The sequence below is a fragment of the Odocoileus virginianus genome, chromosome 14 (genome assembly GCF_023699985.2).
Source record: "Odocoileus virginianus isolate 20LAN1187 ecotype Illinois chromosome 14, Ovbor_1.2, whole genome shotgun sequence".
Lineage (NCBI taxonomy): Eukaryota > Metazoa > Chordata > Mammalia > Artiodactyla > Cervidae > Odocoileus > Odocoileus virginianus.
Genome location: NC_069687.1, coordinates 25,889,421 through 26,033,599, shown reverse-complemented (window position 1 = coordinate 26,033,599; position 144,179 = coordinate 25,889,421). Strand labels below are relative to the sequence as shown.

General features: G+C 35.9%; 1 long non-coding RNA gene and 1 pseudogene across 1 annotated transcript; both read left to right on the top strand.

Moving 5' to 3' along the window:
• The first annotated feature begins 78,125 nt into the window (after nt 1-78,125).
• Nucleotides 78,126-126,513, top strand: LOC139038177 (uncharacterized). The gene is made up of 3 exons (XR_011491103.1): nt 78,126-78,268; nt 110,337-110,401; nt 126,426-126,513. It is a non-coding gene; the product is annotated as an uncharacterized lncRNA (long non-coding RNA).
• LOC139038166 (craniofacial development protein 2-like) lies at nt 84,898-86,615 on the top strand (annotated as a pseudogene).
• Nucleotides 126,514-144,179: the final 17,666 nt, after the last annotated feature.

Here is a 144,179-nt window from a genome sequence, read left to right as displayed (position 1 = left end):
TTTTATTTATTTATTTATTTATTTATTTATTTATTTATTTATTTTAGCCATGGATTTACATGTATTCCCCATCCCGGTCCCCCCTCCCACCTCCCTCTCCACCCAATCCCTCTGGGTCTTCCCAGTGCAGCAGGCCCGAGCACTTGTCTCATGCACCCAACCTGGGCTGGTGATCTGTTTCACCCTAGATAATATACATGTTTCGATGTTGTTCTCTTGAAACATCCCACCCTCGCCTTCTCCCACAGAGTCCAAAAGTCTGTTCTATACATCTGAGTCTCTTTTTCTGTTTTGCATATAGGGTTATCGTTACCATCTTTCTAAATTCCATATATATGTGTTAGTATACTGTAATGGTCTTTATCTTTCTGGCTTACTTCTCTCTGTATAATGGGCTCCAGTTTCATCCATCTCATTAGCACTGATTCAAATGAATTCTTTTTAATGGCTGAGTAATATTCCATGGTGTATATGTACCACAGCTTCCTCATCCATTTGTCTGCTGATGGGCATCTGGGTTGCTTCCATGTCCTGGCTATTATAAACAGTGCTGCGATGAACATTGGGGTGCATGTGTCTCTTTCAGATCTGGTTTCCTTGGTGTGTATGCCCAGAAGTGGGATTGCTGGGTCATATGGCAGTTCTATTTCCAGCTTTTTAAGAAATCTCCACACTGTTTTCCATAGTGGCTGTACTAATTTGCATTCCCACCAACAGTGTAAGAGGGTTCCCTTTTCTCCACACCCTCTCCAGCATTTATTGCTTGTAGACTTTTGGATAGCAGCCATCCTGACTGTCGTATAATGGTACCTCATTGTGGTTTTGATTTGCATTTCTCTGATAATGAGTGATGTTGAGCATCTTTTCATGTGTTTGTTAGCCATCTGTATGTCTTCCTTGGAGAAATATCTGTTTAGTTCTTTGGCCCATTTTTTTGATTGGGTCATTTATTTTTCTGGAGTTGAGCTGGAGGAGTTGCTTGTATATTTTTGAGATTAATTTGTCTGTTGCTTCGTTTGCTATTATTTTCTCCCAATCTGAGGGCTGTCTTTTCACCTTGCTTATAGTTTCCTTTGTTGTGCAAAAGCTTTTAAGTTTCATTAGGTCCCATTTGTTTATTTTTGCTTTTATTTCTAAAATTCTGGGATGTGGGTCATAGAGGATCCTGCTGTGATTTATGTCAGAGAGTGTTTTGCCTATGTTCTCCTCTAGGAGTTTGATAGTTTCTGGTCTTACATTTAGATCTTTAATCCATTTTGAGTTTATTTTTGTGTATGGTGTTAGAAAGTGTTCTAGTTTCATTCTTTTACAGGTGGTTGACCAGTTTTCCCAGCACCACTTGTTAAAGAGGTTGTCTTTTTTCCATTGTATATCCTTGCCTCCTTTGTCGAAGATAAGGTGACCATAGGTTCATGGATTTATCTCTGGGCTTTCTATTCTGTTCCATTGATCTATATTTCTGTCTTTGTGCCAGCACCATACTGTCTTGATGACTGTGGCTTTGTAGTAGAGTCTGAAGTCAGGCAGGTTGATTCCTCCATTTCCATTCTTCTTTCTCAGGATTACTTTGGCTATTCGAGGTTTTTTGTATTTCCATACAAATTGTGAAATTATTTGTTCTAGTTCTGTGAAAAATACCGTTGGTAGTTTGATAGGGATTGCATTGAATCTATAGATTGCTTTGGGTAGTATAGCCATTTTGACAATATTGATTCTTCCAATCCATGAACACGGTATATTTCTCCATCTGCTTGTGTCCTCTTTGATTTCTTTCATCAGTGTTTTATAGTTTTCTATGTATAGGTCTTTTGTTTCTTTAGGTAGATATACTCCTAAGTATCTTATTCTTTTTGTTGCAATGGTGAATGGTATTGTTTCCTTAATTTCTCTTTCTGTTTTCTCATTATTAGTGTATAGGAATGCAAGAGATTTCTGTGTGTTAATTTTATATCCTGCAACTTGACTGTATTCATTGATTAGCTCTAGTAATTTTCTGGTAGAGTCTTTAGGGTTTTCTATGTAGAGGATCATGTCATCTGCAAACAGAGAGAGTTTCACTTCTTCTTTTCCTTTCTGGATTCCTTTTACTTCTTTTTCTGCCCTGATTGCTGTGGCCAACACTTCCAAAACTATGTTGAATAGGAGTGGTGAGAGTGGGCACCTTTGTCTTGTTCCTGATTTCAGGGGAAATGCTTTCAATTTTTCACCATTGAGGGTGATGCTTGCTGTGGGTTTGTCATATATAGCTTTTATTATGTTGAGATATGTTCCTTCTATTCCTGCTTTCTGGAGAGTTTTAATCATAAACAGATGTTGAATTTTGTCAAAGGCTTTTTCTGCATCTATTGAGATAATCATATGGTTTTTATCTTTCAATTTGTTAATGTGGCATATTACTTTGATTGATTTGCAGATATTTTTTCTTTAAAATTTTAATCTTATGTTGGGGTATAGTAAATCAGGGCTTCCCATGTGACTCACTGGGTAATTAATCCGCCTGCAATGCATAAGATGAAGCAGACAAGGGATCCATCCCTGGGTCGGGAAGATCCCCTGGAGAAGGGAATGGCTGTCCACTCCAATATTCTTGCCTGGAGAATTCCATGGACAGAGGAGCCTAGTGGGCTACAGTTCATAGGGTTGCAAAGAGTCAGACATGACTGAGCGACTGAGGACACACACAGTCGTCAACAGTGTTAAGACAGTTTCAGGTGGCTAACAAAGGGACTCAGCCGAACTCTTCTGCTATCTTTGAAACAATCTTGGTTGTTTCTAAACCTACTGTTTACACTTGGATTTACTGAAGAAAGAAAACATGCCATTTTCTCCAGAGTTTCTATCAAATTCTGACATTTTCAAACTTGGCAATTTAAAGGTTATAGTGATTGCTTTAGTAATTCATGATCACCTAGTTCTATCTTTACTATTGATTTCTGTTGCCTTGCATGTTTTCATTTATTGATTTATTTATTCAATGAATTGGATCTTTAAAAATGCTTATGCTTAGATCTGAAAATTAATTTTTTTTGATAAAGCAGATTTTAATGTTCATTCTAATTAATAATGCTTTAAAATATATTCATACTCTCTTTAGTATATGGTACTATATTAGTTTCCTATAGCTTCTGTAACAGATGGCCACAAACTTGGTGGCTTAAAAGAGAATAAATTTATTCTCTTATAGTTTTAGTGGGCAAAAGTTCGAAATTATATCATTGTGATGAAAGGAGAATGTCAGCAGGGCCATGCTCTTTGCAGCAACTCTAGGGGAGACTCTCATCCTTACCTTTCCCAGCTGCTGGTGGCTACAGAACACGGTGGTTTATGGCTGGATCCGTCCAGTCTTTGAATCTCTCTGCTACATTTTCCCATTGCCTTCTCTACATTTCAGATCACCTTCTGCTCTCCTCTTATAAGTAAATGTGTCACAGCAGTTAGGGCTCACCTCGGTAATCCAGGAAAAACTATCAGTAATCTTAAATTAATCGTATCTGCAAAGACCACTCCCCCCAGCCCCAGCCTTAAGAAAAATAAGAAAAGCAACATAAGGTAACATTCACAGGTTCCAGGGATTAAGACGTGGATATCTGCCAGGCTCCTCTGTCCATGGGATTCTCCGGGCAAGGATATTATAGTGGATACCCATTTCCTTCTCCAGGGGATCTTCCCGACCCAGGGATTGAACCTGAGTCTCCCAGGGTGCAGGCAGATTCGTTACCACTGAGCCACCAGGGAAGCCCCTGTGGATATCTTCAGGGGTGCATTCTCAGCTCACTCGGTATTAATTTTCTTTACATTTGTCAGTTTCCCCATGATCCAGCTTTTTATTATGGTTTATTTTTGCTGACTCATGATGCACATGGAATGGACACAGAAACTCCTGCATACTTTGCCCCTCTTCAGTGTTTATTCTTTTCAAGTAGTCATTAGCCAGAGAAACTCAGAGAATGTGCTTACTTACTGTATGACTATGAAGCTTCTGTTTTTAGAATCTTCTCATTTACTTCAGGCACCTAATTGCTTTATTCATGTTTTCGCTACCAGTATTTACTGTGGGTTCCTTTGTTAGCTTGCTGAAGTTAAGTTCCAGAATCTTAATAAATATTTAAGTTTGATTTTTTTATTTTCCTCTCGGTCTTTAGAATATAAGATTCCAAGAAACTACAAAGCTGCAGCATACTATATTTTGTAGAGATGTAATAGTAGCTGAATCATAAAACAATCACCAAAAAATTATTTATAAGAGCAAATGATGGAAATATGTGTATTTTAACACAGAAATTGTTTAATTGCTATGTTAATTCCGTATGATAGGTAATTCTGTGCTTCAAAAAATACATGTTGTAGAATATTTAATAGCATGGAAAGTGATACCAGTATAGTGAGGAAGAATAAAGCAAGTTTTAAGGGAACAGAAACATAATAATTTCAAAAGATTTCATTATATATAGACCTTCCCCTCTTGCTTATTTGTAAACTTTATCTCTGGCAGTAAACTTCCTGGCTTCAATCATTTAGTTAAAATTCACTTATTTGTTCAACCCTAGTACACATATGGGCTTCCCTGGTGGCTCAGATGGTAAAGAATCTGCCTACAATGCAGGAGACCTGGGTTCAATCTCTGGGTCCGGAAGATCCTCTGGAGAATAAAATGGCAAGCCACTCCAGTATTCTTGCCTGGAGAATCCCACAGACAGAGGAGCCTGGCAGGCTACAGTCCATGGGGTTGTAAAGAGTCAGACATGACGGAGCGATTAACCCAACAACAACAGTACACATATAGTGATGTTTCAGCATGACTGAGCCATAATCCAGTGAGGAACAGATGTGCCAACTAGAGTACAGTGTTTATGTTTTTAGCCTCTAAAAAATCCAGTTAAAATACCGCTTCCCAAGTTACTTCTGTCAGTTCCTTTCCCCCTACCTCTAGTGAGGTCACATCATGCAGTTTTAAGAAAATATATTAATTTGTCACCATCTGCATTCTATTGTGAGCAACCCTAATATTCTGGTTGATTTTTAATTGACCATTATATTCAGTCTTTGTGACATAAAATTATATGGGTTTTAAAAATGCATGCATGCAGTCATCTGTTCAGTACCACACAAACCGTCTCCGTCACCCTAAAAAGTCCCATTGTGTAACTTCTTTTTAGTAAACACTTCTTAACCTTCCTACCATCTTAATTATAGTCCCTTTCACAGCAATAGTTTTGCTGTTTTGAAAATTCCATACAAATGGAATCATATAATACTCGGCCTTGGAGTTCTGGCTCCTTTCATATAGCTAAATATATTCATTCATGAGTTGTGTGAATCAGTAGTTCCTTTAACTTTAATTACAGTTGTTCTTCCATACCCTAACAGGGGACTAGTTTCAGGACTATGGATTGGTACCACAATACACAAGTGCTTGTCTCATATATAAAATAAAATATCATTTGCATATAATCTACCTATCTACTCCCATATATTTTAATTCATCTCTAGAATACTTACAGGGCCTAACACAATGTAAATGATATATAAATAGTTTCTGATATACAGAAAATCCAAGTTTTACTTTTTGGAAATGTCTGGAATTAAAAAAAAAAAATTTTCTATCCACAGTCAGTTAAACCCATAGATGCACACAGCCTTAGAAGTACATCGTATGGCTTACCATAGTTTTTCTATTGACATGTTGGACATGTGACTGCACATCTTTCTTGCTCTTGGTTTTAGGCAATTTTGAAAAACATTGCTATGCACATTATAAAATGGATTTTGGTATGAATATATTTTCACCTTGAATAAATATAAAAAAGTAGGAATTCTAGGTAATGTGGTAAGTCTGTGTTATGAGAAAATCTCAAACCATTCTCCAAAGTAGAAATTTAATCTTCACTAAAAATGGATGGGGGTTCCTCTTGCTCTTCATATTGCCAGGAATTCATACTATATCTTTTTACATTTTTTTTTCTCTTTTTCGCCATTTTAATAGGTACTTAGGGGACCTATCTTTGTAGGTTAGCTTCTATTTCTCTTAAGACTAATATCATTAAGTATGTCTTCTCATCTTTGTCACTTGAATAACTTCTTTGGTGAAGCATCTGTTCAGATATTTCTCTGCTCATTTTTTAATCAGGTTGTTTCATTTTGTTAAGTTTTCAGTATTCTTTATATATCTCAGATATAAGTTCTTTATCAGATACTTGAATCTTTGTGGCTTGCATTTTCTTTCCCTTAATATCTTTTAAAGGATCAAGTTTTTTTTTCCCTAATTTCTGATAAAGTCCAATTTATCATTTTCTTTTCCACAAACAATCATTTTAATGTCATATATAAAAATATGTGGCCAGACTCCAGTCAGGAAGATTTTCTTCAGTATATTCTTTTGAAGTTTTATAGTTTTACTTTATAAATTTAGGACAGTGATCCATTTGGGTTATTATCAGTTCAGTCACTCAGTTGTGTCCGACTGTGACTCCATGGACTTCACCACGCCAGTTATTATAATTCTTATGTAAGATTTGAGATACTTATTTAAGTAATTTTTGATTTTTCCATATGGATGTCTAATTTTTCTGGTACCCTTCTTGACAAGACTCTCCATTCTTTGCTGAATTTTATTTGAATTTTTAAAAATTATCACCCGATATCTGTGTAGTCTTTTTCTGCACTCTCTAGACTGTTCCTATGAGCCATGAAACTATCCTTTAGTATGTACAGCGATCTTAACTATTATAGCTTTATAGTAAGTCTTTAAATCAAGAAGTGTGAGTCCTGCAAATTTGTATGTGTGTGTATGTGTTTCAAGAATAATTTTGGCTATTCTAACTCCTTTGTCATTTCATTTTGATTGTAGAATCAGCTTGTTACAAAATCTGGTATCTATAAGAATTTCCAGGGTTTGGGTTGCATAGTATCTATGGTAATACAACTGCAGTGAGTGGAAGTTTTAACAGTATTGTCCAATCCATTAGGTTTTACTAATTTCTTGCACTAGTGTTTTATAGTAAATAACATACAAATTCTGGACATATTTTGGTACATTTATACCTAAGTGTTTATATTTTGGTTTTGGAATGCTATTTAAATGCATTGTTATTGCTGTTTGTATGAGTGTGTGCCTGTTAACAGACACTGTTTTTCTAGAGCACTTTTAGGGTATCAGCAGAGACATTACTTTGTCAACAAAGATCCATCTAGTCAAGGCTATGGTTTTTCCACTAGTCATGTATGGATATGAGAGTTGGACTATAAAGAAAGCTGAGCACCAAAGAATTGATGCTTTTGAATGTGGTATTGGAGAAGACCCTTGAGAATCCCTTGGACTGCAAGGAGATCCAACCAGTCCATCCTAAAGGAGATCAGTCCTGGTGTTCGTTGGAAGGACTGATGTTGAAGCTGAATCTCCAGTACTTTGGCCACCTGATGCAAAGAGCTGACTCATTTGAAAAGACCCTGATGCTGGGAAAGATTGAAGGCAGGAGGAGAAGGGGATGACAGAGGATGATATGGTTGGATGGCATCACCAACTCAATGGACATGAGTTTGGGTAAACTCCGGGAGTTGGTGGACAGGGAGGCCTGGCGTGCTGCGGTTCATAGGGTTGCAAAGAGTCAGACACACCTGAGTGACTGAACAGAACTGAACTGAAGGTATCAGCAAAAGTGAGCAGCAAGGACACAGAATTCACATTACCCTCTGCCTTCACAAACACAAAGCCTCATCCATTATCACCATCCTGCACCACGATGACACATTTATTACAGTCGGTGAACCAACATTGGCATATTATTATCAATCAAAGCCTGTGGTTTACATTTGGGTTTATTCTTGATATTGTGTATTCCATAGGTTTTGACAAATGTATAATGACATATGTTCATAGTTTTCATATCATACATTATAGTTTCACTATAGAAAAAAGCTTTTTTAAGCTCCAGGGGTTGGTTATGGACGGGGAGGCCTGGCGTGCTGCAGTTCATGGGGTCGCAAAGAGTTGGACATGACTGAGCGAGTGAACTGAACTGATAGTTTCATTGCCTTGAAATTCTTCTGCACTCTGCCCATTCCATCTCGGCCTACCTCTGAACTGCTGGCAGCCACTGATTTTGTCACCGGAGTTTTGCTTTTTCCAGAAGGTCATATACTTAGGATCATATAGTACAAAGCCTTTGCAGATTGTCTTTTTTCACTTAGTAATGTACTTTCCATATCATTTCAACATGAGAGCGCATTTCTTTTCAGTGTTAAATAGTATTCTATTGTATAGGTATACCATTATTTGTTTATCCATTCACCTCCTGAAGAGCATTTTGGCTGTTTCCAAGTTTTGGCAATTATGAATGAAGCTGCTATTGGTATTCAGGTGCAGATTTTTGTATGAACTGAATCTTTTTATTTCAAATTTTGATTGTATTCTGGTGGCATAAGGAATATGACTGAGATTTGCATATTGATCTTGAATCCTATAATCTTTTTCAGCTCATTTGTTAATTCTAGCAATTATTTTTTTATTTCTTAAGATTAAATTTTATTTTACTCTTTTCTTTTCAACCCATGTTCATTGTGTTTTCCTTCCTTTTGCACTGGCTAGGTCAAACTTTGTCATGTTGAACATGAGCCATAAGTAAGAATGTTTTTGTTTTGTTCCTTTTCTTGGAAAAAGCAATTGGTCTCTCACCAATAAATATAGTCAACTGTATCTCTATTTAGGATCCAGTCTGGCTAAAAATTAATCAATATCATTGGCCTTTTCAATGAACTAGCTTTTGTTTTCATTGATTTCTCCTATTTTTCTGTTTTAAATTTCACTGATTTCTGTTCTAAGCTTCATTATTTCTTACTTTTGCTTTCTTTTAATGTGTTTTTCTTTCTCAAGTTGCTCAATGATACAAGAACTTTTTGTTACAGATTTTAGTTTTTTTAATATAAGAATTTATTGCTATAAATTTTCTTCTAATCAGTAATTTACTTGTACCCCATAAATTATGATATGTTGTATTTTATTATTTTCTTACTTCAAAATATTATAAAAATTTCCTCTAGATTCCCTTTTCAGTCTATGGGTTATTTAGAGGGATTATTTTAGAATTTGTTTCTATTATTGCTTTCAGGTTTCCTTACATTACATTTTAGGGACATATAGTGTATAATATGTGTTATTTTAAACCTGTTCAAGTGTGAGTCATGGTCTTTCTTTCTGAGTGTTTCATGTGCACTCAAGAAGAATCTATACTCTGCTGTTGTTGGGTGGATTGTTATTTACAAATGTCAATTAGAATAAGTTGGTCAGTTGTCTTTTGTAGGTCATCTATGGCTGAACTAATTTTCTATCTAATTGGTCACTCAGTTACTGTAAGAGGAGTGTTGAAGTCTCCAATCATGATTGTGGATTATTTTCTCCTTTTATATCTATTGTTTTTATCTCATGTGTTTTAAAATTCTAACTTGAGCATCAGGTATGACTGTCTTTAACCCTGATGATATATCCATCTCCTTTTCCCCAAATTTTTAATGATTATCTTGGGTTGCAACATACATTTTGAAATAATCTGAATCCACATTTAATATTATGTGGCTTGTTTATAGTATAAGAATGTTTTATATTCCCAATTAATTCCTCCCATCTTTTGTGCTGTTTTAACAAAAACTTTCACTTTTTCTCATGCTGTAAATATAATATATTGCTCTAACTTTTGCTCCAAAGTTACTTTTCTTTTAGAGCTATTAAAATTGAAATATTTTATTTTCATTAACTTCATTTCTGAAGTTCATCATCTCTTTATGGAGATCCATGTTTTGATTAAATTGTACTCTTTCTGACTAAATAACTTCTCCCCATCTTCTCTGTGGTAATCATGCAGATGTAAGCCTGCAAGAGGTTACAACTCTCATAAGTCTGCAGACCTTGGCATTTTCACACTGTTTCACTATCCAACACTTTGGCCTTTAGCAATTTGTTAGACATTTCTAGCTTAATCATTTTACTGGCTTATATGGTGTTGCCTCAAGAAATGCCTCTTGGCATTTTGTTTCTCTTAGCAAACACCTGTCTCTCTCCAGATTTAGGGTTAGTTGTTGATATCACTTCACCTGTGGCTTCAAAAAGAGATAATGTGCGATTTTCCCAGGATTTTTTTCTTGTAAGGATGGGAACAACAGTCATTTCAGCTCTTCATCTCTCACCTGAAACCAGAAGTTCAGTAATTTTTTCTTTGAAATAAAATACACATTAGAAAGTCAGTTTAATTCAAAGATAACAATATCTGTTTATAAAATTTAGATTCACATATTGATATTTTCTACATTTTTCAATATAGTAAAATTTCCCCATAGTTATCATAATCAGAAAAATATTATTAAATTATAGGATTATGAGTTTCAGTGTAGTGACTTCAAGAAGAATTAGAATGGAGGTTTGTAGGAGGCAATAGTGTATTTGATAATAAGTACTTAAAATATGATTATGAAAAACCATAGATAAATGTGTACTTTTTCCTAATTTTTTGCTATTTCAAAAATCATTAGAATGAACACAGAAGGGCACATTTTGACAAATAGTGTCTGCCTTTCTTCCCTCCCCCCTTTGTTCCTGGCAGAGGAGCAAGAGAAATTTGGGCTTCATTGACAGCTTTTTTGAATTCTGTTCATGTTATTATTCCACAGTTCCAGCTCATACTTGTGGATATGGGTCTCAAGAGACCATAGAACCCTTGGTTTTGTCAGTCACTTCTTTCAGTGATCTAGGGAGAAAAATCACTTTGCCTTCCCTTCAATTTTCTTTTTTACCTGCAAAAGGAGAATGGCAATAACTTTTTGTGTCTTCCTAGTCTATTTTGATGACTGATGATATAGCATTCTGTATTCTTTGGAGGCAGAGTGATAGATAAAAGGGCATGTGTGATACAGTAACATTATATGTAAAGTTTAAATACAAACAAAATTGAAAAAGTGTAAATGTATTTCCATATGAGTGTTTCAGCCCACTATTCAGACTCATTTTGATTTAACTCTGTAAACTGACTTTTATCTCCCCCACCTACAACAATTATAGGTCTTACAATCACAGCTTGTCTCACATTAAATAAACCTCAGAGGGGCTGCTTTTGCTGGTCTATCTACTGTCACAAGCTGACTGAGCATTAAAACTCCCACCTGCTGTGGAGCAGCTTGTTCCCAAGTCCAACTGCCAGAGTGCATAAAAGACCAGTGACATTGAATGGCACCAAGGGGAGTCTTTCTTCACCTGATTGCCTCCTAAAACCCCTGAGGTGGTCTGGGTTTAAAACTTCTTCAGAAAGACAACTAGAAAATTAGGCATGTTTAATTTCTGTTCAATCAATTCTGTATTCCTGAGGTTATGGAGCTAACTATACCATGATCTGTTTTATACTTTAATTGGTTATGTATTTTAATCATTGATTCTCATGATACGGGCTCTAGAAATATTTTGTACTGTGTGAAACTCCACTACCTTTTTGAATCGAATACAATTCCTACTCTACAGCAGTTGGGGAAGTTTTCAAGTAATTTTTTCTGTAATAGATAAAGCAGCGTGGGCCTCAAAAGTGGGAAGAGAGATGTGATGACAGCAGCTGGTTACTTTGTTTTATTTTGCTTGGTCTTTCTGTTCAGTGCAGTTGGTAGGACCACATCACTTGTTGACATCTCTTGGGGAATATAAGAGAAAAGAAAAAAACAACAATGCAGTCTAAGGACAAGAAATTGGAACCAAGTCTAAAGACTAACACCAAGGAAAAGTATATACAGAAAAAAGTCATTTAGTATGGTGATCTTTATCATAATGGAAGAAAAATGGTGCTATGAGGAAACTATTTTAGACATAATGATGTTTAATATATGTGTATAAATAATCACATATATTATTGTAAGCCAAATCTGCAAGTATCTAACATGAAAAATATCATATTTTCTTATGGATGCTTTAAGCAATATTGATCATATTCTTTTATCTGGAATTTCAAGTTTTGGAATAGAAAATAGAAAGAAAAGCAAATGTATTTCAACTATATTTGAAAAGTAAATTTTTAAAAGTAATTTTAAATGAAAGCAATGAATTTGCATAATTATAAAATAAGCATTAGCAATACACAGTTTGAAACAGAAAAGGTCAGTCCTGTGTGTACTGGCTCAACCCACATTCAAGTCTCCCTCCTCGGCCGATTTTCAGTTTTCCAGTTCTTTCTTCTGATAACACACATCCCAGTTTTCCCTCTAATATCATATATCCTTTCTCAATATTCTTTGCCACCTTCATCTCCCTTTCACCAATTTTTGATGTTGGAAAGCACCTGAGATTCTTGCGTCTCCTGTATTAGCAGGCAGATTCCTTACCACTAGTGCCACCTGGGAAGCCCTAAGTTGCCTTAAGGCAGCTGTATTAAGATAGGCTTGAAAAGCCCTGTGTTTGGCTCAGGGTTCCCTAGAGAAGCAGAACTGATTGCATATATACAGGCACACCTCAGAGACAGCGTGGGTCCAGTTCCTGATCACCAAAATAAAGTAAATATTGCAATAAAGCAAGTTACACAATTGTTTCTTGGTTTCTAGGGCATGTAAAAGTAATGTTTACACTAAACTGTCATCTATTAAGTGTGCGACAGCATTATGTATAAAAAAGTACATACAATAAAAAATGTAAAAACACAAAACTACAATTGTAACTTCAAAGATCACTAATCACAGATCACTGTAACAAATATAATAATAATGAAAAAGTTAGAAATATTGAAGGTACCAAAATGTGACATGGACGCTCTTCATGTGTACAAATGTTAATGGAAAAATGGTGCTGGTAGATGTATAGGGTTTTCACAAACCTTCAGTTTGTAAAAAAAAAGGCAGTATTTGTGAAGTCCAATAAAATGGAATATATGTCTAGTCCAAAATAAATGCCTATATGTAGATATGAATGAGGGGATCTATTATGTGAATTGGCTCCTGTGCTTATGGAAGCTGAGTTCCAAGAAGCTAGTCTGCAAGCCAGAGGATCAGGCCAGTCAGTGGTGTAATTCAGTCCCAGCCAGCAGCCTAAGGACCAAAGGATCATCTCAGTATAAATAAGGTCTGGTCTGAAAATTTGGGAAGGGCCAGTAGTGTAAGTTGGGTCCAAGGATAAAGATCCCCAGAAATGCTGTTGCCTGAGGGTGGGAGATGATGGATGCCCTAGCTCAAGTAAAAAGAGCCAGTGCTTCCTCACTCTGCATTTTTGTTCTATTCAGACCCTCAACAGATCAACATATGTCCACCATGATGGTCAAAGTGATTTGACTTAGTCTACTGACTTAAATGCTCATGTCCTCTGGAAACACCCTCGCAGACACACTTAGAAATAATGTTTTACCAGCTATCTGGGCATCTCTTAGCTCACTCAAGTTGACATGTAAAATTAACCATTCACACTCTGCTTTACAGAACCAAACTCCAGATCATTTGTCATGTGACACAGGAGGTTCATTACAAACTGTAACCTGTCTTTCGAGATCATGACATTTATTTCTAAGCCTTGGCCATTTCTTTCCTGTTTCTCAGTGTCCCAGTATGCCATGTGAAGTTATTTGTGCATATCGCCACTGTCAATTATACTGGCACTCAGATGAGAAGTAAAGTCAATTACTATGGAGAAGCAAGAATCTGTTCATGGTAATAATTTGTTGTTTTGGTTTTCTTTCTTTTCCTAGATCTGCTAGATATATTATGTTGGTCTCATTCTTAAAGACTCAGGATAATATAAGCTTGAAAACTAAGTTCTCTGATTGGTAGTGTTTTTATTTTCACGACATTACTTTTATAATTACGTCTTGGAAAACTCAATGGTACAGAACAGGTTTAAGTTTCACTGAGGTACTCTGAAATCTTGTAACTTGTGCTTTTGTATCAGATTATAAAATCTGAATCTCTGTGGCACTGACAGGGAGTAAGATAAACAGTGCAGGCAGAAAGCACTGATGTCTTCTTTCAGCTGCTTAATGACCAGAGAGAATAAAAATGAGAGGAGTAGGAAAAGAAGTAAATGAAGGCCCTCTGGACTCATTCTATTAGATCAAGCAACTTAACAGGGAGAAAAGTGATCTCTTTGAGGTGAAGATGAACTTCTTGCAGCAAGTTTGATAAATTGTTATCATTCCAGGCAATTTGAGATAATGCAATCTCCATGTCTGAACAGCATAATTACTAGATACATTGTGAGCTGTCAGGAAATCAAGAGATCAATCACACAAAGACTTGGCTGGATCCACGTGTATTTGTTTGCACCTGGGGTAAAAATCACAACAATAGGAACAACAGAGATTAAAAAATAATAATAAAAAATAAAAGAAGGGGGATTAAATAATGAATATAGATGCTTGATTCTGGCATTTAACCATAAAAATGTTCAAATTTATAAATATACCAAAAATCTTTAGGAGGTTTATTTTTATATAAACCTATGGCATAAAATAAGGATGTAAAAAATATGAATGCTATTTTTTATAACTTAAAATACAAATTAATTTGAGTAAAAAGTTTTTATGATTTTTGATGCAAATTAATCTTGATTTTAACATTTTTTAAAAGAAGTTCCTTAATGTTAAACATAAGAATTGAGAAGGAAGAACATGAAATTTATGTCTAATTTATATATATTTTCTATATTCTAATAGATAAGTAGAAGAGTATGAGATATAAAGGGTTTAGTCATCTCTGAATGACACTATATGAAAGAGTGCCAAGTCAATATATTTTGTTTATAGTGGTTAAGCTAGGAAATATGCAAAGACCAAAGTATCATTTGACAACACAAAGATATCCTCTGTATGTGGTAAATGAAAACAAAACAAAACAGAAAACCATCCATTACAAGTGGAAACCCTAAATGCTGCATTATGACTTTATTTCACACGCATAACTTTCTCTAATGGTTTAGAAAAATTTAAGAGAAAAGATATTATGCTCATAAAGAATCTGTTTCACTTGCTGAACAGACTCAGTCTTCTCCTTACATGGGGCAAACAAGTTAAAATGTTTCACAGCAATTCAATCTAATTCAACAAAAACTAAAGTCATCAGCATCCCCCTAGTAGTCCTGATCCATCTTCATGCTTCCTGTTTTGTTTAATGGTATCATCACTCACCCAATCACTGATTTCAAGATCTTGAGCTCTTCATTAATTTTCCTTCTTTCTCATGTCAGCAAATCCTATTGGTTTCATCTTGACAAAGTATTTAGGTTTCTCTTTCCATCAAAACAGCAATATCTGGGCCAATGTTAAAATGTGTTTATATTGTCCCAGTGTTTTCTTATAGCCCAACTTATTTTAAAACTTTCCTTTTTCTAGTCTACCCTTAACATTGATGCATTAGCAAAATGTTTTTATTTCATCTCTAAATATGAGTGCATTAGTTAAGGTTGCATTTCAGCTTTCTGCCATAGAACGCTATAATATTTTTAATAGATATAGAGTTTTCTTTTTCTCCATAATGGAGTGGTGTGATGAATATCCTGTTACTCATTAACCTTGCTTTCTTCTGTCTTTTTCTCCAGTCTCCCTCACATTACTGGAGATGATTTGCTACTGTGAACATGATGCAGACTGATGATGGAGGAAGGGGTTAGGGGTACAGACAAGCATTGCGGACATCACTTTACTTCACACCCCACTGGGTTCAGTTCAGTTGCTCAATGTGTCTGACTCTTTGCAGCCACATGAACTGCAGCATGCCAGGCTTCCCAGTCCATCCTCAGCTCCTGGAGCTCGCTCCAACTTACGTCCATTGAGTTGGTGATGCCATCCACCATTACATCCTCTGTCATCCCCTTCTCCTCCTGCATTCAATCTTTTCCAGCAACAGGGTCTTTTCAAATGAGTCAGCTCTTTGCATCAGTTGGCCAAAGTATTGAAGCTTCAGCTTCAGTGTCAGTCCTTCCAATGACTCTTCAGGACTGATTTCCTTTAGAAATGACTGGTTTGATCTCTTTGCAGTTCAGTGGACTCTCAAGAGTCTTCTCCAACATCACAGTTCAAAAGCATCCATTCTTCAGGTACAGCTTTCTTTATGATCCAACTTTCACATCCATACATGACTACTGGAAAAGTCATAGTCTTGACTATATGGATCTTTGTCAGCAAAGTAATGTCTCTGCTTTTTAGTATGCTGTCTAGTTTTGTCACAGCTTTCCTTGTAAGAAACAAGTGTCTTTTAATTTCATGACTACAGTCACCATCTGCAGTGATTTTTGAGCCCAAGAATATAGCCTGTCACTGTTTTCATTATTTACCCATCTATTTGCCATGAAGTGATGGGACTGGACACCATGATCTTCATTTTTTGATTGTTGAGTTTTAAGTCAGCTTTTTCACTCTCCTCCTTCACTTTCATCAAGAGGCTCTTCAGTTGCTCTTCACTTTCTGCCATAGGGTGGTGCTATGTGCATATCTGAGGTTATTGATATTTCTCCCTGCAGTCCTGATTCCAGCTTGTGTTTCCTCCAGCCCAGCGTTTCTCATGATGTACTCTGCATAGAAGTTAAATAAGCAGGGTGACAATATACAGTCTTGAAGCAATCATTTCCCGATTTGGAACCAGTCCATTGTTCCATATCAGGTTCTAACTGTTGCTTCTTTTCTTGCATACAGATTTCTCAGGAGGCAGGTTAGGTGGTCTGGTATTTCCATCTCTTGAAGAATTTCCCACAATTTGTTGTGATCCACACCATCAGAGATTTTAGCATAGTCAATGAAGCAGAAGTAGATTTTTTTTTATGGAATCTCTTGCTTTTTCTATGATCCAAAGGATGTTGGAAATTTGGTCTCTGGTTCCTCTGCATTTTATAAATCCAGCGGAACATCTGGAGGTTCTTGGTTCATGTACTGGTGAAACCTGGCTTGGAGAATTTTGAGCATTACTTTGCCAGCATATGAGATGAGTACGATTTGTGTGGTAGTTTGAACATTCTTTGGCCTTGCCTTTCTTTGGGATTGGAATGAAAACTGAACTTTTCCAGACCTGTGGCCACTGCTGATTTTCTAAATTTTCTGGCATATTGAATGCAGCACTTTCATACCATCATCTTTTAGGACTTGAAATAGCTCAACTGCAATTCCATCACCTTCACTAGCTTTGTTTGTAGTAATACTTCCTAAGGCCCACTTGACTTCCCACTCTAAGACATCTAGCTCTAGGTGAGTGATCACACCACTGCAGTTATCTGGGTTATTAAGACATTTTTTGTATGGCTCTTCTATGTATCCTTGCCACCTCTTCATAATATCTTCTGCTTCTGTTAGGTCTGTACCATTTCTGTTCTATAAAGTGCCCATCTTTGCATGAAATGTTCCCTTGGTATCCCTAATTTTCTAGAAGATATCTGTAGTCTTTCTAATTATATTGTTTTTCTCTATTTCTTTGTGTTTATCACTGAAGAAGGCTTTCTTATCTCTCCTTGCTATTCTTTGGAACTTTTCATTCAGATGGGTATATCTTTCCTTTTCTCCTTTGCGTTTAGCTTCTCTTCTTTTCTCAGCTATTTGTAAGGCCTCTTCAGAAAACCACTTGGCCTTTTTGCATTTCATTTTCTCTGAGATGGTTTTGATCACTGCCTCCTGTATAGTATCATGAGCCTCTGTCCTTAGTTCTTCAGGCACTCTGTCTGTCAGAGATCTAATCCCTTGAGTCTACTTGTCTCTTCTACTGTATAATTTTAAGGGATTTGATTTAGGTCATACCTGAATGGTCTAGTGGTTTTTTTCTACTTTCTTCAATTTGAGTCTGAATTTTAAAATAAGGAGTTCATGATCTGAGCCACAGTAAGCTCCTGGTCTTGTTTCTGCTGACCGTATAGAGCTTCCAAATAGGTAGACTGGGTCCAAATAGGAAAAGGAGTACGTCAAAACTGTATATTGTCACCCTGCTTATTTAACTTCTATGCATAGTACATCATGAGAAATGCTGGGCTAGATGAAGCACAAGCTGGAATCAAGATTGCTGGGAGAAATATTACCTCAGATATGCAGATAACACCACATTATGGCAGAAAGTGAAGAACTAAAGAGCCTCTTGATGAAAGTGGAAGAGGAGAGTTGACAAAGTTGGCTTAAAGCTCAACATTCAGAAAACTAAGATCATGGCATCCAGTCCCATCACTTCATGCAAATAGATGGGGAAACAGTGGAAACAGTGGTTGACTTTATATTTGGGGGGCTCCAAAATCACTGCAGATGGTGACTGCAGCCATGATATTAAAAGATGCTTGCTCTTTGGAAGGAAAGTTATGACCAACCTAGACAGCATATTAAAAAGCAGAGACATTACTTTGCCAACAAAGGTCTGTTTGTTTAGTCAAAGCTATGGTTTTTCCAGTAGTCATAAAAGAATGTGAGAGTTGGACCCTAATAAAAGCTGAGCACCAAAGAAATGATGCTTTTGAACTGTGGTGTTGGAGGAGAATCTTGGGAGTCCCATGGATAGCAAGGAGATACAACCAGTCCATCTTAGAGGAAATCAGTCCTGACTATTCATGGGAAGGACTGATTCTGAAGCTGAAACTCCTATACTTTGGCCACCTGATGCAAAGAACTGACTCATTTGAAAAGATCCTGATGCTGGGAAATATTGAAGGCTGGAGGAGAAGGGGATGACAGAGGATGAGATGATCAGATGGCATCACCAACTCAATGGACGTGAGTTTGAGTAAGCTCCGGGAGTTGGTGATGGACAAAGAAGCCTGGCATACTGCAGTCCATGGGGATGCAAATAGTCGGACACAACTGAGCAACTGAACTGAACTGATGAGGACATACTTTGACTTATTTTACATATAGTTGCTAAATTATGAAGAAGAAGTTGTAAATAAAACTTTCTATAAAATAAATAATTATAAAGTGAGGGTACTAATTGAAGTTTATTTGGGGAAATGCAGAAATATAAAAAGATGGTAAAGTAGAATGACATCTCAAAGTCTCAAAATACATGTAAAAGTATTTATATTTATTTGCTCTTCCATTTATCTCTTTCTGTTATAGGTTATTTACACTAATCCTTTTTTTCAAAAATATTGTATACTAACACATACATATGGACTCTAGAAAGATGGTGCTGATGAGTTTATTTGCATGGCAACAATGGAGAAACAGACATAAAGAACAGACTTAGGGACATGGGGAGAGGGGAGGAGAGGGTGAGATGTGTGGAGAGTAACATGGAAACTTACATTATCATATGTAAAATAGATAGCCAATGAGAATTTGCTCTTTGTCTCAGAGAACCCAAACACGGGCTCTGTATCAATCTAGAGGGGTGGGGTGGAGAGGGAGTTAGGAGGGAGGTTCAAGACAGATGGGACATATTTATACCTACGGCTGATTCATGTGATGCTTGACAGAAAACAACAAAATTCTGTAAAGCAATTGTCCTTTGATTAAAAAAATAAGTACATTTTAAAAATAGCAAGATATAAAAAATTATATATGCAAGAAAAATGTAATGAGTAGAATTCAGAATGGTAATTTAAAATAGTGCTAGAATACAGCACCAAACTTTTGACAAAATATGTCAAAATTCATTTTAAAGGTTTGAAAAGAATAAACAATCCCAGGGTGATAAAAGGGCAAACAGTATGCAAAAGTAAGAGTAAGCACAATATTCTTAGTGAAATAAGTCAGAGAAAGATAAATACTTAGTGTATGATATCACATACACTATACACTACACATACCATACACATACACTACAATATAATTTAAAAATAATATAAAGGAATGTATATGCAAAAGAGAAACAGATTCACAGATAAAGAAAACAAACTTGTGGTTACCTAAAGCGATAAGGAAGAGGGAAGGGACAAATTAGGCGTATGGGATTAATAAATACAAGCTACTGTGTATACAATAGATAAGCAACAAAGATAGATTGTATAGCACTGGGGATTGTAACCATTGTCTTGTGGTAAATTTTAATGGGCATAATCTGCAACAATACTGAAAAATAATACTGAAAAATTAGTACTGAATATTAATAAAAATAATACTGAAAAAATCACTGTGCTTACACATGAAACTAATATAATATAAATCAACTACACTTCAATTAAAGAAGTAAATCAAATGAAAGCAAGAGTTTTCCTCAATATATCTAAGAATATCTAAAATAAAACTGATACATTGTTATAAACATCTTTATACAACTTAAGATGACTATTTAGGGTAGAAGAACGCAGTTCTTCTTAACACAGAAGATTTCGGTTAGCTGTTTGTTATTACCATCGTCAAGAGTTTTGTTTAAACATGCATGCACATGCGCAGACGCTTCAGTCATTTCCGCCTCTGCACCTCCATTGACTGTAGCCCACTCGGCTCCCCGTCCACGGGATTGTCCAGGCAAGAATATCGGAATGCCTTAAGCACAGTCATGACTTATCATACAAATGTAATCCACTTATAAAAGCAAGAAAAACATTAAGACCCCTGAAGTGTTCGTCGCTCAGTCATGTCCGACTTCTCAGGACCCCATGGAATGTAGCCCGCTAGGCTCCTTTGTCCGTGGAATTCAACAGACAAAAATACTGGAATGGGTGCCTACAAGTTCCTTAATTTCCCCTAGAAGTTAACAATATGCATAGAGGATATTTAATATTTTTTATACCAAAATAATTGGTACTATAAATTTATTTCAAAACTTCATAGGCATATATTTTAAATTATTCCTATTATTATCTTACTTGAAATTGTGAAAAATCCAATTCAATTTCAATAAACAGTAATTTATAAGAAGCTACACCAAACTATAATATAAAATATGTAATGATAGCAGAAACAAGAAAAAATGCAAAGTGAAAAAACTCAGGGTATACAAAAACAACAAACATACATATATGTATGTCTGTGTGTGTATATATATATACATGTGTATATATATATATATGATGGAATTTTTTAAAAAACATATATTTGTTTTGTATGTTTCTTATATATATGTTTATGTATATATAGGAAAATGCATGTACAGTGTTTTGTAGTTTGTGAGTATATACATTTAATATTAAATTATATGCCACCCAAATAAAAGGCAAAGAAATATACTAATATATCAACATACTTGTCTTAGTGAGTTCAATTTATATTAATACATAGTTTCAGCTTTCTTTGTACATTCTTGACAAAACACTTTGTCTACAAAAATGATAATTGCTTATGTAATTAAAATACATAAAGTTAATGCACATACAGAATCATGGCCATAAAAAATTCCATGCTAAAGTATGTTTCATTCTTACTGAATATTATTCTTCCACATGGCTCTAACTTCTATAATAATCTGAATAAGTAACAATAGCCAGTTTTTAATAACCACATTTATAGTGTTTTATTCAGGACAAATACATCTATTAGTGATATTGAAATTAGAAAAATATTTCCCTAAGGAACCTCATAGGAAGCCCCCTCTCTAATTTCATTAATTGCATCCTTGAAAATCTTTGCATAAAAAGTGACAATTTTCATATAATTTTTTAAGTAGTGTTCAGAATAGTGCACTGTCATCTTCCAATTTAATTCAGCAAAAGCAATTACAAGCTTGGCCAGTCTAGCATAGTCCAAATACTTAGATAACTGATAGAGTTAATCTGGGGTAGATGTATAAAAAGTATAATTGGTATATAAATACCATTTTATTGTAAATATGCCAGTAATACAAAATGAGATAAATTGGAAATTAGAATTTTTGCTTTAAACTGATCTCATATTTCCCTGAATACCATTCTCTTTCCCGGTAACCTTTCTTCATGGTTTGCTGGGTGTGTCATTCTTGAAGTTTTCTGTGCATTGATCTGGTTTAAACACTAAATACATATAGTAAGTGATTGCATTTAGCCTGAGGATTAAATTGTATTTTAAAATAAGCAGAAGTTGCACTTTTATCACTTAGATGACTGGTTGTCCAGATCTACCCTACTTGTTCTTCAGCGATCATTACTTGACAGGTTCACATTGACCCAGAGACTATATATAAATATGTATTTATTATGCATAAGTAAGTGAGGATAAAAATTGGGCATGACTTTTTTCTCAGGAATGCATTCTTGTTTAATTCAAGAATACTCATGTTTAAGTACTCATGAATCTGAAGGACATTTTTGCTCAAACCACCCAAACTTCATTAAAATCAGATAGAACATCGGCTTCATTATTTCCTTTCCATAAAATACACTATTTGCAAATGCAAAGAAACCACACTGCTGCAACATTATGAACAATTAGTAAAGGCTTAGTAAATTTCACAAAATGTCATCTACCTATCATGACAAGAGAAATTCTGACAAAACTTCACATTCTCATTGTTGCCGATACTATAATTAAAGAGATAATGGAGCCTTTTTAGAAATGAATTCCTTAGTCAGGGACCAAACTGATAGTTTATTAGCTGATTATAGTAACCTTTATATCTTATAGAATATCAAAGCATTGTCCTTTTTTCTCTGTTGGTTTTATGAAAATTTTATGAAGATAATTTTAAGCAAGTATATATTTTACTCAGTACATGCCTACAGATGCTGAGAGGGACAATGAAATTGCCTCAGTCTTCCAAAGTTGATACTATATTTGAACCTCTGTCAAAAATATACTTTGCCAGTGATAAGTAACATTGTAGCATAACTTGATGATGCTTGAATAACAATTTTTTCTTCAGCATTTTTGTATTTAAAAAAAAACAAAACAAAACAATATTTCTCAGCTGATTTCAACACATTTACCATGTTGCTTGCTAACAGAAAATATACTTGGGCAAATTTTGAGTTGAAGAATATACTCACTTTTTAAAAAATACATGGAAAATAAGACATTTCTTTGAAATGAACAAAAAGTATGAATTCAGTACTATATGACTAATTTGGCAGCTATGTAGAAAGCATTGGGTTTAGTGGATTTGAAACTTGAAGATAAATACACAAAATGTATTTCACATTGTAATATGCTGTGAGCATATATAGCCCCAAACCCATGATAGAACTGTGGAAATGATGCTATGGCACTAAACTTTATTTTAGAGATTATAAAAAGAAGAAAAATCACTTATGTTCATATTCTTAACAGATAAAGTTATGTATTCATCTCATCTGAACATGTTATCAAGTAATTAACAGGAACAGCAAATGTAACCATTTTATTCAATAGAAAATTGTATTCTGAATCATCTAAACATTATTCTAAATAACCCATGTCTTAATGTAGTGGTAAATATTATCAAATAGTACTGCACAATATTCTATTTTGTGATAGTTAAAGGTTATTCATAAAATAATGAAAGCAGAATTCAGTGAGGTGGATAGTTAATTTAAGAATTCCAAAAATATTAAAAATAACTTTAGAAAACTTGCAAAAATTAACATAGAACATGTTGTGGTCCAGGCGTTGGTTGGAAAAGAATTTCCAGATATGAGACAGAAGAAGAAGGAAATAAGTTTGTTAGAGTGGGAGACACTCTCAGAACAGTGGGCCAGCTCAAGGGAGACCTGATGTTGAACAAAGGTCCTCAGTCCGCTTTTACCCAGGGTACAAGGAGTGGGATAGGGGTCTTGCAGGTCATTTGCTGATTGGATGAGGCATGTATACTGGGTTGGGGAAGTGTAAGGCAAATACCTTCTCCCTGTGTAGGGTAGGAGGGAAGTCAGTTCATTCTGCTCAGGAGGACCTGAAATCTGTTAATAATTACAACATTGGGGGAAGGAAGGACAATATGGATCCGGTTTTTCCATTCCTGCATTCCAAGACCCTCCTTGGTTTTATCAGCTCTAGTCCTTGGGTCACCACAGAACAGTGCTGAAGGGCCTGAATCTTACTTAAATTGAGCAGCATTGCTGTTAGTATGAAACCAGTAATAACTGATTATTAACCTCGAAGATCAAACCAGTCAATCCTAAAGGAAATCAGTCCTGAATATTTATTGGAAGGACTGATGCTGAAGCTGAAATTCCAATACTTTGGTCACCTGATGTGAAGAACTGACTCATTTGAAAAGACCCTGATGCTGAGAAAGATTGAAGGCAGGAGGAGAAGGGGACGACAGAGGATGAGATGGTTGGATGGCATCACCGACTCGATGGATGTGAGTTTGAGTAAGGTCCTGGAGTTGGTGATGGACAAGGAAGCCTGGTGTGCTGCAGTCCATAGGGTCACAAAGAATCAGACGTAACTTAGGGACTGAACTGAACTGAACTGAACCTCGAAGACTCTGTGAACGGAGAACTGACCACACAGAGCGTATTGCTACTGAGCAGCAAGTGTTACCAATGACCCTCTGCTTCTTAGTGAAATTCAAAGTATAGATTTTATTTCCAAATTCTGATATGGTGTCAGACTTTGTTACCTTAGAGACTGCTTTTCTACCCTCGCCAGAAAATTGGTCATTTGAGGATATCCATTATTTCCAGCTCAAAACAATTTAGACAATAACAGCATTTCTTTTGCCATATATTCATAGTTCAAAATATCCACTACAAAATGCATTAGGCATATAAACTCAACATCATCAGTAGCTATGTACCACTGTTAATATAAAAGCCTACCTTTACTGAATGCATATTTGTGGCTAGCACTGTCTTAAGGCTCTATGTAGATAATGTCGTTCAATCCTCATAAGAAAAAGAAGACTATTAGGCTGAATTGCAGGCCTCTCTTAAATATGACAACATTGAAATTTTTTGAATATATATTTTCAGCACAGAGATTCCAGTCCATCTCAGAGCATCTGTTCTCATCACTCTCTTTCATGATGCTTAAGTCTGTGTGCTTCAGAGAGAATTTACCTTGATTTTCATAAAATACGCTGTGATTAAGTTCTTATGGAAAAGGGATATTATTTTTACAATCACCTGAATTTCACTGGGGAATTTACAAATGACTCAGTCTCATCTTGGTTAGGAGTGAAGTTTTCTGTGCTGTTACCCTAGAAACACGGGCTTCCCAGGGGGCGTTAGTGGTAAAGAACCTGCCTGTCAATGCAGGAGATGAAAGAGACCTGAGTCTGATCCCTGGGTCAGAAGATCCCCTGGAGAAAGGCCTGGCAACCCACTCCAGTATTCTTGCCTGGAGAATCCCACGGACAGAGGAGCCTGGTGGGCTACAGTCTATAGGGTTGTAAAGAGTCGGACACGACTAAAGCGATTTAGCATGCAGCATGCACCCTATAAACACATACCTACTGACCCTACAAACACATACCTACTAGATTTTCAAATGTTTTCCTCACAGTTCTGAGTCTTGGGAACATCCAGTTCTGTTAAACAAGTTCTGTGCAGGCAGCTGTGAAGTGGGAGTCGTGAATGATTAGATTTCAGGAATACTAAACTTTCAACAAATCAATGATTGATGTTTTATCCACTGGATGTTAACAGTGCTCATGGAAACAAATGCTCTGTACCATTGTTATGTTCCAGTTTTTTATTACATTTAACTCCTACATTTCTTTGCATTTTTTAAATTCTTCAGGATGAAACATTTAAGTGGAGTGGTTCCACTTTTCTCAGCTTCACTGAAGTATAATCGACATGCAGCATTATGTGAGTGTAAGGTGTACAATGGTTTGACACACAGTCGGACACAACTGAAGTGACTTAGCATGCACACATGCACGTATTGAGAAGTGTTCACAAAAATAATATTGGTTGATACATATTTCTCATATATTAACCAATTTGGTTTGTTATATTGAAAACTTGAAAGCCATACTCTCATATCTATTTTCCAGTATACAGTACAGTATTGTTAACTTAGTCACCAGGCTATGTATTACATCCCAGAACTTACTCATCCTATAACTGAAAGTCTATACATTTTAACTAACATCTCTCCATTCCCCCCAACCCCAACACACACACATTTGGCCCCTGGCAACCACAATTCTACTCTGTTTATGAGGTCAGTTTTTCAAAATTCCACTTATAACTGATATCTATCAATTCAATTCAGTCACTCAGTCGTGTCCAATTCTTTGCGACCCCATGGACTGCAGCATGCCAGGCTCCTCTGTCTATGGGATTCTCACATACATACATGACTACTGGAAAAACCATAGCTTTGACTAGACAGATTTTTTTTTTTTTTGGCAAAGTAATATCTGCTTTTTAATATGCTGTCAAGGTTGATCATAGTTTTTCTTCCAAGGAGTATGTGTCTTTTAATTTCATGGCTGCTGTCACCATCTGCAGTGATTTTGGAGCCCCCAAAATAAAGTCTGTCACTGTTTCCATTATTTCCCATCTATTTGCCATGAAGTGATGGGGCAGGATGCTATAATCTTAGTTTTCTGGATGTTGAGTTTCAAGCCTGCTTTTTCACTCTCCTCTTTCACTTTCATCAAGAAGTTTCTTTAGTTCTTCACTTTCTGCCATAAAGGTGGTGTTATCTGCATCTCTGGGGTTATTGATATTTCTTCCGGCAATCTTGATTCCAGCTTGTGCTTCATCCAGCCTGGTATTTCCCATGGTGTACTCTGCATATAAGTTAAGTAAACAGGGTGACAATATACACCTTTGATATACTCCTTTCCCAATTTGGAACCAGTTTGTTTTTCTATGTCTGGTTCTAACTGTTACTTGTTGACCTGCATACAGATTTCTCAGGAAGCAGGTCAGGTGGTCTGGTATTCCTATCTCTTGAAGAATTTCCCACAGTTTTTTGTGATCCACAGAGTCAAAGACTTTGGTATAGTCAATAAAGCAGAAGTAAATGTTTTTATGCAACTCTCTTGCTTTTTCCATGATCCAGTGGATGTTCGCAATCTGGTTCCTCTGTCTTTTCTAAAACCAGCTTGAACATCTGGAAGTCAATATTCACATGCTGTTGAAGCCTGGATTGAAGAATTTTGAGCATTACTTTGCTAGTGTGTGAGATGAGTGCAAGTGTGTGAACATTCTTTGGCATTTCTTTCTTTGGGATTGGAATGGAAACTGACCTTTTCTAGTCCTGTGGTCACTGCTGAGTTTTCCAAATTTGTTGGCATATTGAGTGCAGCACTTTCACAGCATCATTTTTTAGGATTTGAAATAGCTCAGCTGGAATTCTATCACACTTCCATTAGCTTCATTCATAGTGATGCTTCCTAAGACTCACTTGACTTCTCATTCCAGGATGTCTGACTCTAGGTGAGTGATCACACCATCGTGGTTATCTGGGTCGTGAAGATCTTTTTTGTATAGTTCTTCTATGTATTCTTGCTACCTCTTTTTAATATCTTATGCTTCTGTTAGATCCATACTGTTTCTGTCCTTTATTCTGCCCATCTATGCATAAAATGTTCCATTGGTATCTCTAATTTTCTTGAAGAGATCTCTAGTCTTTCCCATTCTATTGTTTTCCTCCATCACAGGGCACTTTTCCTTTCTTTGACTGACTTCACTGAGCATAATGTCCTCAAGTTCCATTCACATTGTTGTAAATATCAGGATTTACTCTTATCTATGGCTGAATAATTTCACATTATATATAATATTCCATACATATATGTGTGTGTTTGTTATAAATATACATTTATTCAGTTATCAGTCAATGGACAGATAGGTTGTTTCCATGTCTTGCCCATTGTGAGTCGTACTTCAGTGACTTGGGAGTGCAGATCTCTCTTCTAGAGAGTGATTTTGGCTTGATCATATGGTAGATTGATTTTTAATTTTCTGAGAAAATTCCATACCATTTTGCATAATAGTTTTCCAATTTACATTCCTTGCTTACATTGGGGTTCCCTTTTCTCCACATTCTTGTCAGCACATTCTATCTCTTGTCTGTTTGATAATATCATTCTAATATTATGAGATGATATCTCATTAAGGTTTTTATTTTCATGTCTGTGATTATTAGTGAAGCTAAACACCTTTTCACATACTTGTTGGCTGATTGTATGTATTCTCTGGAAAAAAAAAATGTTGATTCAGGTCCATTGCCAATTTTAATCTGTTTTATTTTTTTTTCTTTTTGCTACTGAGCTTTATGAGTTCCTTGTAAGTTTTGAATATTAGTCCCTTATCTATGATATACAATTTGAAAATATTTTCTCCCATTCTGTTCATCAAATTTTCATTTTGTTTATTTTTTTTATTTTGCTGTGTAGAAGCTTTTCAGTTTTAAGTAATCCCATTTGTTGATTTTTTTTTAATGTTGTTGGTTGTGCTTTTGGTATTATATCAAAATAACAAAAAGAAAAGAAAAGAAAATTTGTTGCCAAGACCACTGTCAAAGAACTTTTCCAGAGTGTTGTATTCTGGGAGTTTTATAGTTTCAGATTTAAGTTGCTAATCCATTTTGAGCTAATTCTTGTGAGGGTTAGAAGATAGGGATAAAATTTCATTCTTTTACCTGTGAATATCCAGTTCTCCTAGCACTATTTATTGATGAGAGTGTCTTTACCAATTAATATTCTGGACTTCTATGTCAAATAATTGTTCACCATGTATACATGAATTTATTTTCTGGGCTTTCAATTCTGTTCTGTTGGTTTATGTGTCTATTTTATGCCAGTGCTGTATTGTTTGAATTACTGTAGCTTTCTAATATAATTTGAAGTCAAGGAATATGATGCCTTCAGCTTTGTTCTTTGTCAAAATAGTTTTGACTATTCAGGGTCTTTTGTGGTTCCATATGGATTTTAGGGTTGTTTTTATTTCTCTAAAGAATGCCATTGAGATTTCTGATACAGATTGTGGTGAATCTATAGATGGCTTTGGGTGGCACGGGGATTTTAACACTTTAACTTTTAAAGTAAATCTATGAACATGGGATATGTTTCAATTTATTTGTATCTTCAATTTATTTCATCATTGTTTTATAGATTTTGATGTGTAGATCTTCTGCTTCCTTGATTAAATTCATCCTTAAGTATCTCATTTTTTGAATGCTATTGTAAATAGGATTGTATACTCTGTTTCTTGTTCAAATAATACATTATGTAGAGAAATGGAGCTGATTCTTAAATGTTGATCTTACATCCTACCATTTCACTGAATTTGTTTATTAGTTCTAGCATATTTTTGGTGGAGCCTTTAGGATTTTCTATATACAAGAGCGTATCATCAGCAAACAGAGATAACTATACATATGCATACAAACAAATTCTATTGGTTGTGTTCCTTTGGAGATTCGTAATTTATACGTATGTCTTACTTTCCCTTATAACAGTTGTTATCTGTGCTGAAAAGTTTTGATTGTCACCCATTATTTGTTACTGTTCAATCACTAAGTCATGCCTGATTATGCAATGCTGTGGATGGCAGCACATTGGGCTTCCCTGTCTTTCACTCTCTATGAGTTTGCCCAGATTCGTGTCCACTGAGTCCATGATGCCATCTAACCATTCCATCCTCTAGCTCACTCTGCTTCCTTTGCCTTCAGTCTTTTCCAGCATCAGGGTCCTTTCAAATGGGTTGGCTCTTTACATCAGTTGGACAAAGTACTGGAGCTTCAGCTTCAGCATCAGCCCTTCCAATGAATATTCAGTTGAGTTGTTTTATGATTGACAGGTTTGATCTCCTTGCAGTCCAAGGGACTGTCAAGAGTCTTCTCCAGCACCATGATTTTTAAAGTTTCAATTCTTCAGCACTCAGCCTTCTTTATGGTCCAACTATCACATCCATACATTACTGGAAAAACCATAGCTTTGACATCCATAATCTTGCCCAATTTGATCCATTTGCTGTGCCATTTAAATACTTTATGACTTCCCATTTACTTTAGTTCTATAGTATCAATTTTTCCCCTTATATTAATAAATCACCCCTATTTTATCAATCAGGGAGAAGTATTAGTCTAATTAGTGAGAGTCTCCTCCAAAATACTGGCTTAATTATCATTGCTTAGAAGGCTTAGTAAAAGAGACTCATTATTAGCTATCACTTTGTTGAGTCTAGTTTGTTGGTTTGGGAAAGGAACCAAGATCATCATTCTCAAGGAGTCTCAACTGTTAAATCCTATGTCATTATTAGGTGATTGTTGCTTTAGTTGTACCTTGATAGTCATTATGAATGCATGACACTGTTTTTCAGTAATCAAATTATAGTCATATGTTTTGGATTGATCTTCCTAGCCAATATAATTCCTATTTGGCTTATAAAACTAGTGACATGAACTTAAAGTCCCTGATTGATAAGTACAGCTTCCAATTTAGTAGAAGATCTGGTGTATTCCTCTAGCAGAAATGTTTTTCATTTCTGATTTGAAGGAACCAGAAATGCTAACGCAGAAGAATACAATCTCAGAAGACTGGAATCAAATTTTGTAATGAACCTTTGGTTATTATTTTAAGGGAGATACTGTATACTCTTCACACATTTCCCTGGGCTCCCAGAGGTGTGTGTTGCAGTGTTAGTGAGCAGTTTTATACACTGGATTTTGGCTCAAGGTGTAGACCAAAGGCAGTGCCATAAACTGATGATATTTTCCCAGAGCCTGTGTCTTGGATGAGGTTTCACCACTGTATTCCAATATTCTATCAGGCTGACTGTTTCAAAGACATAAAGTTCATATTAAGCCATGTAGTGATGAGCCATTGCTGTACATTGGTTTCAGGCAATATTTGTATGATGCCGCATTGATACAGTAAGTGTTTGAAGGCAACAGATTCTGATCCTGGTGTGGATTCTGTGAACAGGTGGTGTAAAACTTCATATGGAACGTATATCAACTCTAATAAAGGCAAATTGCTGCTTCCTCCAAGTTGGAAATAGTCCAATATAATTGGACTATTGAAAATAAGTCCAATAGCCTTAAGGTGGCCATAAGAATAGTGCTGTTTTGAGGCCCAATATCTGTTTCTGCTATCATTTTAGACATTTCAGCAATGGCATAACTAAATTAGCCTCACTGAGAGAAATTTCATGTTATCAGACATATGAATATCTTCCATCTTTGCCACAATGATTCCTCTGTTTATGGGATTTGGGGAGGTTCAATAGAGAATTTGTCTGACATTCAAAATATGGGTGATTCTGACACATGATTCTGTACAAGATGATGCTTTTTGGCATGCGTTATTGTAACACAAAAAATTCTTATCATTCACATCACTCCCACAGGTCCATCATTCATTTCTTTCCTGAAACATGTTTTCAGTGATCATGTCTTGTTTAGTTCAGGCCCCAAAGGAAATGGCCTTGAAATTATCCACAATTCATAAATTCATGTATGTAAAAATCCCAGACTGCCTCTAATCCACAGGAGGTGGTTAGAAAGTTCTAGTCCTCATCGCTCTCCTCACTGTGAAGATTTTCCTTCACTTTTATTATCTCCAGGGTATCCTTAAATGTGGCTATTATGGATCTCTGTGTTGACTAAAAAAATATGTACAGCTTGAGAATTGTGAGTTAAGTTTCATCTGGGGCAAAGTGAGGACTGCAGCCCAGGAGGCGGCATCTCAGATAGCTCTGCGACTGCTCCAAACAACAGTGGGGGAAAGTCAATGTATAAAGTTTTGGTGAAGGGGGATTTCAATGCAATGAAGCACTCATTTTACAAAACATTTTTGTTAGTCAAGAGGATCTGATCTCACCATGAAGGGATTTAGTGCTTCTCTAGATATGAGGAGATGCAATGATTCAGACCATAAAATCTATTCCTAAAAACATCCAGCTATCTAAAGTCCCATCTCATCGGATTCCCTGGAGCACAGAGTGCCTCACTCCACCCTGAACTCCCTCAGGGATTGTTCAGGGTCAACAGCTATACCAGCGTGGGGTTCAATCCCTGTAGAGGCAGATGTCAAATGCCTTTGCTGTTCAGTCCTTGGCAATGCTCTTGGTAAATGCCAATTTGTAGTTGATATCTATTATTCATCTGACTACTGCCAATACATTGTGGCAAATCATCTATGAATCAGTCCTGGTTACTTTTTTTCTTATCAATTTACTCTTGGAAAGTTTTCATGAAGTCAGAGGTTTGAATTAAGGATGAGCAACAATGTGGCAAAAATACTTGTCATGGAACTCTGTTCATGTAATTTGTTGATGCTTTCAAGACCTGATTAAATCTAGTTTGAGTAAAGGATGTCTGCAAGACACACAGGACTTATTAACATTGTTGCTGAGATAAAACATAGTTCATGGTGAGCATTTAGTGTTAGCATTAATTTGTGATCCTGGTTAGGAAATCATCCACTTTTAGGACTTGGTAGCATTCTCAGTAGCATTCTAGGTGCTATAAAATAAATAAATAAATAAACAAAGCTTGGCTCTGTGACAAAGAATGCATGTTCTTTCCTCCAAACCTTAGAAATTACTGCGATTTCCATATTGGGGCTTGATGTATATTATCTGTCATTCTTATTTTTCTTGATATGTCAGTGAATAGATAATAGTTTGCAACACAAGAAAAAGAAAGTTTACTGTAACCTGGAAATGTGTTTTGTGGTGTTTTTTTTTTCCCGCCTCTGGACCTCCACGTAACCCAGTGAATAGACTGGCGCTGCTTTCCAACTGTAGTTAGTGTTATTTCAAAATCTAGAGTTGTCAACCAAGATCTAAGTCTTTTACTTTAGTGGTTGACATCCATGGTCCCGGGAAGTGTTTTATACCTTCAAGGGCTTAGCCAGCATTTCCTTAATGGTGGATTAAAATCGTATACATATAAAAGGGTATTGAGTATGTATCAGAAACATATATGTATCTTACATGGCATCTAGAGAACTTGACACTTCCAGCTCAACAAATCAATTTTCCTTGATATCATCAATATAGCAAACTACTGGTAATTTCTATGGATTATCAAGACTATAAATGTCCCTATATACAACATTATGTAAAATGCAAGAGAGTTGATATAGACTTACATAAAGCCATAAAGGTGAACTGTTGTCCTTAGTCCTTACCATATAAACACACACACACTTAATGGAGATAGAAAATTTACTTGTTTATTATTTTCCACACCAACAGATGTGTACCTAAGTCTCCAATGAGAATGTCTATATTAAGTTTTACTGGTCAGATTTGTTGTTGTTGTTTGCAACCCCATGGACTGCAGCATACCATGCTTCCCTGTCCTTCACTGTCTCCAGGAGTCTGCTCAGAATCATGTCCATTGAGTCAGTGATGCTATGTAACCATCATATTTTCTGCCAAGGTATCGCATGTAAACATAGCAGTTTCAATTCACAATCCAGGCTATCACCTGGTTAAGTATACAGGAGTCCATGTTTATCTGCCATGATCTATCATTCTTGTGCTAAGCCATGCCAGCAAATTAAATGGAAATATCTATGAATCACAACTTACTGCCACTTTCATCCTGGAGCAGGGCATGGCAACTCACTCCAGGCTTCTTGCTGGAGAATCCCATGGTTAGAGGAGCCTGAGGGCTTCAGTCCATAGAGCCGCAAAGAGCCTGACATGTCTGAAGCGCCTTTAGCAAGCACAAACCATTTTAAATCATTGGCAAACATCACTTCCAGGAATGCGGTACTGCTGTTGATTTTAAGCTTGGAATGCGAGACAAGTTCAGTTTTATTTGACTCTCCTACACAAGTCTGAAAAGCAAGACAAGGGGTGTTCTATCACTGAGTGTATTTATTTTGCTTATATATTTAGGAACTGAAGAAATATCCATAGTGTCATTATGAACCTGTTGAGCACACTGTGATTTGGGCTTGGTCAGAATTCAGTTTCTCACCTGTCCTCCATATCTATCAAGCTAATGACTTGACAGGATGTCATGTTGGCTTAATAGATATTATTGATACCTCAGACCACTTATCTAAGTATTTTTGAAGAGCCTACATGTTAACCCTTTCACCTATGTAGTGTTATCCTCTCAGATGGCTCCAGGATCTTTTGAAGAAGAATCAACTAACATTTTACTAGATATATTGGGTTTTGTAAGATGTAACTTGAACCACAAATGAACTTTTTGGCCAACCCAATATTTAGGTTGAGGTTTTCAAGGTCTTTCCTCAAAGGAAGGCTGCTTCCCCTTAAATTAGTGGATGCTAGCTGAATTGGTTCATATCTACCTGTTAGGCTTAGTTATCTTTTGCAGTGCCTGATGTCTGCTTTCACTTGCCAGCTCTCATTTTCTTTTTCTATTAATTAAAACAAGTTTCACACAAGGTGGTTGTCTGTCTATCTCAACTCCAGGCATTCCATGATTTATTAGCAACCACCACAGATCCCTGTGGATCAAGGCACTCTAATTATTGGATGACATTTACTTTGCTTCCAGCTGTTAAGTGCTACTGTTTGGCCTCTGTTACCCTGGGTTCCCCTCATATTTTTGATATTTAGGGAACACAAATCAAGGATGATATAACTCACTGTTAACCCTGACTTAACCAGGTCAAAGTAGGTAATGTCAGTCTCACCAGTACACTTTTTAAATTGCTGGAAGTAGGTACGTAAGTTTGGTCTTTCCATAGTCAGTTCACTGTCACATTACTACATCCTTGAGCTTTCCTATATATGCTCTAATTCAGTGCTCCAGACATTTCTTCTGTATTGTTGGTCAGTGTCAGATTCAAGAATTCAGTTACTAATTCAAAATTCATGCTCAAACACACATCTATCCACCTACCTTTATGTAATCTGTGTACACCTATAAATGTTTTTAACATAACATTAAATGAAAGAAGCATCAGATTTTCCAGTTTGTGGATTTTCAATTTTCCCTTGTGAAGACTGAGTTGCCATATTTATAGAAGTTTGCGAATTTGGAGTTACTGACTTTTCTTTGATCATAGTAAATATCTTTTAGTCCTTGGTAATATTTTTGACTTTTTTCTGTTATTATTATAACTAAATATTATACTGATATTTTTGGTCAGTAGTCTCCCCTTAAATTCTTTCTGTAACTTATACTTCAAGCTTTCTATGTCCTTTTAAAAATTGGGTCTGTCAGAAATAATAGTAATTGTCTCTTTAGCCAAATTAAATCTTATATTTAACATATTTATTGTGATTTAATTTTAACATTTATATTTCTTCCTTAATAACTGTATTGGATCTTTTGCACATAGAACAGACTTTCTTGATTTTGATTAGATATACATCCTTCCCACAGGCAGAATGAATTTCCATAGGCTATGGATGACACATTGGAAATCAATAATATACCCTTCATTAAGCAGTCTGGATAAGCTAAGGCAATCCACTTGTTAGTGATTTTTTTTCTGTAATACAAATGTAAAAGGAATCAATCATGAAGAAATTTACTTTTGGAAAAAACTCTTTGTAATTGGCAGTGATTTCCAGAAGCATTTCTTCTTTTCCCGTTGATGTGAAGGAGAATGCAAATAGTCATGATCATCCTTGGCAATACTTCTACAAGTATGGGCAGAACCAATTTTAAGATGGCATCTCCTGTGACCAGAAGACCTGAGAGATAGTAAAACTTGAACTTTTATAGTATCAGTGAGCTCCTGAATTGATAAACTCAGAAGATGGTCTTTCTCCTATCTTATGTATAGCAATCATATTTAAGCTGTTTGAATCAAAGCTCCTAGAGTAAGCATGCTAAATGAATGAAATATTTGTGTTAGAATTAGAAAACTGAAAATAACAGTCTAGAGCATGGAATGGGTAAAACTGGTTATAAGACAATAATAATATTTTTCTGTAACAGGAATCTGAGGATACTAGTTATTCTATAGAAAACTTTTTATTTTTTTTTAACTATTGTATATTGACACATCTACTTCTGTTGATGGCTGGGTCATCATGGGTCTTAGTAGAAAAAAATTTATGCTTTAAGACTAGGTTGAACTTTTTTTTTTTTTTTGACATTGCATAACATCTTAAAACATGGGGAAAACTTTTGTCTGCAGATGACTCATTTAAAATCTGAATGAGAAAATTACGTGTCTGCTAAGAGAGACCGTGTTCATGTATGGATTATAATCAAAACAATTGGAAATTTAGTAAGCAAGGCCTGGATAATTTAGAAAAGCTAAGTCTTATAAGAATAATAATCTAAAAATTTGAGAGGAAATAAGATTGAAACAAAGCAACTGTTCCTCCAAACCTCTCCCAAGCACCTCCTGAAAAGCACTGTGCGATTGATAAAGGGCACTGTTTGTTTATTCTGAAGATGCAACTGTCTGAAGCAGGGATGTTCCTGCCAGAGGAAGTCGTTAAATCACCTGGTAACCAAGACCACGAGGAAGGAAGGTATTACATTAAGGTCTCATGGCACAAACAGAGCACAGAGCTTGATATGATAAATCAGAACCTTCCAGTTTCATAGCCCAAAATAGTTTCTGATTGTGTATTTTTAGTCATGAGATTGATTGAAAACAAGTAGACTGAACAACTATTTAAAAAAAAACAAACCCTAAACCTTCTAAAGCAAGCACTAGTCTAAGGAATTTTTTCCTTCAAAAAGTACATTGTTAAAGTGGTACAGACCTAGAAAAAAAATGTTCTGTACTGTCCACTCTCAGGTCACAGAGACAACAGGCATGACTACGCCCAGAGAATAAAAACTTTGATTCACAAGCTGTGGAAAATCACTTCCCTGACAGAACAGGACATTTTTGTATCACTGTCCAACAAGTAAAGTATATTATAGATGACCACATATTTTCTTATTGTTCACCTTTACAAGAGGGAGTTTTTTTCATTGTAACTATCATGCTTTTCACCACTTTGTATCCATGTACATTTAAGGAAGATAATCACTTGTGAGCAAGAAATCACTGAACCATTGGGAGCTACATGTAAGGACTGAATACTACCTAGAGATCTTGTACTTCAGGATAAATGCAGTAATTGACTTTAGATTTTCTCCTTTTGTGGAGAAATTGAGATGTATTTCATCATTCATAGATTAAAAAAATATGTATGTTAGAATGAATGGAATGAAAATATATATGTGGAAAAGTTCTTGATAGCCAAAGAGTTTGTAATAATGCATTTTAATTGTTGCTTATCCATCCATATTCCAAAAACCCACTTCCATTGCCCTATGAGAAACTGAATTCATTTTCTCCAAAATATCTATCTCCTTCTATGAAGCTTATAGAATTTAGTAGGGGTCCAAGTGGGTTCTATTTAGTCTAAATCAATCACAATATTTATCTTTATACTTGTCAGTGATTGGTAGGAAAATAGACATGGAAACTATTCAGAGTTAAGAGAATTAAGTAGTCAGCTGACGGCTTCTGGGAAAGTTCTTTTCTCTTCAGCCAAGAACCTAAGAACAGAAATAAGCCTCTAATGCTGATCTCTCCTGGCAGTCACCTTGTAAGCCTGAGGGCAACCAGTCATAGCATAAAACCAACCCTGAAGATAAAAAGAGACAAAAGACAGATAAAACCAATGACTCTGATGACCTCATTAAGTCATGTATTCAATAAGCTTAGAAACCTGCTCAAACTTCCTTTTTTATGAGAAAATAAATGCTCTCATTCTTTTAGCAAGTTTATATAGAATTCCTATTAAACCAGAAACATTCTAAATAATATAATCACATTCCCCATGTTATTCCTCTGGGAAACCTAGAGGGTGCTTGTGAAGAGATTCTATATAAGATGGCTTTCCAGGGGTATCCAGTTATCCCATACATTAAGCATCTCTGTGGCCTAGTTTGGCAGAAAACCAAATGCTTCCCTGGTGCCTCACATAGTAAAGAATCTGCCAACAGTGCAGGATACCAGGATTAATCCCTGGGTCGGGAAGATCCCCTGCAGAAGGGAATGTCTGCCCTCTCCAGTATTATTGCCTGGAGAATTCCTGGTTAGTTAGAGACCATGGGGTACCAAAGAGTCAGACACAACTGAGTGATTATCACTTTCTTTCAAGTGCTATTTATCCACTCTTTTCTCTTTTATGTCTGACTCTTTGCAATCCCCTGGAGTATGGTCCAGCAGGCTCCACTCTCCATGGGATTCTCCAGGCAAGAATAGTGGAGTGTGTTGTCATTTCCTCCTCCAGGGGATCTTCCAGACCAGGGGATAGAACCCACTCGTGTCTCCTGCATTGGCAGGCAGATTCTTTACAACTAACGCCACCTGGGAAGCCCTCTTTTATGATTGTGTTTTTTCAGTTGCTCAGTTGTATCTGGCTCTTTGCAACCCCATGGACTGCAGCTCGCCAGGCTTCCCTGTCCATCATCAACTTCCAGAGCTTGCTCAAACTCATATCCATCGAGTCGGTCATGCCATTCAACGATCTCATCCTCTATTGTTCCCTTATCTTCCTGCCCTCAATCTTTCCCAGCATCAGGGTCTTTTCCAATGAGTTGGCTCTTTGCCTCAGGTGGCCAAGGTATTGGAGATTCAGCTTCAACATCAGTCCTTCCAGTGAATATTCAGGGTTGATTTCCTTTAGGATTGACTGGTTTGATCTTCTTGCAGTCCAAGAGACTCTCTAAAGTCTTAACCACAGTTTGAAATGCAACGTCACAGTTTGAAAGCCTCAGTTCTTCAGTGTTCAGCTTTCTTTATGGTCCAGCTATCACATCTGTACATGACTACTGGAAAAACCATAGCTTTGACTTTACAGACCTTTATCGGCAAAGTAATGTCTCTGCTTTATAGTATACTAAAACCTAGCATGTCTAGGTTTGTCATAGCTTTTCTTCCAAGGAACAAGCATCTTAGTTTCATGGATGCAGTCACTATCTGTTGTGATTTTGAAGTCCAAGAAAATAAAGTCTGTCACTGTTTCCATGGCTTCCCCATCTCTTTACCTTGAAGTGATGGGACAAGATGCCATGATTTTAGTTTTTTGAATGTTGAGTTTTAAGCCAGCTTTTTCACTCTCCTTTTTCACTTTCCTCTTTAGCTTACAGTCATAAGCATTAGCATAGTCAATGAAGTAGAAGTAGATGTTTTTCTGGAAGATCAGGAGTCTCTTTTATTTCTCTTCCATTTCTGCCATAAGGTGGTGTCTTCTACATATCTGAGGTTATTGATATTTCTCTCAGCAATCTTGATTCTAGCTTATGCTTCATCCAGCCTAGCATTTCACATGATGTACTCTGCATATAAGTTAAACAAGCAGGGTGACAATATACAGCCTTGATGTACTCCTTTCCCAATTTGGAACCTGTCCATTGTTCCATGTCCAGTTCTAACTGTTGTTTCTTGATCTGCATACAGGTTTCTCAGGAGGCAGGAAAGGTTGTCTGGTATTCCCATCTCTTTAAGAATTTTCCAGTTTGTTGTGATCAGTCAAAAAGCTTTAGCTTACAGTCATAAGCTTTAGAGTAGTGAATAAATGAAGCAGAAGTAGATGCTTTTCTGAAACTCTTTTGCTTTTTCTATGATCGAACCAGTGTTGGCAATTTGATCTCTGGTTCCTCTGCCTTTTCTAAATCCAGCTTATACATTTGGAAGTTCTTGGTTCATGTACTGTTGAAGCCTAGCTTGAAGGATTTTGAGCATTACCTTGCTAGTAAGTGTAATGAGTGCAATTGTGTGGTAGTTTTAACACTGTTTGGCATTGCCCTTCTTTGTAATTAGATTGAAAACTGAATTATCTTTTATGATAATCCCTTGTAAAATGGAATGGTTTATATATGTCTATACTCCATTTCTGAAGTATTCAAATACTTAGCTTTATGACTTCAGGTTTCCTTGAAGAGCAAAATATTACACTGGATATTTATTTCAGTAGCCAGAGAGCTCATGAGGAAATATTTTATTTCATTTTTGTTTTGTCAATAGGGAGGGTTGTATCCTCAGAAGAAAATAATAAGCTAAAGAACAAAAGTTAGCTCCATAACAGTAATACTGTCAATACATCTCATTATATCCAATATACACTAATCTTTTCTCTAATGTACAGAAAAATTTCTTGGTATCATTTAAAAGTTATTCCTTAATAAAATCTCCAAGCAAAATGGAAATTGTAATCATCATCATTTATCAAATTTTAATAGCAAACAACATTTTAGATAACAGGGCTCTAAATTGTTCACCACAGAGAAACCAAGATTAAGAGAGGGGTAATAAAGGAGATGCCATCCAGCCATCTCATCCTCTGTCATCCCCTTCTCCTCCTGCCCCCAATCCCTCCCAGCATCAGGGTCTTTTCCAATGAGTCAACTCTTTGAATGTGGTGGCCAAAATACTGGAGTTTCAGCTTCAGTATCAGTCCTTCCAATGAACACCCAGGACTGATCTCCTTTAGGATGGACTGGTTGGATCTCCTTGCAGTCCAAGGGACTCTCAAGAGTCTTCTCCAACACCACAGTTCAAAAGCATCAATTCTTTGGTGCTCAGCTTTCTTCACAGTCCAATTCTCACATCCATACATGACCAGTGGAAAAACCATAGCCTTGACTAGACGGACATTGGCAAAGTAATGTCTCTGCTTTTTAATAAGCTGTCTAGGTTGGTCATAACTTTCTTTCCAAGGAGTAAGCGTCTTTTAATTTCATGGCTACAATCACCATCTGCAGTGATTTTGGAGCCCCCCAAAATAAAGTCTAACACTGTTTCCACTTTCTCCCCATCTATTTCCCATGAGGTGATGGGACCAGATGCCATGATCTTAGTTTTCTGAATGCTAAGCTTTAAGCCAACTTTTTCACTCTCCTCTTTCAATTTCATCAAGAGGCTTTTTAGTTCCTCTTCACTTTCTGCCATAAGGGTGGTGTCATCTGCATATCTGAGGTTATTGATATTTCTCCTGGCAATCTTGATTCCAGCTTGTGCTTCATCCAGCCCAGCGTTTCTCATGATGTACTCTGCATAGAAGTTAAATAAGCAGGGTGACAATATACAGCCTTGACGTACTCCTTTACCCATTTGAACCAGCCTGTTGTTCCATGTCCATTTCTAACTGTTGCTTCCTGACCTGCATACAGGTTTCTCAAGAGGGAGATCAAGGTGATCTGGTATTCCCATCTCTTTGAGAAATTTCCACAGTTTATTGTGATCCACACATCGAGTCTATGGACATGAGTTTGAGTAAGCTTCGGGCATTGGTGATAGATAGCGAGGCCTGGCGTGCTGCGATTCATGGGGTCGCAAAGAGTCGGACATGACTGAGTGACTGAACTGAAGTGACTGAATAAAGGAGATCAGTCCTGAGTGTTTTTTGGAAGGACTGATGCTGAAGCTGAAGCTCCAGTACGTTTGCCACCTGATGCGAAGAACTGACTCATTTGAAAAGACCCTGATGCTGGGAAAGATTGAAGGTGGGAGGAGAAGGGGATGACCAAGGATGAGATGGTTGGATGGCATCACTGACTCGATGGACGTGAGTTTGTGTGAACTCTGGGAATTGGTGATGGACAGGGAGGCCTGGCGTGCTGTGGTTCATGGGGCTGCAGCCAGACACGACTGAGTGACTGAAATGAACTGAACTGAATATCCAAATTTCAGAATTATGCTATGACCTTAATGCCAATGTGAAAGTTTTCCTTTGGTTGTTTGTTTACAAACTTGAATCTGTTTATTGACTGTGAGGAGTAATTTATATACAAACAAAGCCTGAGGAGAAAAGGGAAAGTGCCCTGTGCTGGCAGAGGTTGTAGGGGCTGGACAGTGACAAGATACCAAAAGTCAGAAGTTTTCTGAAAACTAGGTCAGCTTCTACAACATGCCTCATGGGAAGTGGAAGCGGGCAAAAAAGGTTGGTTCTAGAATCCAAGAAGTTAACCTCCAGCGTAGTCCATTCAGTGGAGTCTGACCCACTGTGGTAGGGCCATAACTGCCCCCGAGATCTCCTTTCAATCAGCGCATCCTTTGTAATTTTATTACAGTGAGCCTCCCTTTGGTGTCTGAGGCCAGGATGTTGGGTCAGAGCACCTTAACTAGTCACAAAAATTATTTACAGAACACTTAGGTGAGAATCTTCTAGATTTTAATATGTAGTATAGCTTAAAACAACTAACAAGCCAAACTCATAAGCTACAGAGAAAATATCCTATCATAATGAGGATAACAAATGACAAAATCAGGAAAATGGAAGCTGATATACTTTATTGCAGGTAGAATGGTATTAATGAAAGCACTAAATGATGTTCTTTAGGCTGAAGGGAAAAACACCACCCACTGAAGGTCAGTACAGAAAAAAGAATAAAACAGAAATTGTAGCTATTAAAAAAAAAAAAAGCAAGCAGTTTTCCTGCACTTAATTTAGTTGAAGTGCAACTGTGTGTATTAAGCCAAAATAATTATAGTATATGGTATAACTATATGGTATAACTGTCCCAGCCAATACAAAATAAATAAACAATGAGTAGAAATCAATAAAATTAAAAAAAAAAACTTGACATAAATATAAGCAACAGACACAAAAGCTGTTTATCCTGAAAAAGTTAGTAAAATAATTAGATTCTTGCCTAATTAAGAAAAGGGAGAGAAAGATAGTGATTGTGATTGCTAGTGTTAGGAAGTTAAATCATTTATTACTGCAGTCATGAAGGATTGGAAGAAGAAGAAAGCCCAGGGTTTGTGATTAACTGGAAACCAAAGTGTGGCTTGAGAAAAGTCAAGTACCAAAATTTCCAGTAAGATACTGACAGTGAAGTGACCCTTAGATTTGTCAACATGAACTTTTTTGGGGTCCTCCCAAAACCGCTTTTGATAGAACAGGAGGAGTGATACCAGACTGTAGTTAATTAGTTGAATAGTGTTTAGGTGATCCTTTGGTGGGGGGCAAAAAAAAATAGATGCAGATAGTTTCTTCAAAAAGTTTGGCTATGGAGTGGAAGAAGATTCAGTCTATTGAAAAAGGAACAGATAGTCAATATGAATTTTTCCTTCTTTTCTTTTTAAAGTTTTTAATTTAAAAGTACACTATAATATGTTTACACTACAGTATAATAGCTAGCCAGCAGAACAAAAGAACATTATTTCCTCTGCTCTGTAAAAAGTATTTGAAGATAAATAAAATGACATTGGTTGTTTTTATCATCTGAAAACCTTGCTGCTAAGAACCAATAATCTTGGTTAAATGTAAAATATAATGTTATTTTGTTTGTGTTCACCTTCTTTTCAATAATAAGAGGAGTTTTAGAAATTTATAATTGTAGCTTATTGAATATAACATTCACAATGGAACTGACAGCCAATTAGTCAAGGATCTGTTGAATTAAGTAAAATTGCAATTTACATGCTGTAAACAAAATGAAAGGGGGAAAAAAACAGCATTAGTTAAGAGATAAAAAGATTTTAAAATCTTGCAGGCAACTGACCTCTGCTTCAGATGAATGCATTTATGTACATGCAGATATATTTAAGAGTAGTAAATGTATCTTGAATTCAATGGATAAAATGGCCAGCAGTCTATAATTATGTTGTTCATTGTGTTAGGCAATTATTGTCGATTTTAATGTCTTGCCACTGTATCATGCCTTAGGCAAATACTCTCCATGTTCATGAATATTGGAGAAAGCAAGTCATAAATCTGTAAACTGAACATAAGCATCTTTCAAGCTGTCTGGCCTCTTGCAGTGTTTGCAAAGCTTAACATATATTTTAATCTGTGCACTGCTGTTTTTATTTTCTGCTTTCCATCTTTCTGTCCATCTTCCTGGCCTCCTGTCTATCCATCGATCCATCATTTTTTCCAATTAAGGGGCAAGCTAGATGACAGACATGACAGGCACTCACTGTCCAATGCCACAGATTTTAAGTAGAAGTAATTACTGTATACTGAACGGAAGAGGTGCCCCCATACTAGCACCACAGGTCCCCATGACAGTCAACTTACTTGTTGAATAATAGGCATGGGTATTAAGTGAAGGGTGGGGAATACTGAATGCATTCTTAGCAATGATTATTTGTGTCAATGTTGTTTTATTTTTACCCACTGAGAGCAAAATTTACATTTCTCCAAATTGATAACTGAGGATCTCATTTGATAATTGATGCCAGTATACTCTAAATAAGGCAGCCCTGAAGGGGAAGAGTTTTTGAAAACTGTGACAGGTTTTATGTGCAGAAATGTCCTTAACTTTCTCTTGTTAGAGCACTTGTCATTAGAAGGAAGAAAACAGTAACTTGGAGCTGAACCATGCTCATGATACCTATTTACTCAGCTACCAGTAAAGTGCATATTAAATATTAGAGACACACACATAATTTGCATATATCACCAGATATATTTGTCTATATTTAGTAAACTCAGAAGGTATTCATCTGTTTTTAACCCTATTATAGATGATATCTGTATCAGTTTTTAGAACAATGTATTAAACCTTGGCTGTTAAAAATGAAAACAGTGAGTTGGATGTCTGGTTAGAAATGCAAGGTTTGTGAGAGTCAAAAGAAATATACACCCAACTGTATTACTAATAGAATGGTATCAGAGTAGCCTGTATACAATCATTTTACTTCGTCTGGTATGATGTAATTTAAAATGTAATTTTTGCAAAGAAGCAGGTGATACCACTTTTTGCAATGATATAATATCTGTCCCAATGCCAATATTGTTGTCTTTAATATAATTTACCCAATTAAAGGGAGCCAGGCCTTTGCCTAAAAGCAATAACTGGTTATATGTTTGAGGTAAGAAATGTATAAGATGAATTTGACACATATTAAAATGTCAGAAAAATTGGCCTACGCAAAATTAATGGGGTTATATTAAGTGGACCCAAGAGTCAGCTTGAATAGAATCTTTAAGCCAATGATAAGATAGTTTTTTTTATTATTACACTTTAAATGACTACACAGTTGATTAAAACTCTTTAAATGTATAAAATTAGTTCACAGTGATATAAATGATAAAAAAGAAGAAAAAAGTAACGTATCAAAATGTTAAGATCATTAGAATTTGCTTAAGCATCAACTTATGACTCTCAAAATAGATAATGATAAGCAACTAATATTTTACTGTCTTTATGGTTGGAACTGTATTTGAGATAATCAAATAGCTTTGAGGGCACTGTTCTTAAAAATAAATTTTACCTCAAAAATGGAGAAGAAATTATCAAATTTTTTTGCAATCTATATAGATTTTTTGCAATCTATATTAAAATAATGGATTTAGCAACAGTCATGATGGCTAGTACTAGTGTGTTAAGGCAGAATACTGATGGGAAGAATTACAATGAAATTACGTCATGACTGGAATGTGGTAATCAATCTCAGTATCAGAAGCAGGTTACTATAAAGTTAATTAGGCTTTAGCTTCATATTCCCTTATTTGCAAATTTCACTTCCAACTCCTGGGAGGGGTCAGAACAGTGTATGACCATTGAGGAAATTAGCTGGGTTTTATGAATTTTAATTTTTTTGTGTGTAATTTCTTTAGTATTCTAACTACTTATATTTGTAACTTTATTTTGTAATTTTGTAACATTTTTGTTAAATAAGTGACTCCAAATTGTAAAGGCCTCAAGCCTTAAATAATCTAAACTTATTCCTGATTAGAATCACTAGACTTGAGACCAACAAATATTTACTCAAGTTAAGCAACTGAATCATCCAAAATTATCTACACAGTATTGTTGCCAAAATTTTTCAAGTTTAATATATTCAAACCTTTATATCTAACTAAAATATTCAGAAACTATGGAGAACAGAGGAAAAGTTAAACTACCTCAAAAGGAAGTGCTCAATAAAATCCAAAATTTGGAGTACACCATAGAAAAATTGCCTACATTTCTTTAAAATTGTAATGGAATTGAGAACAAAAAGTTAAAATGAAGGATTTTGCTAGGTTTTTGAAATTCTAATGTGGCCAAAAACTGTGAAAATGCATTTTTTAGAGGATGAAGGATATTGACTATGAATTGATTATTATTACATAATAGTAGTTAGTCATTAAATTTGTTAACTTGTGCTAATGTGATTGTGTTTATAGAAGAAATGTTTTTATTATTATTTTATCATTGCTTTTGAGAGTCATACTAACTTTAAAATTGTTGGGTTTAAAGAACAAATATTAGAGGATAGATTTAAAATGTGTTTGTTAAAGCTAGATGATATATTCATAAGATTTATTGACCTTTCTTCTTTTGTGTATATTTTAAAAATTTTATAATTAGAAAATATTTGTTAAATTTCCCCATGAACTTCTATTTACTTGTACCATTACCAAGTGGGATTTATTCCTGGAATGAAAGCATGGTCCAGTATGTAAAAATTCATTGGTAGTATATCACATTAACAGAAAACAAAACAAAGCACATTGCTTGAGAAGGAACATGCTTCTCAATTGATTAAGAAGGAACATTTCACAGAATTTAACAGATTTCATGATACATAACACTTGAAAGACTAGGAGTAGAATGAAATTACTTCGGCATAAGCAAAACCATATATGAAAAACTCGTAGCTAAATTCACTGTTGTTGCATGCATGCTCAGCCATGTGCAACTCAGCATAGTCGACGCTCTCCCATGGACTGTAGCCTGCCAGGCTCCTCTGTCCATGGAATTTTTCCAGGCAAAGATACTGGAGTGGGTTGTCATTTCCTACTCCAGGGTATTTTCTTGACCCAGGGATCAAACCCATTGTTCCCTGTGTCTCCTGCATTAGTAGGTGGATTCTTTACCACTTGAGCCACCTGGGAATTCATACTCAATGATAAAATTTTGAAAACATTTTCTAATACCAAGAATAAGACAAGAATACTCTCTTTCACCATTTCTATTCAACATCATTCTAGAACTCAACCTGAGCAGTTAGACGAGAAAAAGAAATTAAAAAGGTTCAAATCAGAAAGAAAGAATTAATCTTATCTCTGTTCACAGATGGCATTATATTTATATGTATCAAACCAAAGCATTATATGTAAAAAGCGAGAGCAAAAAGTCATATCCAACTATTTGAGACCCCATGGACTGTAGCCTACCGAGCTGCTCCGTCCATGGGATTTTGCAGGCAAGGGTACTGGAGTGGGTTGTCATTTCCTTCTCCAGGGGATCTTCCTGACCCAGGGATCAAACCCAGTTCTCCTACACTGCAGGCAGACACTTTACTGTGAGACATCAGGGAGGTCAAAGCAATTACACCTCTCCCATAAAAGAAAAAACTGAATAAATACAGTCAGCAAAGTTGGAGTGTATATAATCAACAAATGAAAATTAGTTGCATTTCTATATGTTAGCAATGAACAATCAAAAAGAAATTAAGAGAATCATTCAGTTTAAAATAGCATCAAAAAGAATAAAATACTTATAAATAAACTTAATTAAAAGGAAAAAAAGACATTTTTGATTAAAAAAAATTATACCCTGAAAGTAAAGAAACAAATTTTAAAATATGAATAAATGGCAAAATATCCCATGTGTATTGATTGGAATATATAATATTATTAAAATGTCAACACTACCCAGAACAAACTACAGATTCAATGCAATCCTGATTAAAATCACAATGATTTTTTTAGGCAGAAATAGAAAAATCTATCCTAACATTAACATGGAATTTAAAGGGACCTCAAATAGTAAAGCGATCTTGGAAGAAAATAAAGCTGATGAAATCACTTTCTGATTTCAAAATTTACTGTAAAGCTATGTTAATACACAGGAATACTGACATAAAGATCAATGTAATAGAATACAAATCCCAGAAATAATCCCTCACGCATATAGTCAATTGATTTTTTTTTACAAGGATGCCAAGACTATTCAATAGGGAAAGAAACATCTTTTCAACAAGTGATTTTGAGAAACTAGATGATTTGCATGCATTAAAAAAGAAAATTGTATTCTTAATATCATATATAACAATTAACTGAAAATAGATCAAAGAACTGAATGTAAGAGCTAAAACTATCAAACTTGTGGAAGAAAATAGGAGGAAACTTGTGTGACATTGGATTTGACAATGCTTGATTGGATACGACACCTAAAGCTCAGGTAACAAGAGAAAAAAATAGATAGGCTGGACTTAATCAAAATTTAAAACTTTTGTATATCCAAGGATAATGTCAGCAGAGTGAAATGCAATCTACAGAATGGGAGAAAATCATATATTTTAACCAAACAACATATATTTGAAAATCATACATTTCATAAGCGATTGATATCCAGAATAGAAAAAGATATCCTGCATATCAGCAATAAAAATATAGGCAATACAGTTAAAGAATAGAGGACTTGAATGGCATTTCTCCAGAGAGGATGGATAGGTAACCCATTAACATATGAAAAGATGCTAAATATCAAATATTCCTGGTGGTTCAGATGGTAAAGAATCTACCTGCAATGTGGGAGACCTGGATTCAATCCCTGGGTTGGGAAGATCCTCTGGAGGAGGGCGTGGCGACCCACTCCAGTATTCTTGCCTGAAGAATCCTCATGGACAGAGGAGCTTGGTGGGCTACAGTTCCATGGGGTCTCTGAGAGTTGGACACTACTGAGCGACTAAACACAAATAGAGCACATCTTTAAGGAAATCAGACTGAGACCAATATGGTGTGTCACTTCTTACACTTGAGATGGCTGTTGTTGAAACAGAACAAAACACAGTGGCAGGTGTTGGCGAAGATAAGCAGAAGTTGGAGTTCCTGTGCTTTACTGATGGGAATATGAAATGGTGTAGCAGCTCTGGAGGACTGAATGTCTATTGTTCAAAATTGTACACCAAATTGCCATGTGATCCAGCAATTCCACTCTTAGGTATACACCCAAAAGAGGTGAGAGTAGGGACTTGAACAAGTGCTTGTACACCTGTGTTTCTAGCAGTATTTTTAACAGTAGCCAGAAGGTGGGGGCAACCCAGCTGTGTATCCAAGAAAGAAAGGAGAAACAGAATGTAGTGTGTGCATGCTGTTGACTGTTGTTCAGACTTGAAAGAGGCGCGTTTCAAGATTTCAGACTTGAAATCTTGGCGTGTTCTACAGCATGCATGAAACCTGACTATGTTATGCTATAAGGAGGAGGCCAGTCACAGAAAGTTAAATGTTGTAGTATCCCACTTGTGTGGGAATACCTAGGGTGATTAGGTTCACAGAGACAGATGCTGTTATCCAGAGGTGTTGGGAGGAGGAAATGGGGAGTTGGTATGTAACGGGTACAGAATTTCAGTTGGGGAGGATGGGGAGGTTCTCGAGAAGAATGATGGTGATAGGTGCCCAGCAATGTGGGTATGTTTAAGACCACAAAACTGAGGTCTTGAGAACTGTGGATTTTATTTTGTGTGTATGTTGCCCCAATAAATAAATTAAAAAATAGCTATCAGTGAAATAATTTTTCAAAAAATTAAAAATACACCAAGCATATATTTTAAAAAGCTATATTTACCAAAAAATGGCACACACAACTTCCTATTTATCCTTTCATTGTTACAAACTCAACCTTCCTCAGTAATTTCTTGTGGTAAATATGTATTAATATTTTTCATACTCATTAACCACTAACATAGGCTCCTGTGGGGACCTCTTTGAATTTTCACATGTAAAATATTATATAAGAAACAAGCACTACTGAAAGAAAAGATAAGGATGAAACAAAAATAAAATCTTCACCACTTGTCATGTAGGATGTATGTATGTATGCACTTACACCAGTAACCAGCAAAGTTTTCTTTAGAACTTCAAAGAGTAAATATTTTAGACTTTGCAGGGCATACAGAGTTTGTTGTAACTACTTAACTCTTCTGTTGTCATATAAAAGCAGCCATAAACAATACATAAAGGAATGAGCATGGCTGATTCCAATAAAACTTTATCGACAGGAACAGTCACGGGCTAGCCCTGGGTAATTTGCTGATCATCATCTTTACTGTGCAGTAGTTTAATTTCCAGGAGCTCAGCGTTCCTTTTGACACTCAGCTGAAGCTAATGACTAGAGTAAATTTAACACAGGTATGCCTGTGAAAAGCTCTGGGCACTTGTGATTGGTGTTGAAATCATCCCAGGTTTATTCCTCCTCCATTTTCTTTGAATTAGAATTGCCATGTGACTTGCTTTGGCAGGTGAAATATGAACAGAGTATTTATATTGGAAATTTTGGAATCCAGGTGCAACTTTCCATCTAGCTGTTTCCCTACTGAAATGGTTGCAGAATTATGTGTCCAGAATGAGTCTCTATTACCCTAGATTCCTTTTTTTTTTTTTTTAAGTATTATTTATTTGTTTCTGTTTTTGGCTGCACTGGGTCTTATTCACGATGCTGGGGTCTCTCTCTGGCTGTGGCTTGTGGGCCCCAGAGCTCATGGGCTCTGTAGATGCAGTACATGGACTGTCTGGTCGAGGTGCCTGTATTCAGTAGTTGCAGCACACGGGCTTAGTTGCTCTGTAGCATGTGGGATCTGAGTTCCCCAACCAAGGATCAAACCCTGTCCTCTGCATTGGAAGGTGGATTCTTAACCACCAGACCACGAGGGAAGTGCCACACCCTAGAATCCTGAGAGACAATTATAAGCAGAAAGTCCTTGCAGACCACAATAGATATGTTTAATTGGCAAGAAATAAATTATGACTGCGTTAAGCCAGTGAGATTTTGTGATTGTAAATTATCACAGTATAATTTATTCCATCCTACTTGATAGTACACTATTTGATTAATAATTGTGTAATTTTTATTTTCATTAATTGTAAATTATAATTTGCCAATACGTATCTGAAGCAGTGATGAAAGGGGTTATATGTTAAATGGCATTGGCAGACTTCATCTGCATTGCAATTAGGGATTATGATGCATACTTCATAATGTTGAAGAATTTTGGAAATCTAGCATGTCTTTCTGAAGCCATAGGCTTTCTTAACTCACAGACCAAATTTGATGTTTTCTGGAGTATCATAAATCTGTATCAGTGCCATTCTTATAATTTCTAATTAAATCTTAACCTAGTATGAAAATTAGGGATTACAGGCATATTATATAAAGCTAATTTTAATATGGAGGCATGTCAAAATAAAGTGATTTTCCTATATGCATATAAGAAAATAAAAGATGAATCAGTCAGATTCCTTTCCTCTGCCTATTGAGAGAGCTTGTCCCAATTATAAAACATAGTGCTTTCTAGTATAGCTATGTCTTTGACTGCATTCAAATAGAAAAACTCTAATGTATAAATCAATAAGCATAACATGAATTCTAAAAATCAGGATCAAAGAATAAGTTGTATTGTGTATATTGTTAATTCATGTAGCTCATTTCATTATAATGTATGCCTGACTATAATACTGTACTTATAACCCTTTATTATTCACATTTTAAAAATAAAATCAAAATATCTACAGCATGCCAGTTGGGTGCCAGAATTTTATATGCCTGACCATTCTGATACATGGCATTTGTCATCTTACTTTAGTGTGCAAAAAACGCTGAGAGCAGCTTATTCCATATTTCTTGCCATGGATATGGACAAATGATGACTAGCTGTGAACCTAAAAACTGCATTTAACAGTCTATTAGAACAGGTCGAACATTGAGAGTGAAAACATTTATTGATAAAATTTCTAACTCATGCTGTGTTGGGGAATAGATGACAGAGAGAAGGGACTCCAGGCAATCAGCACACACCAGGGAAAACATGCACAATGAATGTCTTTGCACCCTTTGTCACCTCCTGTTTACTTTACATTTGCCACTGGTTTTAATGAAGAGGAGCTGAATTCCAAGAAATCTCTTCAGGGTTCTTCAACTGTCTCTGCTCTGAGCTTCGGCAGCCAACATGTCTGCTGTGATAAGTATACATTTTGAGTCTTAAGCGAGTCTGCAGCTTGAGTACAGGCAACACCGAAGTAAAGATCCTACATGGCTTTAATACATTTTTCAAATTTCATTTTAGATAAATTTGTTCCTGGGATCGGTGTATGTGAAGTTGAAAAGCCTTAAACATCTGCTTGAGACAGTGGTTTCAAAGACAACAGATGTATCGATCCAGGGTGAGTCATTCACTTTCATTGAGTCAGAGATAGGGAATGTCAATGAGGTTATACTTTAATTCAAGCAAATATATTATCTGAGTTATTTTTTCATAGGAAATACCTATTCATTAATTAAGGTGCTTTTTATGTAGTTAATTTTGGCTTCCATTTTATGGCCTCCACTTAGTTCCAGAATTTCTTAGGTCAACACCATTTTCTCCCAAACTTAGTAAGCGAAATTGTTTCATATGAAAGAAAGTGAAAGTGCCATCATGTCCAACTCTGCGTCCCCATGGACTGTAGTCCGCCAGGCTCCTCTGTCCATGGGATTCTCCAGACAAGAATACTGGACTGGGTTGCCATTCCCTTCTCCATGGGATATTCCTAACCCAGGGATTGAATCTGGGTCTCCTGCACTGAAGGCAGATTCTTTACCATCTGAGCCACCAGGGAAACCCAGTGTTTCATATAGTACTTGTAATACAATTAGACATTTTGTCACATTCTTTGTTCCATTGTGGGATTCTCCTGAATATCTAAATTATTTTTTTAATTACATATATTTAAGGTTCACTTTTTGTGCTTAAGGGCTTTCCTGGTGGCTCAAGTGGTAAAGAATCTGCCTGCAATGCAGGAGACCTGGGTTCCATCCCTTGGTCAGGAAGATCCTCTGGAGAAAGGAATGGCAACCCACTCCAGTAGTCTTGGTTGGATAATTCCATGGACAGAAGGGTCTGGGGGGCTACAGTTCACGGGGTTGTAAAGAGCTGGATACGACTAAGTGATTAGTATTTTTTTGTGCTGTAAATTTGAGTTTTCACAGATACACAATATCAAGCATCCACCACTATATTATCATAGTGGTGATACAGTACAGTATACAACAGAATCATATAAGATAGTTTCATTACCCTGAACAATCCTCTGTACTTCATCTGTTTAATACTTTTTGGTCCCCAAATCACTGACTTTAAAATCATCTCTACAGTTTTGCCTTTTCTAGAATATCAGTTTTCCATCATGTATTCTTTCCAGACTGGCTTCTTTCACTTATCAATATGTATTTGCAATTTATCCATATCTTTTCATGTTTGGTACCTCATTTCTTTTTCATGGAATAACATCTCATTGTTGAGATGTACCACAATTTTTTACCTATAGCTATTAATGGAAATCTCGGTCGCTTCTGATTTTTGACAATTATGAATAAAGCTGCTATAAGCATTTGCATAAAGGTGTTTTTTTTTAGGCTTTTTCCTTTATCCTTGATTGTCTATAGTTTGAAAATGAAATGCCTACGTGTGATTTTTTGATGTCTATTCTGCTGGATGTTCTCTAAGCTTCCTGGATCTGTGATCCAGTGACTGACATGAATTGAGGGGGGAATTCTCAGTTGTTATTGTTTCAAATATGTTTCCTACTACTTTCTTTCTTCTCTTTCTGGTATTCTTATACATGGATATTACACCTTTTGTACTTGTCCCACAGACCTTGGATATGAGAGATGCTTTCTTCTGTCCTGTGTAGGCTATTGATAATCCCATCGAAGGAATTCTTCCCATCTCTGTTGTAGCATTTTGGATTTCTAGTGTTTCTTTTATTTTTTTCCCCCCTTAGGATTTCCATCTCTCTGCCCACATTCTCCATCTGTTTTTGTATACTGTCTAATCTATCCATTAGCACTCTTAACATGTTAATTATATTTCTTTTATAATCCTGGTGTGATTATTCCCAGTCCCTGCTATGTGTGGCCCCTTCTATCCCTTGTATTTCCTTTAGCTTTTAGTATGCCTCGTAATTTTTCTCGACAGCCAGATTTGAACAAAAAACTGCTACAAATAGGTCATTAGTAATGTGGTGGTAAGGCGTGGGGCGAGGGGAAGTGTTCTATAATTCTGAGCTGTACTGTGCTAAATCGCTTCAGTCATGTTCTACTCTGTGCAACCCGCTAGACTATAGCCTGCCAGGCTCATCTGTCCATGGGATTCTCCAGGCAAGAATACGGGAGTGGGTTGCCATTCCCTTCTCCAGGGGCTCTTCCCAACCCAGGGATCCACCCTGCTGTTAGCTCTCAGTTGTGGGTCAGTGCCTCTGAATTGTGAACTTCACCTATCTTTCCTTAAGTGAATGAAGATGGCTGGAGTGGGCTAGAGTTGTGTATTTCCCCGTTCCTATGTGGAAGGCTACAGCTGATTAGAGTTAGGTATTTCCCTTCTCCCAGGTGAGCTAGGCTCTGCTAATACCCCAGCCAATTAGACTCTGGTTAATTAATTTCTCCTGGGGGCAGACTTTATTAAGAAGAATAACAGCATGCTCCGACGCACTTCAAAATGGCTCCTCTTCCCCTCTTGCTGTTGAAAACACAGGGGGATTTTTCTCTAGTTCTTTCTCTAGTGAAAAACTGCATCAGCTCCTGGAAGTAAAACTCACTAATGTGTGGGACACCCCTCCCATGTCTGGGTTCCCCTGCAGTTTTGAAATGTCAGAATTGTCCACTTTGAGCCTCCAGTAGTTCGTCAGTTTCAGCTTGGTTTTTCCTACTCCAACTTGGCTCCCTTGCCGGTTTGTGCATGAGACTGTTCAGGTGAGTCCTGACTCGCAGTATTCATCTCTCTGACTCTTCAATCTTGGAGACAGCGGTTTGAACTGTGTCCTCCCCTGTCTTACGAATTCAAGAAGAGTTGTTGATTTTCGAGTCTGCTCAGCGTTTTATTTGTTGTTAGGACAGAGTGGTAACTTCTAAGCGTCTTTCATGGAGAGCAAAAACCTGAGATCTACAGGGATTTTGTGAATACGTTTTCAGATAAGTTGAGCAAATACCTAAGAGCTCAAGTGCTGGATTATGTGGTAAGAGCATGTTTATCTTTGTAAGAAATTTCTAACTGTCTTTCAAAGTGGCTTAATCGTTTTACATGCTCACCGTCAGTGATTTCAAACACCACTACAATATTGTAATTAGCCTCCAACTAAAATAAATTAAAAAATATAAAAATAAAAGGTTTAACACATTAAAAAAAAAGAGTTCTGTTGCTCTGCACCCACGTCAACAACTGGTATTGTTAAAATTTTTGATTTAAGTCTTTCTAATGGTTGTATAGTGATGTGGCTTTCTTTCATTTGCAATTCCCTAATGACATAATTTTCAGTATATTCATGTTTATTTGCTATATGCTTGTCTTCTTTGGTGAGATATCTAGATATTTTGCACATTAAGTATTTTTTACTGTTGAGTTTTAAAGTTTCTTTCTGTATTTTGCATATAGGACCTTTATCAGATATGTGGTTTCTGGATACTTTATCAATCTAAGGCTTGTCTTTCTATTCCCTTAAAACTTTCCCTCGCAATTTATAAATTTTTAATTTTAAAAAATCCAGTTAACCAGGTTATTCTTTTGTGGAAGTACTTTTGATACTATGCCTAAAAATGAATCGCCAAATTCAAAGTCACATGAATTGTTCCTTTACTTTTGTAGTGGTACATTTCAGCATCTTATTGTTTACAAACTTTTAAGCACCGCAATTAAGTAAAAGCTCCAAAACCTGGAGATTTTTAGCTGCCTAATTACCTAATCTTAAACTATTGACTTTTTCAATCTGAACATGATGAAAAGAAAGCATAAAGGACTTTCTAACAAAAAAGTTCTATGTTTTTAAACACACGTAAGTTGTTTATAAATTTTCTCTTCAAAGGCTTAATTTTGAAGAGAGGGAGCAAAAAGAAAATTCATATTTCTACATGGAAGCCTTTCTTCTTTCTGCTGTTTTATTTTCATATCAGTAAATTTCACTTCAGTGAATTTTTACTTATTTTTTTTCAGTAAATTTTTAAAACCACTTTTTCTCTACTTTTATTGAGAACTAATTGACATATTTCTGCATTAAGTTAAAGGCACAGAGCATGATTTATATTCTGAAATGATTATCACAATGGGTTCAGCTGACACCCATCATGTCATATAGCTGGAATGAAAATAAATAAAAGGAGAAAGAAAAATTTTCATTATGATAAGAACTCTTAGGATTTACTGTCAATTACTTTCCTATATATCACACAGCAGTATTAACTGCTGTTAACTCTTTAACACATATATTTCTGTTAATTGAAAGAAAGTTTAACAAATTCCTGGATAGAAGGTACTGACACAACTTGGAATTCATGTGCCTTTCACATTACCTCTCATTTTTAAAGTGATTTAACATATGAGAAACTTTATACATTTTTGTTTTGATGTTTTTTAATATGTTATAGGTAAATAGACATAATAAGTTTTGATAAAAATTGAAGAACAAAAGAAACCAGTTTATTCAGTACCCTAGAAACTGCAGAGTAGAAGGAAATAGTAAACGTGATCACAAAAGGAGGGTGTATAGGAGGAAAACATAGGCTTTTATAAATTGTCCTAGAATCATCTTCCCTTACATTATAAATTTAATGGCTTTAAACTCATGTAATCTGTATGTATGTGATCAACTTTTTTCAGTGATTATTAGAACACTCTCATAAATGATTTATGATTAAAATTTACTAAACTGGACAGGAAAATCTCTTCATCTAATAAGAAATTTCCTTGTGAAATACTATATTTATATTAAGAGAAACAATTATGGAAAAGCCCTACCATGTAGTGACCTGGCACAATAAAAGTGCCAGACAGAGGTTTCTGGGTCAGAACACTTTCAAAGCCAGCAAGAGATTGGGGTTTTGAATGGTCCACAATTTTTCTTATGGCTAGGGCAGTTTCTTGGGGTATGCAAAGAAAGCTGGCTTCTAAATGACAAGAAAATATGCCTATTGAGGCTATATTTAAAGCAATTGCATGTGTAAGAATTTTTCACACCAGAAGGCTCTTGAGCTAACAGTCCTGGACTGCTCTGAAGGAGTAAAAACGGGGGCCACAATAAGCAGGGGGAATCTTTGGCTCATTTGCATTTAACACTTGTAAAGTCACTTCTGTTCATCAATATACAAAAATTAAAAAAAATCACACATATTGCTTATTTAAGTTGCTTGGTCTCTGTATCATGACATGTATTTTCACACATGCACACACACATATGCATGCACAAACCATAAAACTACTAAATATCTAAAAAAAGCTTTCTGTTTAATGCACACACTATCAAGTTTTGCTTAGGGGATTTCTTTCTTGTGCTCTTAGGGTTTGGGCAATTGTATTAGTCATCTAGGGATGTCACAAAATGCCACAGAGGGGATGACTTAAACCACAGAAGTTTATTTTCTGCGAGTCCTGGAGGCTGGAAATCAAGGTGTTATTGAAAGGTTTGGTTTCTCCCAGAGGTCTCTTTCTTGGTTTCCTGCCTTTTGTGTCATCATGTGACCTTTTATCTAGTTTCTCCTCTTCTCATAAGGACACTCATCTTACTGGATTAGGGCCCCATCCTTACAAGCTCATTTAATCTAAATTACCTCCATAAAGTCCCTGGTTCCAAATGCAGGCACATTGAACATTAGGAAGTCCCTGTGTCAATTTTGGAGAAACATAATTCTGCCCATAAGTGCACTTTACCTCTGGATTGTTATTTTGTATGATACATTTATATCATACACGTATATTTAGATATAGAGCCAATAATATGTGCCCTGTGTGATTTGACTTTTAATTGCATGTGTATTATGTACCATATTTTTACTTGAACAAGAATTGTAGGTTCATTTGGCTTATGAAATTCAGTTCATTTATAACCACAGTTTCACATAGCACTTTAGTAAGAACAGAAAATTAACTTTCCTAGATGTATAAAACCAAAATGGAAACAAATTTTTAGTTCCTAAAAGAGCTTTGTACACGATTTTGTACTTCACATTTCATTCAATTTGTACCAACAGACATTAGCATATCTGTTAAATACTCTTTTCTTGTGAAGATATTCACTACTATGAAACAGAGAGGCCATTCTTAAAAGTGTATGCTTAAGAGGTATTCTTAAGAGCACAACCTAATTATTAAAACTATACTTTATTGAGATTAACCAATTCCATTAAAACATCATTATAAATGAACAAATTGAAAGCCTCCTTGAATAAATGAGAACAAATGACTATAAGTTACTAAGATTTGAGCTCTATGAAAGCAGTATTTTATTGCTCTGGTTTTGTTCATCTATACAAATAGAAGCAAATCTGGTAGCATTACATTGAAAAATGATTATACATTAAGTTTACACTTCCCCACAAATATTGACAATTCTCAACACTGTATCTTCATGTCAGGCACTTTTTTAGGGATTAGGAATAGATCTCTTAATAAAACAAACTCCCTGCCCTCTTAGAACTTCATTCTAGTGAATAGACAAGAAATAATCAAACACTTCCTTTAATATGGGTTTCCCCTTTAGGACTAGCCAGTGACCTTAATAGAACTTTTCAAGTATTCAATGTATAAAAATATATCTATAATCTCTGAACCATGAAATGTACATATAATAATTGTACCTGTGATTGCTGTATTTCAGGGTTCTATCAAGCCTACCTACTCTATATGACTAAAATAATCAGCAAATATAGTTCAGCTGTAATTTCTAAATGTGTTATTGGTGAACAGACGATGAAAATGAAAGATATCATTTAAAAAATGGTAAAGTAGATTCTTGCTCTGTTTGATTCCATTTTTTGCTACTTACTTACTATGGTATGAGACAGTGTTTTTTATTTTCATAAAACTCAGGTGTCCTGTGTGTGAGATGAGGGAAATAATTACATTAAAGAAAGCTCTATTATAGAAAATATGTACATTACTTTTAGCATGGTACATGACATGTAAGATTCGTTGGAGTTCATGGTAGCTTTTGCTAAAATTCAGATGTGTTGAGGGCAAAAATATGGGAGATTTTTCCATTTGTAGCAAATTTCTTAGCTATCACATCATTTATTAATTTTTTTGAAATCAAACATCATTCTATAAGGGAAGTTTCTCATGACTACTATTATGATAGTAATCATCCTAGAAAACTGAAAAGAATTTTAACTGTAATATATTCAGGAAAAAATGAGAATATTTTGATGTATTGTTTGTGAGAGGTTTTGGTAATTTCAATTTCTTGATACATTTGTATCTCCTTGTGTCAGTTTTGGTAAAATGTGTCTCTCAAGCATTAGTCCATTTCTTTCAAATTGTCAAGTTTATGATCATGAAGTTTTGTATAATACTCTATTCTTAAATAATGATCCTGCTTTCATTTCTGGTATTACATCTTCTCTTTATTTTTTCTTAACCTAGCAAAGGTTTATCAATTAATCTTTTCAAAGACCCATCTTTTATTTTCATTAATTTTCTCATTATATCTATTGATATTTCTGTTCCTTATTTTAAAATTCATTAATATCTGCTTGAAGTTTGTTACTCCTTCTTTCTTTTGGTTTATACTGTTCTTCTTTCTCTAGTATCCTAGGGTGAAAGCCTACATCTTTGGTTTTAATATTTTTCTATAAAATATGCATTCAATGCTACAAATTTACCTCTACTTTGCTTTCACTGCACTCCACAAATTTTGAAAGTTTTACTTCCTTTTTCATCAAGTTCAAATTATTTTTAACATCTCGTCATTTCTTTTTTGACCCATGTTTTATTTACAAGTGTGTTGTTTAATCTCCAAATAATTTGGGATTCTCTAGGGGCTTCCCTGAAAGCTCAGTTGGTAAAAAATCTACCTGCAATGCAGGAGACCCCAGTTCAATTCCTGGGTCAGGAAGATCCGCTGGAGAAGGGATAGGCTACCCACTCCAGTATTCTTGGCTTTCCCTTGTAGCTCAGCTGGTAAAGAATCCACCTGCAATGTGGGAGACCTAGATTTGATCTCTGGGTTGGGAAGATCCCCTGGAGAAGGGAAAGACTACCTACTCCAGTATTCTGGCCTGGAGAATTCCATGAACTATTTAGTCCATGGGGTTCTGTTTTTGATTTCTAGTTTAGTTCCATTGTGTACTGACAGCATACTTCAGATGATTTCAATTCTTTTAACAGTGAGTTGTTTTATGTCCCTGAAAGTGATATGCCTTGGTCAATGTCCCTATGAGCTTGAAAGGAATATACAGTTGACTCTTGAGTAAAATGGGTTTGAACTGGGCAGGCGCATTTGGCTTGTTTTTAAGAAACAGAGTCAGCTCTTCCTATTCCTGCATTTCCTATTTGTGGATTTAATCAACTTGGATTGAAATTTTTATTCATTGTACATTTCCATTTTATATGAGGGACTTGAGCATCAGCAGATTTTTGTATATGCGAGGGCTCCTGGGACCAATTCCCCTCAGATACCCAAGGATGAACTGCATTCTTCTGCTGTTAGATAAGCATTTGTAAATATCAATTAGATCCGGTTGATTGGTAGTCAGTTCAGCTGTATCCTCACTGATTTTCTGAAAGCAGAATCTGTCAATTATTGATAGAGATCTGTTGAAGTCTTCAACTATTAATACTTCTTTATTTGGTCTTTCTATTCTATCTGTTTTTGCCTCATTTATTTTGGTACTTTGCTGTTATGCACATACACATTAAGGATGATTGTTTCAGAAAACTGACCTCTTTATCATTATGTAATGTTCCTCTCTATCCCTGATAATTTTCCTTGTTTAAAGTCTGCTTTGCCTGAAATTGATATATCTAACTCCTGCTTTCATTTCAGTAGTGTTAGTGTGGTATATTTTTCTCCATAATTTTACTTATAATCTACGTTTTTTCTATTTTAAGTGGCTTTCTTGCAGACAACATATAGTCAGTTATTGTTTTATCCCCTCTGTCATTGCCTATTTGTTCCATAGTTGCATTGAATCTATTCACATTTAGAGTGATTATGTATATAGTTGGATTAATTGCTCCCCTTTTTGTACTGTTTTTATTCTTATGCTTCTTAATTTCTAAAATCTTCCATCCTTTTTCTGCCGTATCTTGTTTCATTGGGCATTTTATATGATTCTGTCTTCTCTCATTTTTTAACAAGTCAATTATACTTCTTTTTAAATTATTTTAGTGATTTCCTAAGGATGGCAAAATATATTTACGACTAAGTCCATTTCCAAATAGGTCTGTTTTTTTTTTTTTTAATGAGCGGTGCAAATTCCTTGTAATAGAATATTTCAAATTCAGCCCTTCTCACGTTCTTGTCACTCATTTCACTTACTAATAAGCTAAAATCACCCAATATATTGTTGCTGTTGTCAACTTGGACATTATATATTAAATCAAGTATGAAAAAGAAAAAAGGTTTTACTTTACCTGTATGTATTCCCTCTCAAATGCCCTTCATTTCTTTATGTAGATCTGTTTCTGACCTGCATCATTTATTTCTCTAAACTTTAAACACTTTTTGAAAAGCAGATTTACTGGTGAAAAATTCCTCATTTTTTAATTCATTTCGGAATGTCTGTATGTCCCCTTCATATTTGAACAACAATTTTCCTTAATAAAGAATTCTAGGTTGGTGATTCCTTTATTTCAACGTTTTAAATATTTCACTCTACTCTTTTTGCTTGTATTGTCAATGACAAGAAGTCTGCTGTGAATCTTCTACCTTTACTTCATAGGTAAGGTGTTTTTCTGTGTACATGCTTCAAAATCTTATTTTTTTTGTTTGTTTTCTGTAGTTTGAATGTGACATGCCTAGGTGAAACTTTTGTTATTTATCCTGCCTGCAGTCCTCTGGGTCCTTGATCTATGGTTTGGTGTCTGTCATGATTTTTGAAAAATACTTAGCTGTTTTCACCTCAAAAATTGTTTCTGCTCTTTTTTCCCTTCTCTTTCTGAGTTCTCAATACATCTGTATTACTTCTGTTGTCATTGTACAAACAGTTCTTAGATATCTTATTCAGTCCTTTTTCAAGTTATTTTTTTATCCATGTATTTCAGTTTGGAAAGTTTATTAATATAAATGTATCTTCAAGCTCAGTGATTCATTCTTTAGCCATACCCAGTCTAGAACTCATAAAAGGCAGTCTTTCTCCTTCAGTGATTTTGATTTCTAGCATTTCTTTTTAAGTTTCCATATCTCTATTTACATCTGATATTGAATACAGTGCACTTTTAAAATTATAGCCCTATGTGTATCAAGCAGAGTTATTTTAAATTTTCTGATCTGGTAACTTCAGAATGTCTGCCAGTTCTGAGTTTGGTTTCTGTTACCTGGTTTGTCTCTTCAAACTGTGGTTTTCATTGTCTTCTAGTGTTTCTTGTAATTCTTGTTGCATGTTAGACCTACTGTATTGGGGAAAGTTACTGAGGTAAATAGGCTTTTAGTGTGGAGTTTTATGTTTATCTAGCTGGGAGTTAGCCCACTTTTATTGTCTGATGCAGTGGCAGGTGTGGGGTTTCCTCTGGTGCCCGTTTTATGTTTTTGTTTTGTTTTCTGTGTTGTCTTTTGATTTGTATTAATCAGTTTTTCTAGAGAAAAAGAACCAATAGGGAAGATAGTTAGATAAGTAAGGAAAGAGAGAGGCATAGAGTGGAAGAAAATAGAGTGTTGGCAGAGAGAGCAGAGAGGAGGAGGAAAGAGGGAGAGAGATGTTTAAAGAGTTCAGAGATTTTTTTTTTCTTTTTTTAAAATCAATTGACTCATGCAGTTGTGAGGACTAGCAAGTCCAGAATTTGTAGAACAGGCCAGCAGACTGGAAATTCCAGCAAAAATCTATGTTGTAGTCTTGAGTCTGGAGACTGGAAAGTCAGGCAGAATTTCTAAATTGCAGTATGGAGACAGAATCCCAGGATCCCTTCTTTGAAGCCATTAGTCTTAGCATCCTAGCTCTTAAATCTTTCGAACAGTTAATTATATGAAGCCAGCTATCATTGTGGGGAGTGAGGTGATTTGCTTTATTCAAAATCTGTTTACTTAAATGGTGTTTTTCTGTCACCCAGTAGCGTCTGACTCTTCGCAACTGCAGCACACCAGGCCTCTCTGTCCCTCACCGTCTCCCGCAGTTTTCCCCGGTTCATGTTCATGACATCAGTGATGCCTTCCAGCCATCTCATCCTCTGACACACTCTTCTCCTCCTGCCCTCAATCTTTCCCAGCATCTGGGTCTTTTCCAATGAGTCAGCTGTTCACATCAGATAACCAAAATACTGGAGCATCAGTCCTTCCAATGAGTATTCAGGGTTGATTTCCCTTAAGATTGACTGGTTTGATCTCCTTGCTGTCCAAGGGACTCTCAGGAGTCTTCTACAGCCACCATATTTGAAGGCATCAATTCTTTGGTGCTCTGCCTTCTTTATGGTCCAGCTCTCACAACCGTACACGAACACTGGGAAGACCATACCCTTGACTATATGGACCTTTGTCAGCAGAGTAATGTTTCTGCTTTTTAACACATTGTCTAGGTTTGTCATAACTTACGTGCCAAGAAGCAATCATCTTCTGATTTCATGGCTGCAGTCACCATCCACAGTGATTTTAGAGCCCAAGAAAGGATATCTGTTGCTATCTTTTACCCTTCTATTTGCCATGAAATAATGTGACTGGATTATGATCTTAGTTTTTTTTAATATTTAATTTTAAGCCAGCTCTCTCACTCTCCTCCTTCACCCTCATCTTTATTTTCTTTGCTTTCTGCCATTAGAGTGGTATCACCCACATATCTGAGGTTGTTGATGTTTCTCCCATCTATCTTGATTCCAGCTGTAACTCATCCAGCCTGGCATTTCTGATGATGTGCTCAGCATATAGATTAAACAGGGTGACAGCAGACAGCCCTGTCATACTGTTTTCTCAATCTTAAACCATTCAGTTGTACCATATAGGGTTCTAACTGTTGCTTCTTGACATGCATACAGGTTTCTCAGGAGACAGGTAAGATGGTCTGGTATTCCCATCTCTTTAAGAACTTTCCACAGTTTCTTATGATCCATCCAGTCAAAGGCTTTAGAGTAGTTGATGAAACAGAAGTAGATGTTTTTCTAGAATTTTTTTGCTTTCTCTATGATCCAGCATTTGTTGGCAATTTGATTTCTGGTTCCTATGCCTTTTCTAAAACCAGCTTGGACATCTGGAAGTTCTTGATTCACATAATGCTGAAGCCTAGCATGCAAGATTTTAAGAATGACCTTACTAGCATGGGAGATGAGTACAATTATCTGATGGTTAGAACATTCTTTAGTACTACCCTTCTTGGGAAATGGTATGAGGATCCACCTTCTCCAGTCCTGTGACCACTGCTGGGTCTTCCAGATTTGCTGACATACTGGATGCACCATCTTGATGGCATCATCCTTTAGGGTTTTGAATAGTTCTACTGGAATTCCATCGCATCCACTAGCTTTATTAACAGCTGTGCTTTCTAAGGCCCACTTGACTTCACACTCTAGAATATCTGACTCTGGGTTACTGACCACTCCATCGTGGTAATATGGTTCATTAAGATCTTTTTTTGTACAATTCTTCCATGTATTCTTAACATCTCTTCTTGATCTCTTCAGAGTCTACTAGGTCTCTACCATTTGTGTCCTTCATTGTGGCCATCTTTGGGTGAAATGTTCCCTTGATATTCCCAGTTTTCCTGAAGAGATCTCTAGTCTTTCCCCTCTGTTTTGTTTTAGTTTTATGCACTGTTCATTGAGGAAGGCCTTCTTGTCTCTCCTTGCTATTCTTTGGAACTCTACGTTTAGTTGGATGTACCTTCCCTTTCTCCCTTGCTTTTTGCTTCTCTTCTTTCTTTAGTTATTCGTAAAGCCTCCTCAGATAACCACTTTGCCTTCTTGCTTTTCTTTTTCTTTGGGCTGGTTTTGTTCACTGCCTCCTGTACAATATTATGGACCTCCGTCCACAGTTCTTCAGGCACTCTATTTACTAAATCTAATCCTTTGAAGCTATTCATTACCTCCACTGCATATTCATAGGGGATTTGACTTAAGTTGTACCTGGCTGGCCTAGTGGTTTTCCCCACTTTTTTTAGTGTAAGCCTGAATTTTGCTGTGCGAAGCTGATGATCTGAGCCACAGTCAGCTCCAGGTCTTGTTTTGCTGATTGTATACAGCTTCTCCATCTTAGGCTACAAAGAATGTAATCAATTTGATATCAGTGTTGACCATTTGGTGATGTCCATGTATAAAGTCATCTCTCGTTTTGTTGAAAAAGGGTTTTCCTATGACCAGTGCGTTCTTAGTAGAATTCAGTTAGCCTTTGCCTTCATTTGTTCTCTAAGGCCAAATTTGCCTGTTACTCCAGGTATCTGTTGACTTCCTACTTTTGCATTCCAACCCCCAATGATAAATAGAACTTTTTTTTTTTTTTGGTGTTAGTTCTATGAGGTCTTGTAGGTCTTCATAGAACTGATCAACTTTAGCTTCTTCGGCATTGGTGGTAGAGGCATAGACTTGAATTACTGTGATGTTGAATGGCTTGCCTTGGAAACAAATTGCAATCATTTTGTAATTTTTGAGGTTGTACCCGAGTACTGCATTTTGGATTTTTTTTTTTTTTTATTATGAAGGCCACTCCATTTCTTCTATGGGATTCTTGCCCACAGTAGTAGGTATAATTAATGGTCATCTGAATTAAATTCATCCATTCCTGTCCATTTTAGTTCACTGATTCCTAAGATGTCAATGTTTATTCTTACCATATGGTTAGGTGGTTAGGGTTGACCACTTCTAATTTGCCTTAATTCATGGACCTAACATTCTAGGTTCCACATGTAGTACTGTTCTTTGCAGCATCAGATCTTACTTTCATCACCAGACACATCCACAACTGAGCATCGTTTCTGCTTTGGCTCAGCCACTTCATTCTTCCTGAGGCTATTCGTAGTTCTCCTCTGCTCTTCCCCAGTAGCATGTTGGACACCTTCTGACAAGGGGGACTCATCTTTCAGTGCTGTATCTTTCTGTCCTTTTATACAGTTCATGAGGTTCTCACAGCAATTATACTGGGGTGGTTGGCCATTCCCTCCTCCAGTGGATCGTGTTTTGTCAGAACTCTCCACTGTGACCCATCTATCTTCGGTGGCCCTACATGGCATGGCTCATCATTTCACTGAGTTAGGCAAGTTCTTTTCCCATGACAAAGCAGTGATCCCTGAAGGATATTTAAATGTTAATTCCATCTAAAAATTATCCCTTTAGGACATTATCTCAGTAAGTGTTAGACCAAAGATAGCCTAGTCAAGTTGACATAATGTGAATAATCATGATTTCCCTATAAATTCCTTCTTGGAGGTTTAGCCTTGCAGTTATTTTTGTTGCAATATACTGCCATTTCTTTTAATGAGCCTATCCCCGTAGACTGTTTTCCTCACAACTGCTCTTTAACTTACTCCTATTATCTAATGCTTTGATTTAGGTAAGATAGGAATGCTAGAGGATGTATTAGAATTTAGTATTTCCTTTTACCCATATAGGATAGGTTCTGGTAATTTCTTCTGAGGGAAGTTATACAAAATAGGATACAGAGAGTGTTTCAATATGGCTACTTTTCCCTTTAGCACATTTCAAGATGTTATTTCAAATGTACCAGCAAATTAAAGTTTCTCATCAAATTTGAGAAGTTTTTGACCATTATTTCTTCAAACATTTTTTTATCCATTTTGCTACCATTTCTTCTGGTGTTCTTGTTATGTATGCATTGGTGTACTAAGAGGTATCCCATGTTTGTCTATAACACTTTGCCATTAAATCTTTTTTTTCCTTTGTTCTTCAGACTGGTGATCACAATTCACCTGTGATGAATTGCTTCTTTCTTCTGTAAGGTCTTGCCTGATGTTGAGCCCACTCTAGTGAAATTTTTATTTCAGTTATTAAACTTTTGATTTGGACTGTATTTTTTATTATTTTTCTATAAATCTATGTCTTTTAACAACCTCTATTTGGTGATGATTTTCTCCTATATTTCTTTGTAGTTCTTTAGTTATAGTTTCTGTTGTTTTATTAAACATATCTCAAAAACCTGGTTAAAGGTATTTGTCCAGTAAAGCCAATGCTTGAGTTTCATTATGGGCAGTTTTTATTGACTTTGTGTGTTTCAAAAAATCTTGTTATTAAAAGCAACTCTAGAAATCATATTCTTCCTTCCTCTGATTTTTTTTTATTTTGCTATTTGCTGCTCTCTTTGTTGTTGTTGTTGTTGTTTCTGTTTGTTTAGGACTTCTCTGAACAATTTTTACAGTTATATTCTTTGCTGTGCATATCTGCTGAAGTTTCTACTTGGTTAATATCACAGAAGAGAGATAAACTTAAACACCTTGAACTGATACGTTTATGGGCCTTTGCCAAGGGTCTCTATGTGGGGGGATAGGGTGCATCTTTAATGCTTTATCCAGTAGTCTTAAATGGTGCTTTAACCTTCAGTTACCGTTGGTGTCAAGCCAAAAGCTCCAGCAGAGGTCAGAGTATTTTTATAGGTCTTTTCTGGGCATATGTGTGTCCAGATTCCCAAAAATATGGTGGAGCTTTTCAAAGCATTTTAATTTCTTCTTCCAACTCCTGCTTCAGTGAAACATCCACTGAACCAATGATTCATCTTCATAATGATTGTTTGGTTTCATAGCCTGTGATAATTTTTTCCTAAGGTTGATCTGAAACTTAAACTTTCTTCAGTAATATAATGTTTGTTGTCTCCACTTTTCCAATAATGGCACAAATAGAGTGTTTGCGACTCTATGGACTGTAGCCTGACAGGCTCCTCTGTCCATGGGATTTCCCAGGCAAGATTACTGGATTGGGTTGCCATTTCCTTCTCTAGCAGATTTTCTTGACCCAGGGATTGAACCTTGGTCTCGTGAACTGCAGACACATTCTTTACTGACTGAACTACCAGGGAAGCCCAAATAGCTATACACCTAAGGTCTAATGTTCTTAGAATTGAATCATTAATTAGTAGATACAATAAATTTTAATATCACCAGTACATTTATTGAATGACTTTATTTTACATATTTGAGCTTTTTTAAAATCATATTTTAATCATAAACCAGTAAGCTTCCTTTTATTCATTATAAACTTTGCTTCCTATATTAAACTGTTTCTAGGTTTAGTTGAAGTTTTGTTTTACATAATAACAATTCAAACAATTTTCTAATATGTTATCAGTGTTGCTGTAGGCATCTTGTTTTATTACAAAATTGTTTTTAAGTGTTAAATACAGTGCACAAAGAGAAAGTGATGAACATATTTGAGTCCTATCCCTAATTAAAATTATATTTTTATAAACAATATTTACAAACTGCTTTGCCAGTGGGAGTATATCATTACATGGGGGCATAAGATAGCCTTCACTTTGTAGAAAAACTAGTTTTGAAGTTGCATTTTTTTTCCTTTAAATCATATTTTTCCTCTTTTGGAAAACTTTCAGCAATTCTGGGTCACTGGATAAACTGTTTAACTTGAGAAGTAGTTGGTGATGGACAAGGAGGCCTGGCGTGCTGCAGTCCACACGGTCACAGAAAGTCAGACATGACTGAACGACTGAACTGAACTGAAGTAAGCACAGTTGAAATTTTTTTAAACTCATGTTATTTCATGTTATCTAGGCCTCTTTTGTTATGTAATACTACCGTCTTGAAGAAAAGTTTTTCATGTAGACCAAACTATGGAACATCTTATAAATAATGTAAAATGGATGATTTTCCAAACTCTTGTGTTTTTACTCATCATACTTGTTTTTTTAAGCTCATATTTATAAGTAATCTGAAAGAAACAGACCATTAATTACATAATATATTATAGATATTATGATAGAAAAATATATGGTAACTTCTCAAATGCATTTTGGAAATGTTAGATTAAAAAAATGTTGAGATTTATTTATGACAAATTTTCAATGCATTTAAAAAATTTTCAATGTTATTTTAGTTTCCTTAACCTGCCAATTTTCATCTTGACCAAAAACACATCATAAAATATTTTTATTACTATGCTAGAATATTGCTAATTATTAGAAGAACTGAAGAGATCCACTTTTATTGTTTTTTTGCAACTAGTTCACAGAAACTACTTAAATAATTATAAAATACACTCAACCACTTGAATATATCACAACATTGTTGATCAACTACTCCAATAAAAAATAAAAAGTTTGATAAATAGTTAATTAAAAATGAAAATAAAACAATACAGTTTTCAGTTCAGTTCAGTTGCTCAGTCGTGTCTGACTCTTTGCGACCCCATGAAACACAGCACTCCAGGCCTCCCTGTCCATCACAAACTTCCGGAGTTTACTCAAACTCATGTCCATCAATTTGGTGATACCATCCAGCCATCTCATCCTCTGTTGTCCCCCTCTCCTCCTGCCCCCAACTGCTCCCAGCATCAAGGTCTTTTCCAATGAGTCAGCTCTTCACATAAGGTGGCCAAAGTATTGGAGTTTCGGTTTCAGCATCAGTCCTTCTAATGAACACCCAGGACTGATCTCCTTTAGGATGGACTGGTTGGATCTCCTTGTAGTCCAAGGGACTCTCAAGAGTCTTCTCCAACACCACAGTTCAAAAGCATCAATTTTTTGGTGCCCAGCTTTCTTCAGAGTCTAACTCTCACATCCATACATGACCAGTGGAAAAACCATAGCCTTGACTAGATGGACCTTTGTTGGCAATGTAATGTTTCTGCTTTTTAAGATTCTATCTAGGTTGGTCATAACTTTCCTTCCAAGGAGTAAGCATCTTTTAATTTCCTGGCTGCAATCACCATTTGCAGTGATTTTGGAGCCCCCCAAAATAAAGTCTGACACTGTTTCCACTGTCTCCCCATCTATTTCCCATGATGTGATGGGACCAGATGCCATGATCTTAGTTTTCTGAATGTTGAGCTTTAAGCCAACTTTTTCACTCTCCTCTTTCACTTTCATCAAGAGGCTTTTTAGTTCCTCTTCACTTTCTGCCATATGGGTGGTATCATCTACATATCTGAGGTTATTGATATTTCTCCTGGCAATCTTGATTCCATCTTTAGTAAACTTTAAAAAATATATGTCCAAAGTTTATTCAAAAATAAGTTAATTGATCAAAGTAAATAAAAAATGCAGTGGTACATATTGTCGTTGTTCAGTCACCCAGTCATGTCAGACTTTTTGCGACTCCATGTACTCCAGCACTTCAGGCCTGTCTGTCCCTCACCATCTCCCAGAGTTTGCCCAAGTTTATGTTCATTGTATTGGTAATGCCATCCAACCATGTCATCCTCTGACACCCTCTTCTCCTTCTGCCCTCAATCTTTCCCAGAATCGGGGACTTTTCCAATGAGTCATCTGCTCACATCAGGTGACCAAAATACTGGAGCTTCAGCATCCATCCTTCCAAAGAGTATTCAGGGTTAATTTCCTTTAAGATTGACTGCTTTGATCTCCTTGCTGCAAGGGACTCTCGGGAGTCTTCTCCAGCACCACAGTTTGAAGGCATCAATTATTTGGCACTCCACCTTCTTTACAGTCCAGCTCTCACAACCATACATGACCACTGGGAAGACCATAGCCTTGGCTAGACAGACCTTTGTTGGCAACGTAATATGTCTGCTGTTCAAAACACTGTCGAGGTTTATCATAGCTTTCCTCCAAAAAGCATTTGTCTTCTGATTTCATGCTACATACTAGGAATCACCCATTTCTCATTTCACCCGACCACATCTTTTAGGGCAAAATGTAGTTTCCTTTACCCCAGGTCTACATATTAAATAGTTTGGACACTGGTTTAATTGTGCTGATATTGATGAAAGCCTTTCCTTCCAAGAACTTTATCAATATTTCAAGGATGTCAAGTATTTCTTGTGAACTCAGGTCTTGACTCCTTCTGTGTACTGGGAAGTGTGACACCTAGGGCAACAAGAAAAGCAGAAGGAGGGTGTGAGGCATGGTCTTCCTATTACTACATTTCCTCTTTCCTTTTATTTTTATACTTATTAACTCCTGCTACAAGCAAAGGGATGGGAAAATCAGTCTACCAGCCATTATCTGACGCAAATGAAGAACATGAGCTTAAGGTCCCATACACTTCAATGGTCCATGTGCAGGCATAGTCGAAACCTGATCTCTGGTCCACAACGCAGAACAATGGTCCATATTTTCTTTATTCATCTTGATTGCTGGTCAGAAGGGCTTCAAAGGAGGGTTATGGAGTAAGGAATGGTTACCATCTCCCTAAGGAAAGGACTTGGGCCTGATGCAGATATGTAGGTAGGCAAAGATCTTGGGTTCTTGTGTTTTTCCTGGTGCAAACAGAAAGGATTTCAGCATGCTGACTCCCACACTGGGGAACATGAGAAAGTGAATAGGGACCTACCACGTGTGAGCTGAGCACTTCTGAGCATGTCTAGACATGTGCAGTCCCAGATGTGGTTGGGATATACCTAGGACCCGGGAACCCAGGGTCTAGCCAGCACTTCTGTTTTCAATGTGATTCAAAGCTATCATTACCTCTTAATCCACAAAATTATTCTATAGATTAGAAAAATTATTATTCCTGATTAAAAATAGAATTATCAAATTTAAAATCATTGTCATAGCAGTAAGCAGCAAGGTAGATTCCTTAGAAAATCAACACAATTAAATACATACTCAGCATTTCTCAGAATTCAGAGGAAAATAATAGAAACGAGGTGTGAAGAGAGAAAAGTATAACATAAAATCCAATCTACAGAAAATTGTAACTTCATGAAAAAATCAAAAGTGATAAAATATTGAATGGAAAAGATGCCTTATTAGTGTAAAAGGAAGGGCTAGTTGATAAGCTTTGATTTAAAAAATAAATTTAAATTATAAGGCTATAAAAGTACAAGGCAAAATTAGCTAACACCACACTGGCTACTTTTATAAACTACAAGATTCTTTTTTTTTTAATCCAGAAAGTGACATAGTGATTTATCAGTTACTAGTTTCAGATTCCTTTCAACATTTCTGAAGATAAAGTCAACATGAAGCTGATAATTACTGAACATTTGATCTGATAAAAGCATAATGCCACAATTGTGTGTGCTCAATCTTGTCTGATTCTTTGTGACCCTGTGGGCTCTAGCCCACCAGCCTTCTCTGTCCATGGAATTTTCCAGGCAAGAATATTTCCTACTCCAGGGGATCTTCCTGTTGTTCATTCTGTCAGTTGTGTCTGAAAACTCTTTGCAACCCCACGGACTGTAGCCCGCCAGGCTTCCCTGTCCTTCACTGTCTCCTGGAGTTTGCTCTAACTCATGTTCATTGAGTCAATGGTGCCATCCAACCATCTTATCCTCTGTCACCGCCTTCTTCTCCTGCCCTCAGTCTTTCCCAGCATCAGGGTCTTTTCCAGTTAGTCGGCTTTTTACATCAGTTGGTCAAAGTATTGGAGCTTCATTCAGCATCAGTCCTTCCAATGCATATTCAGGGTTGATTTCCTTTAGGATTGACTGGCTTGATCTTGCAGTCCAAGGGACTCTCAACAATCTTCTCTAGAAATTATTCAGTGCTCAGTCTTTATGGTCCAAATATCACATCTGTACATGACTACTGGAAAAACTATAACCTTGAATATATAGACCCTTGTCAGCAAAGTGATGTCTGTGGCTAGTGGGTATCAAAATTATTTAATACACCCATCCTCTGTTATCAAAAGTGAATACTCTCAAGTGGTTGGCATTCTGTAGCATAGTAGATGAATAAAGTCAAAATATATTTTCTCTTGCCCAGCAAGTTAACATTTTCTGTTAAGTTTCTGTTTTCTCTCTAAGGACCTTCTCTTCCCTTAATAAGTTATTCCCTTTATGGATACACTCTTACCCCACTCTTCCCATCAGCTACAGTAGCAAGCTGTATTCTATGGTTTCTGTAGGACACAAATATATGATAATGCAAAATACATATTACATTTTTGTTAGCAGATGGTTGGTCTCCTTATATAGATCTTAAAATACAAATCAAAATCCAAATGGAATAAGGGCAGAAATATATAGAACATAAAATTACTGAAATAACATAGGAGATAATTGAAACTCTCAGCTGCACAATAAAAGTAGCCATCATGATAGATTTTCTTAAATACCGAAAGCTTCAAAAAATTAAACAAATCTCAAAATAGAGAAATAATGTATGTAATGAAAAATAATCAATATAGGGACAACCATTTTCATTTAAAAAAAGGGATAAACATTATATTGAACAAATGCTAGGAAGAATTAATTCAGAAAAGCAAATGTAAAAAATCTAATAAATACAATCAAATGTTCAAACTAACCAATGTTCACAAAGCAAAATTTTAAATAAAAATAATATGAATGTTGTCTGTACATTTAATTCATGAATTCATGAAATTTGTTAAATGTAAACTATTCAAATTGGTAGAAATATAAACATTATACTATGTATCATTTTGGATCCTGCTTTCTATTTGATAATAAGATTTAGAGACATTTTGCTTTTTATAGATGTATAAGTTTTTCAGTGTACCTTCATAGTAGTATATATTCTAGATTCTTTATAATTCACCATCCTTATGGGGATATTGAGCTATCCTCACTTGTTGCTATGTAAGCAGTTCTATAGGGTACAACCTTATCCATACAATTTCATTTGATATGTTTCCTTGACACTTCGTTAACTCTCCTGGAGAAACTTGCCCCTTTTCCAGACTTTAATTCAGTAATCATGATAGTCACCAATTTTTAGAACTTTGTTTTGCATTGTTGAGGTCTGTATTGTTAATCTTGTGATCTCACAGTACTTCCTAAATCTGATCATATCTCCTTATGCTAACAAAATCTTTTGAGAGGTAAAACATATTTTCTATTTTTATTAAACATGTACTTATTATTTTTCATTAACTTTTGTTATTGGCACCAAATTGCTAAGGGCAAAAGAAACAACTTTATTCAGCCATATATAATTTCAAATCAGTTTTATATTTATTAATATCGGACCATAAAGAAGGCAAAATACCAAAGAATTGATGCCCTCAAACAGTTGTGCTGGAGAAGATTCTTGAGAGTCCCTTGGACAGCAAGGAGATCAAACCAGTCAATCTTAGGGAGATCAACCTTGAGTATTCACTGGTAGGACTGAAGCTGAAGCTCCAGTATCTTGGTCATCTGATGAAAACAGATGACTTGTTGGAAAAATTGCTAATGCTGGGAATGATTGAGGGCAGAAGGAGAAGAGGGTGGCAGAGGATGAGATGGCTAGATGGCATCACTGATGCAGTGAACATGAACTTGGTCAGACTCTGGGAGATGGTGAGGGACAGAGAGGCCTGACGTGCTGCCATCCATGGGGTCTCAAAGAGTCAGACACAACTGGGCGACTGAACAACAACATTACTGGGTGCTTATTATCCATTATCCAAAATTAAAATTTAGTGTATCTACAGAATATCAGAAAAAACAGGGAATTAAAATTACATATTAGTTCTTTGCTTTTAAAATTGCATCTGATAAGCTTTTGTATTTTTTTAGGGAAAAGTATGTCATTACCACTTTTTAATGTAGCATACATTAAGAACATTTCCATGTTAAAAATTTTTTGAAATCATGTTACAAAACATTCCATGTGATGCAAGTATCACATTAATTTATCTGTCTTTATTACTTAATATTAAATGTATTTCTAATTTTTTTTATCTCCAAACATTCTATAATAAGTGTTCCTGTACATTAATCCCTGTTAATTGCTTTATTTCTTTACTCATATGGCATTATAATAATTATTTTAAAGTATGCTGTGGGCATTCAAAGCCATAGAGAAAACTCTATATCCAGAAGTATTAGTATTTACGAATTATAGCATTTCTAAAGAGATTTTAAGTAAATGAACCTAGTGATTAATTTTAAGAACATAAAACTTGAAACAGCCAGATATGTAATGCCTGATGTGAAGTAATGAAAGAACAACACATCAGCTGTGAAGAAATCTCACCAATCAAATCTGAATCAAAAATCTTGTTAAATCTGTGTGTTTTAAAAACCCATGAAAGTCAAAGAAATATGTTAAAAATAAAGCCTGTAGAAATATACACAGAAAAATACGGAAGGCAAATAACCACACAGAGGAAAGAATAAACTTCATGGGGAAAAAAAGAGAGGGGAAACATATAGATTTAAAGACAAGAGAATGATCACCCAACCTATCAGTATTCTGAGTCTTGTTGGGATTCTGATTTCAATATAACAGTTTTTAAATGAATCCTAATATATCATGGGGATATATACACTGACTAGATTTTTTCAGTATTAAAGGTTTATTGTTAAATTTGTGTGTGGATATTTGGGAAAGGTTCTATCTTATTTTTTTTGCTTTTTTTGTCATTTTTTTTTCCTGATAAAATATTCTATCTGGGATTTTCATCTATACTACTCAGGAGGTAAAGTAAATTGGCTTACTGTGCTTAGTTGCTCAGTCATGTCCAACTCTTTGCGACCCCATGGACTGTAGCCCACCAAGTTCCTCTGTCCATGGGGATTCTCCAGGCAAGAATACTGGAGTGGGTTTCCATGCCCTCCTCCAGGGGATCTTCCCAACCAAGGGATCAAACCCAGGTCTTCTGAATTACAGGTGGATTCTTGACCATCTAGAGCACATATTAAATGAGTTTAATATTTAGGTAGAGGACAGATAGTACAGTCTTAATATATCATGTCTGTGGCTTATCCTAAAGAGATTTGGGAAAGGGATTAAAATGATGGGATTCACCAGTCGGAGTACACTATTATGAATGTAGACGTGAATTCATCCAGAAGCAAGGAAACCATTAGGCCCTTCCCCAATTTCTATAATTCCAGCCCCCCTCTCTGGTACACTCTCATGGGCTATAATTTCTCTACAGAATGATAATAGATGATGACAAAAATAAGAAAGTTAAAAATGAGATGTGAAAGCCAAAGGGACTCCTTGGTAGAAGTAAATAAGCCCCTCATGTCTTGCAGCAGGAATGCAGAGAAAGCCTTGCATGAGGCCTGAGATTTATAAGTCTGCATGACTAACTTCAAAGGAGGTTACACTCAGCAGATCAGTTGTGCCAAGAGCAGTGCCCCATTGGGAAAATCTGGATCCCTAACACACAGGATCTGGACATATGGATGATTTCTCCTGAAGACTTTGATTCCTCTGACTCTTCTGAACCATCCAAGCCTGCAGAAATATTCCATTCATCTCTATTAAGCACAGTCATCTCAAATAATCCTAAAAGGCACTCAAGATCTGTCCTCTGTCTTCTTCCTGGCACGTGGCTTATACCCAGGTTTTAAGACACAATACCAACCAACAGAGGATGCACTGGGCTTTTTAAGTAATGAAAGTACTGAAGTTTTAAGATGCTGCAAATCTACCTGATATGTATCAGTAGATATCCAGAAAGTATGCATGACATTGGGTTAGAAGATTCTTCATTAAAGGAACTGGAACATAGAATTGAAAGGAAAGAGTTTATTTACTTGAGAATATTCGTGGGAGATAAAGGATTTAGCCTTCTGGAAAGAAGTTCAGAATATTTTACAAATTAATAAAGTGGCTCCCAGCGGCATGGTGCACACAGTGGCCAAGCTGAGCAAAATTGAAATGTGTGAACTGCCATGTCAGATGATGGATAAAGAGATTAAAAAGTTTTAGAGAAGTAGACATGCTCAAATGGATGTAATATGTACAGTCAGAAAATGAGCATGATTGTTATGTTCCTTGGAAAGGCCCAGTTCAGTCAGTCAGTTCAGTCGTGTCTGACTCTTTGTGATCCCATGGACTGCAGCATGCCAGGCCTCCCTGTCCATCACCAACTCCCGGAGTTTACTCAAACTCATGTCCATTGAGTTGGTGATGCCATCTAGCCATCTCACCCTCTGTCGTTCCCTTCTCCTCCCACCTTCAATCTTTCCCAGCATTAGGGTCTTTTCCAATGAGTGAGTTCTTCCCATCAGGTGACCAAAGTATTGGAGTTTCAGCTTCACCATCAGTCCTTCCAATGACTATTCAGGAGTGATTTTCTTTAGGATGGACTGGTTGGACCTCTTACTGTCCAAGGGACTCTCAAGAGTCTTCTCCAACACCACAGTTCAAAAGCATCAATTCTTTGGCACTCAGCTTTCTTTATAGTCCAACTCTCACATCCATACATGACTACTGGAAAAACCATAGTTTTGACTAGATGAACCTTTGTTGGCAATGGACACACAATTTTTCATGGCCACATGAATGCCTGGTGAGAAAGAAGCATTAAGAAGTTCTGTAGTGGCTCCACTTTTCAGTTTAGCATTGGAGATAGGAAATGCTTTTTAAAGAGTTTATATAGCGGAAAATGATGTCCATGAATGGACTTTGAACAGTGGAGACTAGGTGGCAGTGTTAATTGTCAGTAACCAGGTGGTACTTAACCACAGATATTGTGACAACTAGCAAAGTTACAGTAGAAGCCCTAGGAACCAAATACACAAGAAACTACAAGATGGTTAATAGAGTATGACCTCCAGAGGGGCAAAAATAGATTGATGGCTGACAACTGCACCAGTCAGTTTGAACTAGCAGAAGAAACCAAGGTTTGGTGACTTGGCATCTGATGATAACCAACCTAATAAAAATGTCATGATTCCTTGTATATGTCTCAGACCAGAGACCATTGTTCAAAAATCAAAACTCGTTTAACATTAGTTCCAAGTGGAACAATGGCAGCACCATAGCATGTTTACACAACAGTGATTCGCTGTTTTTCCCCAAAGAAAATGAGGATCATTTACTCTATTGGGAGATAGGGATTACTCAGTTTCTCACACTGTTGACATAGGGTGTCTGACCTCTGTGACAGGTGTGTGGATGCTGTTTGGGCATGTGCATTTTTTTCTATTTCAATACGAGAATCAGGGAGAGTTATTGTTCACTTCCAATGTGTGATAAACATTTGCAAAATTTGCCCTTGAGCTGTAAATCCCTCTTCCTCTGCTATGATGTAGTCCAATGGCATCTCATATTATCTAAACATTGCAGAGAGTAGTACATGAATCCATTGCTTTGAGGATAGGATGCTATTCCATTCAAATAGTTAGCACCAATAAGGGTTTTGTAAGACTCTTATTTAGAGGATGAAGTGGTCATGATGGCAGAGATTGAGGACACAGCATGAATTCTTACTAAGGCTAATCTAGCTACTGCTAATGCCAAATGTCCAACTTGTTAAAAAAAAAAAGACTAAAACTAAGCTCCAAAATTACATAATTTCTTGAGATTTACTGTCTACTTGGCAGCAAGTTAACTACTTTGAATATCTTCCATCCTGAGATTATCTGTGGTCTTGTTACTGTAACTGATTATTTTTATAATTTTCTGCCAGGGTTTCAAAAGTATTCCTGTTCTGCTACTTACATTTCAAAGAAATGAGTTTCATGGGAGGTGTAATGGTTAATTTTATGCCACAAGGTGACCAAACATTTAGTTAAAAATTGCCCTGGGTGTGTGAGGCTGTTTCTGTGTGTGTACACTGTCATGTGCAACTCTTTGTGACCTCATGGACTGGAGTCCCTCAGGCTCCTCTGTCCATGGAATTTTTCAGGCAAGAAGACTGGAGTGGGTTACCATTTCTAACTCCAGGGAATCTTCCGGACCTGCCTGTCTTGCATAGGAAGGCAGCTTCTTTACCACTGAGCCACCTAGGAAGCCCAAGGCTGTTTCTAGAGGAGATTAGCATCTGAATCAGAAGATTTAGTAAAGAAGATTGCCCTCACTAAGGTAGGTTCTAAATTGAGAAAGGAGTAGTCAAGGCTGTATATTGTCACCCTGCTTATTTAACTTATATGCAGAGTACATTATGCAAAATGGGAGGCTGGATGAAGCACAAGCTGGAATCAAGATTGCCGGGAGAAATATCAATAACCTCAGATACGCAGATGACACCACACCACCTTTCTTATGGCAGAAAGTGAAGAAGAACTAAAGAGCCTCTTGAGGAAAGTGAAAAAGTTGGCTTAAATCTCAACATTCAGAAAACTAAAGCTCATGACATCTGGCCCCATCACTTCATGGCCAATAGATGGGGAAATGATGGAAACAGTGAGAGACTTCATTTGGGGGGGCTCCAATATCACTGCAGATGGTGACTGCAGTCATGAAGTTAAAAGATACTTACACTTTAGAAGAAAAGCTATGACTGACCTAGACAGCGTATTAAAATGCAGAGACGTTACTTTGCCAACAAAGGTCTGTCTAGTCAAAGCTATGGTTTTTCCAGTACTTATGTATGGATGTGAGAGTTGGACTATAAAGAAAGCTGAACACCGAAGGATTGATGCTTTTGAACTGTGGTGTTAGAGAAGACTCTTGAGAGTCCCTTGGACTGCTAGGAGATCCAACCAGTCCATCCTGAAGGAGAACAGTCCTGGGTGTTCATTGGAAAGACTGATGTTGAAGCTGAAACTTCAATACTTTGGCCATCTGATGAAAGAGCTGACTCACTGGAAAAGACCCTGATGCTGGGAAAGATTGAGGGCAGGAGGAGAAGGGGACGACAGAGGATGAGATGGTTGGATGGCCTCACCAACTCAATGGACATGAGTTTGAGCAAGCTCCACGATATTGGACAGGGAATCCTGGTGTGCTGCAGTCCATTGGGTCACAAAGGGTTGGGACAAGACTGGGTGAATGAACTGAACTGAAAGTAAATAGATCAAATCCAATCAATGGAAGACCTGAAAAGAACAAAAAAGTGCTGAGTTAAAGGGAATACTTCCAGTCTAACTGCCTGTTAGCTGGAGCATTGTTCTTTTCCTTCCTTCAAAGTGGAACATGAAACTGAGTTCTTAGCTCTCAGTCCTGTAGGATTTCTACCAGAATTTACACTACTAGCTCTCCTGGTGCTCCAGGCCTCTGAACTCAGACTGGAAGACAGCATCAGCTGTTCCTGGTCTCCATCTTGCTGACTACAGACCCTGAAACTTCACAACATTCATATGAGCTCTTTCTTGTAATAAATCTCTTTAGAGGGAGAGGTCCATCTCCTATTTGTTCTGTTCTCTGGAGAACCCTGAATGATACAGTAAGTTTTGTAGTAGGAACTTCATTTGTAGGAGTCATGATGAGCTTCGTGCTCAAGGAAGTCCTTTCCTGTTGTTACTGTCTAGTATTCAAAACATGTCCTCTTTGTGTGCCCATGGCTCCACATCTCTATGTTCAGTTCAGTTCAGTCACAGTCACTCAGTAATGCCTAACTCTTTGCAACCCCGTGGACTGCAGCACCCCAGGCTTCCCTGTCCATCACCAACTCCCAGAGCTTATTCAAACTCATGTCCATCAAGTCAGTGATGCCATCTCTGCATTAGTGTGACTGTAACACTGTTATCCTGCATGCTTTCTAAAGTAACAATTCACTTATAATACCATGATATTTTGGAATATTGCCTTCTGAAGTCTGTTTACTTTGGATCCATTTACCCCTGTCATCTAAGCAATCTTTCTTTGGAATTTCTAGTGCTCCTGTCTTCTCAGCATGGATTATGTCCCCAACAGCTTTCCTTCAGGGTAGGTCTTTGTCTTTCTGAAAAAGCCTATTTGTGGTACATTCAAGTGATGCCTAAGGGTTTAGGCTGTTAAGGTTTGATCTTTTTGCCCCAGGGTGCTTCCTTGGCTCTTTATTTATTTATTTATTTTAATATATCTGAAACCTGGAGCCTACCAGTTCTTTTTATAGTATTGCAGACTGTTCTAGATACTTCTGAAATGAAGTTTTTGTCTGTTACTCCTGGGTTCCATGAGCTGTATGGTCCTTCGGTGTTCAGCTTTCTCTTCTCTGCTACCACTGGGCTGCAGCTGACCCAACACGGATTGATGCCCTGGAATGGTTTGGCCACACATTCCCCCTCAGAGGATCTTAGAGGGTTTCTGGCCATATAGGTTCAGTGAATGCGTCATCTGTTAATTATTTCATCTCTTTTGATCTGTCTTTTCATAAAAAGATTTTAGGAGATTTAAAGAAATTGCTGCAGTCATAGTCCTGTTATCAGTTGCTAATAATTTTCAATCATTTTTATAATATTAAAGTTAATTTTCATTTTAAAAATTCATTCAATTTATTATATATTCATGGAGATTATAGATAAACAGGCATAATCATATATTTATAAGTTGTCATATATTATGAATTATATATAATATAGTATGCATCATTCATTATATCATTTAATTAAATAACTATGATTAATAGTTTCTAATAGTATTTAATATAATTTTATATTGGCCTTATGATAATGTAATAGATTTAATATCTATACTTTCTCCCTGATTAGGACTTAAGCCATCTGAAAAGTGAAGTTTTATCTTATGACTTTGTAGTATTATGGCTAAAAACAATGCTTGGTATGTATTAGCAAGTATAAAATTTAAAGTGTTACAGTTCAAATTTGGAACATTTTATTACTTAAACATTACATTTTTCAAACCTAAAAATAAACCCACAAAATCAAGCAAATTATGTGCTGGAAAAATTGTAAATTAAAAAATTACAGGGAATACCATCAAAATATATTACATAAAAATAAATATTCAGATTTAGCATATAAATCTTCATAGTTGAATTGATTTGTTATGTATATCTATGATATTTAAGCATTCATGGGATATGAGAAAAGTGTTTCCTGAAGAACTGCTAAAATAGTATGAGATCAAAACATCTAATCTTCCATAGAGCAACTTTTTGCACAGATATTACTTGCTAGATAGAGTAGCAGAGCAAATTTGGCATTCACTGTAATCTCCAAAATTTTACTTCAAATATATTTGGGTAGAAAATAAATGATTAATTTAGATAATGGATATATTTTTTTCCTGAGTTTCATCCTATATCCAGTAAACACATAACACATTAGCAGAAGCTTCCTTAATGGAATGCAGTTTGATGAAGATGATATTTTGATAGAGAAAACATCCTGTAGCTTACACAAAATTTTTATTTTCTTATTGATTACTCATATTTTTTCTCAATGTGCAAATAAAATAAATCGGTCCCTTATATTCTGTCATCTATATTAACTTTTTTTTTTCCTGTGGAAATTACACTTTCCATCACTATCTTAATGTCTTTGAAATATCTTCATGTCCTTGAATTTGTATATCAGATTTAAATTTTCAATTCTATAGTTGCCCACAATCTGATAGCTACTCTTTTTCCCAACATCACACCAGGTTATTCTAATCCAGAATTTTTGAAAGAAACATCTATAAATAAAGCCCTTTAAAGTGTTTGCAATTTTAAGTACAAGTACTTTTGAAATTTACAGGCAAAAACATCTGTAGACAAGTCTTTTCCATTCTTGGAGGACAAACCCTAGCACATTTTCAACAATTTATTTGACTTTCACTGCCCATTTTTTCCAAGCAATCAATTTATCTTTCTCTGCGGAGTCTGTGAACAGGACCTCATTGTCAGTGGAGAGGTGGCATGGATCTCCCTGGTTGGTTGCCCCTTTGCTCTTTTCCCTGTGCCGTCACCAGAGAGAAATGACTCTAGGCCTCGGTACAGAAAACACTTTCTGACAAACTATGCCATCCATGTATGAAGAGGACAGTAAATGTATATATGCAAACCTCCATTTGACTTCCTTCTTCCTAATAGAGTTTGTGACTTGCATAACTACACAAACTATTCTAGAATTTATAGAAGTATCTGAAAAAAAGAATGAACTTTCAAGTGCTGAAACACTGGCCATTGGCTTCTATATGTAAAATATATTCAGTAGTTGAAAATCAACTTTGGTACGCTGCTGTTCATTTTTTCAAATTATATTTGTAGAACTTTTTCTCTTTTCCCTTCTCTTTCATGAATATGCAAATGGCCAGGCAATATCAAAATGTATCCTAATAAAAGAAGAGTAGTAGGAACTTAGTAGAGAGGCAAGAAGTTGTACTGAAACATGAATTTGAAAGAAAGGACGAGTAGCCAGTTTTGCTCAAAGCTAAACTGTGGTGTTGGAGAAGACTCTTGAGAGTCCCTTGGGCTGCAAGGAGATCCAACCAGTCCATCCTAAAGGAGATCAGTCCTGAGTGTTCAGTGGAAGGACTGATGCTGAAGCTGAAACTCCAATACTTTGGCCACCTGATGCGAAGAGCTGACTCATTGGAAAACACCCTGATGCTGGGAAAGATTGAGGGCAGGAGGAGAAGGGGAGGACAGGATGAGATGGTTGGATGTCCTCACAGACACAATGGACATGGGTTTGAGTGAACTCCAGGAGTTGGTGATGGACAGAGAGACCAGGCGTACTGCGGTTCATGGGGTCACAAAGAGTTGGACATGACTGAGTGACTGAACTGAACTTATTGCCTTCTATATTTCTTAAAAATATTAAAGTGGCTATACATAGATAAGTTTAAGTATTCATTATTCCAGGAATAGTCTTCAAGTAATGATTCCATGTACTTGGGTAAATCTAGTGAGTTTAAATTTCACCCACTATTAGGTATGTCATCTTGGGAAATTCACATGATTTTTTAAAATATCAGCTTCGTCATCTGTAAAATTAGGTAAATCTAGTACTGAACTCCTGCCCTATTGTAAAGTTTAAATATGGTAGATTATATAAGATTATTAGGACAAGTCTCTGTGCAATGAGAACACAATAATTTTGGAGCTTGTTCAAGGCATTGGCTTTGCTTTTCTTTCCAATATCAAGACATTTACTAAATAGAGCCTCTGTTATTTTTCAGAGCTAAGAAAAATTCAAGTTGAGATTTGCCAAAAGATAGTATTAGAAACTCATTTTACAACTTTGGTTTCATTTCTTTGGCACAGAAAAGTTGATTTCTCTCCTAACATGCAACCAGCATAACTTGTTTGCCTTTTGAAAGTTTATGCTGCTATTAAACATCAAAAATTGTGTCAGATGGAAATGCCTTCCTGGGAGGGTGTGCTTTACTGTTGAATCATCTGTCGGGGGCTATCATTAGGTACAGAAGCTTTGAAGTAAGACCTAAAGCCAAAATTCTCACAGATGTTGCATGGAAACAAACTTCAAAAAGGATGCTCAGTGCTTATTCATAGGCAGGTAAACATCTGTGAATGAGAGAAAAGAAAGCTGAGAGACAGGAGAGAGACTCACTTAAAGGTTTAGCTTTGAACAAAACAGGCCTTAGGCCTTTTCTTTCAAATTGATGTGTCTATTTATATGGCTTCCTGCCTCTCAACTAGGTAACTATTGAAGTCTCACTTTGTGAACTAATTTACATTGACCTCTACCTTATCCCTCAATAGTTCTATTTAAAGTGAGGTTTGTTTTCCCTAATGAGGATCAGCTGTGAGCAGGGGTGACCAAAAGAAAATAAATTCCCTTTCACAGGCTGTGCCTCTGCTTAGGCTGAAATTTGGAGGAGAGAAGAGGCCAGGAATATACAGAAGATCCTGAGTCTGTAGGTTTAACGTTGAAGGTCTTATAAATGCAATGTATCTAGAGTCACCACATATTTGTTTATTAAGAAACTAGAAATGACAACCCACCTCAGTATTCTTGTCTGGAGAATTCCAAGAAACGAGGAGGCTGGCAGACTACAAGTCCATGGGGTTGCCAAGAGTCAGACACAATTAAGTGACTAACAGACACATTTTCCAGACACTAAGATTACATAATGAGATTAAACAAAGCCATGAAAAGAATGAGCATCTTTGATAACTCTTGATCCATAAATTAAACTCTTTCTCTCTTTTTAATGAGTACAAAATATAGATCAAGATCCACACTAATACAATCATTTGCTCTTTGTCTTGTCATCAACTGGTGGCTTAGAAGTACTCATGCCATCAAAAAGTGAAGAACAAGAAAACAAAACTACAAATTAGGAAGGGTCAATCTATCACATCTATGGCTTGATCTCTCAAAGCCTGAAGCTTACTAAAACTTCAAAATAATTTCATCAAATGGTGTTATAACTGGAGATAAACAGCCCAGTTCCCTTAGAGTTTTCAAAGTTTCTTGTCTTCTATTATATGATTTCTTTTTTTAAAAACAGTGATCTATCAAATTGTGCCACTAAATCTCTTTTCCACTTTGATCTTCATTTATGCTTTAAGGCAAAACAGCCTATGTGCTGCTCAGCCTAATAAAATGTAGATTCTTTGCGCTTCATGTATAAGCCAAGCTTCCCTCACCTCCAAGCATTCTGGAACTGATCAATGGTAAGCCTAACTCAAAAAGTCTTTCCTTATCCTCAGTAAGAATATATCAATAAATTGGAGGAGATGATGATGCTACTGAAGTCTGTAAGCACAGCTTCTCATTTCATCAGTTCTGCTGGTGTTACCTCTGGCTCAGGGGTTCCATTTTCTTTGCCTGTATGAGATGCATCAGGATTGCTTTGGCAGCAAGCCCCATGGGCACATGGCTGAAAGATTCTTGCTTTTAAAGGCTGCTTTTACTGGCTCACCAGTTCAGGGTAGTAGCAGTTCTAACAATGACTGGGTAGCTGGTAAAATAATCCAGAGTGCTGTCCTTACTCTGAGATAATAAAAAGAAAACAAATTCAGAGTAAGCACATCATACTCTAAAGATAAAAGAAAATATTAATATATTCTTCTAGTTAACACTAATACTAATATTATTATTATTGTATTCTTTATTCTTAAAAGCTCATGAGTTTGGCTCAGAAAAATGTGGGTAGGAGTCCTGGCTTTAGAATTTAGGAGCATTATGACTGGAGAAATTAGAACAGTCATATATAATGTCCCTTAAATTCTTGAACTCCACTGCAAATCACTCAGGATAATCATTTGCTGATTAAGGTTTCGTGATGTTTAAGTGACATAATATGTATTCATGTATAGGATCATGATAAACACAGAAGTAATTGCTCAGCATGGATTGTTTTTTGTCTTTAAAAATAAAACTCTCTCTGTCAGGTTCAAAATACTTCCCTTAAAAGCACAGGGTTCCCTGACTTCTTTCTCTATTCTTAAAGATTTTGGTATTTTATTGACCATAATGAATTGAATCATGACACCCCAAAGATAGATCCATGCCCTAATAATCAGAATGTCTGAATTATTACCTAGTATGGAAAAAACAAGAAGGCAATGGAGAAGGCAATGACATACCATTTCAGTATTCTTGCCTTGAGAACCCCATGAAGAGTATGAAAAGGCAAAAGGTATGACACTGAAAGATGAACTCCCCAGGTAGGAGGTGCCCAATATGCTACTGGAGAAGAGTGGGGGAATAACTCCAGAAAGAATGAAGAGACAGAGCAAAAGTGGAAAAAAAGAAAAACAAAAAAAAAACCCAAAACCCAGTTGTGGATGTAACTGGTGAAGGAAGTAAAGTCCCATGCTGTAAAGAACAGTACTGCATAGGAACCTAGAATGTTAGGTCCATGAATCATGGTAAATTGGAAGTACTCAAACAGAAGATGGTAAGAGTGACTGTTGACATTTTAGGTATCAGTGAACTAAAATGGAATAGAATGAATGGGCAAATTTAATTCAGATGACCACTACATCTACTACTGTGGGCAAGAATCCCTTAGAAGAAATGGAATAGCCCTCATAGTCAACAAGAGTCTGAAATGCAGTACTTCGGTGCAATCTCAAAAATGACAGAATGATCTCTGTTCATTTCCAAGGCAAACCATTCAATATCACAGTAATCCAAGTCTATGCACAAACCAGTAATGCTGAAGAAGCTGAAGTTGAACAGTTCTATGAAGACCTAAAAGATTTCTGGAACTAACAGTCAAAAAGGATGCCCTTTTCATCATAGGAGACTGGAATGCAAAAGTAGGAAGTCAAGGGATACTTGGAGTAACAGGCAAGTTTGGCCTTGGAGTACAAAATGAAACAGGAAAAAGGCTAACAGATTTTTGCCAAGAGAATAAACTGGGCATAGCAAATACCCTCTTCCAACAACACAAGAGACGGCTCTACACATGGACATCACCAGATGGTCAATACCAAAATCAGACTGATTATATTCTTTGCAGCTAAAGATGGAGAAGCTCTATACAGTCAGCAAAAACAAGATCCAGAGCTGACTGTGACTCTGATCATGAACTCCTTATTGAAAAATTCAGACTTCAGTTGAACAAAGTTGGGAAAACCACTGGACCATTCAGGTATGACCTAAATCAAATCACTTATTATTATACAGTGGAAGTGACAAATAGATTCAAGGGATTAGATCTGATAGACAGAGTGCCTGAAGAACTATGGGTGGAGATTCGTGACATTGTACATGAGGCAGTGATCAAGACCATCATCCAGAATAAGAAATGCAAAAAGGCAAAATGGTTGTCTGAGGAGGCCTTACAAATAGCTGAGCAAAGAAGAGAAGCTAAAGGCAAAAGAGAAAAGGAGAGATATACCCATTTGAATGCAGAGTTCAAGAGAAAAGCAAGAAGAGACAAAGTATTCTTAAGTGACCAATGCAAATAAACAGAAGAAAATGATAGAATGGGAAAGACTAGAGATCTCTTTAAGAAAATTAGAGATACCAGGGGAGCATTTCATGCAAAGATGGGCACAATCAAGGAAAAAAATAGTATGGACCTAACAGAAGCAGAAGATACTAAGAAGAGGTGGCAAGAATACATAGAAGAACTATACAAAAAAAGATCTTCATGACCCAAATAATCTTGAGAGTGTGATCGCTCACCTAGAACCAGACATACTGGAATGTGAAGTCAACTGGGCCTTAGGAAGCATCAATACGAACAAAACTAGTGGAGGTAATGGAACTCCAGTTGAACTATTTCAAATCCTAAAAGATGATGCTGTGAAAGTGCTGGACTCAATATGCCAACAAATTTGGAAAACTCATCAGTGGCCACAGGACTGGAAAAAGGTCAGTTTTTATTCCGATGCCAAAGAAAGGCAATGCCAAAATTATTCAAACTACTGCACAATTGCGCTTTTCTCACATGCTAGCAAGGTAATGCTCAGAATTCTCCAAGCCAGGCCTCAACAGTACATGAAACTGTGAACTTTCAGATGTTCAAGCTGATTTTAGAAAAGGCAGAGGAACTAGAGATCAAATTGCCAACATCTGTTAGATCATCAAAAAATTGAGAGTTCCAGAAAAACATCTACTTCTGACTTATTGACTATGCCCAAGCCTTTGACTGTGTAGATTACAACAAACCATGGAAAATTCTTAAAGAGATGGGAATACCAGACCACCTGACCTGCCTCCTGAGAAATCTACATACAGGTAAAGAAGCAACAGTTAGAATGAGACATGGAGCAACAGACTAGTTCCAAATTCGGAAAAGAGTAAGTCAAGGCTGTATATTGTCACCCTGCTTATTTAACTTCTATGCAGAGTACATCATGAGAAATGCTGGGCTGGATGAAGCACAAGCAGGAATCAAGATTGCTGGGAGAAATATCAATAGCCTCAGATACGCAGATGACACCACCCTTAAGGCAGAAAGTGAAGAAGAAGTAAAGAGCCTCTTGATGAAAGAAAGAGGAGAGTGAAAAAGTTGGCTTAAAGCTCAACTTTCTGAAAACTAAGATCATGGCATCTAGTCTCATCACTTCATGGCAAATAGAAACAATGGAATCAATGAGGGACTGTTTTTTTGGGCTCCAAAATCACTGCAGATGGTGACTGCAGCCATGAAATTAAAAGATGCTTGCTCCTTGGAAGAAAAGCTATGACTAACCTAGATAGCCTATTAAAAAGCAGAGACATCCCTTTCCCGACAAAGGTCCATCTGGTCAAAGCTATGGTTTTTCCATTAGTCATGTATGGATGTGAGAGTTGGATTATAAAGAATGTTGAGTGCCGAAGAGTTGATGCTTTTCAACTGTGTTGTTGGAGAAGACTCTTGAGAGTCCTTTGTACAGCAAGGAGATCCAACCATTCCATCCTAAGGGAAATCAGCCCTGAATATTCAGTTCTCCAATACTTTGGCCACCCGATGTGAAGAACTGACTCATTGGAAAAGACCCTGATGCTGGGAAAGATTGAAGGCAGGAGGAGAAGGGGATGCCAGAATATGAGATGGTTAAATGGCATCATGGACTTGATGAACATTAGTTTGAGCAGGCTCCAGGAGTTAGTGATGAACAGGGAAGCCTGGATTTCTGCAGTCCATGGGGTCATAAAGAGTCGGACGTGACTGAACTGAACTGATGGAAGAAGGTGTGATTATGTTAAGAATCTTTCAAGAACTTACTTTGGATTAACCATAAGGGCCCTAAATACAATCACATTTATCTTTATGAGAGAGATAATTTTGAGGAAATCAGAAAAGGAGAAAAACACAAGAGGAGACTGTCTGACCCAGAGAAACTTCAGCAGTGTAGACTCAAACCACAGAACACTTGGAGTCATCAGAATTTGAAGTAGTAAAAATAGATGTTCCACTATAGTTTTGAGAGGAAGTGTAGCCCTGCCAACATTTTGATTTAGGCATTAGGCCTCTAACTGTGAAACAATAAATTTCTGTATTTGTAAGCCACCAATTTCTGATGTATTTATGGGAAGCACAGGAAACTAATGCATTGCCATTTTATCACTTTGCACATTCCAAGTGTGTTTTGGCAATCTTCTCGATAGACTAAGACCTTGAAAGTGGAAATCACATCTTACTCTTTGTGGAGAATTCAGTACCTCACACAAGTCTTTACACATAGCAAGGACTAGAAGAACATTTCCAAGTGTATTAATAAATGCCACCCTCAGAGAATTATTTTGGACATGGTTCTTAAATACAATAATTAAGAATGCTGATTTGGTGAAAAGTCAGCAAAATTGAACTATTATCTAAATATATCTTGAGGAAAGGACAAAATGAATCGCTTTCTAACACTGGCTGAAATTTCACACTAGTTTGTCTTGCCAACTTCTGTTTTTCGCAACAAAATTGTTTGGATATAATATTAAATACAGCTATATGGTTTCTTTTATATTTCTGTTAATCTAATTTCTTGGGTTTTTTTTTTTCCCTTCAATCTTCTACATCATTACGCTTTTCTCCTTTCATAATCTCATCTCCTCTTAAAATTTGGAGCAGCTTCTCTTCTAAACAATACATGGTGAATATGTGCATGGATGGAAATTAATTGGGAGAGGTATTGCTTCTGAAAGAAAAAGGAAAATGGGGTAACAGCATAGAAAAGTAGTTTCTGAACTGCTTTTATGCAGTCTTTCTCTTCCATTATGGCACATCTATTCCACCCCGCCCCCCGCCCCCCCACCCCGGGCACATCTAGATACTGTATCATTTCAAATCTACTTTTCTTGCACATTATATTCCAACATAGGGCCATTTTTGGTTCTTAAGCAGATTACTTATTTCTTATATCTTCTTGGGTCCCACTTTGTTTCATCCTCTGATGGGGAACAAAACACTTCAAGAAATCTAGCATTATGCTCTTAGAGCAGTTTTCCTTGGGCATTGTTTGAAGTTCTCAGTTTAACATGGAAAAAACATTGATAGATATTGTAAATATTAGTAGATATCAATGCTAATATATTACATTTCATGATAATTTACATTGTATAATATTTGATTTGAACATTGTTTTTAGCCTCAGAATAGGCTGCCTGATAGGAAATAAAGAAGACAACTTTTCTATTAGAATAACATTTTATTGTTTTAATCCATGATATAGAATTGAAAACTAAAATTCAAAAGATCAATAATATACACAAAATAAAGTGTAATGTTTACTTTTGACAATTTAAGAAGCCAGGATGTCAGATTAGTGTGCATAAGATTTAATTATATGTTCAAATAGCCAGAGCCACCCTTGCTAAAATATTTTCCCTGACAGTCTATGGAGTCCCTGTTACCAAATTCTGCTCAATAGCTAAAGAAACAGTCATCAATTTGGTGACTTAAACATTTAATTTGCTGAAGACATGAGAGTGTACACCTAGCGGAATGCCAATTGTGCACAAAATTATAAGGTGTATTGCAGACCATAAGCAAATACTGCAAAACAATGTAAAATAAGGTTTGCATGAATTATTTAACATACTTTTGACTGAGAATGTCCAACAGTGTAAATATATTATTTTCCCTTGTGGGTGTATATACATAACAAAAATAATGAGAAATCTCATTGGGTATTTGTACACTTAATTAGTTTAAAAATTAGTCTGGAGAGGAAGTTTATGATCACTTACCATAATTCCACCTTTTGTAGTCCAAGGCCCCACCATGCCTGCTCTTCTTTACTGGGATTTCCAATCCATCACATTTCTACTCCTTCATCCATAGGGCTTTTTGTCTCATTTCTGTTTCTCTGTTTTAAATCCCTTGGCTTTTGATTCCAAACTCTCTTTTCTTAGTGCTTGAGAAATTGTTTTGCTGGTTTTTCTCTCAAAGTCTAAGCCCAGTTACACCTCTGGCCATATTCTTTAAACTGCCTTCTCCAGCCTATGCCAGCTATAGGACTATAGAGAGAAAAATCAGAGATCCAGGTGGGTGGCCAGGCTAAGGATCTGACTACCTCCAATTGTTTGGCAAACCCACAGTCTCTATGCTTACCCATCCTCACAACCCCCGGAGAGGGATCTTAGTTTTTGTTCCTTCCAGACCTTCAGTTCAGAGCCTCATTTCCCATTTACTTCAATGTAACAGGATTATTCCATCTTCCAATACACAGAAAAGCAGAAAACATTAGGAGACAAACTCTTTAAATTCATAGCATCAAATTTCCATATATTCCTACATAGAAACTCATATTTTTTCCTTCCTCCCTCATAATTATACATTGAAAGCCATCTTCTCTAGTAGTGTCTTTAATGTGATAGTATTTTCAGGAGACTCATACTATCTATTACTCATTATCTTACAGGAATTGTGTTATAGACAAGCAAGTTTGGACAACTTCAATAGCTTTTAAAAATGCTCTTCCTGTGTCTCTCATAAAGAACATTTAAAAAAAAAAAAGCACAAAATACCTCAAAATATATATGCTGACCCTCTGTATTACCTGTGCAACTCTTCTGTAAGTCTAAAATGTCTCAAAAAGTTAGAGAATTTTATCTCCTCTTACCTGTGTTGTCCTAATTCCCTGCATGTTCTCCTAGAAAAACTTTGTGAAGAAGTTTCTTTTCCTCAACCCCTTTCATTTCCAAACTATTTTGAATTTTATGGTTAATGTCTGAAAGGATCACACCAGAGATTTCCATCCAATAAATCTGATCAGCAATTTTAGACACAACTTTTGATTTAGCAGCAGTGTTTCACACAGCCCAGCACACATTCCTTTTGAAATATGTCTGTTGTCACTTTTTTTTGGTCACAGTATGCATGGATTTTAGTTTCCTGCATTCCTTTTCTTATGGGCTTCTTCACGTATAAACTCTCACCATCATGTAATAGTTCAACTAGGTCCTCTTTTCTGTTTTGACTTTATTACTATGTATATGAAATTACTTCCCAATCAGTTATCTCTAGCCCAGACAACTCTTTTGTGTTGTTTGTATTTATAATTAACTTCATATGTAACAGTTTCCATTAAATGTCCAAAAATACACCCCCAAAATAATCACCCCTCACTCTCCCTACTTTTTCTTCACCTAGACTCTTCAATCTCAGTGAATGTGCAGCCATTTACTTAAGTGTTTAAATATACTTCTCAGAATCTCCCATAAATGACTTGCACATTTTCTTAACAATTTATCACTAAGTCCTCTTTCTAAAAATTCCTTAGTATGCCCTAGTTCCATTTAATACTTTTTATACACACTTGGACAGCTTCATTGACCAAATACATACTCTCTCCACATTCATTTCTAATCCTGGAACCAACTTCACACACCATAACTAGAGTGATCTGTAGAAATACACATCTGATCATGTAACTCCATGCTTATAATAATCTGTTTTACCATTTGTATTGACATAAACTCCACAATCTATGACATGGAAATATACATATATATCCATAGTTACATACTTATGTACATATTTATATGAAACCCCTAGCATAGCTCTCCATCCTTCCTTTCCAATCCTAGCTTCTGTTGCGCTAGTCCTAATTCCTCAAGATTTAATGCCTCCTTACCAATACATGATTTTCATTCTGCTTGGAAGATTCTCCTTTGTCCACTTTGCATATTACTTTGTCCACTTGCATGTAAGTATCCTACTTTTTACTTACATCTCTGAGATGTAAGTGATCATGCAATTACTTGAGGAGGATGGTTAAACATCCTATGAGAATTTTTACCTTCACTTGCTTTTTGCTTTCACCGATATGTTTCCAGACCACCCAAGATGTCTTCCTCAAGAATGGTTTGAATAGAGGCATTTCCTGGCAGGACATGATGAACATGGACATACCATATGTTATTCACTCCTAGTAATTGTTGGAAGAATATTTAATTTTAACAATTTTATCTATCCATCCACCCATCCATCTGCAGAATTTTGCAGAGTTAGTTTTCTCTTTAACTTAACCCCACTCATAACCATAAACATGTAATTGTTCCCAAATGCAAATTTGAGTATAATAAGCATCTTACTTGACTCAAGATGCCGTAACAGTAGGTGGCTTAAATGACAGAAATTTATTTCTTACAGTTCTGAAGGCTGGAAAGTCCAAGATCATTCTCTGGAAGAGTTTAGTTTTGGTTAACACACTCTTCATGCAGCTATCTGCCTGCAAATGTGGCAGGGTGAGGGAGGGTGAAAGAGAGAGTACAAGCTCTCTGGTGCCTCTTATCAGGACACTGCGTGCCTATGCTAAGTCGTTTCAGTTGTGTCTAACTCTTTGTGATGTTATGGACTGTAGCCCACCAGGCTCCTCTGTCCATGGGGATTCTCCAGGAAAGATTACTGGAGTGGTTTGCCATGCCCTTCTCACAAAGACACCAGTCCTATTATATCAGGACCTTACTTTATGACATCATTTAAATTTATGTATTATATTAAATTATAGTTGATTTACAATGTTATGTTGACACTGAAGTGAAAAATGAAAGTGTTAGCTGCTCAATTGTTTCTGACTGTGCGAACACATGGAGGGTAGCCTGCAAGACTCCTCTCTCCATGGAATTCTTCAAGCAAGAAGACTGGAGTGGGTAGTCATTCCTTTCTCCAGAGAATCTTTACTAGCCAGGGATTGAACCTGGATCTCCTGCATTGAAGGTGGACTCTTTACCTTATTTAACCTTAATTATTTTACCCTATCTCCAAATGCAGTCATGCTGGGTTTAATGGTGTGGCATATGTAATTTGGGATATAGTTCAGTCCGTAGCACTAAATATTGAAGTAGCTACATGGCTAAAGTATTGACTTTCTTTTCTATAATACTCTAATTAACTGTACTTAAATTACTAACCACATTTCAATGAAAAAATTTACCAATTCAAGGAAACTCCCTCAAATTATGAAGTTAAACTGAAATTTCCTATCTTTAGAGGAATTCTGAAGAAATACATGCTTACAAACCCAAGAAGCTTGATGCTATATTTATGTAATCAGAGTTATTAGTGCTGTGTAAGACTGAAACAGAATGGGTATGTTTGGAAGGAAGTCTCAAACAAAGACAGTTTATTAAAAAGCAGATACATTACTTTGCCTAAAATATTCATATAGTCAAAGCTATGATTTTTCCAGTAATCATGTATGGATGTTGAGAGTTGTACTGTAAAGACAGCTGAGTGCTGAAGAATTGATGCTTTTGAACTGTGGTGTTGAAGAAGACTCTTGAACAGTCCCTTGGACTGCAAGGAGGTCAACCCAGTCAATCCTAAAGGAAATCAACCCTGAATAATTGTTGGAAGGACTGATCCTGCAGCTCTAATACTTAGACCACCTGATGCAAAGAACCAACTCATTAGAAAAGACCCTGATTCTGGGAAAGATTGAAGCCAGAGAAGGGGATGACAGAGGATGAGATGGTTAGATGGCATCACCGACTCAATGGACATGAGTTTGAGTAAGCTTCAGGAGTTGAAGGACAGGGAAGCCTGGCATGCTGCAGTCATGGGGTTGCAGAGAGTTGGACACGACTGAACAACAACAACTAAAACAATGAGATGCATCCTGGGTAGTTTGAAGGTCTTTAACGTTTGCCCTTCTCTGTCACTCTTCTGTACACTTTCTTTTTATATAAGCAATTCATGTTTTCTTTTTGTTGTATAAATGTGCTCTACAACTGCACTGTTAATTCCCAGAGCCATATCCAGAATAGCTTTTGCAAAATTTAACATGTACCTTTAATTTAGGGCAGTTTGCAAGCACAGGGTTGAAAAATTGTCTAAAAGTTAAAACACATTTTGCAAGTTTAATAATTTTTAATGCAAAGTCTATATCCTCTGTATTTTTTTTTCCTCCTGGAGCAAGTCAAAAACATTTAAAAAAAAATTTGACATTGTCTGTAGAAATTTAAGTGTTAAGATATTGACCTATTTTTATGTAACACCAATATTTTCTTATTGTCATCTTTGTATGTTTTATTTTTGTTTTGTTGCTCAATCACTGTTGTATTGGACTGAAATGAATTTTAAAAAGTATATAAATAAAGTATCATTTTATATAAATATTGTTATTTGTTTTAGTGGTTAATAATACATCTATGAGAACCTTAGGCTCATTTTGCCATAATATTGAATGAAATTGTAAATTTTGAATGAAATTGTATGGTAAAACACCTGAAACATTTATTTTAATATTGCACGATGTTGTTTCTTATGGTAAACATGACATAATAGAGTTACATTTTAAAATATGTGTTTTCTCCATTCCTGGTCTGCCACTGGTTTACTGTCAGCAATTTTTTTCATTTTTCTAAATAGTACTTTAAAAACATGCAAATGTTCTATAAATAATCTACATGCAAGTTAGACTTTATCTGAAAGCTAAGTTTTGTAGTTACTGAAGACAAGATGGGTTTGAGTCTGGGAGATGGATGTGGAGCAGCAGGGATTATGGTTTTGATAGAAGCCTCAGAGCTTATCAGAGTTAAGGAGATTCAGGAGATGATGTGTTCTCAAATCCCCAGCTGACTTGCTTTGGAGAACTCATGACATACCATTCAATACAGGTGAACTACCTCTGGAAAAGGAAATAAGGAACTTGGACTTCTTCTATGGAAAATGGGGAATAGAGAAGAGGGTAATGAAATAGGGCCACATGGAATTACCTATCATTAAGTCAGCATTGGGCATTCATTCTTTTTTTTTCCCCAGTGCAGTTCAGTCACTCAGTCCTGTCCAACTCTGTGACTCCATGGGCTGCAGCACACCAGACTCCCCTGTCCATCACCAACGCTTGGAGCTTGTGCAAACTCATGTCTGAGTCAGTGATTCTATCCAACTATCTCATCCTCTATCTTCCTCTTCTCCTTCTGCCTTCAATTTTTCCTCCCAGTATCAGGGGCTTTTCTAATGAATCAGTTCTTCGCATCAGTTGGCCAAAGTATTGGAGTTTCAGCATTGGTCTTTCCAATGAATATTCAGGGTTGATTTCCTTTAGGATTTACTGGGATGATTTCAGTCATCCCAGGGACTCTCAAGAGTTCTCCAGCACCACAGTCTGAAAGCATCAAATCTGTGGCACTCAGCTTTCTTTATAGTCCAACTTTCACATCCATACATGACTACTGGAAAAACCATGGTTTTGACTAGACATACTGTTGCAAAGTGATGTCTCTGCTTTTTAATATGCTGTCTAGGTTGGCTAGCTAGCTTTTCTTCCAAGGAGCAAATATCTTTTAATTTCATGACTGCAGTCAGCATCTGCAGTGATTTTGGAGCCCAAGAAAACAGTCTGTCACTGTTTCCATTGTTTCTCCACCTATTTGCCATGAAGTGATAGGACCAGATGCCATGATATTAGTTTTCTGAATGTTGAGCTTTAAGCCAGTTTTTTCACTCTACTCTGTCATGTTCATCAAGAGGCTCTTTAGTTCCTCTTTGCTTTCTGCCATAAAGGTGGTGTCATCTGCATATCTGAAGTTACTGATAAGACTTTGGCATAGTCAATAAAGCAGAAATAGATGTTCTTCTGGAATTTTCTTGCTTTTTGATGATCCAATGGATGTTCGCAATTTGATCTCTGGTTCCTCTGCCTTTTCTAAATCCAGCTTCGATATCTGGAAATTTTTAGCTCACGTACTTTTGAAGCCTAACTTGAATGATTTTGAACATTATCATGCTAGCATATTAAATGAGCAAATTGTATGGTAGTTTGAAAAATCTTTGACATTGCCCTTTTGGGGGAATGGAATGATAACTGACATTTTCCAGTCCTATGGCCACTTCAGAGTTTTCCAAATTTGCTGGCTTAGTGAGCACAATACTTTAACAGCATCGTCTTTTAGGTTTTGAAATAGCTCAGCTGAAATTCCACTAGCTTTGTTCATAGAAATGCTTCCTAAGACCCACTTGACTTCAGACTCCAGGATGTCTGGCTCTAGGTAAGTGGCCATGCCATTGTGGTTATCCTGTCGTTAAGACCTTTTTTGTACATTTCTGTGTATTCTTACCACCTCTTCTTAATCTCTGCTTCTGTTATGTCCTTACAGTTTTTTCCTAAACTGTGCCCATCTTTGCATGAATTATCCACTTGGTATTTCTGATTTTCTTGAAGAGATCTCTAGTCTTTCCCATTCTATTACTTTCCTCTGTTTATTTGCATTGGTCACTTAAGAATTATTTTCTCATCTCTCTTTGCTTTTCTCTTGAACTCTGCATTCAGTTAGGTATATCTTTCCTTTTCTCCTTTGTTTTTTGCTTCTCTTCTTTTCTCAGCTGTTTGTAAGCCCTCCTCAGACAACCATTTTGCTTTCTTACATTTCTTTTTCTTGGGGATGGTTTTGGTCACTGCCTCCTGTAGAATGTTGCAGACATCTGTACATAGTTCTTCAGGCACTCTATCAGATCTAATCCCTTGAAACATCTGTCACTTCCACTGTATAATCATAAGGGATTTTTTTAGGTCAAACCTGAATGGCCTAATGGTTTTCCCTAGTTTCTTCAGTTTAAGTCTGAATATTGCAATAAGGAGATCATGATCTGGCCACAGTCAACTCCCAGTATTGTTTTGCTGACTGCACAGAGCATCTCCATCTTCACCTGCAAGGAATATAATCAACCTGATTTCGGTATCGGCCTTCTGGTGATATCCACATGTAGAGTCGTCTCTTGTGTTGTTGAAAGAGGGTGTTTGCTACGACCAGTGTGTTCTCTTGGAAAAACTCTGTTTGACTCATTTTGTACTCCAAGGCCAAACTTGCCTGTTACTCCAGGTGTCTCTTGACTTCCTACTTTTGTATTCCACTTCCCTATGATGGAAAGGAGATCTTTTTTTGTTGTTAGTTCTAGAACGTCTTGTAAGTCTTCATAGAAACATTTGACTTCAGCTTCTTTGACATTAGTGGTTGGGGCATAGACTTGGCTTACTGTGATGTTGAATGGTTTACCTTGAAACAACCAGATCATTCTGTCATTTTTGAGGTTACACCCAAGTACTGCATTTTGGACATTTTTGTGACTGTGAGGGCTGTTCCATTCCTTCTAAGGGATACTTGCACACTACGGTGTGGTACTTATTTATGAATGCCCTGTTTGTTTTATAAGATTTCTCTGCTCTGGACACTGTGAACTCAATTTCTGGCTTTGTATGATAAGTAGATTTAATTTTCTCCAGCTGTAATTTGTCTTTCCTAGCTTCAGTGACTCACCTTATGTGTCTTCAGGTAGATACTCAGCTGATGATTCAAGAAGACTTCTGTAAAGTCTTTGAGAACTCTGTCTCTTCATATCTTCCTCCATTCAAATACACTGTATGAATTTTATTGACTTTCTTTCCTCAAATTTTGATCTCTGGCATTGGAACTCAATGAAATTGTAGGACTCTGTTTATTGTTTTATAATTTCTTTATATGTATGCAATTTATTCCAAGTACAACATGGCTGATTGTCATATATAAGTGTGATTCTTCTTCTCAATGGTAAAAAACAAATTTTAATCATTAAAATTTATTATTTTGTTATCACTTCATACTTATACTTCATAATCAAAGATTTTAAGTGCTTTTAAGAAACATTTCTTACTTTATAATAAGCTATTCAGTGTTTTCTGAGCTTTATAAAGAATATGTTTCTGTTTTAACTAACTTTTTTGGCATGACTGTATATACCTTCCTGCTAAGAGACACAGACTAAATAATAACAATAAGCATAGTGCTAATGATAACAATTATAATGATGGCTATTGTGTATGTTTGCTAAGTCTCTTCAGTTGTGTCCTACTATTTGTGACCCTATGGATTGTAGACCTGCTGAGGTCCTCTGTCCATGGGATTTTCCAGGCAAGAATACTTGAGTGGGTTTCCATTTCCTTCTCCAGAGAATCTTCCTGACCCAGGGATTGAACCTGCAACTTCTGAGTCTCCTGCATTGCAAGTGGATTCTTTACCACTGAGCCAGTGAGGGTAGTGATAATAATAGCAAAATATCTTAAAATATTACGCAACTCTTCTATAAATTTGATACAGATCTTGTAAAACCTTTCACATTTTAGCTTTTTATAAATATCATACATTAAAATTTTAGAAGTGGAAAATGATTATTGATTTTTTACTGGATAGATTTACCCTTCCCAAATTTCATAGTCACATAGGTTTTATAACTAAATTAGATATATTTATTTAAAAGAATTTCTAGTCTTTCCTATTTTTACCTCTCATTATTAGATCTTTTACATAACAACTTCACATCTGGAATTTATATTTATGATTTTCATGGTTATAGGGGGTGTTTTGTGAGGTTTTTATAAAAATAAACTTAAAATGTAGTTTGTATTTGAAAATATCTTTTATTTGCCTCCACACTTAAATATATCTAATGAATAATTTAGTTTTCTTTTTCATTTCATTATTTTCCCTTTATTGATAGCTGATGTCCATTTTTATGGAAAGAATCCCATAGAAAGCCCAAGTGTTACTTCTGTCTCTTTGTCCTTATTACTCTGTTTAGCTTGTGTAGCTTTTTCATTATTCTTACATGTTTAAAAACTAGACTATATCTAGGTTTTGATAACTTTTCACCAAATTCTCATTTACAACTAATCATGAGACTTAATTTTTTTAGTTATTGTTTTTATCCTCTGTCAGCTCTTTTTATGTGTAATTCTTATCATCTCTAAGTCGAAACTTATGTATTACTTCACCATCTTCAAATAGCAATTGTTTGTCAGTCAGACTTAAGAGCAATGGGTTTTTAAAATAACACTTTGTTTATGTGACTTGACAAAAGGAACTGAACAGAAAATGCAGCTTGCTCAGCATCTTCATTTCATCACTTGACCTGGAGCTACCTCTGTGTCTTTACTCAATAAAATGGGGCACATGCATCTGCTGAGCTTGAGAGTAAAGATGTATGCAAATCACCTTGACACACAGAAGCCACAGTCTAATTTTCCAACAGATTATTTTTTATCAAATGAGTCAATCGTGAAAGAAATCAACTCTGAATATTCATTGGAATGTTCATTGGAAATCAACCCAGATTCATTTGGAAACAAACAAACCCTGATACTCAAGCTGAAGCTCCAGTGCTCTGGTCACCTGATGCAAAGAGCTGATTCATTGGAAATAAGATCCTGATGCTGGGAAAGATTGAGGGCTGAAGTAAAGTGGTGTGACAGAGAATGAGATGCTTGGATGGCATCACCAACTCAATGGACCTGAGTCTGAGCAAACTCCAGGAGATGATAAAGGATAAGGAAGCTTGGTATACTGCAGTGCATAGATCAGAGAGTTGGACATGGTTTAGTGACTGCACAATTTTTATTTTAAACATCTGCTTCTGCTTCAATGAATACACTAAAGCCTTTGACCGTATTGATCACAACAAACTGTGGAAAATTCTTAAATAGATGGGAATACCATACCACCTAACCTGCCTCCTGAGAAATCTGTATGCAGCTCAAGAAGTAATAGTTAGAACCAGACATGGAACAACAGACTGGTTCCAAATTGGGAAAGGCATATTTCAAGGCTGTATATTGTCACACTGCTTATTTAACTTCTATGCAGGGTGCATCATGTGAAATGCTGGGCTGGATGAAGCACAAGCTGAAATCAAGATTGCTGGGTGAAATATCTTTACTCATATATGCAGATGACACCACCCTTATGGCAGAAAATGAAGAAGAACTACAGAGCCTCTTGATGAAAGTGAAAGAGAGTGAAAAATCTGGCTTAAAATTGAACATTCAAAAAACTAAGATCATGGCGTCTGGTCCCATCACTTCATGGCAAATAGATGGGGAAACAATGAAAATCATGACAAACTTTATTTGGGCGGGGGGGGTTCCAAACTCACTGCAGATGGTGACTGCAGCCATGAAATTAAAAGATGCTTGCTCCTTGGAAGAAAAGATATGACCAACATAGATAGTACATTAAAAAGCAGAGACATCACTTTACCGACAAACATTCATCTAGTCAAAGCTATGTTTTTTTTCCATTAGCCATTATGATGTGAGGGTTAGACCATAAAGAAAGCTGAGTGCCAAAGAACTGATGCTTTTAAACTGTGGTGTTGGAGAAAACTCTTGAGAGTCCCTTTGATTACAAGGAGATCAAACCAGTCAATCCTAAAGGAAATCAGTCCTGAATATTCATTGGAAGGACTGATGCTGAAACTCCAATACTTTGGCCACCTGATGTGAGGAACTGACTCATTAGAAAATACCCTGATTCTAGGAAAGATTGAAGGCAGGAGAAGTAGAGGACAGAAGATGAGATGGTTGGATGGCATCACTGATTCAATGGACTTGAGTTTGAGCAAGCTCCAGAAGTTGGTGATGAACAGGGAAGCCTGGAGTGCTGCAGTCCATGGGTCTACAAAGATTGAGTGGCTGAACTGAACTAACATGCACACATTTCATGGCCTGCAGGCCCACTCATAGTAACTCATGACCAGATACATTTCTATAGATCCAGAATTTCACAGCAAGTGAGGCAGTTGTGATTTCACAGTCATCTTAATGTTTTAATTTCCAAACAAATATTATTTTGAAAACATTATTGTGAACAACAGTTCCAAATGTTATTGTCTCAGATGGTTCAAGGTCAAGTAAACTTAATTTCATTCCTTTACTTTCTGCGATTTTATTTTCTTAAGATTCATACTTATCTTTTAACTGCTATAATGAAATTCATGCATTGTATATACTGTTGCTATCTTTATAAACTATTTGGATATACTCCATATTTATTCTTCTTACTCTAATTTCATGGTTATTGTCTCTTCAATCATACTGAGAACTCACATTTTTTCTCAATAACTGCCCCATTTCATTGTAATCTGTTTTTAAGAACTTATTCTCATTCACCCTTTAACTGCAGTATTTTTCAATTATATGCTTTTCTGGTTCTGTACTGTACTCATTTTTATAAATCCAAGTTTATTTTATTTTTCTTTGGTGGAACTTGACATAAAAAATCCTTGACTTTTTCAGATAATTAGATAGGAACAGCATAAGGATTTAAATCAACTATAGTTTGCTTTCACTGATTTATAGATTTGTATCTTTGGGAGAAAAATATGCAGAGCCAAATCTTAAAGCAGGACAGTAAAGTCCTTTATAAAATTCATTGAACTCAAAAAAGTTATAGCACATATGTGAAACTGATAAAAAAATAAACACACCATTTTTATTGAAATATAGATGAGTCATTAGCTTCAAATGTAAAACAGAGTGATCCAATATATTATAGATTATACTCAATTTAAAGTTATTATAAAATATGGCTATTTTCCCTGTGCTGTACAATATATTCTGTATCTTATTTTTAATTTATATTTCTTAATTTCTTATCCCTGCCTTGCCCTTTTCAACCTTCCCACTCCCCATTGATAACCACTCATTTATTCTTTAGCTCCAACTCCAATTCTGTTTTTTCATATCCATGCATTTATTTCATTTTGTAGGTTTTACATGTAAGTGACAAAAATCATATTTTTCTATCTCTGCTGACTTAAATTCACTAAGCTTAATATCCTCCAGGTCCATCCATGTTGATGCAAAAGGTGAAATTTCATTCTTATTCATGGCTCACATTCCATCCTCTGAGTGTGTGTGTTTGAGAGAGAGACAGAGAGAGACATGTTATTTATCCAGTCATCTGTTAGTGGACACCTAGGTTGCTTTTATAACTTAGCTATTGTAAATAATGCTGCTATGAACATTAGCATACATGTGTCTTTTCAAATTAGTTTTTTTCTATTTTTTGGATATATATCTATGAGTGAAATTGCTGGGTCATATGGTAGTTCTATTTTTAGTGTTTTGAAGCAACTTCAAACTGTTTTTCATAGTGACTGGATCAATCTACATTTCCTCAACAGTGTACAAGGGTGCCCTTTTCTCCATATCCTCACCAATGTTTGCTATTTGTAGACTTTTTGATAAAAGCCATTTTGACACATGTGAGATATCTTTTTGTGGATTTTGATTTGCACATCTCTGATTAAAGTGTTGAGAATCTTTTCATGTACCTGTTGATATCTGTATGTAGTCTGTAAATATCTAGTCCAGTCTTCTGTCCATTTCTTGGTTGGATTGTTTGTTATTGAGTTCTGTGTTCTGTTCATATATTCTAGATATTAACTCATTATTGGTCATATTATTTGCAGAGACTTTCTCTTATTCAGTAGTTTGGGCTTCCCTGGTGGCTCAGAAGTAAAGAATCTGCCTGCAATGCAGGAGACCCAGGTTCGATCCCTGGGTCGGGAAGATCCCCTGGGGAAGGAAATGGCAACTTCCTCCAGTATTCTTGTCTGGAGAATCTCCTGGATAGAGGACCCTGACAGGCTACCGTCTGGGGTTACAGAGAGTCAGACAAGAGTGAGTGACTAAGCACACACTTTGAACAAAAGCTTTAAAGTTTAAGTTGCTCTCATTTAATTAGCTCTCACTTATTTTTACATTCATTTCTTTTGCTTTGGGAGATAGAAAAATAGTGCTACAATTTATGTCAAAAAAGTTCTGCCTACATTTTATTCTAGGAGTTTATTGTTTCTTATTGTAGATTTAGGTCTTTAATCCATTTTTTTGTGTGCACATAGTGTGAAAAAGTGTTCTAATTGCATCCCTTTTCATGTAGGACTCCAGTTTTCTCAGAACCGCTTATTAAAGAGACTGCATTTTCCTCATTGTATATTCTTACTTCCTTTGCTATACATTAACTGACTTTAAGTGCATCATCTTTGGTGAGAAATACTGTGCGCATTTTGATAGAGATAGCATTAATCTATAGATTTCTTTGTGCTTTATGGACCTTTTAACAATACTAACTTGTGTAATCCATGGACATGGGATATCTTTCCATTTCTTTGCATCATCTGTAATTTCCTTTATCAATGTTTTATACTTTAGAGTATAGGTCTTTTTTTCTCCTTAGTTGAAGCTTATTCTTATGTATTTTATTCCTTTGATGTGATTTTAAATGAGATTGTTTTCCGCTTTCTTCTCCTGACTATTCGTTATTAGTATATAGAAAAGCAAAAGATTTTTGTGTATCAATTTTGTATCCTGCAACTTAGTTTATTTCTAATAGTTTTTGAGTAGAGATTTTATGGTTTTCTTTGTACAATATTATGTCCCGTGCAATTAGTGACATTTTAATTTCTTTCTTCCCATTATGGATCCTTTTTATTTCTTGTTCAATTGCTGCAGCAAGGACTCACAATACTATGTTAAATAGAAGTGGCAGGAGTGGGCATCCTTGTCTTGTTACTGATTTTAGGGGAAAAAAAATATCTTTCAGCTTTTCATCATTGAGTATGATGTTAGCTGTGGGTTTGTTATAAATGACCTTTATTCCATTGAGATATGTTTCCTCTATACCAACTCTAATGAGAGTCTTTATCGTGGGTGGATCGGAGGTAGAGCTGGAGATGAATGGGCTAGAGCCAGGGCTAGATACGAGCCTCACGCTCTCCTATGCTTTGCGGCCATGGCTCTCTGGTTAGAAATAGGTGCAAGTTCCAAGGTGCTGGAGCTGAAGTCCTTAGGATCAGGTCCAAGCTGACACTATTCATTCAAAGTGTGCTGTCCTTGGCAACAGCGCCTTCACCCCAGTGGCTAGCAGCATGGAAGCCAGCGAGCTGAAGTGGGTGCCTAGTGCAAGCTGAGTATGTACTAGGCCAGTTCCAGCTCACCAGTCAGAGCTCCAGATAGCTCCCAGTCCACCACCTGTGTGTGTCAGCAGTGGCTGCCTTCTCCCTTTCAGATGCAGCGCTGTGTCCAAGCAGGCTCTGTCCCCCCCAAGTGGGCACCTGTCCATAGTGGTAGTGTTTGCCCTAGTGGAGAGTTGTGCTGAAGCCACAGGGGGCAGAGCTGGCCACTGTAGGCAAGGCACATGCTGGGATGGTTCTGGCACATCACTAAGACTTCTAGACAGTTTCAATCTGTTTCATCTACCATGTTTCTGGAAGTAATAAGCATTTACATGTTCTTCACAAGTAAAACCTTGGTATCTTACAGCCTTTCTGTAAGTACCAGTGGTTTTTAAGCTAACTAAGGAGATTAATCTTCCTGGTAGCAGATCCCAGGGCTGTTGTTGGGATCCCTCACTCCTCAGAAAATTTCTGGCAGCCTGTGATACACCCCATGCCTCTATGCACTCTCCTAGGGGCACAAGTCCTGATGTGATTCCTTCTTTTTCCTACCTGGCTCCATGTGGATATTTCTTTATAGCTTTGGTTGTAGGAGAGTCTTCTGCCAGTTTGTTTTCAGTGAGAATTTCTCAATATGTATTGTACTTTTGATGTGTTCATAAGTGGAGGTGACCTCATCATCTTCCGACTCTGCTATCTTGATCTGCTAATTTTTTTGTATTAATAAAGGTTACTAGAGGATGGACAGATGATCTGCTATTTGCCTACTTTACAATCCACATGAAGTGTAACTGTTGAGAATAAGGAAATAGGATGTTAAATTCATCATCAGTCCTCTCAGGGATACTAGTAAAATTCTGATGTGTCTACTGCATAGGCTATCTCTAAATTTTACCATGTACAATTTTCATATTGCAATCATTTGAATAATTTTAGTTACTTTTCACTAGGCACCACCAGTGGTGGAGATGGAGATGGAGAAAGATGGTGATGGAGGAGAAGGAAATGGCAACCAATTCCAGTATTCTTGCCTAGAAAATCCCATGGACAGAGGAACCTGATGGCCTACAGTCCTTGGTGTTGCAGGAGAGTAGAACACGACTGAGTGACTAAACAACATGCACTACCAATATCACTATTATTGTAAAAATCAATCATCATTTTGGTATCTTTATTTGTATGATGAATCACTTAAGAGGTTCATACACTTAATAATCAAATAACAAATTTGTGTTGAGTATTTTCATTCTCATTTATAGAAGAAGAAATTGAACGCTTGTACATTTCTAAATTTCTCTTTGTTTGGTCTGAAATTGAATCTTTTTTCAAATTCATGGATAACATGCTTTATCTACTACTACCCAGCATGAAACAAAAATTTACCGTTTTGAAAAACTCTTCTATTGATACAGATCTTCTGCTTGAAACATCAGTAAGAATTTGAGTTGGGAATCTATCAGTAACTATAGAAAATTATGCAACATTTGGAAGAACCAAAATAGAATTCCTTATTTGTTGTTAAAATGTTTCATTTTATAGGATATGTTAATAGTATAGTTGTTATTTACTCACTAAGCCCTGACTGACATTGTGATCTCATGGACTGCTGCATGCCAGGCTTCCCTGTCCTTCATTATCCCCCAGAGTCTGCTCAAACTCATGACCATCAAGTCAGTGATGCTATCTAACCATCTCAAACTCAGCTGCCACCTTCTTGTTTTGTCTTCAATCTTTCCCAGCAACAGTGTCTTTTCCAATGAGTTGGCTCTTCACATAATGTGACCAAAGTATTGGAGCTTCATCTTCAGCATCGGTCCTTCCAATGAATGAATATTCAGGGCTGATTTCCACAGGATTGATTAGTTTGATCTCCTTATTCCCAAGGGACTCTGAAGAGTATTCTCCAGCACCACAATTGGAAAACATCAATTCTTAAGTGCTCAGTCTTCTTCATGGTCCAACTCTCACGTCCTTTCATGACTACTGGAAAAATCATAACTTTGACTATGTGCACCTTTGTTGGCAAAGTGATGTCTCTGCTTTTTCATATGCTGTCTAGGTTTGCCAAGGAATAAGCATCTTTTAATGTCATGGCTACTGTCACTGTCTGCAGCAATTTTGAAGCCCAGGAAATTAAAATCTGTCAGTGCTTCCACTTTCTCCCCTTCTATTTGCCATGAAGTGATGGGACCAGATGCCATGATATTAGTTTTTTACATTGAGTTTTAAGCCAGCTTTTTCATTCTCCTCTTTCACCCTTATCAAGAAACTCTCTAATTCCACTTTACTTTCTGCCATTGGAGTGGTATCATCTGTATATCTGGTGTTATTTTTCACAGAAATCTTGACTCTAGTTTGTGCTTCAGCCAGCCTAGCATATTACATGATGTACTTTGCATAGAAGTTAAATAAGCAGAGTGGGTGACAATAGACAGCCATCATCAGTTCAGTTCATTTCAGTTGCTCAGTTGTGTCCAACTCTTTGCAACCCCATGGACTGCAGCACGCCAGGCCTCCCTGTCCATCACCAACTCCTGGAGTTTATTCAAACTCATGTTCATTGAGTTAGTGATGCCATCCAACCATCTCATCCCCTGTTGTCCCCTTCTCTTCCTGCCTTCAATATTCCCCAGCATCAGCGGCTTCTCCATGAGCCAGTTCTTTGCATCAGGTGGCCAAAGTATTGGAGTTTCAGCTTCAACATCAGTCCTTCCAATGAATATTCAGGAGTGATTTTCTTTAGGATGGACTGGTTGGATCGCGTTGCTATCCAAGGGATTCTTCAAGAGTCTTCTCCAACACCACAGTTCAAGAGCATGATTTCTTCAGCACTCAACTTTCTTTATAGTCCAGCCCTCACATCCTTACATGACTACTGGAAAACCACAGCTTTGACTAGATGGACTTTGTTGGCAAAGTGCTGTCTCTGTTTTTTAATAGACTGTCTAGGTTGGTCATAACTTTTCTTCCAAGGAACAAGCATATTTTAATTTCATAGCTGTAGTCACCATCTGCAGTGATTTTGGAGCCCAAAAAAATAAAGTCTGTCACTGTTTCCACTGTTTCCCCATCTATTTGCCAGGAAGTGATGGTACCAGATGCCATGATCTTAGTTTTCCGAATGTTGAGTTTTAAGCCACTTTTTCACTCTCCTCTTTCACTTTTTTCAAGAGGCTGTTTAGTTCTTTTTCACTTTCTGCCATAAAGGTGGTGTCATCTGCATATCTGAGGTTATTGATATTTCTCCCGGCAATCTTGATTTAGCTTGTGCTTCATCCAGCCTGGTATTTTTCTTGATGTACTCTACATACAAGTTAAACAAGCAGTGTGACAGTATACAGCCTTGATGTACTCCTTTCCCAGTTTGGAACCAGTCTGTTGTTCCATGTCCAGTTTTAACTGTTGCTTCATGACCTGCATACACGTTTCTCAGAAGGCAGGTAAGGTGTTTTGTTTAAAAATTTTCCACAGTTTATTGTGATCCATGCAGTCAAAGTCTTTAGTGTAATCAACAAAACAGAAGTATGTTTTTTTTTCTAGAATTCCCTTCCTTTCTTTGAGATCCAATAAATATTGGCAGTTTGGTCTCTGGTCCTTTGCCTTTTCTAAACACAGCTTGCACATCTGGAAGTTCTCAGTTCCTGTACTATTGAAGCCTAACTTGAAGGATTTTGAGCATATCTTTGCTAGTGTGTGAAATGAGCACAATTGTACAGTAGTTTAAACTTTCTTTGGCATTGCCTATCTTTGGGATTGAAATGAAAACTGAGACTTTTCCAATCCTGAGGCCATGACTAAGTTTTCCAAATTGGCTGATATACTGAGTACAGCACTTAAGATTTGAAATAGCTTAGCTGGAATTCCATCATGTCTGCTAGTTTTGTTCATAATAATGCTTCCACTTGACTTCACACTCCAGACTGTTTAGCTCTAGGTGAGTGACCACACTATCATGGTTATCTGGGTCATTAAGATCTTTTTTGTATAGTTCTTCTATTTATTGTTGTTACTTCTTAATCTTTTGTGCTTCTCTTAGGTCCTTACTGTTTCTGTCCTTTATTGTGCCCATCCTTGTATGAAATATTCCCTTGATATCTCTAATTTTCTTGAAGTGATCTCTAGTCTTTCCCATTCTCACCTTTGCCTATATTTCTTTGCATTGTTTGTTGAAGAAGGTCTTATCTCTCCTGGATCTCTGCATTCCGTTGGGTATGTTTTTCCCTTCCCCCCTTGCTTTTTGCTTCTCTTCTTTCCTCAGCTATTTATAAAGCCTCCTCAAACAATCACTTTGTCTTCTTGCATTTCTTTTTCTTTGGGATGGTTTTGGTTACCACCTCTTGTATAATGTTGAGAACCTCTGTTCATTATTCCTCAGGCACTCTGTCTACCAGATCTAATTACATGAATCCATTTGTCACCTCCACTGAATAATCATAGGGGGTTTGATTTAGGTTACACCTGAATAGCCTAGTGGTTTTCCCTACTTTCTTCAATTTAAATCTAAATTTTGCAATAAGATGCTCAAGATCTGAGCCACAGTCAGCTCCAGGCCTTATTTTTTTCTGACCACTTAAAGCTTCTCCATCAATGGCTGCAAAGAATATATTCAGTCTGTTTTCCGTATTGACCATCTGATGATGTCCATGTGTAGAACCGTCTCTTGTGTTGTTGAAAGAGGGTGTTTGCTATGTTCAGTGTGTTCTCTTGACAAAACTCTGTTAGAATTTTTCCTGCTTCATTTTGTACTCCAAGGCCAAACTTGACTGTCTCCAAGGCCAAACTAGGTGTCTCTAACCTCCTATTTTTGCTTCCGATCCCCTGCAATGAAAAGGACAACTCTTTCTGATGGTAGTTTTAGAAGTTCTTGTTGACCTTCATAGAACCATTCAATTTCATCTTCTTCAGCATTATTGGTTGAATTAGTGGAGACATGGATTAATGTGATGTTGAATGGTTTGCCTTGGGAACAAACCATATCATTTACCTAATACCTAATGCTAAAAAATGATAGCACTTTGACAACTTTCACTGTTAAGGATAGTATTCTCTGTTAATAATATATTTTTAATGTAAAGATATACCAAAAGATTTAAATGTTTAAGGGGATATTTTGATTAGTAACTCTAGAGATAAATGTAACAGATTTGTAACAAAAGTAACTTAAAACCCAGAGTGGCTTCCTCTCAACATTGTCTATTCTTTAATGAATGCGTGGAAATGAGAATGGATTAAATAATAAACAATATGAAAATATAGATAAGTCTCTTGGCTTTGCATCTGATTGTAGACACATAAAAAGAATCATTGGCAGAGACTATAGTGAATTAAAAAAAAAAATAAAACCTGAATTGAATGAAAAATTCTATTGAGAGAATATAAAAAATAATTAGCCATCTGAAGAATGCATTTTGCAAAATACTGAGCTATATCATAAAGCTTATAAAGACATTTTAAGTAAAAGTTAAGGACCCTAATTGGAAATTCATCATCCCAAACAATAATGTGCCTTGGTAGAGAAGTCACTTCTTTTTCTTTAATAAACAATCCTAAACTAATCAAATGCATATATATATGCATGGAGGTTCCTGAATCTCTGAAGTAAATGTATAAGTACAGTATAAGAAGGGCAATATGGGGCACAATAACTTCTAAGTTATCCTAGGACTAATAAAGCATAAGAGAAATAGTTGTGTTCACACATCAATTTGTCATCTTTACCTAGATGCATTGGAAGTTTCCTATCTGACACTGTCAAGGTTGGATGAAAAATCACATACATCAACAATAGTAAGTACAGAATATGCATAATTGGAGGTCGAAATGTGATTAAAATTAAAGCCAGATTGAATTCATCTCATAGACCATAAATGACAGGTTGAGAATTTTAATGTTATACATTATTTATTTGAGTTTTTCAAGTTATTTAAACAGTATTTTAATAAAATTTATACAATTTCTCAATATATACTTTATAGATATTTTACGTGGATGTGTATGACTTTGAAACTAAGAAAAAAGATGTACTCATTTTAGAAATATTTTCCTCAAAAATAATTTTTAAATGTATTAAAACTTAGGTCACTGAGGTCACACACATAAGAATGATTTTCATTTTAACAAAACTTGTCAAGTATCTACTTTCTATCCCCAAATCTTTACCCTTTTGTTTGGTGCCTTTGTTTTATCGAGCAACATTTTTCAAAATATCAGTACCTGTGTTTCTTGACATTATCATAATACTTGTATGTAGATAACAAAAAGTTATTTAAAAATCAATGAATATTAGAAGCAAATTATCTGTCAAATGGTTGCCAATTACAACAACTCTGTGAATTATACTGTGATACACACATTTTATGAGTTGCTGTGATGATTCATGTATCAACTTGAATGGTCTAAGATTTGCCCAGATAGCTGGTAAAACATTATTTTTAAGTATAGCTATGAAGATGTCCCAAGAAGAGATGATCATTTAATTCATTAGATTGAATAAGGAAAATCAGCCTCACCAATGTGATTGATGGGGACATCACCCAATCCATTGAGGGCGCAAGTAGAACTGAAAGACAAAGAAGAGGCAAAAAGTGAGTGTTGTATCTCACTCTTAAGATACAGGGTCCGTTTTTATGCCCTTGAACATGAGAGTCCTGCTTCTCATGCCTTTGGAACTTGACTGCATTATACCACCAACTTTCCTGGATCTGCAGCTTGCAAGCCCCAGATAATCACATATCTCAACCTCCCAAATTGCATGAGCCAATTCCCATAGTGAATCTCTTCCCACAATGAATCTCTTCTTATATATCTATGTATCCTATTAGTCTGTTTCTTTGGAGAACTCTAATCCAGATGTCATCCACAAATATCATCCTTTCTAAAAATTTTGTCTGAAAACACATGCATATTTTGTCTATTTCCCAAAAACTGTACAAACTTTCAACTAGTGAATTCTACTTATTAATATGTAGTATAAGAAACAAATATATAAAATCTATTTCATGAAAATTTTATCTTGGGTTCACTGCTTTGGAGGAGGGAGTACATTTAAATGAAAATGCTAAAATATTTTTAATGAGTAAAATTCACATACAGTTCTAAATTTCTCATTAAGTCCATGCTGGGAAATAAAACAAAATTCTTAAGCACATATTACAAATGAAATTATTTTATTTAATATTACATAACAACTACTGGTTATATATTCTAAAAGTACTGTTTGTATGTACTTTGTAAATCTGATGCTATGTAATATACTAAAGAAAGGAAACATATCAAAATATTTTAATAGAACTGGAAGTAAGTATATTTTCAAAGTGTTCATGTGAAGAAAGTAAAGAGTAATATATTTTAATAAAATGTTTTAAATGCTTTGCTCAGGAGAATATTATTGAACTGAAGAGAATAATAATTGAATTATAATTGCATGCTTTTAAAACCAAGATATATTTACTCTCTGTGTGTACATATTAGGAAAAAAAAATTAGTTGAGCTTATTCTTAAACTTTACAGAATATTTTCAGTTCTGTAAATAGAGAACTAGTTACTGGATATGTCTTATATAGAGTGTGGAGGCATATTTACAATTATGAAATATAAATGAGTAATTTACTAGTACATACATTAGGAAAAATGTAGATAGAAATAAAGGTCAATTTGTATTTCTACAAATTCAGTTCTAAGAAAGAAATGGCAACCCACTCCTGTATTTTCGCCTAGAGAATTCCATGGACAGAGAAACCTCGTGGGCTACAGTCCCTGGGGATGCAGAGTCGGACCTGACTGAGCGACTAACACTTTGAACACTATCTAGACTCCATGGTTATTATTTCTCCCATTATTTAATTTTGTTAGTTTTTCAAAATTTCAGGATTGTTCACACTAATCTTTTTAGGAAGCACTATTTTGTTTTTACTATTAATGTCTCTGCTCCTTGACTGATAACAATTATATTACCTTGACTGATGGATATTATTTACTAATGCAATTGCATATATGTACCACATCTTTAAACCATTCATCTGTCCATGGACATTTAGATTGTTTCCATATCTTGGCTATTATAAATAGTGCATCTGTGAACATAGATATACACGTATCTTTTTGAATTATAGTTTTGTCTGACTATACGCTCAGGAGTGGGATTGCTCGATCATATGGTGACTCTGTTTGGCTTTTTGAGGAACCTCCGTAATGTTTTCCATAGTGGCTGCACCAACTTACATTCCCGCTAACAGTGTAGGAGAGTTCCCTTCTCTCCGCATTTACCCCAGCATTTGTTATTTGTAGACATTTTAATCATGGCCATTCTGACCAGTGTGAAGTGTCCCTCACTGTAGTGTTGATTAGCATTCTCTAATAACTAGCAACACTGAGCAACTTTTCACATGGTTTTTGGCCATCTGTGTGTCTTCTTGGGCTAAATCTCTAGTTAGGTCTCCTGCCCTATTCTATCTTATTTTGGATTTTTTTTCATTTTTTACTTTCAGGATTTTGATTAATGTGTCATGTGTTTTGTGATTCCAACTATGCTTTTCACAATAGAAACCAATATATAAAACATAACGAATAATATCTAATAACCCTAATATGTCTTCTGGTATAAATATGAACAAATTTTGTGTGTTTAAATATGTAATTTTGATGACTGTTTTGGTGACAGTTTCCATTTTTATTAATTATACATTCTTCTGAGCTGCCATTGTTTATGTCTTGATATTAGATAGGGTATTGTCTATATGTTAATATGTTCTCAGAATTATTTTGAGTACTCATGCAATTTCATAATTCCTTTTGAAATTTAAAATTACTAACTCAATAATTATATTTTAATACATTTTATTAAAATTGTGTTAAATTTATAAATTTGGTAGAAATTGACACCTAAACAATTTATACCTTTCAACTTACACAAATTATCTTTCTCTTCCATTTGTTCAGTATTTAAAAATCTTACACATGCTTTGTTAGATATATTCCTAAGCATATTTTGGTGACTTTAATAATATAGTAGTAGTAGTAGTTTAGTTGCTAAGTTGTGTTCAACTCTTGCAACCCTATGGACTGTAGCTTCCCAGGCTCCTATGTCCATGGGATTCTCCAGGCAAGAATACTGGAGTGGGTTGCCATTTCCTTCTCCAATCCTTTTTAAATTAAATTTTCTGACTTTAACTGCTAGCAACTAGAAATGCTATGATTTCTGTATATTTATCTGACTTCTGCCAAAACTGACAATCTCATTTATTCGTCCCAATAGTTTGTTGTATTCTCTTTATCATCTGTAAATCACTGCAGATTTCATTCTTTACTTTCTGATCCCCATGCTTTTTTAGTTGTCCTCTCATTCTTTCTCCCCTCAGTCTTCTCCTTACCCTCTCCTTTTTCTTTATGATATTTTAAACCTTATTATAAGGACTTGGAGAAGGAAATGGCGATCCCCTTGAGTATTCTTACCTGGGAAATCCCATGGACAGAGGAGCCTGTTGGGCTACAATCCATGAGGTCGCTAAACAGTTGGACATTACTTAGTAACTAAACAACAATGACAACAACATAAGGATTTAGGACTTAAACTAAAAATATTAAAGAGGTGGAGGTCGAGGAATATAGTATATTTTTAATCTCTGAGCTATTAATACATCTTTGGTCCTTGTTATCTTTTGTCCTTTCCTTTCCCCTCCTCCAGTTCTTGCCTTCCTCCCTAAGAATATTATTTGTACTAGATGCAGTGCTTCTATTCCATTTTTAATTTGATTCAATAAAATTAAGACATTTTCCTTTTAATGTTAGACAAATAGATTAGGGGAAATAGGAGTACTCAAGTAATTAAGGTTTGTGAAAGCTTTTTGAAAAGAATGCTCTATCAATGTTTATTTGCATGCAAGCTCTTAATTGTGTTCTTCAAATAAATTCTACATTTTCTACTTTTTGTCAGAGTATATGTTTCAAAGCAAGGAATTTTAAAATGTACAGCTTTGTGGATTCTTCACATCTCTGCTGAATTTTCTCAAAATTTCCTTTGTGTATTTCAATCTGAGATATATTTGGTGCATGAAAATTTGCTATTATTTTTTCTTCATGGACTATTATCTGTTTATTATTAGTTTAACATTCACACTTTCTCTCACTTATTTTTATCTCAGTTCTGTTATGCTGCAATTAAGAGTGATATATAAATGTTTTTCAGTGGTGGCAATATTTGCAAGGTAGATAGATAAATATAGATGTAGATATTGATATTTATTTGTTTAATGTTAATACTTACTTAGGGAAGCAATGTACTGACTAGATTCTTTGTGTCATGTATCTAATTTTGCATTTTTTTTTTTTTTTTCTAAGGCTCAATTTTCTGGGTTTCCTGTGGGGGAATGTTTAGAGTTTTATCTATTGTTACTTTAGAAAAGTCAGAATTTTAAGTACATATAGATCATTACTGATTTATCTCTACTAAATTTGTAGATAGCTTTATTTTACTTAAAGCATGCTGTCTATAGTTATAAGTGACTGACAAGTCGTTTTTTAACAATTTTTATTTAATTTCAGCAACATATACATAACAAAATTTACCATCCTGACCATTTTAATTGTACAGTTCAGGGTATTAGCTATAGTCCCACTATTGGGTAACCATCACTACCATCCATTTCCAGAACACTCTTGCAGAACTGAAACTCTGTATCTATCACATACTAAATACCTACCCATTCTCCCTTTGTCCTTGCCCCTGACAACCACCACTCCATTTCTGACTCTGAATTTAACTCCTAAGGCGATCTCATTTAAGTTTTTCCATGTAGTATTTTCCTTTATGTGAATACTTATTTAATTTACCTTAATGTCCTCAAGGCTCATTCATGTAGTCACTGTTTGTATTTATATACCACATTTTCTTTATATATTTCTCTGGTGATGGATATTTGGCTTTCTTCTACTTTTTGGATATTGGAAATAATGCTGCTATGACAAGGGTGTACAGATGTCCCATTGAGACTCCACTTTCCATTTTTTGGTGTATATACCCAGAGGTAGAATGGCTGAATCATGTGACAATTCTATTTTTAATTTTTTGCAGAATTGCTATACTGTTTTCCTCCACAGCTACACTGTTTAACATTCCCATTAACATAACACAAGATTCTCCACATCCTCACTAGTACCTATTTGTGGTTGTTTTGTCAGTAGTAGCCATCCTAATGGGTTTAAGGTGCTATTTCATTGTGGTTTTCATGTGCATTCCCTAATAATGAATGATACTGAGCATCTTATGTGCTTGTTAGCCATTTGTATATCTTCTTTATAGAAATTAATTGAAATGTTTTGCTCATTTTTGAATCATCTTATTTTTTTGTCATTCAGTTATAGGAAATTGTATAAAGGATGTTATCCAATGGAATACTAAATAGAAAATAGTAAATGGTATATGAGAGGAAACAGTGAAAATATTTTCCTCAGTCTTCAATTTAATTCATTTTTGGTAAAGAAGTACTGAATCCATTTTGTAATTAAAAAATTTTTTTGATCAAAACTCAAGGTTCACTTTGAAATGTAATATACCCATTTTCTTTTTATCTTGCTTTTTTCCCCTTCAAATATATTGTGATTAATGTAAACAGTACACACATTCAAGTTATGACAGGTGGCAAAATTTTTAAATGTTGAAATATTCCTAAGATAAACTGAATTATGAAAATGATTTTCAAAATATTACATTACCAATACATTAAAATTTATCAATATAAGCAAAAGCATAAATTCATGGATTGAAAGTAAAAATTACATTGATCCTCATACCAGAGTAGCATTTTTGAAAATAATATCATGATAATAAAATTATGAAAATTAATTAGAAAATAATATAGTCACTTAAAATAATAAAGGCTTCCCTGGAGGTTCAGTGGTCAAGACTCCATGCTTCCAATGTGGGTGTCAAGGGTTTGATCCCTGGTCAAGGAATAAGATCCCACATGCCATGTGGCCAAAAAATAAAAAATAATAATAACAGAGAAATGTATGCAGATCTAAACATTATAATAGTATACATAATTTGAGTAAAAATACCAACTGTGTGTATAAAAATGTTAGTCTCTCAGTCATGTCGGACTCTTTATGACCCCAAGGACCCTACCAGCTCCTCTGTCCATGGGATTTCCCAGGCAAAAATATTGGAGTGTGTTGCCATTTCCTCATCCAAGGGATCTTCCTGACCCTAGGGTCAAACCTGGGTCTCCCACACTGCAGGCAAATATACTAAAGCACATTAAATGCTTGAGTACATTCTAAAGGCTCACATAGATGATTTGACAAGAAATATAAATTTAAAAAAATCATGTGAAGCAGAAGTAAACATGGATGTAATCTGTAAAGTATAATGATCATAAAACCAAAACAAAACCAAACAGATATATAAAACCAAACATGAACTTAGGGTATTTTAGGACAGAAAGCTTAGGCTTAGTCCCAAGATGTTGAGATTTAGCTGATTTCAATTAATCCTAAATTCTGCATTTAAAAAATGGTTTTTTTTAAAGATACTTGACAGTATTGAAATTAAAAAAGAACTTAGAATAATTGGTGAAAATAGAAAACACTCAGATGTGTTTCATTCTTACCATTTCCCATCTGTGAGTCACATCAAACACCCTTTATTTGAGGACACATTTTTCAACTGATATCCCTAATGGAGCAAGTTTGATATTTATAACTATGCAAGTATTGTCTACATTATGGACATTTGTATGGTCTGCTGTTTAAGGTATAGGTTTCCAAGTCAAAATGCCTGATTAAATTTCTGCTTTGCCACTTACTCTACATGTGAACTGAAGCAAATATCTTGTTTCTAAATTATATCTTTTTATTTATAATGCAGTGGCCATGATGATAGTGAATGGCTATCTTTCATAGAATTATTGTGGACTAATATATGTGAAGTCATATATTCTCTAAAAATTTCATTGTAAGAAAAGAGATCTAGAAAAAAGAATTGACTGGTACAACAATTGAGGTGAATGTGGGTCTAAAGCCCAGCTCTATCACTTACTGATTTCTTAAAGGCTAACTGCATTATAAATTTGTGTGTTTATATTTAAAATAGAGATATTTATTTCATTTCCCAAAGATTATTTTGAATTTTAATTATCTAATTTAGGTAAAGAACTTAGTACAGGTACTAGTAAAGAAACAAAGTCAATTATAACTACTGTTTAAATAAATCATAACCATCCAAATGTTGTTTTTGCAATTTCTTCCTTTTATACACATGTACCTCACCCTCACTGTAAACCCAGTTCATGTCTCCCAGTGTTTATGGCTCCAAGCCATATGTACATGACTGATTGAAGGATGGTTGAGAACATACATGCCCAGACACACATAACACAAGTATAAGACACAGTGCTTGTGTGTGTGTGTGTGTGTGTGTATTTACTGTATACAGATTATATTTATCTAATTTATTTAAATTCTTCCTAAGCTGCCGTATAATATCATGATATGATACCCTATTCAGTCTGAAACTTGGAACTATTATTCCTTCATTCATACACCCATATGATTAAGCAGCCTTATGGTATTTAAGTTTGATAGATTTTGTATATTACTAAAATTGTTGCTTATTTCATATTCTCTAGTTTATTTTCCAGTTTTTGTTTTAAAGCACTTTCAAATATTTAGAAGAGATTTATAGGCAAGTCAAAAGCTTTGCAAACATCATTCAAGTCTTCTAATATAATTTGCTCCTAGCTCTAAAAACATCTGTCATTTGATAAAATCTTTTATGTTAATTCATGGAAAAAAGAAAAATATCACATAAAATGAGATTTATTTTAGTAAATTATGAAAGCATAGTTTTATTTAACTGACTTAAACAGTGGCTGGTATTGTTCACAAGTTTAGGAAGATAAATGCCATTTTTAATGAATTTTCTCACAATTCTGCTATGAAACTACTGCAGGAACATGTCAGAACCCATCAAAATTTATGCAAAGTGTTTTTCACTGGGTAAATCATGGACATTCAAAACGGAACCGCTGTATCTCGTCTTTAGTGTTTTTAAAAATACAAAATTCACCTAACCTATCTATATCATGATTCAAGGAAACCTTATCAGGATGATGTTAAAAAAGAAACATGGAATTTATTTTTAAACAGTAAAGCAGAAACTTTTAGATTGCAATAAACTATAAAGTCAATGAAAATTTACCTAAACTTTGTTAAATAATCAAATCCATAGTTTATTTTTAAATGTATCAGTTTCATATTATTTATCACATATATCACATACCTTAATTTTATGCTAGAATTATGAGCCACTTTGATAATTTTCTTAATATTAACTCTAGAATGTATAATATATACTTGTTTAGCTATAATGGCATTCTCAATGTGTTTTAAAACCCATGTCAATGATTTTTTAAGTTCTGAAGAAAAGCATATGTTCATGTTCATATATTTGCTCTAAATTATGTTTAATGTTACAGAAGATTGAAATAAGTTAATAAAATCAATGATTTGAATGTAATGGTTTATTAAATATGAGTGTTAAAATAGAATGACTTACTATATAATATCTATCTCAATAATGTAATGCATAAATGTAAAAACATTTTCACAATATATTTGGCTGTAAATTTTATGTAACATTTCCACTTGATTTCAGGCCAACTCCATTTATTTACTAGATACTATATTATTTAAACCAGGAAATAGAAAAGTATGAAATGAAAGTCAAAACATGCCTTCTGAATCCAGGCAGTATATATATGAATGTGGTGATCACAATTGACTCACCAGGTGAATATGGCTGTGACAGGAAGGTCATTATTTATTACTCCAGGGAGAGCTTTCCAGCCAAAAACTGATTCTGTCCTCTACCACAGTTTACATACTTTGAATATGTTTCTTTAAATATATGGATCTATATTCTGGTTCCAAATTTGATTAGGTTATTCTTGTTAATACTTAAAAATCCATAACATAGTACTAACCTATATTTAATGAAATTTGACAGTTGGTTAAAGATTATTTTTGCTTTGTTTTCTTATTCAACAACTATATTCATTGTCAATAATATGCGAGGTACTTTGATTTTAGAGGGCTCTACAAGTGAAGTAGTCAAGGATCATTTTCCTAAGGAACTGATAGAAGTTTAAATTAAGTAACTAAGGAGTTCAGAGAAAAGTGAAATTGTATTATTTAATGGGATCAAAAAATTCTCCAGAGAAATGTAGTTCTATCCAGCTGAACCTTGGAGGAAAGGGTGAAACGTGTATGTAAGGGTTTAGGGGCAATTCAGAGAGAAGGAACAGTATGTGCAGAGGGAAATTTGAAGCATGCAAGAAAACAGGTAGCTTATTATCAGCTGGACCACAGGAAGCAGTGAGAATTTATGGTAAGAAAGACTTTGTAGGAATTTCAATGACAGGATAAAGTATTTTAGTGTTATTCATCATGCAGTTGGAAGATGTTAAAATGCTTTCACAGTGAGCAAAAAGATCAGTGTTATCCTGCTGGAAATTAATTAGAAAGCAACATTCCAAAGTATTTTGTGAAAGAAAAATCAAATACCTTGCAATACATGTGCTATGATATAGCAAGTTCTTTTCCCCAACTTCATATTTCCTGAAAATTCATTCTTAAATTGAATAAGGATAGATTAAATGACAAGAGCAGGCCTGTAAACATGAAATGAATTCAATTGATTATGAAAAGTCAAATGAAAGCAAAAACATAATATTCAACAAATATTGCAGACATCCCATATTTGTTCATTTGAAAATGTATTTAATTTACACTTATTTAAAATGTACATTTGCTGGGTATATAATTCTAAGCCAAGAGTAGTTTTGCTTTCAGAGTATAGAATTTATGATTCCATTGCCCTCTGTTTTCCATTGCTTCTGTTGATGTAGCTCTTTTCTTCTTTAGGTGATTTAAATTGCTGTTACACATATTTACTTTTTTAAAGTTATGATATAATCATGTGAGTGTCTGGAGTAGCTTTACAATATGTTTTAATTCTGATAATATAAATCCTGTTAATTTTGTTCCTCTTAATCTTGTCTAGGATTTTCTAGGCATTTTGTATTTCCCTGGGCTTCCCTTGTAGCTCAGTCAGTAAAGAATCAGCCTGCAGTGCAGGAGACCTGGGTTCCATCCCTGGGTTGGGAAGATCCCCTGGAGAAGGAAATGGCAACCCACTCCAGTATCCTTGCCTGGAAAACTTGTGGACAGAGGAGCCTGGTGGGCTGCAGTCCTTGGGGGTCACAAAGAGTCAGGCACATTGACTTGACTAACACTTACTTACTAACTTGTATTTCTCTCTAAATTTTAGAATCAATATTAAAAAGAGAATTCTACATAAAACTATTGAGATTTTTCTTATGCTCTTTTTGTATATCTAAATCAATTTGGTAAGAATTAAAATTGTGTTGCTATGCTGCTGCTGCTGCTAACAAGTGCTCAGTTGTGTCTGACTCTTTGCAACCCATGGACTGTAGCCTGCCAGGCACCTCTGTTCATGGGGTTTTTCCAGGCAAGAATGTCTGAGTGGGTTGCCATTTCTTCCTCCAGCGGCTCTTCCCAACTCAGGGACTGAACCCGTCTCTTGTGTCTGCTGCACTGGCAGGCAGATTCTTTACCACTAGTGCTAATAGGGTCTTCCAATCCATGAATTTATAATTTTTCTATATTTACAAAGGTCTTTGTTTTACTCGTTGGTGTTTCATAGTTTTAAGGATGTTAGTGCTCTATAGTCTGTATTAGATAAATATTCTAGAGACCTGGAATATATTAAGAGCATAAGAATCTTCTGTTCAAGTGTCATTATGTGAATGACTTTAATATCTAAAATATTCTGTTCTACAACCTGAAAAATTCAGAAGGCATAATGCCAGTGTGCTTGAATTTTAAAATGAAATGGAAATTTTATGTTGATTTTTTTCCAGGAAGGCTACCAAATTTATGTATTAGTTTTCTAGATTTTGTTTACTTGTTTGTTTATAGTTCCCTTAGAGTATAACTTGCACACAGTTTGGTTTTTCAAAAATAATTGAAGTTTTAATTCTTTACCAGTCTTAATTTCATTTCCTTTGTTTTGGTTTATTTGCATAGGTGACCTTCAATACAATATATTAAAAACTGAAGACCCTGGAAATTATTTTTTCTTTTCAAACTCAGAAAAAAGCTTATTTCTTAAGTAGAATGTTAGTTGCATATTTTTGTATCTTTCCAGACTGAAGATGCTCCTATTCTGCATATTTTTAAGATTTACTTTAATCATTGTGTTTGCTTTATCAACTATTTCAATATTTTATTTAGCAAAAAGATCTTGTTGATTTTTTATTCTTTTATTATGCTGGATTACTTTGAATAATTTTCAAATGTTAACTAATTTGATTTTTTTCTGGTAAACCCCATATAGTCATGAAATACTTATGGATTGTGTTGCATCATAGTTTATTTGGAGTTTTTGTGTTCCTCTGAATAGAATGTATTGCCTTTACATTTGTTTTTCCTGTCAGATGTTTGTATATGGCTATTTTCTGTATATACTGTGTTCTGTATAAACAGTCCATGTGTTCTTGAAAAGGATGTGTATTCTGTGCATGTTGGCTGTAGTGTCACTAAAGGACCTTCTTTAGCAATTACCTAGATGATTTGACAGTTGAGCAGATGTGGATTCCTGGTTTTTAGCAAAGTTTAAAACCTAATTCTTCAATGCTGACACAAAAAGAACATTCTAAAAATTATTGATTTTGGTCCTTAAATGGATGAATCAACTCTCTAAAAAGGAGAAACCTATGTTAATGCAGCCTGGCACGTTACAGTCCATGGAGCTACAAAGGGTCAGATACAACTGGACAACTGGACAGTGTTAGTGTATATAGCTAAACAAATGTTGAATTAGTCTGCAAATAGATTTCTGGGAGACTTGAAAATGTACTGAGGACCATATTATAAACCTTTCCTTTTCCTTTTCCTCCTGCATTTCAATTATTTAGAACTGGGTCCTAGTCCAGGCCTAATTGTTATCATACAAAAGAAAAAAATCCTTCTTAGATCAATTGTTATGTCTCTAGGAAACAGGTTTCACAATTAAGCTCCTTTTGCTTATGTTTCCAGTGACTCTTTATAGTACCTTCCTTCTTTTGTGAAAGAGTAAATATAGAAGACAAATATCCTTATTAGAAAATAAACTGGGGAATTTGATTTAGTTTGAGAGCCACAAGGACCTGTTGATGGGAATAATCAATAGGAATAAAAAATTGTTTTATTTGAGGGCCAAACTGAGCATTATGGCCCTTGAGACGCAGATTGAAGAAGCCCTTGAATTGTATTCTGCTGGACTACAAAATAAATGATGATTATATAGAGGCAAAACTCTTGAAAGTACATAAAATATTTGCCAAAAATTAGGATTTGAGGTTGCAAGAAGTAAGGATGCTTCATAAGTAAGAATTGGTTGGAGTCGGAAATGGTTGCATAGTCACTAGGGAGGCCTTGAGGCCATTAGGTTGAAGCTGGCAGCTGCTAGCGAGCATTGTTTGAGAATGACTGGTCACATCCTTGACCTGAAAGATTAGAAAATCAAGTTCTCAGTAAGGCAAAAATGTGTCTAAAACCACATCCATAAAAATCAATCAATCTACCCAGACACAATGGCCTCGCAGCTACATTTTGAATGCCTGAACCATAGTTACTGCATTTTGATTTTCAAGTGTGTTTTTTTTATTTAATAGTTAAAAGCAGAGGTGCAGTATATGTATATAATAGCCACAAAACAGGCCATTCTAGTTAGTATAAAGTTTAATTTAAATCATATATAAGCCAGAACTACCTCTCCATACATTGATGTGTGAAAAGTTTTTCTATCAGACCTCCTATTAAATACAGTTCAGCCATGGGCACTCTTAGCCTCTCAGCAACAGACAGACTGTGTGCGCTAAGACGTGGTGTAAAGAGGAGCTGACAGGTGCTATCTTTGAGAAAGCACTCCCAAGAATAGAAGTAGCACCGATAGTAGACAGGCATGTTGTATTGCTCCACCAATGCTATAGCAGGGCTTTGTAACAAACTCCCCAGCTCAGTAATTTCAAACAGCACATGCTTTTCTCTCTTTCCAGTCTATGTGTCACTAGGGTGGCTCTGTTTAGGCTACTGACCGACTTGGCTGGGCTTCAGGCTGCAAAAGGTTTTAGGTTTGTTCCTTGGTCTCTATGGGCTTCCCTGTAGCTCAGATGGGGAAGAATCTGACTCCAATGTAGGAGACCTGGGTTTGACCCCTGGGTCGGGAAAATCCCCTGGAGAAGGGAGTGGCTACCCACTCCAGTATTCTTGCTTGGAAAACCCCATGGACAGAGGAACCTGGTGGACTATAGTCCATGGGGTTGCAGAGTCAGACATGGCTGAGTGATTAACACTTCCAACACTTGCTCCATCTCTGCATTCTCTTTGTATCAGCACCTAGCTAAACATGCTTTTCTCATGACAGATCACTGAGGCACAGACTGGAATCAAGCAATGCTACTTAAAGCCCTGGCTTCAAAACTGGCCTGATAATTCTGCTCGTATTTTCTTGCCCAAAACAAGTCACGTGAATACAGACAAATCGGGACTGAAAAGTATGTAAAATAGAGCGTATTGTGACTCAGCTGGTAAAGAATCTGCATGCAAGCAAGAGATCTGGGTTCAATCCCTGGGTTGGGAAGATCCCCTGGAGAAGGGAACGGCTACCCTCTCCAGTATTCTGGCCTGGAGAATTCCATGACTATACGTTCCATGGGGTTGCAAAGCGTTGGACACGAATGAGCGACTTTCAGAGCATTAGAAACTCACATGCAAAGTATGAATATACAATTCCAGTATAGGGAGAGAGTAAAAAACTGAGGAGAATAGCCCACCCCCCAGCACACACACACACAAGCGTTGTCATTCTGTTCAGATCTAGGAATCAGACAATAAGACATACCTCCTCAGTAGTGGAATCAGAAAAAAGTAAAAGGTTTAGGGTTAGAAATGTATCTCTGTTCACAGTATAAAAATACCAATAATGGGAAGACAATTTTTCCTTTAAAAACTAGTACATAATTATTGCTGTAGTGGGTGAAGATGTTAATACAATCAGCACAAAAACAAGTTTGATTTAAGTACGGTCTTTTCAGAGAGTCAGGAAGTATTATTTCTTCTTAACTGGAAATGAGAGACAATGATCATTTTATGTGTCAAAGATCATATGCATTGCAATTTCTACAGGCCTCATTCCTTGACAGCATAAAGAAATTTAGAGGAATTGGAACAAAGATTCTTTGAACTCCCATTGTTCTACTTGAAGTTATTACATCACAGGGTTTGCTCCAAAATTTATGTTAGGACTAAGGCCTTTTATATAATTTGGACTTCTAACAAGAAAATACAATTCCAAGATTCATTGTGTGAGTGAATTGATTGTCTCATTTTGGAAACTGCTAGTTTTACTATAATGCTGGAGAATTTAACTGGACAAAATAGTGGTGTGTACATTGTCAGATTATCAGCTCAAACGCTTTTCAGGGACTATAGCTTTGAAAAAAACTTAAAAGCGGCTAAGAAAGGGAAAAATAAATATAGAAACACATTAAGATTTTCTTAAGTGCCTTTTGGGAGCATAATTTAAAATAACTCCTGGAATGAATATTACTTTAAACTTATCTAAATAGAAGCAGAACAAAGAGCATATTCCTGATTTAGAATCTTTGTTCATTTATCTGCTTTAAAATTTTACAAAGTTACTTTGCCTTTAAAAGCCTACATAAAGCTAATTGACTTCCTGTAGCACCATTCACAAAAACTTTTCACAAAGTAAGCAAAAATAGATGATTGTGATTGATGAAGGTTAAATTTTGCCTGTAGCAACAGAAATCTTTGTTTTTAATATAGATTTTTACTGAAACTTTTTAAAGATTATAAGCTATTTTTTTATGAAGTTGTCCATATCCATTCAATATTGATAATATTTTAAATTTAATAGATTTCATCAGCAACAAAATATCACTAGCTCATTTAATTAACATTGATATTACTTCTTATAAAAGATTCAGGACAGCGTTATAAGACATTCAGTCCAACTCTGTGTATGATAATTATGATATATATCACAGATATACATATTATAAGCTTGTATTATACAGTATATATGCATGATATGTATGTATTATACAATGTATCTGTAATAAAGATTCTTATAGTTCATATAATACATTGTTAACATATACTGTGAAAATTAAACTTTAATTCAAAGAAATAAAAAACAGGGTAAGAAGGTATAGCTATCTATAATGCCAATAGAGAAAATTAAATAAAAATTTCTTGATTAATCCACAGAAAAAGGAAAGAAGGAAAGGAATTTTACTTAGCAAGGTAGAAAATAGTGAATGATTCTTACAGTCAACAGCATGCATGGAGCTCAAGATGCTGAGTAGGGTTTAAGAAGCAGGACAATGAAAACCCATACAAATGGAGGGGTGTGTTTGTGTGTCTGTGTGTGTTTTGGACAAAACTAATGTTTTATGAGAAAAACACCCCAGAATTTGATTGCCTCCAGATGAGGAAATTAAGAAAATGGAGACAAGGAAACTTTCTGGCATAAGAAAATGTTTTCTATACATTGATAGAGGTGTAGGTTACATGGATGACTGTCACTTGTCTGAACTATCAAATTTAAATATAGAAATAGACTTAATAGAATTGTTTTCCATAGTAATATGAGCATTTCTAAAACATTTTCTGTGAGCGCCAGACGTGGGGAAAAAATAGTAATTTCATTGACTTTCTTTTATCACAGATAAATCAGGGGGTTACAAACATAAAGAAAGGACAGACTACAATGCCCACTCAGTGTAGATTGAACTGGAACTGTCAGGGCCAGCATAAAGACTGTGAGTACAGATTAGTACATAAACCTCTATATATACGTACATCTTTATATATATAGTTTTATATATTTGAATATATGTATGTGGGGCTTCCTTGGTGGTGCTAGTGGTAAAGAACCTATCTGCCAATGCAGGAGACATAAGAGATGTGGATTTGATCCCTGAATCAAGAAGATCCCCTGGAGGAAGGTGTGGTGACCCACTCCAGTATTCTTGCCTGGAGAATCCCCATGGACAGAGGAGCCTAGCAGGCTACAGTCCATAGGATCACATATATATGAACCTAAAATTCATACATAATTGTATGCATGTGTATATTGCATATGTACATTTGTAATTCTTCCTAGTTCTTCTGCTTTCTGAGAACACCCAGAAGAAATGGCACACCAATGTCGATGAGCACACATAACATCCATATCTTAGTTTTTAGACAAATTAATACTTCTCTATGAAGCTATTTGATTGTTTGTAGCAAAGTTGAACAGAGTAGAGATAATTCTCATATGCCTATTCATCTTTCTCCCCTCAGTTTCCCCTATTATTATCTTGTATTAGGATAATACTTTTGTTGTGCTGATGAACCATCACTAATACATTATTATTGGCTAAAATTCACATTTTACATCAAAGTTTGTTGTTTTTATTATACACTCTACACGTTTTGATGAATGAAGACCTAGATCCAGCATTACAATAGTTTCAAACTACAAAATACAAACTATTTCATTACAATAGTTTCCCTGTTCTACCAATTTATTCCTTTTTCTCCCCACGCCTACTTTGGCATCCTGGAGATCACTGATCCTTTTACTGTGTCCACAGTCTTGCCTTTTACAGAGTGTCATATAATTGGAGTCAAGTAATATGTTGCCTTTTTAGATTGGCTTCTTTGGTTAGCAATATGCAATTAACATTCTTCTATCTCTTTTCACAGCTTGTGAATGTGTTTCTTTTTATACTGAATGGTATAGTATTTAATGGATTTACCACTGTTAGTTTATCCATTCACTGAAGAACATCTTGGTTGCGTCCAAAATTTGGCAACCTTGCCTATAATTGCTATAAACATTAGTGTGAAGTTTTCACATAGACAGTTTTGAGCTCATTTGGATAAATGCCTTGGAGCACAGTTGTTAGATTTTCTGGTAAGACTACGTTTAGCTATACAGGAGATTCAGGTTCAATCCCAGGTTTAGCAGTGTAAGAAACTGCCAAACTGTCTTCCAAAGCAGCTGCTCTGTTTTGCATTCCCATAGTCAATAAATTAGAATTTCTGCTGCTCCATATCCTCACCAGCATTTACTGTTGTCAGTGTTTTAGACTTTAGCCATTGTAATAGGTGTGTAATGTCATCTCTTTGTTGTCGTTGTTTTCAATTTTCTAAAGACATGTTGACAATGTTTTTATATATTTATTTACCATTTGTATATTTTCTTTGAGATTTGTTCAGATATTTTCTCTCTTGTTGATAGTTTCATTTGTCTTCTTGTTGAGTTTTTAAGAGTTCTTAATATATTTTAGATAATAATCCTTTATCAGATAGATATTTTGCAATTTCTTCCAACATGATTTGTATATTTATTCCCTTAATAGTGTCTTTCACAGAGAAGTTTTTAATGTTAATGACTTTCAACTTACTTCTATTTCCCCTTCAGACTGTACCTTTGATAGTGTAAAAAAAAAAAAAAGTGACTGCCAAACTCTAGAGACCCTAGATTTTCTCCTATGTTATTTTCTAGGAACTCTATGGTTTTGCATTATACATATAGGTCTATAATCAGTTTGTAGTTCCTATATACAATTATTAGGTTTTAAAATTATTTTTAAATGTGTGTGTCTAGCTTTTACAGCACATTTGTTCAAAAAGTATCTTTATCCATTAAATACCTTTCATCCTTTGTGAAAGATCAGTTGGCTATATGTATATAGGTCTATTTCTGGCCTCTCTATTCTATTTCATTGATCTAGTTGTCTATTCTTTTGTCAATATTACTTTTCTTTTTAAAGGAAAAAAATTTAACATGTAAATCAACTACTTATTTGAGCACAGTTGATTTACAATGTTGTGTTAGTTTCAGATACCCAGAAAATGCATATTACTTTGATTACCATAGCTTTGTACTCACTCTTGAAATCACATACTTTTAGTCCTATGAATTTGTCCCTCACTCAAGGTTGTGTTAGCTGTTCTTTTTTTCTTTTCCATATGTAGTTTAGAATGTAGTATAGTTTGTTAGTATCCAAAAAATGTTGGAGTTTTGATTGAGATTTCATTGACTCTGCAGAGAACTGACATCTTGACAGTATTGAGTCTTCCAATACACGCATATGTAATCTTCATTTATTGAAAGCTTCTTTGATGTCTTTTACCAGAGATTTATATTTTTTAAAGATTTTTTTATGTTGACCATTTTTAAAGTCCTTGTTAAATTTGTTACAATATTGTTTTTGTTGTTTATGTTTTGGTTTTTGGCCACAAGGCGTATGTGATCTTAGCTCCACAACCAGGGATTCAACCCGTAATCTTCTGCATTGGAAGGTGGACAAAAAGCCTAACCACTGGACTGCCAGGGAAGTTCCTTATCAGAGATTTATTGTTTTCTTTATATATAAAATTTGCTTATTAGGTTTATGCTTAAAGTTTTTGCTGTTAAATAGTATGATGTTTAATTTTAAAATTCCAATTATTTGCTGTTTATAATGGAGCAAATGCCTCATGTAATACACTTACATCTTGCAATGTTTCTATAACTGCTTCTTGTTACTAGGAGTTTTTCATTGGCTTTTTGGGATTTTTAACAAAGACAGTCATGTACTTTGCAAACCAATATAGTTTTATTTCTTCCTTCTCAACCTGTATACCTCTTTTTTTTTTTTCTTATTATATTGGCTAGGACTTCCAGTACAATATTAACTGGGGAGGAGAGTGAAAGTAGACATTCTTGCCTTGGTCCCATATTTTAACTCTTAAATGCCATTTTCCACTGAAAGAATCCAAGGATCATTAGAGGAAACTCTTTTTCCTGATAAACTTAGACTGAGAAAAACTAAGATGAACTTGTAATACCTCAGGGTGCTAGAAATGAGGAAAACAGTCAAAATAGCAATTTAGAGAGAGGGAAAAGAAATATGGGCCAGCTTGAAGAGGCTTTCAGTGGGCACATCTAGGATAATTTGGACATCAAAATAAATAGTGGTAGCAACTGATGATAATTCACTTAATAAAATTTCATTAGCTATTAGTGTTATAAACAAATGAACAGAAAAATTTAAAGAGAAGAAAGAGCGCTTTCTTGCCAAAAAAACCCAGCTAATAAATATACAAAGAATGATGTAATTATATAATCATTGTGCATGTGGGCTTAGTTGCTCAGTAATGTTCGACTCTGTGACCTCCTGGACTGTAGTCCACCAGGCTCCTCCGTCCATGGGATTTCCCAGGCAAGAATACTGGAGTGGATTGCCATTCCCTTCTCCAGGGGATCTTCCCAATCCCAGGATTGAACTTACGTCTCCTGCATTGGCAAGCAGAGCCATTACCAGGTGACTCCTTACTGAGCCACCTGGTAATCACTGAGCCCTATATAATCAGTAATACTTGGTAAAACTATTGGCCAGTGGTATAGTGAAGAGAAATAAGATATATACGGGGTCTTAAAAGCATCTCCCTACAAATTACTTGTCAATTACTTATTAATGTGGAAAATAAAAACTTTACACAGGAGATATACAGTGGACATCACCTAAACCAACTGATCAAAATTAACATTACTAACCTTAGGATGGGCTTCCCAAGTGACTCTAGAAAGAACTCGCCTGCCAATGTGAATTCAGTCCCTTGGTCAGGAAGATCCCCTGGAGGAGGCCATGGCAACCCATTCCAGTATTCTTGCCTGGAGAATCCCACAGACAGAGGAGCCTGGAGGGCTGCAGTCCATGGGGTCACACAGAGTTGGACATTGCTAAAGCAACTTGGCACAGAACTTTAGGATAATCAAATATTACATGGCTTCTAATATGATGCACTGTGGTGAACACATCATATTTTTAGTAATATAACAAAAATGCATAACTTGAATCTAATCCTAAAGAAATATTCTATAAATCCTAATTGAGGGACATTCAACAAAAATAACTTGCCTTTAGATCACAGAATGCTCGAGATTAAAAAAATATATTAAAGAATTCCTTTAGAATAGACTAAATAAACATAAAATGCAATGCTTGATACTAACTGTATCCATATGGGGAAAAACTGATAAATGGAAATACTAAGAAAATTGAAATTATAATGAAATTTACCAATAAGTTAGATAAGATAATAGTATTGCATTGGTGTTCAATTTCTTGATTTTAATAATAGTTCCTGATTTTAATAATTGGTTAGGTAATAGAATATTTTGAGCCTTAAGTTATTCATACTAACTGTTTAGGACAGGAGACTCAGGAGACTTTGGTTCAATCCCTGGGTCAGGATGATCCCCTGGAGAAGGAAATGGCAACCCGCTCCAGTACTCTTGCCTGAAAAATCCCATGGACAGAGGAACCTGGTGGACTACAGTCCAAAGAGTCACAAAGAGTCAGACACGACTGAGTGACTATGCATGCATAAACAGGGCATACTATATCCAAATCCAGAGGAATGGTGAACTTGTTAAAAGGGTAGTTGTACTAGTCTTGCAACACGTGTAATACACACACATAACTATGTGTATGTATACATACATATATATAGTGCATATATATTTATACACACACATTTATTGTCACCTTTCCTTACAAAAAGGTTCCAAGCACAATGGAGGCAGACATAGTGTTTTTACCTTAAATGCAAATACATATATAAACTCATATATTGCTTTCTAATAGCGCTTCCTTGATGACTCAGATGGTAAAGATTTTGCCTGCAATGCAGGAAACAGGAGTTTGATTCCTGGGTCAGGAAGATCCTCTGGAGAAGGGAATGGCAACCCACTCCAGTATTCTCACTGGGAGAATCCCATGGACAGAGGAGTTTGATGGGCTACAGTCCATGGAGTCGCAGAGAGTTAGACATGACTGAGTGACTAATACTTGCTTACTTAATAGGTATTTCAAAAGGGATATATTATAATGTATGAGGTTCACAAAACTGTAGCATGAAAAACAAAACAGGGGAAACACAAAAAATTTCTTGTACTTTAAGTCTTTGCAAATTCTCAAGGGAAAAAAAATGATGTAGTAAATCATGAAGCAAATTGTATCCTTATGCAAAGGGAATGGAAGGATTCCAAACACAGTTTCTCGTAACACCCCCAAAATGAAGCTAATGGCAACATCATCTTTTCTGCTTTCTGATGGTTATATTTATAACAAGAGTAGACTATAGATTAATGAATAAGCATCATAATTGTTAGAACAGCTTTTCTCCCTGTATGTATGCTTTTGGAAGCTGTTACACAATTGATTGCTAAACTGTGATGTGTTGAGAATTTATTATCTACCATACTCTGTGTGCTAGGGATTAGCAAACAATTGGTCTTTTGATGCTTTTCAGGAGACTTGCTACTTTTATAGTTTGCTTTAAATCACACAAGTAAGGATTAGTGTACAGATTCAAGCTCATGGTCTAGCTATGCTATTATAATTCATTTCTAATATAACTTAGTTCCCTGCAGTAACATTGTCAGTTAAAATAGTGATGATATATGCAAAATGATTTAAATATGAATCTGTCAATGAAAGTAATTTTCATCAATAGATGTGCCAAAAAATGAAGGTACTGAGAACTCTGCAAAATTTTAAGTAAAAGCTATCTTTTTGCTAAAAACAAATGAAATACAGAGAAATTATTTTCACATCGTTCTAAGACAGTATTCACTGGCTTTAAAGAGGCATTCTATATCTAAATAAATTTGAGGCACGTTGAATTAAACACTAAGAAGTTCGCAGGATTTTTCAGAGCATCTAATTTGTAAATATAATTATATATCACTTAAACACTAATATTATATGCAGTTTACCTCAATTCAGATTGGTACATAGCTACTATTTTCTTCTTCACAGTTTTTTAACCTTAAGGAATTAGAGTTTCATGAGTATGTGCATTGCAGTTAGATAAAAATTGGGAGGACATGAGAAGGCTTCAAGGTGGAGGTTGAAGAAGTTGTGAAAAATGGTTCAGTTCAGTTTTTTTTTTTTTTCAATCTAATTGGAAGGAAGCACATAGACATTTCAAGTATTTTGAAAAGAAAAATCAAAGACTAAGTGGGAAAAATAAAAAGTCACTAGATTAAAAAGGATTCCATGCAAGAACATATTGTCTCTGCTGTCATTGAGATAAAATGTCAGTGACAGTGAGGAAATAACATTGAATATAGACTTAAGTAATAATGAATGAATAAAGCATCTCAAAAAGTATAATAACATAGGACTTCCCTGGTGGCTCAGTGGTAAAGAATCTGCCTTCCAATGCAGGTGATGCAAGTTTGATCCCTGGGTTGGGAAGACCCCTGGAGAAAGAACTGGCAACCCACTCCAGTATTCTTGCTGGGAAATCCCATGGACAGAGGAGTCTGGCCTGATGCACTCCATGGGGTCACAAAGAATTGGACTTAGGAATATGGGGTCGCAAAGAATTGGTCACAACTTAGGAACTAAACAACAACAACAACTTTCCTAATTTCCTCTAGAAGTGAGAGGTTTGGAGTGTACCTGGAAATATGTGTTTTTATTAGCCCAGTAGGTGTTTTTCTTTTTCCCTTAATTTTGAGAAGCAGTTCATTTGATGTTAATTCCAAGAATATGTTGATCTTTTCAAAAAGATACTGTATCTTTAAAACATTTGACGTGTAAAGCTACAAAGATATAATGATCAAAGCTTTAGCCTTTAAGAAAGATTAGATTAGGTCACTTATGGAGAATAAAGAAGAGAGGATTAAGGACTCCCATGAAATGCCATGCAACTTTTACATGATATGAATTAAAGGAAAGATACAGGTGAAACAAGGAAAGATGAAGTATTCTATTTCCTTAAACCAGTTTCTCAGAAAAACATTCTACAGCCTAAAAGCATGAATGGTGAAAGTAGACAGAATGAATGATACAGAATCAGTTATATTTTGTTTTTTACTGGATTTGCTAGGGTCCTCAAAGAAGCTTGTGATTCTTTTGTACTATCAATCAGCATTGAAAGGAAGAGCCTTTTAAATCTGATTATTTGGTCACTTTGCTATTGAGGATGTATGTGTTTTTTATGCATTTTGACCTCTTATCAGATACATGATTTACAAATATTTTCTCTCATTCTGTATGTTGCCTTATCATTCTGTTGATCATTCCATTTTGCTATGCAGAAACGTTTTAGTTTGATGTAGTTACATTTGTTTATTTTTATGTTTCACTGATTGTGCTTCAGGTGTCATACAAAGCACAAAAAAAAAAAATCACTGTCATGAATCTGTCAAGGAGCTTTTCCCTGTGTTTTTGTCTAGAATTTTTAAGGTGTTAGGTTTTACATTTAAGCCTTTAATCCATTAGGGTTCATTTCTATGATTGTGTAAGACAGAAGTCTTGTCATTCTTTTATATGTGAATATCTTACTTCCCCAGCATCATTTATTATATATACTATCTCTTCTCCATTGAGTATTCTTGGCCCCCTTTTCAAATATTATGAGCATAGAACTTGAATATTTTTCCAATGAAGCTATTCAAATGGCCAGCACATACATAAAAAGATACATATCATCATTAATCATTAAGGAATGCAAAAAAATTGCAAAGAGGTATTATCTCACATGTGTTAGAACAGCTATCAGCAAAAAGACAAGAGATAGCAGATGTTGGCAAGAATGTGGAGAAAAGGGAACTCAGGGGCATTGTTGATGCTGCTGCTGCTAAGTCGCTTCAGTCGTGTCCAACTTGGTGTGGCACCATAGACGGCAGCCCACCAGGCTCTCCGTCCCTAGGATTCTCCAGGTAAGAACACTGGAGTGGGTTGCCATTTCCTTCTCCAATGCATTAAAGTGAAAAGGGAGAGTGAAGTTGCTCAGTTGTGTCTGACTCTTAGCCACCCCGTGGACTGTTGCTAGGAATGTAAATTGGTGCAGCCACCATAGAAAACAGTATGGAGGTTACTCAGAAAATTAAAAAATAGAACTACATGTGACTCAACAATTCTGTTTCTGTGTATATATCTGATGGAAACAAAATCATATGTCAAAGAGATATCTGTACTCCCGTATTCTTGCAGCATTATTTATAGTCTCTGAAACAAGTAAACAAATTCAGTGTTCATCGAGAGATAAATGGATAAAATTAATGTTAGATATATTCAAACACACACAGAGAATAACATAACATTTAGTCATAAAAAAGTGAGGAAGTCCTGCCATTTGCAACAGTGTGGATGGAACTTGAGGAAGTTAGGCTAAGTGAAAGAAGTCTAACAGAGCAAGACAAGTACTGTAGGATCTTACTTGTGAAATCTAAAATTAACTAAACTTACAGAAAAAGATCAGATTTGTGGTCACCAGAGATGGGACTTGGGGTGGGAGAATTAATGAGAGTTTTCAAAGGTACAAACTTCAGTTATAAGATAAAAAAGTACTGAGATATAATGATGACATCATAGCTGTAATTAACACAAACAATGGTTTAGTCACTAAGTCATGTCCAACTCTTGCGATATCATGGAATTCGGCCTGCCAGGCTCCTCTGTCCATGGGATGTCCCAGGCAAGAATACTGGAGTGGGTTGCCATTTTCTTTTCCAGGGAATCTTCTCGACCTAGGTCTCCTGCATTGCAGATGGATTCTTTACCAACTGAGCAACCAAGGAAGACATAACTAACACTGCTGTATAGTATATATTTAAAAGTATATCGTAAAAGATCTCAACACAAAAAATTTTTTGAATATATGAAATGATGGATGTCAATGCATTGTGGTAATCACTTCACAGCATGTATATGTCATTAGGCTGTAAATCTTAAACAGTATTGTACGTCAATTTTACCTCAATGAAACTGTAAAAAAAGGAAACGAACACTCATATAATGCCAACTCTTTCCAGGAAGCTGTGCAATTAAAATCTGAATGATGACAGTCAGTCAGTTCAGTCACTCAGTTGTTTCTGACTCTTTGTGACCCCATGATCTGCAGCACGCCAGACCTCCCTCTCCATCACCAACTCCCGGAGTTTACTCAAACTCATGTCCATCGAGTCAGTGATGACATCCAGCCATCTCATCCTCTATTGTCCCCTTCTCCTGCCCCTAATCCCTCCCAGCATCAGGGTCTTTTCCAATGAGTCAACTCTTTGCATCAGGTGGCCAAAGTATTGGAGTTTCAGCTTCAACATCAGTCCTTCTAGCAAACACCAAGGACTGATCTCCTTTAGGATGGGCTGGTTGAATCTCCTTGCAGCCCAAGGGACTCTCAAGAGTCTTCTCCAACACCACAGTTAAAAAGCATTAATTTTTTGGTGCTCAGCTTTCTTTATAGTCCAACTCTCACATCCATACATGACTACTGGAAAAACCATAGCCTTGACTAGATGGACCTTTGCTGGCAAAGTAATGTCTCTGCTTTTTAATATGCTATCTAGGTTGGTCATAACTTTCTTTCCAAGGAGTAAGCATCTTTTAATTTCATGGCTGCAATCACCATATGCAGTGATTCTGGAGCCTAGGAAAATAAAGTCAGCCATTGTTTCCACTGTTTCCCCATCTATTTCCCATGAAGTGATGGGACCAGATGCCATGATCTTAGTTTTCTGAATGTTGAGCTATAAGCCAACATTTTTACTCTCCTCTATCATTTTCGTCAAGAGCCTCTTTAGTTCTTCTTCACTTTCTGCCACAGGGTTGTGTCATCTGCATATCTGAGGTTACTGATATTTCTTCTGGCAATCTTGATTCCAGTTTGTGCTTCTTCCAGCCCAGCGTTTCTCATAATGTACTCTGCATATAAGTTAAATAAGCAGGGTGACAATATACAGCCTTGATGTACTCCTTTTCCTATTTGGAACCAGTCTGTTGTTCCATGTCCAGTTCTAACTGTTGCTTCCTGACCTGCATACAGGTTTCTCAAAGGCAGGTCAGGTGGTCTGGTATTCCCATCTCTTTCAGAATTTTCCACAGTTAATTGTGATCCACACCATCAAAGGCTTTGGCATAGTTAATAAAGCAGAAATAGATGTTTTTATGGAACACTCTTGCTTTTTCGATGATCCAGAGGAAGTTTGCAATTTGATCTCTGGTTTCTCTGCCTTTTCTAAAACCAACTTAAACATCTGGAAGTTCATGGTTCACGTATTGCTGAAGCCTGGCTTGGAGAATTTTGAGCATTACTTTACTAGCGTGTGAGATGAGTGCAATTGTGTGGTAGTTTGAGTATTCTTTGGGATTGCCTTTCTTTGGGATTCAAATGAAAACTGACCTTTTCCAGTCCTGTGGCCACTGCTGAGTTTTCCAAATTTGCTGGCATATTGAGTGCAGCACTTTCACAGCGTCATCTTTCAGGATTTGAAATAACTCAACTGGAATTCCATCACCTCCACTAGCTTTGTTCATAGTGATGCTTCCTAAGGCCCACTTGATTTCACATTCCAGGATGTCTGGTTCTAGGTGAGTGATGATACCATCGTGATTATCTGGGTCGTGAAGATATTTTTTGTACTGTTCTTCTATGTATTCTTGCCACCTCTTCTTACCTGGAATGTTAGATCCATTAATGATGACTGAGAATATCTTAATAGGAGACTGACATTTAGATTTTTCAACAAATATGAAAACTAGATTCCTTAGTTAAGATGCTGTTTTCAGATACAAGGATACTTAGTTTATCATTGGTGAAATAGTTCCAAGTGATAAAGACCTGTGTGGTGTCAGTGTTAATAAGTAATTATACTAGGCTTTGGCAAACTATCACTGGAGTCCATCAATTTCTAAAACTTTTTGATCAGGGATAATAAAAAATTATGTGGTGTTTGATTTCAAGGATATTAGCTAGAGACAGAAAATATGTTTGAGAAGGAAATTCTAAAGTTGTTAAAGAAGTTGGAAAGACATTATATGTGAATTTTGACAAGTCAAATAAAATAGAAAGTGAAAGAAAGGAAATTGATGAGAGATGAGGAGTGGTTGAATAAACTAAAGTAGTTTACATAGTTAGGAAATATGCTGATCGTTCCATTTTTATTTTTTTTCCAAGAGATTGAGGCCAATAGGTAAAATACCTCTCAGAAAGATTCATTAGAAACAGTGTCACAGTCAGATCAGAAGTGGGCTTTTCTTAAAACAAGTGTATATAGAGAGTCCTTTTAGAAAAAGTAGAAAATGAGTAAAAGGGCAAAATGCCTCAAATAGAATAAGGCACAATGCAGTTGTTTTACTACACAGATGAATGAAGGACTAGGCTTGAAAACTCTGTATTCAAGTATAGGAGGCCTTAGTACTTATTGTTTATCCATTCTGGAATCCCCACTGTGATAATCTGACAGGTGATAATAGAGAGTTTAATAGTTTGCAGTAGAGCCTGTTCTATTCTTGTTGGTCAGCTGCAGTTGTTCAAAATTTAACCAATAATTTGAGATTCGATCATTCTTCTTCCTAAACTTTTAAATTTAGCTAAAATTACCATATTTTCTCTCTCATATTACACTGAAAAATAATGAATTGTAGCTATCATGTTTTCTGCCAAGTCTTTTCTTCTCCAGGCTAAATATCAATAACTTCTATCCCTTTATTGATTTAAGCTGTATTGATTCTGATTCCCTGTTTATCAGGTCACTGTTTGATCTTACTTAAATTACTTTAATGGTTCTACCTACTTGTGAGGGAATGCGCTATTGATTGACACTAATATCTGACACCTTATCACACTGAAATATTCTGATGGATTTCAGGAAGAAACTAAGTTTCAAAAATTTTATTCATTTGAACATTTTTAAGTTTAAAATACCGTTGAATATATTAATCATGGAGAATTCTAAGCCTAAAATAAACCTGAGGGAGCAATGAAAATAGTAACCACCAGAATCACTATTTTTATTTTAAATGAGACAATATTTACATGAGGATCAAAACATTTTTCTTTTTTAAGGCATTGCTGATTATATTTTCTATATCATATGATTGTCTCCAAATGAATAATGCCAGCAAAATGTACACATTTTTAGTAATTCTTTAGTGTTAAAATTTCCTAGCTAGGCATGTGTTTTTTGGTTTATTTATCCTTATAGTGGAAAGTGTTAGTTGCTCAGCCTTATCTGACTCTTTCAACCCTCATGGACTGTAGCCTGCCAAGCTCCTCTGTCCATGGGATTCTCCAGGGAAGAATAATGGAGTGGGTTGCCATTTTCTTCTCCAAGGTACTTTCCCAAGCCAGGAATCAAATCTGGTTCTCCTGAGTTGTAGGGACATTCTTTACCATCTGAGCCACCAGGGAAGCCCATTTATCCTTATAATAGAGTGTAAAATTTTGGTCTAGTTCAATTATTAATTAAATCAACTTTAGTCATGTTCATGATTGTATTTCTAATGACTTAGAAATACTTGAAATAAATATGGACAGATTTTTTAAAAGCTAGGCTGTTTATTTATATTATTGAAAATCAAGTAAAATTATAAATATCATTTACCCTGAGGAACCATCCAAAGCAAGTGATGGAACAGGAAGAGTCTTTGGTGGAAGAAGAGGGTTTCCCCCATCAAAGAAACCCCTACCCCAAAAAAGTAAAATAAAAGCCCCCCAAACAAACAAACAAACAAACCAACAAACAGTCTTTTGGTATTGGAGTTATACCTCTTAAAATGAATTAAGAATAATTTATTCCCCCTGTTTTCTAAAAGATTTTGTAAGATTGGTATGACTTGTCCTCAGTTCAGTTCAGTTCAGTTGCTCAGTTGTGTCCGACTCTTTGCGACCGCATGAATCACAGCACACCAGGCCTCCCTCTCCATCACCAACTCCCAGAGTTTACCCAAACCCATGTCCATTGAGTCGGTGATGCCATCCAGCCATCACTTCCTCTGTTGTCCCCTTCTCCTGCCCCCAATCCCTCCCAGCATCAGGGTCTTTTCCAATGAGTCTTCTTCACATGAAGTGACCAAAGTATTGGAGTTTCAGCTTCAGCATCAGTCCTTCCAATGAACACTCAGGACTGATCTCCTTTAGGATGGACTGGACGTATCTCCTTGCAGTCCAAGGGACTCTCAAGAGTCTCCTCCAATACCACAGTTGAAAAGCATCCTTTTTTGGTGCTCAGCTTTCTTCACAGTCCAATTCCCACATCCATTCATGACCACTGGAAAAACCATAGCCTTGACCAGATGGACCTTTGTTGGCAAAGTAATGTCTCTGCTTTTTAATATGCTATCTAGGTTGGTCATAACTTTCCTTCCAAGGGGTAAGCGTCTTTTAATTTAATGGCTGCAATCACCATATGCAGTGATTTTGGAGCCCAAAAAAGTAAAGTCAGACATTGTTTCCACTGTTTCCCCATCTATTTCCCATGAAGTGATGGGACAAGATGCCATGATCTTAGTTTTCTGAATGTTGAGCTATAAGCCAACTTTTTCACTCTCTTCTTTCATTTTCATCAAGAAGCTTTTTAGTTCTTCTTCACTTTCTGCCATATGGTGGTGTCATCTGCATATCTGAGGTTACTCATATTTCTCCCGGCAATCTTGATTCCAGTTTGTGCTTCTTCCAGCTCAGCGTTTCTCATGATGTACTCTGCATATAAGTTAAATAAGCAGGGTGACAATATACAGCCTTGAAGTACTCCTTTTTATATTTGGAACCAGTCTGTTGTTCCATGTCCTGTTCTAACTGTTGCTTCCTGACCTGCATACAGGTTTCTCAAGAGGCAAGTCAGGTGGTCTGGTATTCCCATCTCCTTCAGAATTTTCCACAGTTTATTGTGATCTACACCGTCAAAGGCTTTGGCATAGTCAATAAAGCAGAAATAGATGTTTTTTATGGAACTCTCTTGCTTTTTCGATGATCCAGTGGATGTTGGCAATTTGAGCTCTGGTTCCTCTGCCTTTTCTAAAACTAACTTGAACATCTGGAAGTTCACGTATTGCTGAGACCTAGCCTGGAGAATTTTGAGCATTACTTTACTAGTGTGTGAGATGAGTGCAATTGTGAGGTAGTTTGAGCATTCTTTGGGATTGCCTTTCTTTGGGATTGGAATGAAAACTGACCTTTTCCAGTTCTGTGGCCACGGCTGAGTTTTCCAAATTTGCTGACATATTGAGTGCAGCACTTTCACAGCATCATCTTGTAGGATTTGAAATAGCTCAACTGGAATTCCATCACCTCCACTAGCTTTGTCTGTAGTGATGCTTCCTAAGGCCTACTTGACTTCACATTCCAGAATGTCTGGCTTTAGTTGAGTGATCACACCTTTGTGATTATCTGGGTCATGAAGATCTTTTTTGTACAGTTCTGTGTATTCTTGCCACCTCTTCTTAGTATCTTCTGCTTCTGTTAGGTCCATACCATTTCTGTCCAGACTTGTCATTAAATGTTTATTAATACCATCTAGGCCTGAGGTCCTCTTGTTATAAAGATTTTATTTTAATAGATGTTGAATTCTTTTAACACACACAGGAATATGTAAAATTATACCTATAAATTTTGGTAGTTTATATTTTTCATGCTATTTATTTCTCAACAAATGTCAATGACGTTTTCTGTAGAAGATTCAGAAATTTTGGATCCCTTCAGATAATATTATGACAGATGTTCTAGTGTGAGCAAAGCCCCTGGACAGGACCTCTGTGTGTCCTGTTGCCTTCCCCATGTGGCTACAGTAACTTGTACTGTGTACAGTGGTTAGAAGCTAGCGAATTAACAATATCAGTATCGCTATACGTACCTTGTTACTGAGACCATGTAAATCTGTTCCCGCATAGATACCATACCACATCTGGTATAATGTCTACAGTTGAGGCTACTGCTGATTGATTTTGTATTCCTGTCTTTTTTTTTTTCTGTAGAGGCAAGACTTGTGAATTAAATATGGATATGATGGACACAGTTAATCCTGTTTAAAATAGGCCAAAATTACTTCAGCCAAATCCAGTAATAGGGACAAAAGTGTCAGCAAACCTAAGGGTGATCCAGATCACAAATCCCATTTTAGAATCTGCTTCCTAGGCTGATTTCTTTGACCAGTTTTTGTAGGTCGGGTTTCCCTTGGAATCAGACTCTGAAATGGAGACTTGTGTGAAGGTTATTCATTTTGTAGACACCTAACAGTAGGACTGTACAGGGGGAGAGGCTGAGATCTGTGATACAGAGAGTCTTCAAAGAGTCTTAAGTGGATCTCTGAAACTAGGATGGCCATTTACAAATAAGACAAAGAACAGGGATGCCTCAGTGAATTGTTACATACTAGCTGCTCCCTGAGATGAAGTGTAACCATGGGAAAGGTAGTTACATTTTTAAAAAAAAAAAATAAAAAAAGTTAGTCATATCTGACATTTTGTGACCCAGTGGACAGTAGCCCACCAGGCTTCTCTGCTCACGGAGTTCTCCAGGCAAGAATACAGGAGTGTGTAGCCATTCCCTTCTCCAGCATATCTTCCCGACCCAGGGATCGAACCTCTCTCTCCTGCATTGCAAGCAGGTTCCTTTATTATCTGAGCTACCAGGGAAGCAACTGAGATAATGAGGGTTTCCGTATTAGCAGAAGATCCACTGCATATGAATCAGACACATGTAAAGGTCCCATAACTAGGCACCAACTGACCTCCCAGGTTTTTGCAGAGAATATTTGCCCAGTATCCTCTTTAGCATTAGTGATTACCATTTTTATATATGTAAATATTATAGACAAAATCCTGTCATTTGCATTTTTATTGAATAATACAATAAAGTTTTATATGCTAATTAATTCTTAGTCACTCTTAGATTAAAAACTAATCTTTTTAATTGTCTATTTTCTGTCAAAGGACCCAGCTTTTAATCGACTAAAAGATTTTACGCTTAATTAACTGAAAGATCTTATATTTTTATAATCAGTTGGCTAAAATAACTGTTATTCTCTTTTCACAAGCTAAACACATTGAAAATTCATCACAATCCTTCCAAAGCCCAAATAAAATTATGAGGCTAGTTTCTATAATTATGTAAATTCATCTTCTATTGCTGATCATACAGGTTGGAAATCTTAAAAAATCTTTAAAGATTCACTCTATTTCTTCCTCATATTCATAGTCAAAATTTATCATCAATTTACTTACTATTGGCTTTTCATTTCTATATCCATTGCCTTGCTCTACTTTAGTCTTTACCCATTCCATCTGTTATAGTGCAATTTCTTAGAAACCATTGTTTCTAACTTTCAATCTCTTTTATTGAGTACTGGCAAATACATTTCCATATATATATATATATATTTTTTTTTTCTAAAACACTCCTCTCTGCTAAGAAACTTCAAATATTTCTCTTGTTATATAGAATTTATTAAGTGGAACTAACCATAGAATTTGACTCGAAGATCTAATGGAACTTTCCCCTTTACCTTTTGTTTTATTTTCCCTTGTAGCGCAGTCGGTAAAGAGTCTGCCTGCAATGCGGTAGAATTAGGTTTGATCCCTGGGTCGGGAAGATCCCCTGGAGAAGGAAATGGCAACCCACTCCAGTATTCTTGCCTGGAGAATTCCAAGGACAGAGGAGCTTGACAGGCTACAGTCCATGGGATCGCAAGAGTCAGTCACAACTTAGCAACTAAACCCACCACCAATGTAGCTTGTATTTTCAGCCAAAAACCTCTGCTTTTTTTTTTTTTAATTCATCTTGTCTTCTGCTTTCGTGTCCATGCTTATGGACAGAGGAGCTTGACAGGCTACAGTCCATGGGATCGCAAGAGTCAGTCACAACTTAGCAACTAAACCCACCACCAATGTAGCTTGTATTTTCAGCCAAAAACCTCTGCTTTTTTTTTTTTTAATTCATCTTGTCTTCTGCTTTCGTGTCCATGCTTATTAACTCTGGCAGAAAACATCTCATTGTCCCTTTGAAAATACCCCCTTCCCTGGGGGGAAAAATGCCATATTTTTCTGTCCAATCAGAAATTAATTTGTTTCTTTTATATGTCAGAGCATTTAAAAGTTTTATACTGCTTGACACATTCTGATCTTACTACAGTTTATCTCTTGTCAAAATGTTTACCTGAGAGTTGAAATGTACTAATTCCTATTCATATATACAGTATAACTTTTACACTTGTTTCTAATCAAAGGAAATTTGGAGAATTGTCTAAATTTTTTAAGTTATTCTTCTAATACTGATGCATGACAATATAATATTGACTTTATTATTCTTTAGATGGAAAAATTTCAGTAATCATTAGACTATTACCTACATGGAAAGGGATTAATCATTGAATTACTATATTATTTAGAAGACATGGATAAATGCCAAATAAAACTGCACCAGTAAAAATTTTAAAAGTGAAAATTTTCAAGACACAGGAAATGTTGTATAACATGTGCAAGTAAAAATGTTGCTAGTCTTCTGAATGCATCCCTCTGAATAAAGGGAGATTCTTATTGAAGTCACTAGCATTCATATTTCAGGAAACTTTAATTGGAGTAACTATTATTTAGACTTGTTTGCAACCAAACTGTATTAGCCATCTTTTATAAGGTTTGAGCTCAAATCA